Source organism: Lagenorhynchus albirostris, chromosome 19 (genome assembly GCF_949774975.1).
Source record: "Lagenorhynchus albirostris chromosome 19, mLagAlb1.1, whole genome shotgun sequence".
NCBI lineage: Eukaryota > Metazoa > Chordata > Mammalia > Artiodactyla > Delphinidae > Lagenorhynchus > Lagenorhynchus albirostris.
The window spans coordinates 9,826,477-9,944,464 of NC_083113.1; the positions used below are offsets into that span (position 1 = coordinate 9,826,477).

The 117,988-nt window shown below is 47.4% G+C and overlaps 2 protein-coding genes across 5 annotated transcripts; one reads left to right on the plus strand and one right to left on the minus strand.

Moving 5' to 3' along the window:
• The first annotated feature begins 19,777 nt into the window (after positions 1-19,777).
• On the plus strand, positions 19,778-26,163 carry BBC3 (BCL2 binding component 3). The gene is made up of 4 exons (XM_060130063.1): positions 19,778-20,503; positions 20,883-21,171; positions 22,568-22,758; positions 25,044-26,163. Exons 2-4 carry the CDS (start codon positions 20,898-20,900, stop codon positions 25,158-25,160), a joined length of 582 nt encoding a protein of 193 aa, XP_059986046.1. The 5' UTR covers positions 19,778-20,503; positions 20,883-20,897; the 3' UTR covers positions 25,161-26,163.
• Positions 26,164-32,070: 5,907 nt separating this feature from the next.
• On the minus strand, positions 32,071-101,588 carry SAE1 (SUMO1 activating enzyme subunit 1). 4 transcript variants are annotated; one of them, XR_009537000.1, is made up of 11 exons: positions 101,381-101,588; positions 90,594-90,705; positions 86,041-86,214; positions 83,715-83,857; positions 82,144-82,243; positions 71,173-71,278; positions 44,072-44,216; positions 37,800-37,911; positions 36,720-36,789; positions 33,757-33,992; positions 32,071-33,090 (listed from the first exon to the last, which is right to left on the minus strand). XR_009537000.1 is itself a non-coding variant. In XM_060130507.1 (9 exons), the coding sequence occupies exons 1-9, from the start codon at positions 101,476-101,478 to the stop codon at positions 32,998-33,000; spliced, it is 1,041 nt and encodes a 346-aa protein (XP_059986490.1). In that variant the 5' UTR covers positions 101,479-101,586; the 3' UTR covers positions 32,071-32,997. The 4 variants fall into 4 exon arrangements, 1 of the variants encoding a protein (XP_059986490.1); XR_009536997.1 differs by lacking the exon at positions 37,800-37,911; XR_009536998.1 differs by lacking the exon at positions 33,757-33,992.
• Positions 101,589-117,988: the final 16,400 nt, after the last annotated feature.

Below are 117,988 nucleotides of genomic sequence, written 5' to 3' on the forward strand. Positions count from 1 at the left end.
CAACAAGAGAGGCCGTGATAGTGAGAGGCCCGCGCACTGCGATGAAGAGTGGCCCCCGCTTGCCACAACTAGAGAAAGCCCTCGCACAGAAACGAAGAACCAACACAGCCATAAATAAATAAATAAATTTAAATTATATGGACTTTAAAAAAAAAAAAAAGGACTCACAATGTCATGATTAACACTCTGAAGCCAGGAGACTTCTCTGGTGGCGCAGTGGTTAAGAATCCGGGGACACGGGTTCAATCCCTGGTCCGGGAAGATTTCACATGCCTCGGAGCAACTAAGCCTGTGTGCCACATCTACTGAGCCCACGTGCCGCAATTACTGAGCCCACGTGCTGCAATTACTGAAGCCCCTGCGCTCTAGAGCCCGCGCTCCACAACAAGAGAAGCCACCACAGTGAGAAGCCCACACACCGCAACGAAGAGTAGCCCCCGCTCGCTGCAACTAGAGAACGCCTGCGCGCAGCAACGAAGACCCAACGCGGCCAAAAATAAACTAAAAAAAAAAAAAAAGGGGCTTCGCTGGTGGCGCACTGGTTGAGAGTCCGCCTGCCGATGCAGGGGACATGGGTTCGTGCCCTGGTCCAGGAAGATCCCACATGCCGCGGAGCAGCTGGGCCCGTGAGCCATGGCCGATGAGCCTGCGGGTCCGGAGCCTGTGCTCCGCAACGGGAGAGGCCACAACAATGACAGGCCCGCGTACCGCAAAAAAAAAAAAGAACAGAGGCGGGCCCAGGATACGTAGAGCCTGAAGTTTATACCAAGTTGGAAACCCTCTTGAAGAAAAAGAGTAGGGAATTTGCTGGCGGTCCAGTGGTTAGGGCTTGGCGCTTTCACTGCTGGGCCTTGGTTCGATCCCTGGTCGGGGAACTAAGATTCTGTAAGCCACGGCTGGCGCAGCCCAAAAACAAAAGAGTACAAGATTGCAAGGGCACCTCCCAGGGTGTTGGACGAAGCCATGGAAATGAGGGGCCCAGAGCTTACACTTCCTCCATTTTGCAGGAAAGCCACCTCTGATGGTGGCAGCTCGGGAAAGACGGTGTGCCCACTTCCACTTCCCCAGGCAGGACAGGAGTGCGTGCTCCCCCGCAGCCTCGCTGACATTGCGTTTCTCATTCTTTGATCTTTGCCAATATGATGGCCAAAGGGTGTATCTCAAGTGTAGTTTGAGTTGCCGCTCTCTGATTAAAAAGTGAAACTGAACGCTTTTCAGTATGTCTATTGGGGATCAGAAGGTGTGGTGAAGAGTGAGCTGGACCTTGAGAATCCCTCCTTGGGGCACTCAGCATTTTCACCGGAACTCTCTGGGCAACTCAGGGAGTTCCTTATCATCTCCACTTTACAAAGGAGAATGCAGAGTCCCAGCAAGAAGAACCCAAAGGTCAGCTAAGCTACCACTGATGGCACCCCTTCCTGGAGCTCAGGCTCCAGTGGTCCCGATGCCCTTGCCCCTCCCAGCCAGCTCATCATTCTCACTCCCATTTTATTTTTTTATTATTTTAATTTTTTAAATTTTTATTTATTTATTTTGCGGTACGCGGGGCTTTCACTGCTGTGGCCTCTCCCGTTGCGGAGCACAGGCTCTGGACGCGCAGGCTCAGCGGCCATGGCTCACGGGCCCAGCCGCTCCGCGGCATGTGGGATCTTCCCGGACCGGGGCACGAACCCGTGTCCCCTGCATCAGCAGGCGGACTCTCAACCACTGCGCCACCAGGGAAGTCCTTTTTTAATTTTTTAAATGAAGTATAGTTGATTTACAATGTTGTGTTAGTTTCATGTGTACAGCAAAGTGATTCAGTTGTGTATATGTATATATTTTGGTTGTTGTTTGTTTGTTTTTTAATATTTATTTATTTATTTAGGCTGTGCCGGGTCTTTAGTTGCAGCATGGCATGCGGGATCTAGTTCCCTGACCAGGGATCGAACCCGGGCCGCCTGCATTGGGAGCACAGAGTCCTACCCACTGGACCACCAGGGAAGTCCCTGAAAAAGCAGTGTGAAAAAGTTAGTAAACTGATTTTCCCCTCAAGCCGCCCGAGGGAGCGTGGTCCTGCTGCCACCTTGATTTTGGCCCAGTGAAATTGATTTTGCACCTCTGACTCCCAAAGCAGTAGGAGAATAAACGTGTGTTGTTTGACAGCAGCAAGAGGCACTTAAAACAGTGCCAGGGACACAGGAGGTGCATTTAACTGCCACTATTATATTACTGTTACTTGAAAGACCCTTGACCACATAATACCAGCTGATTGCCTCTGAACATGACATGAATGTTTGCTAATTTATTGGTTAAAGGGACACTCTTTTTTCATTTGCATCACAGTCCTAAAAGGTAAGTGCCTTTGTTTATACTCACATTACAGAGAGAAAAAACAGGCTCAGTGAGGCTCCTCTGTGCAAGGTGTCACAGCTGCTAAGTGGCTGGGTTGATGTCCAATAACAAATGACCACAAACAAGTGACTCAGAATAGCAGAAATGTATTCTTTCACACTTCTGGAGGCCAGGAGTCTGAAATCAAGGTGTCAGCTGGGTTGGTTCCTTCTGGAGGCCCTGCCTCTCTCCCAGCTTCTGGAGGCTGCTGGCAATTCCTCGCATCCCTTGGCTTGTAGACACATCACTCCAGCCTCTGCCTCAGCCTTTCCCAGGGCTTCCTCTCTGTGACTCTGTGTCTTCTCCTTTTCTGTCTCTTATAAGGACATCTGTCACTGGATTTAGGGCCCGCCCTAATCTAGAATGATCTCAACTCGAGATCCTTACTACACTACATCTGCAAAGACCTTATTCCCAATAAGGTCACATTTTGAGGTTTTGTGTAGACATATCTTGGGGGCCACAATTCAACCACTACAGCGGCAGGGTCACAGTTTGAACCCAGGGACTTCCCTGGTGGCACAGTGGATGAGGCTCCATGCTCCCAATGCAGGGGGCCCAGATTTGATCCCTGGTCAAGGAACTAGATCCCACACGCATGCCGCAACTAAGAGTTCGCATGCCACAACTAAGAGTTCGCATGCCACAACTAAGAAGCCCACCTGCCACAACTAAGACCCAGTGCAACCAAATAAATAAATATTTTAAAATAAATAAATAAAAAGTTAATTGTACTTAAAAAAAAAAATTGAACCCAGTCCCCAGGGCTTGCCAGCCTCCACGTGGCCCAGTCCTCCATAGTGTCCCTCAGACAGGAAGTGTCCCTGACTAGCTGATGCCCATCCCTCTGCTGACCCTTCCAGCCACATCTTTCCCTTGCTCCTCTCCTCACACTGCCCGTTCTCAGCCCCTAGCTCTCAACAGGGATGATTTTGCCCCCCAGGAGACATTTGGCAATGTCTGGAGACATTTTTTTAATATTTTTTAAAATTTATTTATATTTTATTTATTTATTTAATTTTGGCTGCGTTGGGTCTTTGTTGCTGCACGCAGGCGTTCTCTAGTTGTGGTGAGCGGGGGCTACTCTTCATTGCGATGTGTGGGCTTCTCATTGCGGTGTCTTCTCTTGTTGCGGAGCATGGGCTCTAGGTGCGTGGGTTTCAGTAGTTGTGGCATGTGGGCTCAGTAGTTGTGGCTCGCAGGCCCAGTAGTTGTGGCACACAGGCGTAGTTGCTCCGCGGCATGTGCCATCTTCCCGGACCAGGGCTCGAACCCATGTCCCCTTCATTGACAGGCGGATTCTTAACCCCTGTGCCACCAGGGAAGTCCCTGGAGACATTTTTGATTGTCACAACTAGAACCTCAAACTGTGACCTTGTTTGAAAGGAGGGTCTTTGCCAATGTGGTTAAAGCAAGGATCTCGAGCTGAGATTATCTTGGATTAGGGTGGATTAGGGAAAGGGTCCTACTGGCATCTATTGGGTTGAGGCCAGGAATCTGCAGAACAGCCCCCACAGCAAAGAATCATCCAGCCCCAAATGTCAACAGAGCTGACGTTGAGAAATCCTGCACTAGCCACACTGAACGATATTTTCAGTTCCTTGAAAATAACACGCTCTCCCTCACCTGGGCCTTGGCATAAGTCATTCCTCCTGCTTGGAACACCCTTCATAGCCTCTTCCTCTGGTTAAGTCTTCCTCATCCTTTCAGGCTCAGCTCAAATGTCACCTCCTCCAGGAAGCCCTCCTGGACCTCAGGCCAGGTCAGATGCCCCTCTAGGCTGTCTCTGGATCCCCACATCCCAGCTCTGCCCATTCAGGGTCCTCACTGTCCAGGGACAGTTCTATATCCCCCACTGGCCTCGGAGCCGTGTAGGGGAAGGGCTGGAGTTGTCTCTGTTACTGCTGTGTCCCCAGCACTGTCCAGCACAGGGCCACGAACACAGTAGGTCTCAATACATGTTGAATAACCAAAGCAACCTGGTTCTCACAGAGCCTTCTCAGTCTCCCAAACCAATTAGACCAACACGTCCCAACCCCAGGGGATCCCAAACACCTTTTAGGACAAACACTATTTTCACAACATGCCTTTTCCTCTCCTGAAATGAGATGCATAGATAGAGTGTCCTACCTACATAATCATTTTTTAAATATTTATTTATTTGGCTGCACTGGTCTTAGCTGCAGCATATGGGATCTTTAGTTGCGGCGTGCATGTGGGATCTAGTTCCCTGACCAGGGATCAAACCCGGGCCCCCTGTATTGGGAGCGTGGAGTCTTACCCACTGGAGCACCAGGGAAGTCCCTACATAATCATTTTTTTTCAAATCAATTTAATAACCTAACTGCAATATAAAGGAGAAATTAAAGGAAAGTAATTTATGTTAAATCAGTACATATGTAAAGATGCATTAGTCCAACTACACTGAAAACATAAAGAAATAGCCAAATGCTTTCACCTAGTTATAATGAGTGGGTTTGAGTATAAAAGAATTTGAAAAATCACCAGCGGAATATTGTCAACAACCTTTCTATATTTGAGATTTTAAGAAACGGCTAAGTGTGTGTGTGTGTGTGTGTGTAAACTCAGCTTGGATGCAGCAGCTGGGACAACACCCTGACACAAGATGCTGTGATGAGACATTTTTTTTTTTTTTTGGTGAGACACTTTTGATGTGACTTTGATAGCAGAAGTGGGATTGCAGTGGTGACATGAACCCTGGACAGATTTCTGAACAAAACAAGGTACAATTTTCCCTTGAAAGAAGTAGTTGCATCCCTGGGAAGTTCAGGCTATATGAAAACCATGCAAATATTACTTTACTATGCAAATAATACCTTGCGTTTACCAGCAACAGAATGGCTCAAATTAAAAGGCCCGACAATGTCAAATGCTGACGAGGACTTGGAGCAACTGGAACTCCCAACCCCTGCTGGAGTGGAGCAGGTAAAATGCTCCAATCACTGTGACGTACCGCTGGGCAAGTTCTACTACAACACAGCGCACACACATAACCTATGAGCGAGCAGATCCACTCCAAGGGATTTACCCAACAGCGTTGCATACACGTGTTCCCAAAAGACATGCCATGTATAAGAACATTCATAGCAGATTTACCATAACAGCCCCTCTTACGGGACTGGTTTGTGGCCCCTAAAAATGTATCGATACATGTTGAAGTGCTAACCCCCCCCAGGACCCCAGAATGTGACCTCATTTAGATATAGGCCCTTTGGAACTTCCCTGGGGGTCCAGTGGTTAAGACTCCATGCTTCTACTGCAGAGGACACGGGTTCGATCCCTGGTCAGGGAGCTAAGTTCCTGCACTCTGTGCAGTGCGGGAAAAAAAAAAAAAAAACAGAAACGAAAACGTAAGCCCTTTGCAGAGGTAATTAAGTGACAATGAGGTCATTAGGATGGGCCCTAGTCCAGGATGACTGGTGTCCGTATAAGAAAAGATTAGGACACACACAAACAGAGGGAAGACCATGGGAACTCACAGAGAGAAGGTGGCCATCTACAAGCCAATGAGAGAGGTCTCAGAAGAAACCAACCCCACCGATACGTTGATCTAAGACTTCTGGCCCCCAGAACTATGAGAAAATAAATATCTGTTGTTTAGGCCATCCAGTATGTGCTACTTTCTTTCTTTCTTTTTTTTTTTAAAGGGATTTTGCTTTTTTTAAAAAAATTTTTATTTATTTATTTATGGCTGTGTTGGCCCTTCGTTTCTGTGTGAGGGCTCTCTCTAGTTGTGGTGTGCAGGCCTCTCACTATTGCGGCCTCTCTTGTTGCAGAGCACAGGCTCCAGACACGCAGGCTCAATAATTGTGGCTCACGGGGCGGGCTGCGCGGGCTGCTCCGCGGCATGTGGGATCTTCCCAGACCAGGGCTCGAACCCGTGTCCCCTGCATTGGCAGGCAGATTCTCAACCACTGCGCCACCAGGGAAGCCCCTGTGCTACTTTCTTATGGCAGCTCTAAGCAAACTAATCCAACCCCAAACTGGAAACAAGTCAAATGCCTTTCAGCAGCAGAGTGGATAGTCATACTGTGGTGTCTTCACACCAAGGAAAACTATACAAAGATGAAAATGAACGACGGTCTCTAACTGTGCACAAAGACACGATGAATCTCACAAACATGGGGCTGAGTGACAAATGCCAAACAGACACAAAGGAGCACATACTGCATGGTTCCATTTGTATGAAGTTCTAGAAAAGGCAAAACTAATCTCTGCTGTTAGCATCCAGGATAATGATTACCCAGGGGGATAGTGACTAGAAGGGGGTCTGAGGGAAGGTCCTAGGGAGCTTGTAATGTCTGTTTCTTAGACCACCACCCCCCGCCCCCCGCCCTCAGCCCAGGTAAGCAGTGATTACATGCAGCTTTACATTCGGGATTTCTGGGTCTTACAAAAGTATGGAAGTTATGCCTCAGCTGAAACAACGTTTTAAAGTATTTTAAAAGTAAAATTTGGAAGTTCAAAAAATAATCGTAAACAATACTTTGTGTTTAATGTGAAATGGAGTTCAGTTCTAGCATTAGTACATAGGTAATATCGGGCTACCTGAAGATCTGTACGAAATTTGCTAGCCGTGCAGGCGACTTTCGCGGTGCGAGTTTCCCACTCGCCACCAGGGGGCGGTGTAGCGCACTCCCTGCCGCTTTAGACCCCAGACGCATTCGTTCAACAAATAGTCCTTGAACCATGAAACCTGCTTTGCAGAAACTTGGTCTGGTTTTTCACTCTGTGAAATGGGGATTAGAAGGTACAGCTATGCTGGAGGCATGTCCCTGCCGCCATGGAGCTCACTTTCAACAAAAGGAAACAGACAGTAAGTAACTAAACAAATGAATATATAGAAGGAGAGCTGTGGAGCAAAATTAGGCAGAGTGAGGGGACAGAGGTGGTCCTAGAAGCCTTCTCTGAGGAGGTGACATTTCAGCAGAGACCGGAGTGAAACATGGGGGCAAGCTAGGTGAATACAGGCATGTCCCAGGTGGAGAAAGGGAATATGGTGGCTTCATTCCCCAGCTGTAAGACAGAAAGGGAGGCTGAGGCAGGCCCAGCCAGGCCCAATAGGAGGCAAAGGGAGACACATTCCCTGACACAAGCAGTGCAGGCTGAGGTGCAGACAAGATGAGCTCCTATGAGCCTGGCGAGACAGGGGGGCAATCAGAGAGTCCTGCCTGGAGGAGTCATCACTTGTAGGCCCTCTGAAGTGACTGACTGAATATTTGTTTTATCATGATTGTGTTCAGGTCCTGCCTATCTCAGTAGCCCCAGCCCTTAAAGAGAGTCTGTACTAACATTTAAAGAGCATTTTCTACTTCTGAGGTTCACTTTTGTTCTTCACGAACTCATCACAAAAGCCCAGTGCCGGGCTTCCCTGGTGGCACAGTGGTTGAGAGTCCGCCTGCCGATGCAGGGGACGCGGGGGGATCTTCCCACATGCCGCGGAGCGGCTAGGCCCGTGAGCCATGGCCGCTGAGCCTGCGCATCCGGAGCCTGTGCTCCACAACAGGAGAGGCCACAACAGTGAGAGGCCCGCGTACCGCAAAAAAAAAAAAAAGCCCAGTGCCAACAGTATTCTTGCAATCTCCATTTTACAAAGCGGCATACCAAAGCCCAGAGTCCCTGTAAGCTGTCCAAGGTCACGTCCAGCCGAGATTTTTTTTTTTTAATCTTTATTGGAGTATAATTGCTTCACAATGGTGTGCTAGTTTCCACTCCATAACAAAGTGAATCAGCTATACATACCCAGCCGCCGGGATTTGAACCCAGAGAGGTCCTTCTGACTCCTGGAGCCCATTCTACCACGTCTATAATAAATTATTGTAATTATTAATTGCATTGTGCTTAGGCAAGGGACTTAATCCTTCTTGCCTCGGTTTCCCCCTGTGTAAAATTCTGCTAATCATGGCAGGCTGTGAGGATTAAATAAGATGATATAGTTAAAGCGCTGAGAACATGCCAGACACACACTCTATTTGTAGGTTATTATTGTTATTATCCATCAAAGCCACACATAGTTACTGAGCAAATCACGTAGACTCTACTTGCAAAATAAAATCTCAGTACATTCAGAATCCTACGTCACCCACCTCCAGCTCTGGCCTCTCAGGATGGTCCTAAGGATTTAACGACGTCAGGTGTGTAAAGCAGTGAGTTGGCACAGAGCTTGGCACATAGGTGCACAGGATGTGAGAATCGCCATTATTATTATTATCATTATCACCCTGACCCTTTTATCCTTCCAGCGGCTCAGGCCAAAACGGGAACCCCCTAAACTCCTCTCTTTCCCACACATCTGCACCCAATGCCTCAGCCAATCCCATCGGCTCCACGTTCAACCTGACGCCACAGTATCCACTCTGGTCCAGTCTCCAGCACCTCAACCTATGTTACTAAAATCTCCTCCTCCCTGGGCTCGCAGCTCTCTCTGTCCACAACCTGTTTCCCACTTGGCCGCCAGGGGGCGCCTTAAGAACTAGGTCAGCTCACGTCCCCTCTTCTGCTCAGAACTCTCCGGTGGCTCCCAACCTGACTCAGAGTAAAAAGTAAAGTCCTCACCACGATCTAATCCTGTATCGGACTTCACCTCCCCCCCCCCCGCCTTGCTCACTTCCTTCCAGACCTTCCAGCCTCCAAAGGGCTCCATTCATCAGCAATGAGACCTCAGACGGCCGACCTCAAGTTTCTGACCTCAGTTTCCCAGTTATAAGTGGGATTTAAAATAATCTCTATCTCATGGGGTTGTCGTGAGGGTGAAATGGGTTCATATTTGCAGCGCTCGTGAGCTGGTGACATCGTGAACTGGAGAGGTGGGATTTTTACGCGGCGCCTGCGCTTTCTCCTTTCGCCACTGGGCGGCAGCAGGCTCCCGGCGGATTCGTCCGCACGGCCCGCGCGGGACGAGGAGCGGGGGCAACTCCGGCAGAGGAAGCTGATGAAATCCAAGCCAAGTTGCAGTGAGCTCATCCCGCCCGGGCGCCTCCGGAAGCCACGGGGCCTCCGGGGCTCCGCCTGGCCCTAGCGATAAAACTCCGGTGCTGAACCAGGGCGGGAAGTCCTTCCTGAAGTCTGACCTGCGTGAGGCCTGCTGGCAGAAGCCTGGGCGTGCGGGGAGGGGCGAGGGTGAAGTAGCGAATGGTCCCCTGGCTGTCTCCGCGGAATGAAAAGTGAATTCTGAGCCTGGCTGTGGGAATGGGAGAGAGAGGGGACGGGGAAGGGAGGGAGACAGAGCCAAGAAGCAGAAAGACACAAAGATGGGGAGACTGAGGCAGAGGAGCGGGAGACAGAGACAGAGAGACGGAGAGACAGCCCGAGAACGTCTCTAGAGGGACAGAGGTGGAGAGACAGAGAAAAGAAGAGAGAGATGGGGAGAGAGATCAAGGAGAGACAGAGATGGTGGAGAGACAGGGAGAGACAGAGCTGGGACGTGGGAGACAGAGACAAGAGAAAGAGACACGCAGGGACACAGAGATAGGGAGAGACAAACAGGGGTAAGAGGCGGAGAGAGAGTGCTAGCGAGTGGCAGAGATGGGGAAGCAGAAGCCGAAATGCAGAGGTGAGGGAGGAGTCAGGGATGTAGAGACGGAGGTGAGGTTGGGGAGCCGGTGGGGTGAGGGGGATCCGGGAGGGGCACACGGGGTTAGGGTCGCCTGCAGGGGCGGGCCCTGCGGGATATGGGCGGGAGGGCCCCTCCCCTCCCACACCCCCCATCCCAGCAGCGGCGGCGGCGGCGGCGGCGGCCGAGTTACCGAGTTACCAAGTTACCGCAGGATTCGGAAGCTTCTCACTGGCGAGGCCGCAGCCAATCAGAGAGCAGCGTCGCTGTTCTCGGGCAGGAGGCCTGGAGATGCACCTTCCCCCGACACCCAGCGAAGCACGCTGCCACACAATCACAGTGGCTCACACACACTGTCCCAGGGACACGCAGCATCACCTCACACACACACACACACACAATCACAGTGACACACACAGTGTCATACGCAGTCCCAGGAACACGCAGAGACACACATCATCACACAGACACACAAAGTCTCGGGGACACAGACGTTGTTCCAGGACACACAGCACTGCCCAGACCCACAACCACAATGACACCCAGTGTCGCCCAGACCCATGCAATCTCCGTGACTTAATCCCTAAGACACACAATATCAGTGACACCTCATAATTCCACAGCCAGTTGGTCCTGACACACACATTATCACGGTGACACACACAATCACAACAATAGCTCACTCAATCACAGTGACACACATTGCACAGACAAATACAATCTCATTAACATACAGTCCCATGGACACACAGCATCACACTGACAAACACAATCACAGTGACACACAATTACAATGACAACCACAAGGACACATAGCACTGCACAGACGCACATACTCTCAGTAACACACAGTCCCACAGACACACAACATTTGAGATACAATGACAGTGTTACACACACAATCCCACTATACACAGCATTGTCCAGACACAATCATAGTGACACAACCACATTGACACACGGTGTTACACTGATACATACAACCACACTAACACAACAGTAAGACACAGCATGTCCACAAACATTTCTGCTAACACACAACATCATTCCAACCCTGTCACACAATCACATGGACACACATCGTCTCACCCATGCACACAAGCACGTTGCACAAAACAGCACATGGACACTAACACACAGATACACCATCACACTCACACACAGCATGCCCAGCTATCATACATTAGCACACTGACACACAATCACATAGTCAGCCATCCCATGGGACAAATGCTGACACACAACATCATCCCACTGACACAATCAACTGATACACAACAGTACACTGACACAACCACACACCGCACCCTGACACAACCACAACTCTCATAAGTCAACCCCCTGACACACAGCACACTGGCCCAGCAGACTTAGAGAACTGTCCAGCACACACACAGTCACACAAACACGCACACACTCATCCCTGCCCTTGCCCCAGTAAGATGTGTGTGATGTGGGATGCTGCAGGGGGAAGGGGGGGATGCTGAGTGGGCGTGTGTGTGTGTGTGTGTGTGTGCTTGTGTGTGTGTGCTTATGCCTCCCTCTCCCGGCCCTTCCGGGGGGTGGGGGGGCAGGGCCATGCGGCAGCCGCTGTTACCGGGTAAACTTCCCCGCCCCCCCCCAGCGCGGCCGTTAGTCAAACCCCCCCAAGGATGATGTCATCGCCTCATTCTGGAGGCTGAGTAATCCTCGACTCCGCCCCCCCACCCCCCCAGGTACCAGGGTAGGGGCAGGCCGCACCTGGATTCAACCAGGGTCTGGAGCTGGGGGCTCCGCTGCCTGGGTCTCCCGGGGGTGGGGACTGAGGAATCTGAGCCTCTCTGGAGTGGCCTGGGCGCTCACATCAGGACCCCTTGAGGCTGGAGGCTCCCAGTCCTGGATCCCTGGTGGCCAACTAAAGGCACTGGGAGACTGGATCTACCAGATCTAGGGTCTTGGGCCCCAGGGCCCCAGGACGGGGAATGGGCCCCCTGCACCACGGTGAGGGGCTGGGTCACCTCACCAGGTGTCTGGATGGGGGGTCTGAGACACTGGGGGCTTAGACTCCTGGGTCCTTGGCATGTGTGTGGGCAGGGGGAGGGGTGTAGGTTGAGTACCAGGGAGGAGAGGGGATGGCTGTGGGCTCAGATGCCTGCTTCCTGGGAGATCAACAAGCTAGACCCTGGGGGAAATGACTCGGAGGGGAGGGGGGCTGGCAGTCTACACCTTGGGGCTGGGCAGATGGTCCTCCGGATGAACTGGACACCTGAGGGTCTGGTACCTGGTGTATGTGTGGGGTCTTCCGGTATCAATATGGTGAGGGGCCAGGATGCCCAGGGGCTCTGAGGCATATTATGCTTTGGGGCCCAAAGGCTTGAGCCCCTGTTTCCTGTGGGGGTGGAGCGCCTAGTTCTAACTTTCCCAGAATCAGACCTGCTTGGGTGCCCTTCTGGGGGCATCCGCAACCCTTCTTTCCAGGGACTGGGAAACTAGCATTCCCCTTGGGGGAGGTGGTTCATATCTCTGTTGTCACAGGACAGGGCACCCTGAGTCCTTTGGGGAGGGGGGAACCCCTATTTTTATGGGCTCAGGACGCCTGAGTCCTTTTCTGGTGGGGGATCCTCAGCCCCTGTTTTTAAAAGTCACGGTGCCTGAATCCTGTTTGGGGCGCCTAGTGGGGGGCGTGTTGTGCGGACAACCAGCCCCTGTCTTCACGAGGTCAGGATGCCCAGGACTCCTTCTGGGAGGGGAACACTTGCTCTCTGTTTTCACAAGGCCATCTCTAGCGTACCTTGCTGGGGAGGGATGGGAGGCGCAGCCTCTCTTTCCAGCCCACCCCAAGTGCCCATCCTCGCCCCAGAGTGCAAGTATGGGGCGGGGGAGGAGGGCGGCGGGGGAGGGGGGACAGTGCCCAGTCCGGGCCTCACCCCAGCCGGCCGCAGGCTTGCAGGCAGTGAGCCTGGCAGCTCCCCGGGGCCCGGCTCCCCGCCCCCCGCGCCGAGGGCTCCCCCAGATCCGGGCGGGCGGGCGGGTGCTGCGGCGGCCAATGAGCGCGCTCGCCGTCTCCGGGAGCCGGGCCGGCTCTGCCCGCCTGGCATTGGGCACGCGGTGGGCAGCGGCGGGCGGGGCCTGGGGGGTCCTCGCGCCTGGTTGGGCCAGGCTTGTTGCTGGGTAACGGGGCGGCGAGTTTCCCCTGGCAACGGCGGCGGGTACCGCTCACTGGCTGGCCGGGAAGGAGGGGGGGCGCGGGCGCAGGCAGGCCCCGCAGACCCCAGCAACAGCGCGCGGCCCCCGCCCCGCCAGGGAGCGGTAACCTTCACACGCGCCGGCCGCTCGGACCCCGCGGACACCGGCGCCCCCGCCCAGCCCCCACCAGGCTCCCGTCCAGCCTCCGGGCCTGGGAGGCCGGCTGCACTGAGGGGACCCAGGAGGCCCCCTCCCCACCGCGGAAAGCCAGGACTCAGAGCCTGCAGTGAAAAGTTAAGTCCTTCCCAACTCCCTCTCCCGTGCTGAGAAATCTACTTCCCCGGAACGGCATTCAAGATGTTAGGGAAGGTTATGGGTCTGCAGTGAACTAGCTGGGACATTTATTTTCTTTAAGCGGGACTTCACACGGAGCCAGCTGCTGCCGGGCACTCTTCTACGTGCGTTACAAATAGGAACTCATTTAATCTTCACGTTTCATTTGGGGGTCCTACGGTGATCCCCTTTGTACACGTGTGGAAACTGAGGCTCAGAGAGAGGAAGCTACTTCCTCGCGTTCATCATTTGAACGCAGGCAGCCTGGCTCCGAAGTCTGGAGGCTGTATCTCTTCACTGTGTTGAATGTCCCTTTGAGAGGCATTAATTCAAAATGAGAAACTGTGCCGGCCTGGAGAAACACCTTAGTGGCTGGCCTGCGGGCGCGGTTTGAAACCCCTGCCCCAACCTGAGGGTCGTAGCTTGAAGATCTTGTTTGGATTCTCAGAGTCAATAGCCCCCCACACTGGTAGTAGTAAAGATGGGTAACATGTATTAAGGACCCACGGAGGCCCCAGTGCTTTATTTTATTTATTTATTTATTTATTTATTTATTTTTGCAGTACGCGGGCCTCTCACTGTTGTGGCCTCTCCCGTTGCGGAGCACAGGCTCCGGACGCGCAGGCTCAGCGGCCATGGCTCACGGGCCTAGCCGCTCCGCGGCATATGGGATCTTCCCGGACCAGGGCACGAACCCGCCTCCCCTGCATCGGCAGGCGGACTCTCAACAACTGCGCCACCAGGGAAGCCCGATTTTTACCGACCTTCTTACTCTGCACAATCCTATGAGGTAGGGACCTGTGCTGTCCCAACTCACAGGTGAGGAAATTGAGGCACAGAGACGTGACAACTTGCCCAATGTCACACAGCCAGAAGGTGGCCGAGCTGGGGATTCTAGGTCAGGCCCTCAAGTTCCCAGAGCTCCGGCTCTTGGGTGAGTTTTTGTGTAGGCTTTGGGGGGCTTGAGCCACAGTTATGGAGACCCTGACGGATTTCTTTTAGCCAATGGTTCTCAACCTGGGTTGATTTTGCCTCCCCCAGGGCACATCTGGCAGTGTTTGGAGACATTTTGGATTGTCACAGAGGGAGGGGGTGCTACTGGCATCTAGTGGATAGAGGTCAGAGTGACTAATGAACATCCTACAAAGCAGAAGACAACAAGGAATCATCCGGCTTCAAATGTCAGTAGAGAACAGATTAAGAAACTGCTCTAGGGACTTCCCTGGCGGTCCAGTGGTTAGGACTTCGCGCTTCCTCTGCAGGGGGCCCGGGTTCAATCCCTGGTCAGGGAACTAAGATCCTGCATGCCAGCAGCCCCAAACAACAACAAAAGAACAACAAAAACAGAAACAACCAAAAAAACAACCTCCACTCTCTGCCAAGCCTGACTGCCGACCTGAGCCAAGCCATCCCTCCATCCCTGACCCCTCTCACTTTCTCTCCATCTGGTCTCTCCCTCTCTCTTTCTGACTCCCTCCATTCCCCTCATCTGACTCCTTCTCTGTTTGTACCTTTATTCGCCTCTGTTTCTAATCCTCTATCAGAGGCATTGCTGCCTGCTCAGGTCTTCAGAGCCTCTCGGCCCCTCTCCAGGGGAGCAGGGACCAGAGGCAGGGTTGGAGGCCCAGAATGCTCCTCCAGGAACTTAGAGGAGGGAGTCCCTTGGTCCCTCAGGAGACCTGCTGGTGTAGGTGTGGAGGGGAATTTAGTCTGGAAGACAGAGGCTGGGGCTTCTCCTTCCTTGGGCCCCTAGGGTAGGGGGTCTCAAAAAGGCAGCCCTTCAGCCAGTCACAATATGGTTTTTAATTTTGACTTTGTATGTCTCTAGGAGAAACACACTTTCTCTCCTTAGCCACAGTCCCCACCATGCCCTGTTGTCTTACACTGGACTCACTTCTCTCATTTATTTCATATTGGCTCTTGAGTTTGAGATCCCTGGTCTGGGGGTAAGAGGATGCCAGAATTTGGAACAGAATCTGGACTACATAGTGGGGAGGATCTTGACTGGTGCCAATGCTTATGGCCTGGTAGATTCTTGGCCCTCTCCTCTCCCACTCCTACCCACCAAGCCAGATTCCTTCACACTCATTTTCTTCTCAGAAGAACATTCCAGCACATCTGGCCTCCTGGTGTCCAGTCCTAGACTAGGCAGCTTTAGGGCGCTGATCAGTGAGTAAGGGGAGTAAGGGGTACAGGCTGGTCTGCGAGCCTCTCTCCCAACGTGATCACTGCCAGGCACAGAGCAAACACTGACAATAATTAGTTATACTAGTGATAGTAGCCAACATTTATTAGGCACTTATACGTGTAAGACACTGTATTCAGTGACTTCCATGAATGATCTCATTTAATAAACGTCTAAAGCAGCATCCCTCAAGCACCGTTAACTTCAACCTACAGTCAGCAATACATCCATTTTCTTTGTGGCTTGGTATGTATCCACTATACATAAAATTTTCAGGAAACAATATTTCCTCTGACTTCATAATTTTTTTAAATTATATTGTTTTGTTTTTTTTTTAAGTCTGGTCAAGAGCTGCTAAAGTTGCAGGTAAAAGGGACTGACTATAAAAAGGCACAAGGGAAGTTTTGGGGGTGATAGAAACGGTCCAAATCTCAATTGTGGTGGTGTACAGTAGCGTACATTTGTCCCAACTCACCAAACTATACACCTAAAAAGAATGAATTTTATGGCATGTAAATATATCTCAGTAAACTTCAATAAAACAGAATAAGATCCACACAAGTGATTTCACAGTCCATGGTTTGCTCGTGTGGGTCATGACCCACAGTTTGAAAAACACTGGACGGGGAATTCCCCAGTGGTGCAGTGGTTAGGGCTCTGCACTTTCACTGCCGAGGACTCAGGTTCAATCTCTTAGTTAGGCAACTAAGATCCTACAAGCTGGGCAGTGCAGCCAAAAAAATTAAAATAAATATTTTAAAAGATTTAAAAAAAACACTGGAGGAAAGGAAGGAAGGGGAAATGAATGAATGAGGGAAGGAAAGGGAAGGAGAGAGGGAGGCTGAATTAGTCCTCAATATTCAAAGTAGGGAGATTACCCTTGAGATCTGCGTTTTCTGCTCTTGAGAAGTCGAAGGGTCTGGCCTTGGAGGGAACCAAATTTGAGAACCTGGATATGCCCACCTTTGCTGGGGTCTGGCACCCCTTCTCGGCTAGCCCAGAGCTGGGCACTCAGAGGACACTTGCCCTGTGATGACACAGTTTGGTTTGCGGTGTGACATAGAGGAAATGGAAGGTGCAGGGGAGACAGAACCCAGAGTCTTTGTGGGGGGGCAGGACACCACCTAGTGACCACATCAGAGTGGGGGAAGGAGTGACAATGGGAAACTGAGAAAGGAAAGGGAACTGAAAGGCAGAAAACCCGAGTGAGAGTCACTGCAGGGACTGCCCGGGCATGTCCCGTGCCAGGTGCCCGGGGCTTTCTCATAGCCCTGGTTCCCCCACCAGACTCGTGGCGAGTGTGGTCAGATGTGCACGCTTCTGGAGTGTCCCATCAGTGGGCCAGTTAGCAGGAACCTGTCACAGGTGTGACTTTGTGACTGTCTGTTGATGGGGGGAGTTTATGTCTGACTTGATCTGTGTCTGTGACGGTCAATTTCTGACAATTTTAATGTGTCAGTTGTGAGCTGGGGTGGGTGTGTTTGTGTGTGTCTCTGTAGGAGTTTCATCGAGATCAAGCTGTGTGTCCAGGTGTCCCTGTGACAGGTGTTGTGTGTGTATGTGTGTGTGTTCAGCTGAGCCTATCAGGAAGTTTCTATTTCCTGAGAAGCTCTCAGACTGTGTGTGTGTTGTGGGTACCTGCTCAGTGGGCATGCTTGTGAACCTGATAGGTTTGTGGGTCTAGGTGTGCTCAGCATTGTGGGTGTTTGTGCAACTGTGTGTGTCCCTGACATTGTAGTATGTGCGTCCCAGTGACCCTGTTAGCAAGTCAGATTATGTATTTGTGTCTGGATGTGTGAGTGCTCCGTCAGTGTGTGCGTTTGTGCGTCCACGCCTCTGTCCAGGGTGTGCATTTGTGTGTCTGCAAGTCGGCTTGTCCCCGAGGCCCTGTCAGCACGTGACTTTGTGTACCCTGGAGCGCCAGACGGTCAGTCTCCGTACACGTCTCTGGGTGTGTGTGTCTGTGGGTCCCAGTCAGTGTGTCAGTGTGTGTGTCCGGCTGTCCCGCTGTCTGAGCGGCCGATCAGCGCGCCTCCGCGCCCCGGGCCAGGCCCTGCCCCGCCCCCGGTTGCAGGGAAACCCCCCGCGCCGAGGTTGGGGGCGCGGCGCGCGCCAGCAAGTCCCGACTTGTCCGCGGCTGGCGGGCGGGGCAGTGGCGTCACGCGGGGGCGGGGCGTGGGACCCGCCAGGCGGGGGCGGGGCGGGGCGGGGCTGCCGCCGAGCGGGCCCGGGATCTGCCGGGCGGCCTGAGACGCGGCGCGAGCCACATGCGAGCGGGTGCCTGGTGGCGGCGGCGGCGGCAGCGAAACCAGCAGCGGCGGCGGCCAGGACGCGGACGCGCCTGCGGCCCGAGGAGAAGCCGAGGCAGCAACAGCAACGGCAACAGCGGCAGCCACTGCAGTTAGAGCAGCAGCAGCAGCAGCCGCAGCCACAGCAGCAGCCGCAGCGAGCGGCGCTCGGCGGGCGCGCCCTCCTGAAGGAAGCCGCCCGCCCCCCATCACCGTCCCCTCCGGCGTGTTCATGCCCCCGGGGTGAGTGTGCGCGCCCCAAGTCCCAGCCAGCGGCGATTGGCCAGGCCGGGTGGGCTCCCTGGAGGAGGTGGCGGGAGTGCACTCGGAGAGCAGTGGGGGGGACGCTGAGTCCCTACACCGTGCCTCCCTCTCTCCCTGCCCTCCCCACCCCCCATGAGGCTGGTGTCGCTGGGCGGGAGGCACTGAGGGTCCGAGAGCGCAGGTGCCTCAGCGGTCTGACGGGTTTGTTTACAAACAATGGGGTGCGGGCTCGGCAGCGCCCCCTGGCGGCCAGTGCGGCTCCGGGGAAGTGAGTCGACCCCGACTGCCCCGGCCCTGCAGTCCGGGGGGGGCGGGGGGTGGGGGGGGAACGGCGTGGAGGGGCGGCCACACCCCGGGCGCGCGCGCCCGCCGGGGGCGGCGACAGGGGGCGGCTCGCGGGCCGTGAAGTCTGCGGCTCCTGCGGGCGGGGGCTGCGCCCCAGCAACAGCCTGTTATTGGCCCCGCGCTCGCCTGGCGGGCGGGGCGGGCGCACGTGGCGGCGGCGGGGTGGGGGGGGCTGTGACAGCGCAGGGGGGCGTCTGGGCCCGCCGTGGGAGCGCGCGTGTGCGGGGTTGTGGATCTGCAGGTGTCTCGCCTGGGTGTGTGCGTGTGTCTGGCTCCGAGTTTGTGCTGGGGTCTGCAGGGAGTGCTTGTGTCAGTCCCGGGGAATGGTGGGGCTGTGGCCCGTCGTGGTGTGCGCGCCGTCCCCATGCGTGTTTGTGTGGGGTTCTGTCTGTGTACGCCGCGCCTGAAGGCGGGTGCTCTGTTTATGTGTGGTGTACCTGTGTTGTGTCCTCTGTGAGAGTTGTCTGTGTGTGCTGTTTGGGGGTGATTCTGTGGGTCTGTATTGCCTGCCTGTGTTATAGTGTGTGGTTGTAGTGTGTTGATGTGTTGCTTGAGTGAGCTGTTTGTGTGTTTACATGTGTGTCTTGCCCGATGTGCTGTGTTTGTGTGTGCTTGTGTGTCTTGCCTGTGTGTACTGTCTGTGACTGTCTGTGACTATCTCCAGGGCATGTGGCTCAGCTAAGCGTTTGTGATGGTGTGCCTGCCCAGTGCCGATGTCTGTTTTCTCTCCAGGTGTCTGTGTGAGTTCTGCGTGGTGTGTGTGTCTGTGTGTGTGTGTGCTGGGGGTTGTCTGGTCTGTGTTTGCCTTGTGTGTCTGCCATCGGCGTCTGGGAATTGAGGAGCTGGGCTCTGTGGGGTCTGAGCAGAGCAGTCAGTGGATGTTGCTGGCAGCCTCTTGTATGAGGCTGTGTCTGAGCCCGCGTGTGTGTGCGTGTGTGTGTGTGTGTGTGTGTGTGTGTTGGGTCTGAGGGGCTTGTCTCTGATCGGCTGGCTGGCTCATGTGTGTCATGTGGGCTGCGTGTGTGTAGTGTTTATGTCAGTCACGTGAGACCAGTGTTTTCTGTGGGTGCTTTAGGTGTGCGCGCTGCCAGGGCAGTGTAGGATTAGAGTTAGCTGTAGTGTGTGTGTGTGCGCGCGTGTGTGCGTGCATGCACGCGTGCATTTGCGTGTGTGTCCGGGGCTGACAGTTGGCGATGGTGTTTGGAGGTTGGGGGAGGAGGGAGGGTTGGTGTCTGCTGTTCTGCTGTTGCGTCTCTGTGTTGTTGCCGGCATGTGGTGATGCATCTGGGTCTGATGGCATGTGTCTGTGTGTGCCAACTTTACATGTGTCCTGGGGTCTGAGAGTTGGTGACAAGTGGGTGTGTTTCGGTTGTGTCGGTCCATGTGTGTGTCCATGGAGGTCTGTTTTGTGTTGATATGTGTGTGAGTACTGAGGTGTGTGGGTCTTATCTATTGCGCGTGTGTTGTCGGGAGGGGCATGTGTGTTTGAGAAGTGTGGCAGTGCCTATTTGGTGTGTGTTTCTGTCTGTGCTTGTGAGGGCTGCACAGTGTGTATGTGTGTGTCTGTGGGCCTATTAACAGTGGCTCAGCGGGTGAGATCCTGACAGTTTGTATATGTGTGTGTATGGGGTGGAGGGGATGGGTTGTGCCAGCCACTCTGCATTGTGGGGATAGTTCTTCCTGTGGCCTGTGTGTATGTGTGTGTCCACGTTTTGGTCAGTGTTTGTATGTGTCTGTCCTGGGACATCTCAATGTTTCTGTGCAAATGGGAGACGAGGTGGGAGGTCTGGCTGGCCAGTCCTGCGTGAGCCTTTGTGTGTGTGTTGTGTACCCTCCACACACACCCCTTTGGGTCCTGTGTGAGTCCCCATGTGTGTTGCGAGGCATCACAGTGCCTGGCTGCCCTCCCTGTGTGCCCATCACTGTGTTCCGGAAGTTAATCCCACCAGCCCAGGCCCTGTGTGAGTCCCACGTTGGGTGAGTTTGTGTTGCGGGGCTGTCAGCCCTCATACACACACACACACCTGACAGACCCACAAGTCTGGGTCCTGCGTGAGCCCTTGTCCTTGCTGTGACAGCCATCCTGTGCCTCCTTGTCCCTCATGTGTGCCCATCACCATGTGCACGGGAGGCTATTCCGGCCAGCCCAGGCCTCGGGTCAGCCCGGAGGGATGTGTCTTGAGGGGCCATCACACGCACCTACAGTCCCCTCCGTCTGGGCCCTGCGTGTGTTGTGGGCACCAGCCCTGGGCTGCCTGGCCTGCCATGTGTACAGGAGTGGGGTGCCCTGTGTACCCCGGGTGGGATGGGTCCCTGCACTTCCCGGCTGACCGCATCCCTCTGCCCTGTCCTGCAGGCCCCAGGGAGCGCCATGGCCCGAGCACGCCAGGAGGGCAGCTCCCCCGAGCCCGTAGAGGGCCTGGCCCGCGACGGCCCGCGTCCCTTCCCCCTCAGCCGCCTGGTGCCCTCGGCCGTATCCTGCGGCCTCTGCGAACCCGGCCTGCCTGCTGCCCCCGCCGCCCCCGCCCTGCTGCCCGCCGCCTACCTCTGCGCCCCCACCGCCCCGCCCGCCGTCACCGCCGCCCTGGGGGCCCCCCGCTGGCCTGGGGGTCCTCGCAGCCGGCCCCGAGGCCCGCGCCCCGACGGTGAGTGCCCGCCCCGCACCAGGGATGCTGGGAGCAGGGAAAGAGAGACACGGAGGAACCGGAGAAGTGGGAGCGAGTGGGGGGAGGTGGCGAGCCGGCCGGGCCACGGGGAGGGTGTGGCCAGTGTGGTCTTTGTGTTGCAAGAAGCAGGAAGACTGAGTGGGAGGCAGGGGGTGGGGGGAAGCCGAATGGGAAGTCCCTCCTGGAATCTGACTGCAGTCCCCGAGTTGCAGCCCACGGCCTTTTCCGGGCCTCGGGCAACAGCTGTTTCCAAGCCCCCTTCTCCCGGTCTGGGTCCCCTGAAGCCCCCTGAGGACTGTAGTTGGAGAGAGTGGGCAGAGATGACTGTCACTTCTGGACATTGGGGAGGGGTCGAGGGTGGCCTTTTGCCTTTTATCTGCATCTCTTTGGCCAGGGCCCGCCCTCTCTGCAGTCCGGCCGGAGGAAGGAGAGGGGGAGGGGCAATTGTATGGGGAAAGGGTGGGAGACGGGTCTTGGGGAGGGAAGGGTTAAAGGTCCCCTGCCTGATGGGCTGTTAACTCCGTGGTGCCCGGCTAGCCCCATCCCAGCCGGCACACTCGGTGGCAATGGAAAGATTGTCCCGGTTTCCCTCCCCACCCCATCCCCGGACCCCAGAGAGATCAGGAGAGAGAAAACTTCCCCGGCTCTGCTCCTTGGCAGCAGCGGCAAGAGGAGACCCGATTTCTAGACCAGAGTCACAGGTGTGGAAACTGAGGCCCTGATTTTAGGTCTCAGGGATCCCTCGTGCCAGGACCTGGCGTGACAGAAGGGAGGAAGAGACGTCAGGGGAGCTCAGAATGTGCGTGTGGGGAGGAGGCAGGAAGGCATCTCCCGCATCCCAGCCCCCGGGCCCCTGCTCAGAGGCAGCCACAGTCTGGCCTTCTGGTTTCCAGGCCTCGGCCACATCCGGGGGTGTGGCTTCACTGTGGTTGGACACTAGAGGGCAGGAGACCTGAGGCTTGTGACTCTGGGTGTAGTCAGTCACCGTAGCCCTGTGTGACCTTGGGCCACTTCTTAGGGTGAGCCTCAGTTTCCCCATCTGTTGAGTGGAGCAGTCAAAATTTGGCACCGTTTTGGAAGTATTTAGGTAGGATAAGAGGAAGCACTTCCAAACTAACACGGGTAGTGAGGTGGTGGCTGGCTAGACAGGTGACCCCAGGAAGGCCTCCCCAGGACTTCTTTTTTGCCTGGGGAGTAGGAGCTGAGAAATCTGGCTCTTAAAGGGGAAAACAGAATCTCTAAAATGAGGTGGGGTGCAGGAGAGAAATCAGGCGGCTGGAAAAGGGAGAAGTAGGCCCTGGATAACGGGTCCCTCCGGGACACCTCAGGGCCTAGAGGGGTGGTGGGTGTGACCACGGCCCCCGGCTTTTCCCAGGTCCACAACCCTCACTCTCGCCCGCGGAGCAGCACCTGGAATCGCCAGTGCCCAGCGCCCCGGGGGCCCTGGCGGGCGGCCCCACCCAAGCGGCCCCGGGAGTCCGGGGGGAGGAGGAGCAGTGGGCCCGAGAGATCGGGGCCCAGCTGCGGCGGATGGCGGACGATCTCAACGCGCTGTACGAACGGCGGGTGAGTGCTGGGGGAGGGGTAGACGGCAGGTGGGACTTCCCGCCGGGGAGGGGGCTGCGGCGGCCCAGCCAGATGTGCGGCAGCTGCCGCCCTGAGCGGCGGGGTCGCGCTGGGGACAGGCAGGTGGGAGGGGCGGCGTGTCCGCGGAGCCGCCGTAGGGCTAAGGCCCGCGCCGCCGCTGTCACGGCCCGGGGGAGGGCCGGGGCCGGCGTATCCCCGAGCCCTGCAGCGCGCCCGGGGTCCGCGGCCGCGGGGACTGAGGGCGGCGCTCGGCAGAGCGGCTCATATATCCCGGGCTATTTATAGCCGGTGAGTCAGCAGCGGCGGCGCGGCCGCGCCCGCCCCTCCCGCCCGCCCGCGCGGCTGCGGCGCGCCACCCCGCTTCCCGGGCGGGCCGGGGGCGGGCCCGGAGGAGGCCCGCCCCGCCGGAAGCCCCGCCCCGCTTGAGGCTCCGCCCCCAAGGCCCACAGCCAGACCTCTCATTAAAACAAAATATTTGAAGCCTGCAGCAGTGAGCAGAGAATAACAAACACCAGGGCGCCCACCACCCAGATCTGTCCAACCTGAACATTACACCCACACTGCTTGCTTATTCAAAGAAAAAACAAAAACCGGATGTTGTGAAGCTCCTTGTTTCCCTCCCTGACCCTCTTCCCCTCACCCCTTCCAAAGGAAACCTCTCAAACCTCTCAAATTGGCCTGTCCATTCCTCTGCAGGTGTTGATTCTTCTACTACATATTTACCAGGCCACAAACAATGCTTAGGATTGTGGTGCGTTTCAGACTTAATATACATGATACAGTATGTGTTCCTCTCCAAACTCTCTGCTTCTCAGTGTTAGGCTCGAGATTCATCCATATGGGCAAAGGAGCTTTAATTCATTCATTTTCATGGCCATGTAGCATTTTATTGGATCGACATGTAGTATCCTTGTTCATTTTCTCATTGGTGAGAAATGTCTCAAAAATTTATTTATTTATTTTTGTTGGTTGATTTGGGCTTTTTTTTTTTGGCTCTTCCAAAAAATACACATCTCCAGGTGCACGCATGTGTCTCCAGGGCAGATACCTGTCTGGTCTGCCGGCCCTCAACCTTAGTAAATGATAGCCTGCTCACCAAGGTGCCAGGTGGCACTCCACAGCAGTGTAAGAGCGGCAGGCTTTTAAATTTCTGCCAATCTGATGTGTCCCCTTGGCCACCTTCTCCTGGCTGCAAAGTTTAGTGGGGAGTGATAAGGAGGCAGGCTGGTACCAGGCAGCCCACCCCCAGGCACCCATTAGGATCATTAGGATGGTTTATTTTTTTTTTTTGCGGTACACGGGCCTCTCACTGTTGTGGCCTCTCCCGTTGCGGAGCACAGGCTCCGGACGCACAGGCTCAGCGGCCATGGCTCACGGGCCCAGCCGCTCCGCGGCATGTGGGATCTTCCCAGACCGGGGCACGAACCCGTGTGCCCTGCATTGGTAGGCGGACTCTCAACCACTGCACCACCAGGGAAGCCCTGTCTGGCCTTCTTGTTCACATCTGTAAAATGGGTTTCTCCTTCCCACCTTGTGGGGATGAGATTAGGTGGGCCCTGCTAATTAGCACCGGATTTAGCCCTGCATTCAGTACAGGGAGTGGAGAGTACTGTAGGTATTCATAAGTTTTTTAGTATTGTTAATTTTTATTGGTGGGAGGCCTTTTCTTGTATCTAGCTTCCTTCGTTTCTAACACTGTGGAACTGAGATGGTCCTAGAGGCTACCCCCAGCCTCCATCCTGCCACTGAGGAAAGGGCAGGGGGTTAGCTTTACCTCGACATGCTTCCGTGCAGCTTCAGCGCAGATGGTGAACCATTCCCAGTTCTTCCACAGATTGTTCTAGAATTGCTGAGACTGTGGGCTCCCTGCCCCCTCCTGTGTGGCTCACCAGCCTTTTATGGGAGGGCAGATGGGCTGCAATCCAGCCCCACCCCTCAGCCCCGTGTGACTTTGGTTGGGTAACTTTCTCATCTGGAGACCAGGGACTAGGAGACCACAGCTAATATGTGCAGGCCCTGTGCTGAGGACATTGTCTGCATCCCTTCCGTCCTAGTCTCATGTTCCAGAGGACCTTGGCCCAAGGTGGGCAGAGAAATGTATCTGGACCCCATGAACAATAATAATAGTACCGACCTCAGAGGGTTGGTTGAGGGCGTAGCTCACTCTTAGAACCGTGCCCTGTTCCTCGCTGCCCTTTGACCCGACCACCTACGCACGCCCATCTCAGGGCCACTCTAACTTGGTCTTCGCTCTCTTTCCCTAGAGACAAGAGGAGCAGCAGCGACACCGCCCCTCCCCCTGGAGGGTCCTGTACAATCTCATCATGGGACTCCTGCCCTTACCCAGGGGCCGCGGAGCCCCCGAGATGGAGCCCAATTAGGTGCCTGCACCCGCCCGGTGGACGTCGGGGACGTGGGGGGCAGGACCCTCCCACCTCCTGACGCCCTGGCCAGTGCGGGGGACTTTTTCTGCACCATGTAGCATACTGGACTACCAGCCCTGCCTGTCCCAGGGGCGGGCCAGGGCAGCCACTCCGGACCCAGCCCCGGCCTAGCCTGCGGGGCACTGACGGAGATGTGGACTCCTGGGTCCCTGGCTGAGGAGCCAGGGGAGAGAGGGCTGACGGACTCAGCGTCTGAAGGCGGCGGTGACCGAGGCGGTGGGGACTGAGCCGCCCGCCTCTGCCGCCCATCACCATCTCAGGAAAGGCTGCTGGTGCTGGCTGCCCGTTCCAGCTGCAGGGGTGACACTGGTGTGTGGGGGGGTGTCTCTCTCTCTCTCTCTCCCAGTGTTCCTTCACTTTGGGCCTGGCCTCAGGCCCCTGGTGCTTCCCCCCCTCCTCCCGGGGAGGGGGCCCGTGAAGAGCAAATGAGCCAAACGTGACCACTAGCCTCCTGGAGCCAGAGAGTGGGGTGTGTCTGACGGCCGCCCCAGCCCAGCGCCCAGCCATCTTCCCTGAGCCAGCCGGCGGGTGGTGGGCATGCCTGCCTCACCTTCATCTGGGGGTGGCCAGGAGGGGCCCAGACTGTGAATCCTGTGCTCTGCCCGAGACCACCCCCCGCCCCCCCATCAATCCCATTGCATAGGTTTAGAAGAGAGCACGTGTGACCACTGGCATTCATTTGGGGGGTGGGATATTTTGGCGGAAACCGCCCCAGCCTTAGTCCCCAGGGCGAAGCGCTGGGGGGAAACGGGGAGTCAGGGAGGGGGGGAATCTCAGAAGAGGGAGGAGTCTGGGAGCGGGGAGGGATGGCCCAGCCTGTAAAATACTGTATATGCGCTGCTGTAGATACCGGAATGAATTTTCTGTACATGTTTGGTTAATTTTTTTTGTACATGATTTTTGTATGTTTCCTTTTCAATAAAATCAGATTGGAACAGTGGCTACTCTTCCTGCTCTCCTTCCCTGCAGAGGGGCGCGTGCAGAATCTGTGAGCCCTGTCTTGGAGGAGGTGGGGGGCAGTGCACACATCACCCTGAGGTGTCTGTCCTTGTGTTTAAAGGACGGCCCCGGGGGACTTCCCTGGTGGCGCAGGGGTTAAGAATCCGCCTGCCAATGCAAAGGATGCGGGTTCGAGCCCTGGTCCAGGAAGATCCCACATGCCGCGGAGCTACTAAGCCCGTGCACCACAACTACTGAGCCCGAATGCCACAATTACTGAAGCCCGCACGCCTAGAGCCCGTGCTCCGCAACAAGAGAAGCCACCGCAACGAGAAGCCCGCGCACCGCAACGAAGAGTAGCCCCCGCTCGCCGCAACTAGAGAAAGCCCACGCGCAGCAATGAAGCCCCAATGCAGCCAAAAATAAATAAATAAAATTAAAAAAAAAAAAAAAAGGACAGCCCCGGTGCCACTGTGTGCAACCAACCTTCATGCACCTTTCCTCAGCTCCCACTAAAAGCTAAGCCCCTGAGGACAGGGCCTTTTTGGGTGTTTCCTCCTCACTTTATCCCCACTGGATAAAGTATGTCAGGGGGGCTCGATATTTACGGAATAAATGAATGACCTATAACTTACTCAGAAGTCCCACTGGGAGGAGTCCTGGGGAACTGTCAGTCATGAGACGGACCTGGTCCCTGCCCTCAGGGACACAGAGGTGACATCTGGGATCAAGGTGAAACTTCACCCATGTAGCCACCCTAGCATACTCTTAACCGTAAGGCCTAGCATTAAAAACCTGTGTTGAATTAATACAAGAAGGGGAGGGAATTCCCTGGTGGTCCAGGGGTTAGGACTTAGTGCTTTCACTGTCAAGGGCCCAGGTTCAAACCCTGGTGGGGGAACTAAAATCCTACAAGCCACGTAGCGTGGCCAAAAAATTAAAAAACCGAACAAGGGGCTTCCCTGGTGGCGCAGTGGTTCAGAGTCTGCCTGCCAATGCAGGGGACACAGGTTCGTGCCCCGGTCCGGGAAGATCCCACATGCCGCAGAGCAGCTAGGTCCGTGAGCCATGGCTGCTGAGCCTGCGCGTCCGGAGCCCGTGCTCCGCAACGGGAGAGGCCACAACAGTGAGAGGCCCGCGTACGGCGCAAAGAAAAAAAAAAAAAAAAAAAACCGAACAAGAAGGGGAGCTTCTACCATGATCTTCGAGAAAACAGGGCAACCAGCCAAATGCTTCCCCTGTGTTGTCTTCCATACAGGACTGCCCCAGACACAGGTTCAGACCCAGCTCTGCCCCTTCTCCTGGCTGTCCTCACTGGTAAAGGGGCAGTTCAGAGGCAATGGCCCTTCTAAAAGGCCAGGCCGAGGGAAACGGGAACCATCATTTTGGAGAGGAATTTGGCAAAACTCTGAGGATGTACACACCTATGGCAGCAAGTGCCTTCCCGGGTATCTCCCTTAGAAGTGAATGTGCACAGGTGTCCAAGAGTTGGCAATGCGCAAAGCCACCCCCTAAGTACCAACAGCAGTTGGAAGGGTAAATCAAGTCTGCTGTTGTACAACAGAACAATAGACAGCAGTGAACTGGAATGAACTAGAACTTTATCCCTATGAATAAACAACAAATAATGGCGAGCAAGCAGCAAAATGATTGGTGGGTACTGGGTGTATACCCTGTGATATTATTACGTATTTTCGTCATGCTTACGTACTTGTGCATGGGGCCCAAGGCCCTGAGGTGAGGTGGGAGGTGGTGTGCCCACCCAACCATCTGGCAGGGAAGCTCTGCTTGGTCCTCACTGCTCCCCTGGCAGAGGACGCGTCCTCCTCCTGCGACCAACGGCCTCCCCTGTCCAGGAACAGTTTGCTGAACTAATTTTTTTTTTCTTTTGGCCGTGCCACACAGTCTGTGAGATCCTGATTCCCGGACCAGGGATTAAACCCAGGCCCCCTGCAGTGGAAGCCCCGAGTCCTAACTACTGAACCGCCAGGGAATTCCTGTCGCTGAACCATTGCTCTGGTTGGATTAAGTCTCGATTTTATTGTTTTCTCTTCGTCAGATTTTTTTTTTTTTTTTTTTTTTTTTTTTGCGGTACGCGGGCCTCTCACTGTCGTGGCCTCTCCCGTTGCGGAGCACAGACTCCGGACGCGCAGGCTCAGTGGCCATGGCTCAGGGGCCCAGCTGCTCCGCAGCATGTGGGATTCCCCCGGACCTGGGCACGAACCCGTGTCCCCTGCATCGGCAGGCGGACTCTCAACCACTGCGCCACCAGGGAAGCCCTTCATCAGACTTTTGTTTCTGCTTCCTCCTCCTGCCTTCTCTTGGATTATTTGAATACTTTTTAAGAATTCTTTTAAATGTATCTTTTGGTGTTTCAGCAGTTTTTTAGGACTGCTCTAGGGATAACAAACTCATCCTTAACCTATCTGCTATGTGTCTATTGTACCACATCACTTACAATACAGAAGCTCTGCCACTGCACGTCCCTGCTGACCCTCTACTCCTCCATGAAATGATGGATTTCATGCAGTAGTTGTCATACGGATCACATCTGCACACCTTAACTTCCACAAGACATGTATTAACTTTTGCTTTATTTATGTATTTATTTTTGGCTGCTCTGTGCATGTGGGATCTTCCCAGACCAGGGCTCGAGCCCGTGTCCCCTGCATTGGCAGGCAGATTCTTAACCACTGTGCCACAAGGGAAGCCCTGTATTTTCTTTTTAATAGAACCAAACCTACCATTTTTAAGGACTGAAAGTGGGGAATTCCACCCTATCATCCAGGTTGGAGGGAAAGAAGCAGAGACCCAGGGATAATCAAGGCCAATAGAAGGCCACATTTTGTTAGCAAAGTCCAAAGGGCTCCAAGAAAAACAAAGGGCTCCCTCAGTTGTTCAGAGGGAAGGGAAACACCTGAAGTCATCTGTGTGGCCTTTGCTCTTGGAACCCAGGTGCCGAGTGGTTCTGCAATGTAGCCGAGTCAAGGCTCAGAGGGCCTGGCAATGAAGCCCTCAGCTAGTACACTGCCACCTGCAAACCGTGCAGCCTCCAGCAAGGTAATCCCAAACTTGAACTGACAAGGCTTCTAAGACACAGTGAGAAAAAGCAAAATGCAGAAAAATCGTTATTTTGTGAATCTGCGTAATAGCAGCTAACACTGAGCGATTTCTACTCAAAGAATATATTCAGGGCTTCGCTGGTGGCGCAGTGGTTGAGAGTCCGCCTGCCGATGCAGGGGACACGGGTTCGTGCCCCGGTCCGGGAAGATCCCACATGCCGCGGAGCGGCTGGGCCCGTGAGCCATGGCCGCTGGGCCTGCGCGTCCGGAGCCTGTGCTCCGCAACGGGAGAGGCCACAACAGTGAGAGGCCCGCATACCACAATAAAAAAAAAAAAAGAATATATTCAGTCATTTAATCCCAACATATCAGAGGAATGTTCTACTATTACCATCTTACAGATGGGGCGACTGAGGTACAAAAACGTCACTTGCCCAAGGTCATGTGGCTAGGTGGTAGAGTCCAGGTTTGAACCTGACAGTCTGGGAGGATTCACTCTCAGTGGCTGCCAGGGTGCCCTCTGGGAGGTAAATATGAAAAGGGATACAGCTAACATCTACAAAAAGCATCTCACATTTCTCTCCAAAATCAAGTTTAGCTGTTAAGTCAGCTGCTCCTGCTGTGTGGCCAACACTGAGCTGACAGGCATGGGAAGAAGAATCTTTTGCCTCTTAGACTTGTACAAATATTGCTTGAATGTTTATTACTAGAAGCTTAAAAACAAAAGCCACTCCCTTCTGGACTCAGCTGAAGGCTGAGCACCTGGGCCTGACTGATGGTTTTCAGGGGTGACTCCTAGGTCTCAGGACCTTGGGAAGGAAAAGCCAGTGTTTTCTTGTCTTCACCAAGATCACAAGAAGCTGAGCCACTAAATGAATGTTTACTAGGTGTCCTGTACAGAAGCCTTCCCCGTCTGCCCACATTCCACCCCTGACTTGTTGGGTGAGGCTCTTTCTTCGCCTGCAATATGGGCATGACAGTATCTACCCTCATGGAGTTTCTGTGAGGATTCAAACCATTTAGCTAAAGTACAAGTATTTTGAAAGGTATCAGGCAAGCAGTGTGAGCATGTTAGCTATTATTATTATAAAACTCTTTTGTTTGCCAACTACAACCTAAACTTCCGTTTCCCCACCTGTAAAGGTGCAAAGAGGTGATCCCTCAAAAGATATACATTTATACTTACCAATAAAAAAGCAAGAAACTGACAAAAAGGGTCTGCACTGCAAAGGGAAATCATGGAACGTGGGGCTGAGATGGGACCAAGAGCTTTTTTTTTCGTTTTGAGTAGCACCTGTTCACTAGAACGTTCTGTCTGAAACTTCAACCATTGAGCACCTAACGAAGTTTGGCTACTACACATACCAGAGACAAGAGAAGTGGGGTACAGAGTAGAGAAGGCTGGCAGCCCCAAAGAGAACTCATTTCCTTTCATTTGCTAACTCCAGCACCCCCAAAATATTTGCTACCATCTCAGCTCAGATCCCCTTTCTCAGGTGGGCTACATTATCTCCTGAGGTGCTAGAAACCACAGGATAATCACTGTGGACTTCCTGGAGACTTAGGGAAATCTGTTCTTATAACACCAACATGTAATATGGGAAAATATGAAATTTGGAGCAAAGAGAATAAAGACATTTCCTGCCCAGGGCTGGCAGCTTCCAGCATCACCCCCCAGATTCCCAAGGGGTCCTTTCGGGATCACTCAATCTCTGCCATTACGGGTACAGGGGTGGAAAAGTTTGGAAAGCTTCAGAGAAGAGTCAACAATTTTGTTTTTAATCCATGCAGACCCACCTGCTCCCCCTTGTGACCAAGGCCCCACATTGCAAAGTAAAGGGTGTAATTAGCTCAAATTTTCTAAGACCCTGCAAGACTCATGCAAGGAAGGATTCCCTGACTCAACACTAATAGGGCCCAGAAAGGGGCAGCTCTAAAAATGCAGCCCTAGCTTCACCTAGGGTGGGAGCAGAGGTGACCAGGCGGGTTGGGGGAATTGAGTTCTTCCTCTCAAGAGGAGATCAGTTTTTTTTTCACTGACTGCAACAGGGCTGAAATAGGAAAGGAGCTGATTTATTCATTCAAACCAGCCAGAGGATTTACATCGTGGAAAAGCCAAGTGAGGGTAAGGAGACTTGGAACATGCTGCTGAGTCAAGACAAACCTGGCGCTCCAACGACTGCTCTGACCCGTCCAGCTGTGTGACTTGGGGCATTTTATTTAATGTCACTTAACCGTTATGAGACCATCGCTCACTTTTTTTAAAATTAAATTTATATTATTTACTTTTGGCTGCATTGGGTCCTCGCTGCTGTGCGCGGGCTTTCTCCAGTCGCAGTGAGCGGGGGCTACTCTTTGCCGCAGTGCGTGGGTTTCTCATTGTGGTGGCTTCTCTTCTTGCGGAGCACGGGCTCTAGAGTGCAGGGGCTTCACTAGTTGCAGTACGTGGGCTCAGTAGTTGCGGCGCGTGGGCTCAGTAGTTGTGGCACACAGGCTTAGTTGCTCCGAAGCACATGGAATCTTAGCGGACCAGGGCTCGAACCCCTATCCCCTGCATTGGCAGGCAGATTCTTAACTATCACTCACTTTTACTCCTTTTCCACTATTATTACAAGTGCTATCCCTGAGAACAGCCACTACTTAACTGAATTATTCAACAGACAATAAGAATCAGAAGCTTCTGCATGCTAGAATAACTCTTGCTGCATTGCCCAGGAATGGTGATGGAGGGGAGGATCTTTGTGTCATGTTAAAGCATCCAGGGACATTTCTTCAGGTTTAGGCAATTGATAGGATCGCTCCCTGTCAGAGGAAGAAGTTTCTAATGTGGAAGAAAAACAAGCAAATCCTAAAGCAAATAACTTTATTTCAATCATTCCTTTTTAAAGAACCAAGGAAATATAGAAAATATAAAAAAAACATGAACAGCTGCAATTCAGGGGGGTAAATGATGGGCCGATACAGCCCTTAACACGCGACAGCCTCCAGAGCGAGGGTCGGCACGGCGTCGGAGTGGGGCTCCGTGGGAAGGGCAGGCTCCTCTGTCCCAGCTCACGGCCAAGGAGTCAGAATCCCCAGGGGGTGGGACCAGAGAATCTGCCTTTTTAAAACGAGCTTTCCCGCTAATATTCCATTTGCAAGGTCTCACCCTCATACCCAAGAGGACTTGGTGATATTTCCTCTCGTCCAAAATCCAGGCTGGAACTCAACTAATCCTCAACTAAAACTCAAGAATAGCACACCAGATGCCACCTGTTGTTTTTCAGAGTCTCAAACTTTGGAGGAAATACATTCCGCCTGCCACGTTTTTTCCTCTCTAAGGGCACCTGTCTGCATTTGGAACTGTGGTTCCACTAGTGTTTCATCAGTCCTAGGCCTACTCCCCACCTGAAGTCATGCTCCTCTCTGTGTGACATCAGGCGGGGACTAAGGCCAAGAAGATGGCAAGAGGCTCCTAAGCAACAAGGCGTGCTGGTTCCTGGCCGGGGGGACTGGTGACGCCGCGACGAGGAGTCAGAGGGGGCTGTCCGGTGCTGGCCGCGCAGGCCTGGGACGGGAACGGCGACAGCCAGGACCTACGCCCCTTGCTTAGCAGCCACTGGTGCTTAGAAGCAGCACATCTGTATGACCTCACTGCTCACAGGAAATGGTTTGTATTGGTTCGATGACTTCACTTTTCCCTCGCCTGGAGAGGGCCTTCACGGGGGAAGGGGACAGGGGTCACATGTGGGCATGCCGCAGTGCAGCATCACCAGGGCTGCCAAGTCTTGGGTTCACTTGGGGCCAAGGCACTCCACAATCCCGTTCCCCTTCATGCCATCAAAGAAGAAGAAGTTGTTGTGAGGAGGGTCCCTTTGAGACAGGGCCTGGGGAGCAAAACAAGAAGAGGGTTCAGCTCAAGTGCTTTAAAAGGGATAAAATGGAGAAAAGAGAATAAACCCCCAAACTGAAATCTTCTAAAAGCAACATGGGCACTGGTTCGCAAGAGACGTTGATTTTGCTCCCCAGGGGCTATCTGGCTATGTCGGGAAACATTTCTGATTGTAACTGTCATGTCCCTTTGCTCTGTCCCTTACCAGCTGTGTGTCCTTGAGCAGATCATTTAGCCTCTCTGACCTTTACTTTCCCCATGTAAAATGAAAATAACAAATGTTTTATCCTAGGGATTAAAAAAGATGCTGTACCTCAAATATCTAAAACAATGCCTAACATGGAGAAGCACCGCTTGGCTAACGGCAGTAATAATTATTTATGACTATTCAACTGAGAAAGGCACTGATTCATTCCAACACGTCTGAGGCTGCAGCCTCCGTCACCTAGGGGGACACTCACTGATGCAGAAGCGGTGCTTCCACGAGAAGGCAGTACTGCCTGCCCTCCACAGGACAGGACAGGGCTGGGGTCCAGAGGGCCTGGGACATGCCAGTCAGCCATGAAAATGATGATTATCTCGTGGGGTTAACAGAAGTTCACAGCACTGTTAGAGATGCAGTTAAGAGTCCCTGAAATTACATGCTGAATCATGTGTGTACCTGTGTGTACTGGGAAAGGTCCATGGGCGATAGTGGACATTTTCAACGCAAGAAGGGTTACTGTTTAAAGAGGAAGACATCACCTACGCAGACTGCTAGGCAGGGTGTCAAGGTTTCCGGGAGCACCATGTTGTCGTCCCTAAGGCAGGACCTCCTTTACAAGGTCAGGAGTGTGCTCTAAACATCCCGAACCTCTCCTCCTTGGACTGAGTGCCAATCCCAATCCACTTTCTCATCTGTAAAATGGAAACAATTATACCTATTCCAAGTGGTTATTCCGGAAATAACCATTCTTCTGAGGAAAATGTATTGAGCATCTACTCTGTGTCAGGTATTGTGCTAGATATTAAGGCTTCTGAAGTCCCTCCCTGCCTGGGGCTTGGATCAGAGGTTTGCTTCTCTGGGCTGGCATATGAAATGGCAAATAAATGGCCCCTGCCTGCTAGGGCCCCTGGTGAGTAGGAAATGCGATCAAGCTTGTAACGTGTCGGGCATGTAGTAAATTCTCAATAACTGGGAGCTGCTATGACTAACGGGGGCCAGAGGTCCTTTCCCAATAGCTGAGGCCCCAAGCACTCAGCCAGGGGGAAGGGCCCAAGAGCCCACAGGTGGATCTTAGGCCCGAGAACCCGAGTTCCAGGAGATGCTACAAGGCGTTTTCACGTGGAGCCTGATAAGGCTGCTGCTGTCACTCTCACCTCTAGTACTCTAGGTGGGGAGACCGACGGCGGACAGTGGGGAGAGAAAAGAAGGATGATTAAACCCAAGGAAGCGGGACATGACAGAGGACATGGATAGAACATGTGGTGTCTGGAATGATGCAAGGAAGGAGGGAAACAAAGATGATTCCAAGGGAACAGACTTATACATTTGCCCCCCCATCTTCCGATGTTTACTTTTTACGGGTGGTCAGATGGTCCCACCAGGGAAAAGGGGGAGGTCCACGGCCCTCAGATTGCAGGCCCTTACCGCCAGCTGGCCGAAGCTGAAACGGTGTTAAGTAAGGGGGGGTGGTGGGGACAAGACAGCAGGGCATGGGGTGAACATGGGGCAAAAGGTAAAGTGCTTCCCAAGCAAGACGGGGGCAGGAGGAGATTCCAAACACACCCAGCAACCAAGAATGCAGAGTACTCTGGCTATCTGGGATAAACAGAAACAAGATGCTGGGCAACAGCTGTCCCCTGCAGGCAGGAAGGAGGGGGCTGCACTAGAGGTTAGGACTGGGATGCAGAGAAGCCCCTGCACACAATGGGGTCAGGGCCACCTGCCTGACCCACAATCTCCATCCCACATGAAAAACTCAGGGAGCAGCTTCTCAATGGGAGGTATGGAGGTGAGGCTAAGGGTGCAAGGATGGTGGCCCCGGGTCCACACAGAGCCCTGCCGGACGGGAGGGCCTTTAGGGAGGGCACCTGAGGCCTGATGGCAGAGCACAGGCTCAGAAACCAGATGGCAGGGGCTCGAGTCCTGGCTCCGCCGCTTCTCTGCACCTCAGTGCCTTCTTCATACAGGAGGGATCACCAGCTCCTACCTCTTGGGCTGTTGTAAGGATCAAATGAGTCTATCCACGTAGGGAACATGGTCTCTGTGCAGTAGGTACGTATGAGCTTTCAATGAATATCTACTATTGTTGTCGTCACTGTAGGCTACAAAAAATATATTATGTTCCCATTCCCCCCCTTATTTTTCACTGTACTCTTTCCTGCCAAGACTCTCTATAGGCAGCCTCAGAATCCTTCTCAACACAGTCCTCTGGGCAGCCAACTTCTCAGACTGGGGACACAGCTGAACTTTTTTATCAGTCTGGGTTAAGCAGAAGGCATGAGCGAGAAAGCAGGCACAGCATCCCATGCTTCTCCTCTTCTCCCCCGTACCTCCTCGGTGCTCACCCCTACTGCCTATGACTTAGAAAGTTAGATTTAGGGAAACAACTGATCCACAGAGAAGGATCAGGAAAGAAGAGAGAAAAAAAAGGCCTTGAGAGGATGGTGGGACCATCAAATTGAGTCAAATGTTTCCAGAGCAGGACAAAGTAGTGAGAGCTGGTCTCCAAATCGTCCTCCTAAGCTCAAACCTGACATGCAAATGGACGTGGAGAATTATTTGACCAGGCACGACTCTGCTCCATGAAAGAAAAGGACACCCCATCACTGCAAGTCCACTAAAGCAGTTAAGAACCTGCAAAAGGCAAATTCAATATCTTCGGGCAAAGATCAAAAGTCCCCAAAGAAAGTAAAATACATTTGGGGGTATGCTATAGTTCTGGCAACTCAAACGTTCCAGAAGAGACTCAAAAGGCTGTGCTAGTTACTTGGTTACCCCATGACCCTACATGAAATGCTTCCCTTCTGAGAGGGACAACGACACCTGCCTAATGTGGGCACAGGCCACACTGGATAGAGCCTTGTGGGGCTCCTGGCACGCTGCACAGGCTCCACTGGTACCGATCTGCCCCTGCTCTATACACGCCTATGGTGTGTGCAGGAACAAGAGGGTGCTTTGACGCCATGGCCATGTGTGGAGGGAAACCGTGAGGCAGAGGTGGAGAAGCGCGGGTCGTGGAATCCCTTCTCTGGGCCTCGGTGTCACCCCTTAAATGGGGGTCAGGACAGTGCCCATTTCATAGAGCTGCAAGGGCAGAATACCTGACAAATATCGTAAGTGCCAGATGACTGGCTGCTATAGTCAGGGGACGGTGGGCAGCACCTCACGGGCTCTTTGTCCAGCTCTGAGTAGGCAGGCACTCAAAGATCATTTGCCGCAGGCCCACCTAGATGGGCTGGAGAGAAGAGGATGGGGTGGAAAAAGGAAGGAAGGAAGAGAATGGGGAGGGCAGGAGACAGGGTGAGTGGAGTCAGAGAAACCAGGCAGCTCTCTAAGACAGTCCTGGGTTCTCTCTGTTGGCACATCCAAGGTCATGGTGCAGAGGGTCAGCGATCTTCTATGCCACAGTGACTTTTTACCTTCACAATTTCCTGGGCCAGGATCCCTCCAACCACTGCACACACTGGGGCCATCTCAGAGAAGCAGTACCTAAAAGAGAAGACAAATGAAATGGCGCACTGAGGAACAGGGAGGCTGGTAAGGACATCTGGAAAAGGTCAGTAGTAGGTTCACCTGAATGAAAACATCTCCTACCGGGAGGAGTCAATTCAGACAGCAATGCGAATGCTGGCAACTAGGCGTGAAAATTAAAGCTGATCCAGGTTAGGAGGTGGCTGAGGTGGCTGGGAATGACCTCTGAACCTTGGCAGGCAAGAATTGTTTCACAACTTTTTTTTTTTTCTTTTTTAAAGTTAAAGGAAAGGCTATATCTGTGCGTCCTAAAAATAAAGTCCTACAAATATCAGATGTTTCAGTGCCCTGGTCACATTCTCGCAATTCTCTCCTGACCCACATGGGCAGTGGGTTCTATGTGCTCTTCCCAGACAGATGTCAGGAGCAGGCCTGTGTTAACATGCAGGAGGCACAGGAAAGCTGGGGCCTGAGATTAAAGCACGGGAGCAGAAAAGAGCCTTCACTAGCCACGTAGCTACCCACCCTTCTGGGCCAGGATGGGTATCCAGAGGAGAAATTTTAGCTAATATTGTCACCTGCCCCAATTACCCATCCTGGACAGCCGAACGCCTTCTCCCCCCACCTCCCCAGAGGAAGCATGCCTCGCCAGTTCCCATCCCTGAACACAAAGGGGTTTTTTAAATGAGCAAATTGAGGTGCAGGCAAGTTAAGAGGAAAGCTTCCCTACGGAACCCTACCACGAGGAGACCACCTCCCGTCTTCTTGGTTTGGTACACACCCTTCTAGACATTTTTAAAAGGGCACATATCTAAACATATATAATTTAAAACCCAAGTCATAGCAGCTGTTATTCATTGTGCCCTGTAACCTACTGATGGATACTTAAGCAGTTCAACATTGTGACCATACATCTTGGCAGTGGTGTCCAAACAATTCCTTATGGCAAATTCCAAAATACAGAATTGTTGAGTCCTGACACACTGTGCCAAAATGCCCTCCAGAAAGGCTATACCCATTCAGCTCACATCAACTGTGCTTGGGGATGCCCATCTCCTCATGCCCTGGCCGGGCCCAGCACTCCCATCTGTCCATCCACAGGGCAGCTCTTCCTCCCGCGTACCAAGGTCCACTGCAGAACTATAAAATACACAGAGAACTATGCCAACGCGAAACTAGTCACCATAATTCTACTACTCAAAGACAGTCAAATGTGGGAATATCTTTCCTTTAAAAAAAAGCTCACAGGGCTTCCCTGGTGGCGCAGTGGTTGAGAGTCTGCCTGCCGATGCAGGGGACACGGGTTCATGCCCCGGTCCGGGAAGATCCCACATGCCGCGGAGCGGCTGGGCCTGTGGGCCGTGGCCGCTGGGCCTGCGCGTCCGGAGCCTGTGCTCCGCAACGGGAGAGGCCACAGCAGTGAGAGGCCCACGTACCGAAAAAAAGAAAAGAAAAAAAAATTCACCTACATTCTATGTGATCGTACTATACAAATTTAACATTCTGCTTTTTTAAAATCATCTTAACAAAATGCTAGCAAACCAAACCAGCAACATATAGACACATGATCACTTCAACAGACACAGAAAAAGCATGAGACAAAATCCAGCACCTCTTCAAGATAAAAACACTCAACAAACTGGGAAGAGAAGGAGATTTCTTTAAACTGATAAAGGGCATCTACGAAAAATCCACAGCTAACATCTTACTTAATGGCAAAAGACTGAAAGATCAGGAACAAAACAAGGATGTCTGCTATCACCACTTCTATTCAACATTGTGCTGGAGATTCTAGCCAGGGCATTTAAGGAAGGAAGGAAAAAGAAATAAGGGGCATCCAGACTGGAAAGAAGTAATATATATATTCACAGATGACATGATCTGGTATACAGAAAGTTCTAAGGAAACCACAGAAAAATTATTTGAACTATTAAATTCAGCAAGGCTGCAGAAGACAAGATTAACATACAAAAATCAATCTATTTCTATACATGAGCAATGAACATCCTTAAAATGAAATTAAGAATTTGATTTACAATAGCATCCAACAGAATAAAATATTTCAGAATAAATTTAACAATAAATGTGTAAAACTTATACTCTGAAGAGTATAAAACATTGTTGAAAGAAATAAAAGACTTAAATAAAGGGAAAGATATCCCCAGGTTCATGGATCAGAAGACTTAATATTGTTAAGATGGCAATACTCTCCAAATGTTACTGGGACAACTGGGTCTCTAAACGCAGAAGAATTAATGTGGACCCCTACTTCACATCATGTATAAAGGTTAATTCAAAAATGGATCACAGACCTAAATGCAAAAGCTAAAACTGTAAAACTCTTCAGACGGGAACATACATGTAAAAATGGGGGAAAAAAAGATAAATTATATTTCATAAAAGTTAAACATTTCTACTTCAAAGGATACTATCAGGAAAGTGAACAGACAACCCACAGAATGGGAGAAAATTTTTACAAATCATGTATCTGACAAAAGGACTTGAATCCAGGGACCTCTTACAATTTAACAATAAAAAGATAACCCAATTTAAGAATAGGCAAATGATCTAAATAGACATTTCTCTAAAAACATACACAAACGGCCAGTAGGCACATGAAAAGATGCTCTACATCATTAGTCATTAGGGAAATGCAAATCAAAACCACAGTGAGATGCAACTTATTACCCACTAACACTGAAACAGACAGACAATAACACTTGTCGGCAAGGATGTGGAGAAACTGGAACCTGGATAAAGTGCTGGTGGGATAGTAAAGTGGTGTGCCACTGTGAAAGAGAGTTCAAATTGTTAAACAGTTACCATATGAGCCATCAATTCCACCCTTTGGTATACATATCCAAGAGAAATGAAAACTTATGTTCACACAAAAACACATGAATGTTTATAGTGGCTTTACTCATAATTGCCAAAAACTGGGGACAACGCAAATGTCCTTCATCTGGTGCATCAACTGTGGTACATCCATACAGTGGACTACTACTCGCAATAAGAAGAAATGAGCTATCGACTCGTACAACGTGGATGAATCTCAAAGGTATTAGGCTAAGGGAAAGAAGCCAGACTTGAAAAGACTACACATGCTGTATGATTCCATTTATATTACATTATTGAAAAAGGCAGAACTACAGGGATAGAGAACAGGTCAGTGGTTGCAGGTAGGGAAGGGACTGAGTACTCCAAGGCAGCATGAGGGAATTTGGCGGTGTGTGTGTGTGTGTGTGTGTGTGTGTGTGTGTGTGTGTGTGTGTGTGTGTGTGTGTGTGTGTGTGTGTGTGTGTGTGTGTGTGTGTGTGTGTGTGTGTGTGTGTGTGTGACAAAAATTTTCTGTATCTTGTTTGTAGTGGTAGTTACACAACTCTGTGTCTTCATAAAATTTTATGGAACTTTAAAACAACTCACAGAACTGCATAACAAAAAAGAATAAATTTGACTGTATGTAAATTAAAAAAATAAAACCAAAACACCATGAGGAAACAAGAACAAATTTCACTGTATAAGTCTAAATAATAAAAACTAAACAAGACAAAAACAAGCATCATCTCAAGACATAATCAGACAAGTTCAGAATATGGGATACTCTACAATATAACTGGCCTGGACTCCCAAAAAAAAAAAAAAAAAAGGCGGTAAACTGTTCTAGATCAGGAGTTGGAAAACCTTCTTTGTAAAGAACCAGACATTAACATTCTGCTTTAAAGCCAAATAATTTTTTGGCTTTATAGGCCATATGGTCTCTGTTTAAACTCTTTGTAAAAACTCTACAAAAGCTGTCACAAATAATACACAAATGAGTAGGTGTGGAATAAAACTTTATTTACAAAAGCAGGTGGCAAGCCACAGTTTGCCAACTCCCAGATTAAAAGAAGCACAGAACCAAATGCAACAGATGAACTCTGATGCATTCTTAAGCATCATGTCATCATTCTGCCCCCTCCCCAAAATAAAAAAGCAAAATATTAACAACTGAATCTAACTGAGTGGTATATAGATGTTTACTACTGTTCACTATTCTTTCCGTTTTTCTGTATGCTTGACATTTTTCATATCATTTTTAATCTGTGTATTTGCATTTGCTCTGTAATATTAACTCTCTAATGCCTTTCCAATTTCTCTTTCTTATAAATATGATAATGAATATCTTCTGTACGTAAGTATTTGCTCACATTATTTCTTTCGGGTATATTCTCATTATCAAGGAGCAGAATTACTGGGCTAAAGAGGGAACACTTAAATGACTCTCGATACTTATTTCCAAACTGCCTCCTTAAAAGGTTGTACCTTTTCCCATCATGCTTACTAACAATGAATATGTTTTTTTAATCTACAAAGGATTTTTTTTGATTTTACATATTCTCTGATAGAAAATATATAAGAAAATATAATAACAAATTCAGTGATTTTCTCTGGTTAATGGAATTATGAGTAATTTTCATTTTCCTCTTTTTAAATTGTTTTTTATAACTTTTATAAAATTTTTAAAGGTTACTTTCCATTCAGTTATTACAAAATATTAGCTATACACAGTGCAGCCCAAAAAAATAAATAAATACTGGCTATATTCCCCGTGTTGTACAATACATCCTTGAGCCTGTCTCATACCCAACAGTCTGTGCCTCCACGCCTCCTCATTTTCATCTTTGAATTTATTCCACACTATCTGATTTTTCCATAATATATGTATATTATCTCTGAAACTTAAAAACCAGTAAGTTCACAAAAGGACAAATATTGTATAATTCCACTTACACAAGATACGTAGAACAATCAAATTCATAGAGACAGAAAGTAGAATAGAGGTTACCAGGGGCTGGGGCAGCACAATGGGAAGTCAGTGTTCGACAGGGACAGAGTTTCAGTTTGGGATGATGAAAAAGTACTGGAGATGGATAATAGTGACAGGTGCACAACAATGTGAATGTACTTAATGCCACTGACCTGTCCATTTACAAATGGTTAAAATGGCATAATTTATGTTGTGTGTATTTCACCACAATAAAAAAAATTTTAAAAAACAGTAAAAATTATATTACACGTACAAATTATGAATGTTCATCATAAGTGTTTATAATAGTGAAAAACTATAAATAACTCACACACCCACCAATAAGGTAAAGGCTAAATAAATAACCATATGGCAGACAGTGAAACATTATGCAGCACAAGTGAAGTTATGGATCTGTATTTGTGACACAAACAAGTCCATGATATGCTGGAAAAAGAAGGCTATCACATGAAAAGTACAATCTCATCTTGATATTTAAAAAGAGAAAAAACCTGAAAAAATACACATACTGATGTCTGTGAGGCTAAACCCCCAAATGAAACCCCAAGTTAGCAGTGGCCACTTCTCACTGGGAGGACTGGATGATCCTTTTCTTCCCTTTTATATTTGCTGCCAATGGGCATCTGTTACTTTCATAATCAGAAAAGCAATAAAGCTCTCCGAAAAGAGAATAAATAACCTAACATGAAGGGACAGGACAAGCAGCTCACAGACAGATGAGGGAAATGGAGACTTGGGCACAGCTTTCCCTTCTCAAGTAAGCACACCCTGCTCGGAGCTGGCAGTGGGTAATTTGTGAGGGTAGCTCAGCTGCCAGACGGCAGCTCATTTCCTTGCCGCATCCCTATCCCATCTCCACCAGCCTCATCTCCACCGGCCACAGACGGACTTCGAGAGGCCGTCAACCACCTCTTACTTAAAAGGCAATAGAGAGGGAGCGGCTGAGCACACGAGGCGTAGTCACGGGAAAGTGGTTTCTGCAAAGGGGTAGCGGGGACACACTTTGGAGAGGAAACTAGTCGGCAGCTAGTCCGGCTGTTAGCAGTTAGGCTGTGGCTTTCTCCTTCTGGGAAGCGGGGCCTCTGCCACTGGCTGGCGATGCAGAGGCAGGCCGTTCATCACTCTAAACACCCAAATCAGTCACTCGGCGGCACGCTCAGGCCCGGCACGCGGCACTGGGTGTGCTCGGTGGCCCTGCGGCCTGGCTACGTCTACTGAATCTGGAGCCCTGCAGAGCCTGCCCGCCTCCTGCCATGAAGGGCAGAGCAGGCACCACTTGCTCCTCCACTAAGAGGAGTGTGCCTGCTGTTAGCCCGAAACAGGCACCCCATCCCAGCCTGCAGTGGCATCAGCCCCGACCTCCCAGTGCTAATTTACAAAAGCACCTGTAGACAGCTGCCTCTTTCTGGCTGAGGGCCCGGCAGGGGATTCAAAGCCCACTGCCGGTCTTAAATCGGCTGAGGTTTGCTAGTGTCTAAGTGAGGATCCCAGCCACGCGTGAAGAAGGAAAGGACTAGGGAACGAAGGGACTCCGATTCACTTTATTGCTGAAAAGGAACCAAGGTACTGTGCTGTTACCAGCGATTAGCAGTGTGGTGAGATCTTGGTTGGCTACTTACTAAAACCTTGGACAAGTGACTATCTTTCTGAGTCTCAGTTTCTTCATTTAACTGAGAAGAAAATAATAATACACACTTCGAGGATTATTGTAACAATTAAACGTGGCCGTGTTGGTAAAGCACAGAAAGTCTTCAATACGTGGTGCTGTTGTTATTAGCTGTATAACCTCATACTAGTCACTGAACTTCTCTGAGCTCTAAATTAACTTTTCTTCTCCTATAAAATGGGCTGTTGTCAAGAGAGAGCATGTACAGAAAGCAACTACCACAATGCCTGGTATTATAACAGCTGCTCAGTAAATTCTAGCCATCATTATTACTGCTACAAGCTGGAGCACAGCAAAGCAGTTTAGGGAGTCCCCCAAATACACCGAAAGAGAATGAGAGTAATGAGATGACCCCAGAACTCCTTGGAAGGGGTTCCTGACCCAGTCTCCCTTTGGACCGATCCAATCAAATCCTAAACCTGACTGTGTATAAGAGCAAAAGACTGGTCGCCTAAGGTGAAAGCATCCCAGCACCTAAGGGTGAGGACACTGGGAACAGGGATGCCTTTGCTGCTGAGGGTATAAACTGATAGGTCATCAATGGCGGGTAATGGGGCAATATCTACCAAATGATAAACCCATTCTTCTGACCCCGCCACTCCATTTATCGTGCAGTTATACCTGCACACATACAAGGTCACCTCGATTTTTCATATGCTGCTGTTATACCAACAGAAGGACAGAGGGCCACAGGAGGTGGCAGAATGTGACAAAGGAGGCGCTCCTCAGGGCTTTCGGTCTAATAACGCATCTCCCCAAATTAAGGCAAATACTGAAAACAGACATTTATCAATCCAGGCTAAACTGTGATAAGTACTGAGACCAACCTGACAAAGTCTTCAGGAAGCAGGTCAGGATTAACACCCAGGGAGTCAAGCACATCGTTTCGAATCTGGAGCAACAACTCAGAATCTTCCCCGAAGGTATCAGAACTAGGATCTCTTCCTTTATCTGTGCGGAACTTCAGGAGCACTGGGAAAGGAAGAAGACAGGTCAAAAAGCAAGTCTTTTCACAACCTACAGACTGGGAGAAAATATTTGCAAATAATGTGACCAAAAATGGCTTAATTTCTAAAATATACAAACAGCTCATACAACTCAACAACAAAAAAACAAACAACCCAATCGAAAAATGGGCAGAAGACCTAAATAGACATTTCTCCAGAGAAGATACAGATGGCCAAAGGCTCATGAACATCGCTAATTATTGGGGAAATGCAAATCAAAACTACAACGAGGTACCACCTCACACAGGTCAGAATGGCCATCATAAAGAAAATCTACAGGGCCTCCCTGGTGGCGCAGTGGTTGAGAGTCCGCCTGCCGATGCAGGGGACGTGGGTTCGTGCCCCGGTCCGGGAAGATCCCACATGCCGCAGAGCGGTTAGGCCCGTGTGCCACGGCCGCTGAGCCTGCGCGTCTGGAGCCTGTGCTCCGCAACGGGAGAGGCCACATCAGTGAGAGGCCTGCGTACCAGAAAAAAAAAAAAAAAATCTACAAATAACAAATGCTGAAGAGGGTGTGGAGAAAAGGGAATCCTCCTACACTGTTGGTGGGAATGTAAACTGGTGCAGCCATTATGGAGAACAGTGTGAAGCTTCCTCAAAAAACTAAAAACAGGGCGTCCCTGGTGGTGCAGTGGTTGAGAGTCCGCCTGCCAATGCAGGGGACGCAGGTTCGTGTCCCGGTCCGGGAAGATTCCACATGCCACGGAGCGGCTGGACCCGTGAGCCATGGCCGCTGAGCCTGTGCTCCGCTACGGGAGAGGCCGCAACAGTGAGAGGCCTGCGTACCGCAAAAAAAAAAACTAAAAACAGAGTTGCCATATGATCCAGTAATCCCACTCCTAGGCATATATCCAGACAAAACTATAATTCAAAAAGATACACGCATCCCTACGTTCACAGCAGCACCATTCATGATAGCCAAGACATGGGAACAACCTAAATGTCCATCGACAGATGAATGGATAAAGAAGATGTGGTATATATATATACAATGGAATACTACTCAGCCATAAAAAGAATGAAATACGTGGTGCAGTGGTTAAGAATCCACCTGCTGATGTGGGGGACACAGGTTCGAGCCCTGGTCCAGGAAGATTCCACATGCTGCGGAGCAACTAAGCCTGTGCGCCACAACTACTGAGCCCACGCGCCACAACTACTGAAGCCCGTGCTCCACAACAAGAGAAGCCACCACAATGAGAAGCCCGTGTTCTGCAACCAAGAGTAGCCCCCGCTCGCCGCAGCTAGAGAAAGCCTGCACACAGCAACGAAGACCCAACGCAGCCATAAATAAATAAATAAATTTATTTATTTAAAAAAAATGAAATAAAGCCATTTGCAGCAACATGGATGGACCTAGAGATTATCACACTGAGTTAAGTCAGAAAGAGAAAGACAAATACCATATGATATCACTTATATGTGGAATCTAAAATATGACACAAATGAACTTATCTATGAAATAGAAACAGACTCACAGACATAGGGAACAGACTTGTGGTTGCCAAGGTATTTGGGGGAGGGAAGGATTGGGAGTTTGGGATTAATAGATGCCAACTCTTATATACAGGATGGATAAACAACAAGTTCCTACTGTATAGCACAAGAGAACTATATTCAATACCCTGTGATAAACCATAATGGAAAAGAATAGGAAAAAGAATGTCTATATATGTATAAATGACTCACTTTGCTGTACAGCAGAAATTGACTTTTTTTTTTTGCATCACATCTCTATTGGTGAATTCTCTTTTAAAGACTAGAACCATCTGCAAAAACAATATCAAGACAGCAACTAAACACAGACTAGTAGAAAGTATTAGAATTGAGGCTGACATAAATTAGCAATGATTATGGTACTATCATTTTATTTATTTATTTAAAAATTTTTTTTAACATCTTTATTGGAGTATAATTGCTTTACATTGTTGTGTTAGTTTCTGCTGTGTAACAAAGTGAATCAGCTATATGTATACATGTATCCCCATGTCCCCTCCCTCTCACCCTCCCTATCCCACCCCTCTAGGTGGTCACAAAGCACTGAGTTGATCTCCCTGTGGGATACAGCCGCTTCCCACTAGCCATCTATTTTACATTTGGTAGTGTATATATGTCAATGCTACTCTCTCACTTCGTCCCAGCTTACCCTTCCCCCTTCCCGTGTCCTCAAGTACATTCTCTACGTCTGTGTCTTTATTCCTGCCCTGCTCCTAGGTTCATCAGAACCATTTCTTTTTTTTTTTAGTTTCCATATATATGTAACACAACATTTTAAATCAACTATACTTCATTCAATAAAATAAATTTTTTAAAAAGCAAGCCTTTTCATAATAAATAAATCTTTATAGATGTTGATAATTAAACACATTTTTTTTTCATTCTACAGAAGTAGTACATTAATTAAAATGTGGGGGCTTCCACTGGCTCAGTGGTTAAGAATCCGCCTGCCAACACAGGGGACATGGGTTCAAGCCCTGGTCCGGGAAGATCCCACATGCCGCGGAGCAACTAAGCCCATGCGCCACAACTACTGAGCCTGCACTCTAGAGCCCGCGAAACATGACTACTGAGCCCACGTGACACAACTACTGAAGGCCGCATGCCTAGAGCCCCTGCTCCGCAACAAGAGAAGCCACCGCAATGAGAAGCCCGGGCACCGCAACGAAGAGTAGCCCCCGCTTGCCGCAACTAGAGGAAGCCCACTTGCAACAACAAAGACCCAATGCAGCCAAAAATAAATAAATAAATAAATATATATATATATACACATATATATAAAAATATAAATGTGGGCCAAGTGAAAGGTAATACTTTTCATTTATTCAACAAATATAGTCAGAAAGGTAATCAAATATTGCAAAAATGACTAAAATTACTGTGATGAGTGCCATGACAGTACAACAGAGGATGTGACATCCTCTATAGGGTGCTGTCAAGTAAAGGTTCCCTGAGGAAGCAACATGAGTGAAGTATGTGTGGGCCTGGGAAGAAGGGTAGGGGCAACTTCCAGCAGAGGGAAAAGGCCCTATTATGACCCAGAAGAGAGGTCAGGTGGAGGAGGCATGCATTCTAGGCATCAGTTCAAAGGATGAACTGCTTCAGCCAGAAAGGCCAGCCAAGTGCTCAGACTCATCAGACAGGCAGATCATTACAAACAAAACCTCCCTTACTTAGTACAACCATTATGTCAACCTCCAGAAACGGACAGTTTTGTTTTGGATGTGAACCAGAGGAAAGGTTCAGATGATGGCAGCAAATCAGCAGTACGGTATAACAAGACCCTAACAAGGCTTGAAATTGTAGCGCAGACGAAAAGACACAGGCAGGAGCAGAAGACCGATCAAAATACAAGCACCTTCTACTGCCACAACACCTTGTCTGGATGTCCACTGCAGGCTGGCTGGGTGGCATTCTTGTTCCCCACATGCTCCCCAAGGCAGGCGGACAGTCAGCCTGGAGCCTCGTCTCTAGGGCAGTTCTCCTCCCACACCACACAGGCTGTTTCAGAGCAGAGGTAGAGATGGGTAGATCCCCGGGTGCCCTGGGATAGGCCCTCACACTCACAGTTCACAAACTGCTTCCATTTAAGTTTCATCAGCATTTGCTGACTGAAAAAGTGAACTTATCCAGCAAGTTACACTCTCTCTCAGTACAAGGGGCTCTTCCCTAAAAGATAAGGTGGCCTGAAAACTCAGGCAATTGTTGCGAGGCTCTTTAAAAACGCAAGTATTTGGAACTTGCCCCAGAGTAAGGAATCACTGTCCTTCTCTTTGTTTTAAGACTCACAAACAGTTTTGGTGATGAGCAGTGCGGTGAGAACCGCCCTCCAAGAAGCAGTAGGAATTCATTCATTCACCAGTACGAGCGAGCATTCAGTGTGCACGGCTGACCTACGTGCCAAAGGTCCGATGGTGAGCAAGGGAGTCTTGGTCTCTGCAGTCTGAAAGTGATGGCGGGCGAGGATGGGGAATTTAGGGGTCAAGACAGATGGCTCCACTGAAGCCTGAGGGAAGTTCATAAATGGGCTACACAGTGTTCTGAGAAGATCCCAAAACATGGAGGCCCAGGTAAAAGAAGACGCAACCTGCTTCTAGGCTATGCTTTTCTCAGTGCCGGCGTCCGAGGAAGATCGCTTGTCATGTCCCCAGCATAGGGCACTGCACATCAGAGGTTTTCTATTCTTTATCTTAAAAAGGTTCCAGAACACCTGTTTTGAATACTGTTTGTTGTCTGGGAATGTTACTCTCCTCTCGTTTTCAAGAACACAGCTTCTACAACCCTCAATTCTACCTGACCACTTGGCAGACAACTCAAAAGTGATGACAATTTGGATGCTGGCTAACACAGACCTGCCATCACCTAAGCTCAACTTCTAACTTTGCAGATGTGTCAGTGGGATTCCAATTTGGAGTAAACAAATGCAATCAAGCAAGCATTTGGGGACAGGGTGGAGAAAAGACTGCAGAAGTGGCAGGTCATCACTGTTTACACCAAGCCTCTTTTCCAACAACGTCTGGTGAAGACAAAGGAACGTGGAAATCTGCTAGTCCAGTCAAAAGAGGATACTCCGAGCGGACTGTATCGAATGTCAGCGCTAATTCTGTCAATCACTCTTGAGATGGACCCAGAATGTGCATCAGTGTTGCCCGAGCAGATGACGGAGGCAGTGCCAAGGGCAGGCCGCTTGTAATGCACAATCCGAGGCCCAGTGGCAAGCACGTGGGAACGGAATGAGGTTGCTGGACAGCAGCAGGAGTCCCGCCCTAGCTGCCTCCTGTGCAGTCCTCTTATTTCTGTGTCACTGGGACAGAAGCACCAACTGTCACAAGGGACAGAGGAGAGAGGATCATTTTTTCAGCCCTCACCACAAAACTTTTCATCTTTTGGTTATGAAACACAGCTCTTGAAGCATACTCAAACAATTATAACAACTGCAAAACAAGCAGTGCCTACTCTATGCCAGGCACCATTCTAAACCTTTTACATCCGCGATAACCCAGGGAGGGAGGTAGGTCCGAATGCTCTTCCTACTTTACAGGTGAGGAAACAAGTTCAGAGATTGAGCGGCTTCATCAATGGGACCGCCAACGAGCAGTGGCATAGAAATGCTAATGCTGGCATTCGGAATCTGTGCTTCTTGATCCAGGAGAAAGCCAGGACCCTCAGGAACGCAGCCCAAGGATTCCAAGTGGTCTGGCTCTTTGCCCCCCACCTCAGGAAGATTCCTATTCAACAACATTTCTGTGAGATGCATTTTCCTGACGGGGCCCTGCCCTCTCTTAACTGGTCCTGTTTAAATAAATAAATAAATAAATAAATAAATAAATAAATAAATAAATTTATTTATTTATGGCTGAGTTGGGTCTTTGGTGCCGCGCACAGGCTTTCTCTAGTTGTGGCGAGCGGGCTTCTCATTGTGGTGGCTTCTCTTGTTGCAGAGCACAATCTCTAAGCACGTGGGCTCAGTAGTTGTGGCTCGCGGGCTCTAGAGCGCAGACTCAGTAGTTGTGGCGCACGGGCTTAGTTGCTCCGTGGCATGTGGGATCTTCCCAGACCAGGGCTCGAACCTGTGTCCCCTGCATTGGCAGGAGGATTCTTAACCACTGCGCCAGCAGGGAAGCCCCTAGTCCATTACTTTTAAGTTACTAGTTCAGTGGGTGAGAAGTGGACGTGGAAGCCGTACGAAACCTTGCCCATCAATCTTCAGAGGGTAAGACCAGTTTCATCTCAGAAAGAAATAAGATGGCACTCAGAGGAGGAGCAGAGGCAGCCAGCAGCTGGCCCCGCTGTTTCTCTGGGCCCCTTGCCTGTTCCTGGTGCAGGCCGCCTGGACGTGGGCCGGCAGCCTGGCACCATCCAGATACCTTGCTGACCACATCTGAAGACCGCTCAGGGCCTCCGGGAAGGGGGCCAGTCAGTCCGGCCACTTATTTGCAGCAAAGCAAACAGAGGCTGTATTTTGCGCTCTTTTTCTAATGTCAGCACTCCAGTTAGCAGGGGTGGAGGGGGTGTGGGAAGAAGCCCAGTGTTCTAGACGGGCAGCAGCCTCAGAACTGACCCTAGCCCCGGACGAGTTCTCGCTTATTAAATTCTCCTCTTTGTTCTGCTATCTGCCCTCCCAAATAGCCAGACACACACATAGCACTGTTGACTCTGCATTTCTGAAGAGCACCTCCCCACCAGTTTCCAAATTATGAAACTATTCCATGAAGATCAAATACTGTCAGGGATGCCAAAAGATGACTCATTGAAACATATTAAAACACTGCACAAAATAAGAGTTCCAAACTTGATTAACTTCATCTGCACCTTTTAATTAACTCAGGTTGCAGAAGTCCGGGGGGGAATGACATTCACCGCTACGGAGGATAGGCTGGGGTCTCTGCTATAGTTCAGGACTTGCCCATGTAACAGAGAAGACAAACTTTGAAAAGGGGAAACCAAGCACCTTTTCATGGATTAGAAGAAAAACTGCATATGTGTGAATAAACTACTACTTTTGCAAAAAGAAATTAACTCAAATTCAAATTTAATCTGAATCAGAATACCAGATTAGTGTTATAACAGGAATTTGGGAAGCAATGTTACTAATCACTCTATTTCTTTCTAAACATTTCTTATTGCATTTAAATGGCATGATTATATTTAGCATAATCACTAAGGCCATCCAAAGACTCCAGTATTTTTATAGGGAAAAAATGAAATCAATGTTGCAAACTAGCTCCAACCCAATTGCTGTTTCCCAAAACAGTTCAACTGAGACAAAGTCAAATCTATAGAAAATTGCCTGGCTGATGCCTAAAGCTGTTCTGTGCCAGACACCATCCCCACCTCTCTGAAGCTCCCCACCCATTCTCCCCAAAGTGGCTCACTTAATGGAGACTCATTATCTCTGGGAATGGCCTGGAAATCAGATCCACTCCTGGGTGACATAAACTTCCAAGAAAATGAAAAATAGAGTTATCCTCTTAGCCGGTAGCTTATCTGCTCAGGCAAGACGCTAGGTCTCACATTTAGTCAACTGTTCATTCAAGGAATACGTAGCGAGCACTGACTCTGTGCTGGGCCCTGAGCTGGGCAGGGGAGAGCAAAATGCACGCTCTGCCTCTCAGAGCATTTCGTGAGGGTGACAAACAAAAACTACATATGAAATAACAAAAGGTGGGAACTAGAAAAGGAGCTCTGAGAGAGCATGATGGGGTAGAAGGGAGTGGTTTCGCCAAGCAGCCTGCCAAGCTCCCTCCCCAGTAGGCAGAACCACCTCATCTTCACAGGTTCCCTGGCCCCAAATGCTGATCCTCCCTACCTCTCACCCTCAGCACGCTCACACGCTGCTTGTCAGGGCCTGCTGCGCCTTCTCTCTGCAAAGCCCTTCCTAGGCCTGGGGAGCCTGGGAATCCGCAGGCAGCAGCGCGCAGCAGCGAGGAGCAGAGCTCTGGATCCCCTATTCTCCTACTTACTGTGACCCTGGACAAGTGACAACGACCCTGAGCCTCGTCTGTGAAATGGGAATCGAAAGAGCACTGACCTTATTAAGGGGCTTAAGGATTAAGGGAACTAATAAACGTAAAGCACCTCGGACGGTGCCAGGTAAGCATCAGGTAAATGGCGCTACTCCAGAACTGCCACTGCTTGCCCGCATCTCCGTAAATCCAGCTTGCACGGATGGCCCTTAGAGAAGCTGACACACTTGTTCATGCTGTGATTCCTCATGTGACTGTGTGACCACCACTAACTCAGCAGTGAGCTCCGGGGACCACAGCGCCTCGGCTCTGAACTATGCTCTTCATTCTCCGCACCCTGTTCTATCCCTCAGGGTCTTAATCTCAATTTGTGATTTTACAGTCATCTGTGTAAATTCACTTGTACAAGGACTGACTTGTCTCCTCCACCAGATTTGGTGCTCCGTGGGGCAGAGACCATATCTGTCTTGTTCACTATTATCTACTTAATGCCTAGCACAGGGCTTGCCCCATAGCAGGCACTGAGAAAGTATCTGTTCCATGGGAAGCTTCAATGTTTGGAGAAGGAAGGAAAATCATCACACGGGTGGGCAGAAGGCTCACAACAAAGCGACACAAGGCCCTCACAGATCCTAACCAGGCCTGCTCTATTACTAATCAAATTGAATGGAGTCCTCAAGATACCGAGGATGGATCTGTTTCTCTTATTAACTATTTACAAACATGCTTAACATGGAATGTCCAGCAAGAAACAGAAAAAAGATACACAGTGTACCACATCTGCCCTCAAGAGGGAAACAAGATAGAAGCCTGGCTAAAGCCCACGGGGGTGAAGCTCAGAGGAGGGACACAGCTGGACTGAGGAAGGCGGGGCATTTCCAGGAAGCCACCATGAGTTCTGCTGGCTCTCAGCCTCCCACCTCTTGCGGCACCTGTCCATATGCTCAGCTCAGCTCCACACCTCTCCCCGCTTCATCTACCTCACTCTTAGTTTTTCTCTTTAATCCAGAAACTAAAAAGTATGCATGTGCATATACTCATTCATTCACTTTTTCATCCACAAACATTTCCTGAGCACCTGCACTCCACCCCCACCGCCTGTGCTGAGCTGTGCTGGGGACCCAGGCGGCAGAGCTCACAATCCACGGAGGGCACTCGCAGAAGCCCCCATCTGTCACCACGGCCACACGATCCTTTGACCTCTTTCTCCAGAGAACTTCACCTCCAGACTGGCCTCCCCTGAAGACTTTTTCTGAAACACCCCTTCTAAGCACCAAGTCCTGGCCACCCTTTCACCTCTCCTATGAAGGCCAGTCTCTGATCTCATCACATATCAGCTCAAAACAGAGAAAGAAAGTTGCCTCCTGTTATTTACAGCCCACTCTCTTCTGAAAAGAACCTGAGGCAGCTGGATGAAAGTGGTTGATGGGAGAAAGGAGAGTCCTACTTCTCAGAAATGAGCTGCCAGTTTTTGCCTACCAAATGAAAGACCACGATTACTCAACCTGAGCGAGAGGCAGAGGGACTGGCTCTGTCACCTAGAGCTGGTGGGAGTGAGAATGCTCGCCAAACCATGTGAAGATGTGGTATCGAGGATCTTTACAAAAGGTCATGCTCCTTGGCCAGTGACTTAATTATGTGTAAGCAGTCGCTGCCATGTTATTTATGCATATTTCAAAAAAATCTGGAAATAATCTCATATCCAATAACACGATGATTACATGAAACATGATAACTTGACAGAATGGAATATTATTCAGCTATTAAAATTATGTTTAAGCAGTTTTTAGTCACATTTTTAAATTTTAATAGCATTTAGGTTTAAAAAAAGGGGGGCAAAAATAGCCTATATTCAGAATGAGCTCTCCTATGTAAAATAAAATAGAATGAATTAGGGCTTCCCTGATGGCACAGTGGTTAAGAATCCGCCTGCCAATGCAGGGGACACGGGTTCAAGCCCTCGTCTGGGAAGATCCCACGCGCCGCGGAGCAACTAAGCCCGCACACCACAACTACTGAGCCTGCGCTCGAGAGCCCATGAGCCACAACTGCTGAAGCCCACACGCCTAGAGCCCGTGCTCCGCAGCAAGAGAAGCCACCGCAATGAGAAGCCCGTACACCACAACTACTGAGCCTGCACTCTAGAGCCCACGAGCCACAACTACTGAAGCCCACACACCTAGAGCCCGTGCCCCGCAGCAAGAGAAGCCCACCGCAGTGAGAAGCCCGTGCACCACAACGAAGAGTAGCCCCCGCTTGCCGCAACTAGAGAAAGCCTGCGCGCAGCAACAAAGACCCAACGCAGCCAAAAATCAATAAATAAATTAAAAAAAAAATGAAGTAGGTACAATTGTTACCATCCTCATTTTAGAGGTGGGAAACTGAGGCTCAGGATCACGATGGACTCCAAAGTCCGCACACTTCTAACCTCTATGCTGTACTACCTCCCTGGAAGCCGAGAGAAGACAGAAGATAGGCTAGTTTAAAAAAAGAAAAGAAAAAAGAATATCACTTCAAGTGACCTTAGTTTCCCACCTCGGAGTCCACCAGTTTGGAATAATGCAAACCAACCATTCAGACTCTAGTCTGACCAAATATTCTAGTTCTCCTCTTAAAAAAAAAAAAAAGTTTAATGATTCCCAAGCTTGACTCTCACCTTTAAAGTGGAACATTCTGGACTTCCCTGGTGGTGCAGTGGTTAAGAATTTGCCTGCCAATGCAGGGGACACAGTTCTATCCCTGGTCCAGGAAGATCCCACATGCCACAAAGCATCTAAGCCTGCATGCCACAACTACTGAGCCCACGTGCCACAGCTACTGAGCCCGCGCACCTAGAGCCTGTGCTCCACAACGTGAGAAGCCACCGCAATGAGAAGCACAGGCACCTCAACAAAGTGTAGCCCCCGCTTGCTGCAACTAGAGAAAAGCCCGCACGCAGCAACGAAGACCCAACGCAGCCAAAAATAAATAAATTTATTTATTTAAATAAAGTGGAACATTCTGAAAAGTCTGTAATTTACAAAGAGAACGGGACAAAAACATTCTAAAATGCAGAGGCAGATGATGTAGAGGCCAAGTATGGAGATCGCTGGTCCCCTACTGCAAGGGCCCCTATCTACTAGCTTTGCCAGCCGCACCCTCCGCTTACAGAGCTATTCTGACAAAGCCCTTTCCATTCACACTCACCCTGCCTGGTCACAAGCAGCAGAGAGACAGGGTCTTTTCTCCAGGCCAGCACTTGAGGGGCACATGACCTTGACTCTGGGCATCTGCTGCTCTCTGCCAACTGCTCTTACCCAGGGAAGATGGCACAGGACATTCCCGTGACTGTTGTCTGACAGAGAAAAGATGTGAGGCTTTAAACAAGAATTGCAGCTGGGCTTGGGGCCCGAGAACAGCTCAAACATAGGCTACTGCGGGGGAGGGGGAGATGTGGGCCTGCAAAGAAGAAAACAAGGCAGGTTGCTGACAGTGTTGCCCATTATTACAATCTGGTCTCGATGGGCCTCAGTTTCCCATCTGCAAAAGTGGAATAAGAATATGTCACAGGGCTCTTGTGAGGTTCAGACTTTAAAAATGGACATAATGCTATTAGTATTAGTAAGGCTAATAATTAAAGTCTGACTGAGCGCTTTGAGAGACGGGGTACTGGGCAATGTTTAAACACTTACTAGGTTTGGTGACAAATGACTTAGCTTCTCCAAGACTCAATTTCCTCCTGTGAAAATGACGTGATCATAGTAGATCTGCTCTCACGAGGGTGCTGTGAAGATGTAATGTGATCACGATGGATACAAAGCACTTAATCAACAATTACTAGTGCACAAGATGTGCCCGGCCATCATTTAATCCCTGTGACCCTATGTGGCGGACTTGGAGTTATGCCTCTTTTTCAGGTTGAGGAGTGGAGCATGAGCCTAACCACAGCTGGTTCTCTGACCAGACTCTACACCTGCTGGCGGCAGTAAAGCCCAGAACTGCACTTATGGGTCAGCTCTGCCCCTTCCCTCACCTCTCTTCTCTGCACGGCAGTGCCTTCTTCCTTTCTGAATGACTGTGGTCTGCGTTTTGTGCCTCTGATAAGGCAGTGGCACCAGAAAAAAAACAAACAAAAAAAGGAACACAACAAAACCCACTGCTTTTTTCTTCCTCCCGCTCTACAAATTATTTTTAAACATTTGTGGTTATGACAGTAGCAAATCAACAAGCACTCAGCTGCTGCCCCATTATCGGAACCCATTTCCCTGTGGCTGTCTCTTCCTCAGCAGTTCTTGTCATTGCTGGACACCAAAACACCCGCTGGGGAACGCCGGCCCAAGTGGCAATGGCTGGTTTGCAAAGGTCACAAGTTCTAAAATAAGAAGTTCCTTCTGAAGAGGACTGATCACCCAATCAAGCTGAGGTCTAGAGAGAAAGTCAATTAAAAAAATCATAAAATTTCCCTGTGGTGAGGGCAGGGAAAATTGAGGAAGGAGGAATCAAACTAAGTTTTCTAACAGTAAAAAAGTTACAAAGTGTCTACCATTAAGAAATCTTGAGAGAGAATCCTTGCAGTGATGAGGAAGAATGAGGTACAAAATACTAGAAAGTTCTGGAAGAATACACAAGAAATGGCAGTTTCCTCTGAGGTATCTGAATATTTTACTAAGAAGATGTCTTACTTTTACAATTCAAAGAAGGAGAAAATAGGGCTATTTCTAAGGCTCTCCTATACATGATCATTGGGAGGAGATTATCAACATCTCCCTCATTTCTATAAAAGAAAACAGAGGCCACAAGGCAAAGAGGCTTGCTCGAGGCCTGGCAGTATATGATAGAGTGGGACTAAAATGCCTTTCTTTCAAATCCAAAGCTGGAGACATCAAGGTTCTAGTGGCAGGAGAAAGTAGACATGAACTCCAAACTTGTTTGCCTAGATTTATGAACCAAGAACAATCAGCCATCTTAGGAAAGATTCTAATTTCTCCCTTGGAAGGCCCTGGGTCTGACTTTGCCAGCGCCTGGGAGAGGGAGGAGCTTCCAGTCATGAACAAGCCCTTGTTCCCCGCACATGGGGAGTTAAAGGCAAGTGGAAGGGCTCCCCGAGACTTTGCATTTAGGCACAGTCCTACAGCCAGGTCTAGGGCTTTGAGGTACTGTGTGTCTTGTGGCACAGCAGGGAAAGGGCCAAAGGCCAACTATGCAAATTAGCACCACCTAGATGGCTTTACAGGAGCCTAAAATAAATTAATGAAGCCACAGGCTAAGAACCGGCAAGATTCTCCAAGCTTGGGACAGGTGGTCGCAGCAATCAATCAATCCACATTTAGCAAGGCCCTGCTCTGAGTCAGGCCCAGTCAAGAGATGGTGAGCTGTGGTCCCTGCCCTCAAGGGACTCTGTTGTCCAGGGGACGGTATGGGATCACAGAGGAAGGAAACCCAACTCACATCAGGGCAGCTACATTCCTGGAGGTCACATCAGAGTGAGCAGTGAGGATAAAGTGGGAAGGGACGAAGCAGGATATTCCAAGCAGAAGGAATAAAAACGTGTAGAAACGAGGGACTGACAGATGTCTGGGGACAGCAATGTATAGGGTTCACGGAGGGCAGAAGGGAGTGGAAAGGAGAAAAGGAGGTCAATGGGCCCCAGGTCTGGGATGCCAATCCAGGAAGTCTAAATGGTATCCTGAAGGCAAAAGAGAATCATGGAAGGGTTTTAGTTTTTAGACAGATCGGACTGGTGACTGAAAATGGATTAGAAGTAAGAGATCTGGGGACTTCCCTGGTGGCGCAGTGGTTAAGACTCTACGCTCCCAACGCAGGGGGCCCGGGTTCAATTCCCAATCAGAGAACTAGATCCCACATGCATGCCACAACTAAGGAGCCGGCGAGCCCCAACTAAGGAGCCCACCTGCCACAACTAAGGCCTGGTGCAACCAAATAAATAAATATTAAAAAAAAAAAAAAAAAGGAAGAGATCTGAAGGAGGAGGCTGGTAAAGAGCTCAGCCACCGATGAAGGCTGAGGGTGAAAGGCAGCCCCACGGGAGGACTCATGGTCATGTCTAGGCTGAACTCCAGTCCCACCGAGCCCCATACAGAGTGCTTTCTGGATGAACGCTGTGCAGAAGAGAAAATGGCAAATGCGTTAGAAGAGCTCCACTGGTTTCCAACACAGGCAGTATATTAAGAGCTCTGACAGCTCCTCTTTAATCTGCCCAACAACCAACCATGAGGCTCAGCAGGGGAAAGTGACTCGGAAGAGGCCACCCCTTCACCCTCTGTACCCCTAGTACCCGCCTCCAAGCCACCATTTGTATTTGTTCCTAGTAAGGTCCTGCTTGGCTCTACATGAAAGTTGAAGACGGGTTAAGGGTTTCTATGCAAATACACCCCCTACAGTCTGCCCAACACTACTGCCTGGAAGAAGAAATTCCTTTTGCAGAGCAAGGGCCCTAAGTGGAGACCACCCCAGGCTGGCTCAGCAGTGAGGTGCTATTTACTATACTATCTCCTACCTGAAGCATGAAGGCTTTCTGTTCTCAGTCACAGAGGTGTGCTGTTTCTCCCACAGCAGAGGTCTTTAGCCCCCCTTGAAAATCTGGGGGAACTGTATGGCTCCTTTCCAGAGGAACTGTACATGTGAAGAGATGATGAGGATGTGCTGTTATACGTGCCCTTCCTATGGACCCAGCACTGATAGAGCCCTTTGCAGGTACTACTCATCAGCCGTCAATATCGGGATGTTTCCAGGTGCTGAGAACTGGGATTTTGGAGGTTGTTCTTGTTTTTCGTTATTTTAATTTTTATTTTGAAATAATTTTAGACTTAACAGAAAACCTGTACGCGGAATTCCTGCATAATTTCACCTAGTTCTGCAAATGCTAACATTCTACCACATTTGTCATTATTTCTTTATATCTATAATTACACATTTTTAAAAGTGATTTGAAATTTGCCCCTGAATACTTCACTATGTATTTCCCCCAAACAAGAATATTCTCACAGGGGCTTCCCTGGCGGCGCAGTGGTTAAGAATCCGCCTGCCAATGCAGGGGACACGGGTTCGAGCCCTGGTCCAGGAAGATCCCACATGCCGCAGAGCAACTAAGCCCATGCAGCACAACTACTGAGCCTGTGCACCTAGAGCCCGTGCTCCACAACAAGAGGAGCCACGACAATGAGAAGCCCCCGCTCTCCGCAACTAGAGAAAAGCCCGCGCGTAGCAATGAAGATCCAACGCAGCCAAAAATAAATAAATAAATTTATTAAAAAAAAATATTCTCACAGAACCACAAAACAATGATCAAAACTGTGAAATTAACATGGATGGAGTATTACCATCTAATCTACAGACCTTTGTCAAATTTTACCAACCGTCCCACTGATGTCTTTGAGAGCAAAACAAAAAAAAAAATCTGCTCTCAGATCCAATCTGGGAGGTCTATGTTCCATTGAGCTATCATGTCTCTTCATTCTCCTTTAATCTGAAGTGGAGTTCCTGGGTCCTTTACGACCCTTTTGAGAAGTACAGGCCATCTATTTTCTAGAGTCTTATTCAATCCAAGCGTGTCTGATGCTTCCTCATAATTAGGCTGAGATTACCCACTTTGGGCAGGGAACCAGAGCGGTGGCGTGTCTTGCTCATTGCATCCTATCAGGACACATGAGACCTACTGTCCTATTCTTGGAATGTTAACTGTGATCTCTTGGTTGAGGAACAATCTGCCAGGGTTCTCTAGTCTTTCTTTGCAATTAATTAAAACATGTCTTGAGAAGACATCTACCCTGTTTCACAGCGAACTTTCCCATTAGTTTTAGCATCCATCAATAATTCTTAAAACAATTTTTACTACTATGATGATGGCCAAATACAGATTTTTAAAAAATCTTCATCATTCCTGCTTTATTTACTGTTATTCTTCTGTTAAAAAAAAAAGAACTTTGCTCTTTCCCTCATTTACTTATTCAATTATCAGTATAGACTCATGGGTTCTTGTTTTAGTCTATGGGTTACAATCTATTACTATCATTTATCTGATCCTCAAACTGTCCCAGATTTGACCAATAGGAGCCCTTTCAAGTTGACTCCTGTGACCTTCTGACATGACCCATCATTCTTTGAGCACTTCCTTACTTTCAGGCACAGCAGGATGTTCCAAGCTCACCTGTAAATTTCCTCCCCCAGCCCCAGAATCAGCCATGTCTCCAAGGACTCCTGGATCCTTGGATATTAGCCATCATGATCTGGGCATGAAGTCTGTTCACTGCTACTAGAGTGCTTTTGCTCCTCAGCCCTCTCAACAGCCAGAGCTAGAAAATACATAAGTATGAATGTAAATACACGGACATACACACATCTAATTCTGTACCTACATATAAAAAACCACGAGTTCATCCAGATGACTGCAATGCCAATCCAACCCCACAGGGCTCCTTCTAGCCTTTCCCACCTTCCGTATTTACAAAACTAACTCCCTTTTCTGGCAATAAAAAAGTCTGAGTCTCATCATCCACAATATATTTGCCTATTTGCTCAATCCTAGAATAAATAGTAAATAGTTTCAGACTTGCTAACCCACACCACTGTAAAAAGCAAACCAACTTACTAGACTTCATACTTGTTTACGGTTCTTTTTTTTTTTTTTTTTTTTTTTTTTTGCGGTACATGGGCCTCTCACTGTTGTGGCCTCTCCCGTTCCGGAGCACAGGCTCTGGACGCGCAGGCTCAGCGGCCATGGCTCACGGGCCCAGCCGCTCCGCGGCATGTGGGGTCTTCCCGGACCGGGGCATGAACCCGTGTCCCCTGCATCGGCAGACGGACTCTCAACCACTGCACCACCAAGGAAGCCCCAACGGTACTTTTTAAAATCTGAGGGTATACAGTCAAAATTCTGTATTCAAGAGCTACATGGGGACTTCCCTGGTGGCGCAGTGGTTAAGAATCTGTCTGCCAATGCAGGGGACATGAGTTCGAGCCCTGGTCCAGGAAAATCACACATGCCGCAGAGCAACTAAGCCCTTGTGCCAACTACTGAGCCTGCGCTCTAGAGCCCGCGAGCCACAACTACTGAGCCCTCATGCCACAACTACTGAAGCCTGCGCGCCTAGAGCCTGTGCTCCGCAACAAGAGAAGCCACCACAATGAGAAGCACGCGCACCACAATGAAGAGTAGCCCCTGCTCACCGCAACTAGAGAAAGCCCGCATGCAGCAACAAAGACCCAACACAGCCAAAAATAAATAAAAATAAATTTATTAATTAAAAAAACACATTCAGTAATTTTAAAAAAAAGAGCTACATGGGTTATCTCCTTCTTACCCCTGCTTCAGTCATGCCCTCATCTGAAACACAGTACTTAACACATTTAAAAAAAACCCACACATGAGTAAATCAGGGCTTTGACACAGGACATGGGTTCCTTTTGTCCTTAAGGCAGTGGTTTCCCTCCAATTGGCTGATCCTTCAGAAACCTGGGAGGTTTACAAAAATGCATATTCCAGCCACTCCTAATTATTTTGATTCAGTAAATCTGAGCTAGAACCAGGGAATCTGTATTTTTCAAATGTTCCACGAGTGAGCCTGATATCCTCTTAGTTGGGAAACCACTGGCTGTAAGAATAAAAACCTAAAAAAAGCAAGGCCCTGATCTTATCTCTGACCGGCACCCATCAAGCTCCAACCTCGCTGTGCCATGGTCTCTGCACCACTGGCCGCCTGCAAGCACTGCTTCTCTGCCGGCAACACTCTCACCTCCCTTTACCACCTGGCCAATACCGATTCTTTAAAATCCAGCTCAGATGTCTCCTCCTCTCTGAAGACTTCCCAACTCCCCAAAGAGAGCCAGACCCTCAGTTCCCTGAGCTCCCATAACAGTTTGCTTTTGATGGTAGAATAATTCACACATATTGAAAAACAGACCAGCACAACACGACAGCTTTGTCAATAGCTCTCTGTTACAGCTCTCCTCACAAGGAGAATTATTTGTGATTGAGTTTTGCATTGGCAAGGAGATGACTTCTTCCCGTGACGATTCCCAGGCACGGGATCTGACACATATCAGGTGCTCCAAAAATGGTCTAAGATTATTTTCATCTTTAATTCTGTGGCTCAGAAACGGCCTAAGTACTTTTCCACGACTCGTCAGAACAGACTGAGAAAGTTAAGATTGCCAAGGATTCTCTGCTAAGTAGTTCACATCTTGAGATCAAGCCCATTTCTTCCTTGCTCTGGACTAAACCTGTGTGTTATTATTCATGCTGGTAAGTGAATGCTGTTTCCATACTAGAGCCGATATTTTTAGCACTCCTGTTATGATAAACTCACAGCAACCTCAAAAAGAACAAATCAAAGTCAACTTTTTGCCACAGGAAACCAGCTCACACTTCATGTTTTGCAATATGCCATGGGAGAATAATAAAAAGATGAGACCTTTGGCTCACAAATGGTGAGGCTGACTCTCAAGATGGTGGAAAAATGCAGCAGGAAGCGTTTGGTCTGGCCACCATCTTATTATTAAGTAAACTGGAAAAACACTCAACACCCAAACAAGGCAAACACATGCACATGGACGACACACACACATGGACGGCAGGGCAGCTGCTTCACAATTCAGTTGAATGGGGCAGAAAGAGCCATCTACGTGCGAGGGGCAGGCCAGGACCAGGGTGCCACTGGGATCAAAAGCCTGACAAGTGCTCGGGGAAGCAGGCAGGAAAGAGGAGCTTGCAGGGACACCAGTGGGCAGGCTGCTCTCTCTCTAGGGTGAAGAAATGACCAGACAAGCAAACCAGTCACTCATGCAAAAGCTATTTATCGAGCACCCATTTATTTATTGAGCACCTACTAAGTGTTCCATTAGGCAATGGTGAAACAAAGGTATTCTTGTGTGTATCACAGCCAAGCACCCTGATTTCATGAGGAATTCCTAAGGCGCCATCAGGTATATTAGTCACATTCCCAGAAAGGCTCTTGGGAAAAATTTCCAAGGACTGAGAAAAACTGAAAACATCTACATTTGATGAGACTGGTCACAAATGATAGTACACTCAAAGAAATACATTTTGCAGCCAACAAGACAAATGAGGTCACTCTATATATGCTCCAAGATCTCTTCCAAAGCAAACATGAAAACTAGAGTACTGCCTAAAAAAGTTGATTATTCAAGTTGGATATTCCCCAAGGCCATCCCACAGCCTGAAGTTATTGGGTTGGCCAAAAGGTTCGTTCGGTTTTTTTCTGTAAGATGGCTCTAGTAGCACTTAGTCGTCTTTAACTTCATTAGAAACAATTTTGTTAGATTGTATATGACAGCTGTCATATCAGCGTGCATTTTAAAAAAGACTTATCAAAATTGGTGAATTTTTGTGTAGCCATTTTAATACTGAAGATGGAAGAAAAAAGCAACATTTTTGGCATACTATGCTTTATTATTTATTTCAAGAAAGATAAAAACTGAACTGAAATGCAAAAAAAGATTTGTGCAGTGTATGGAGAAGGTGCTATGACTGATCGAACACGTCAAAAGTGTTTTGCAAAGTTTTGTGCTAGAGATTTTCTCACTGGACGTTGCTCCAGAGTCGGGTAGACGAGGTGAAGTGCAGAGAGATCAAATTGAGACGTTAATTGAGAATAATCAATGTTGCACCACACAGGAGACAGCTAACATACTCAAAATATCCAAATCAAGCGCTGAAAATCATTTGTACCAGCTTAGTTATGCTAATCGCTTTTATGCTTGAGTTCCACATTAAGTTAAGCGAAAATAACCTTCTTGACCGTATTTCCGCACGCGATTCTCTACTTAAACGTAATGAAAACGTTCCGTTTTTAAAACAAATTGTGACGGGTGATAAAAAGTGGATACTGGGGCTTCCCTGGTGGCGCAGTGGTTGAGAGTCCGCCTACCGTTGTAGGGGACGTGGGTTCGTGCCCCGGTCCGGGAAGATATCACATGCCGCGGAGCGACTGGGCCCGTGAGCCATGGCTGCTGAGCCTGCGCGTCCGGAGCCTGTGCTCTGCAACAGGAGAGGCCACAACAGTGAGAGACCCGCGTACCGCAAAAAAAAAAAAAAAGTGGATACTGTACTGGCTTCCCTGGAGGCGCAGTGGTTAAGAATCTGCCTGCCAATGCAGGAGACACAGGCTCGAGCCCTGGTCCGGGGAGACCCCACATGCCTCGGAGCAGCTAAGTAAGCGCTTGCACCACAACTACTGAGCCTGGGCTCTGGAGCCCGTTAGCCACAGCTGCTGAGCCCATGTGCCACAACTACTGAAGCCCACATGCCTAGAGCCCACGCTCTGCAACAGCAGAAGCCACTGCAATGAGAAGCATGTGCACTGCAACCAAGAGTAGCCCCCGCTTGCCACAACTGGAGAAAGCCCGCACGCAGCAATGAGGACCCAAAGCAGCCAAAAATAAATAAAATAAAATAAATAATTAATTTTTAAAAAGTGGATACTGTACAATAATGTGGAATGGAAGAGATCGTGGGCCAGGCGAAATGAACCACCACCAACCACACCAAAGGTCTTCATCCAAAGAAGGTGATGTTGTGTATATGGTGGGATCGGAAGGGAGTCCTCTATTATGAGCTCCTTCCGGAAAACCAAACGATTAATTCCAACAAGTACTGCTTCCAATTAGCCCAATGAAAGCAGCACTTGACGAAAAGCGTCCAGAATTAGTCAACAGAAAATGCATAATCTTCCATCAGGATAACGCAAGACTGCGCGTTTCTTTGATGACCAGGCAAAAACCGTTAACAGCTTGGCTGGGAAGCTCTAATTCATCTGCCGTATTTACCAGACATTGTGCCTTTGGATTTCCATTTATTTCGGTCTTTACAAAATTCTCTTAATGGAAAAAGTTTCAATTCCCTGGAAGACTGTAAAAGGCACCTGGGACAGTTCTTTGCTCAGAAAGATAAAAAGTTTTGGGAAGATGGAATTATGAAGTTGCCTGAACAATGGCAGAAGGTAGTGGAACAAAAGGGTGAATACCTTGTTCAATAAAGTTCTTGGTGAAAATGAAAAATGTGTCTTTTATTTTTACTTAAAAACCAAAGGTACTTTTTGGCCAACCCAGTAGAATGTTACCAATGTTTGACTTGAATAACAAAATCAAGGCCACTTTTTAAATTATATCAATTTCACGTAGGAGCTGGGACCTGCGCTCAACTCTGGTAGTCCCCAAAGCCCGTCTTTTTCCCTGACACAAGACTGCCCACTACTCTACTTGGACTACACTTCCACTGCTATGGCTGACCATCAAAACTGGCTGGGCAAAACTACAGTTAGACCTTAAGACAAACTGGAGGACATTTTGTTCAAATTCACGAAACAATTTCTAGAAATTTTAAAAAGAAATACACTTAAAATGAGTAAATTTTCTGGCATCAATCACACCTCAGTCAAGTTGTCAAAAGTACAAAAATTAAAAATACAGAGACACAAGGAGGAACTTTTATTTTATTAGAGTCACTGACTACCTAGAATGAGAAGAGATTTTAGAAACAGGCAGATAACTTAGTCCTATCACCTTACAGGTGAGGAAACAAAAGCATAGCAGCAAACTGACTTACCTGACTCAAGTCGCAAAGACAGTTGACAGCAAGTATATTTGGCAAAAGGCAACTTCACGCATTGGAAGCTACTATGCTCTCCTAGATAACCAATGAAGTCAAATTACAGGAGAATCTCACAGCTAGTTATATGAATGGCCCCACATCAAATCAAAAGAAGTATTTCTTTCTTTTTTTTTTTTTTTTGCAGTACGCGGGCCTCTCACTGCCGTGGCCTCTCCCATTGCAGAGCACAGGCTCTGGACGCGCAGGCTCAGCGGCCGTGGCTCACGGGCCCAGCCGCTCCGCGACATGTGAGATCTTCCCGGACCGGGGCACGAACCCGTGTCCCCTGCATTGGCAGGCGGACTCTGAACCACTGCACCACCAGGGAAGTCCCAAAAGAAGTATTTCTGAATATAAGAATAAGGTGATACCATACACAAAAATAATCTCAGAATGGATTAGAGACCTAAATATAAGACCGGACACTATAAAACTCTTAAGAGTTTAGGAAGAACATTCTTTGACATAAATCACAGCAAGATCTTTTTTGATCCACCTCCTAGAGTAATGGAAATAAAAACAAAAAAAAAAGAAATAGGACCTCATGAAATTTAAAAGCTTTTGCACAGCAAAGGAAACCATAAACGAGATGAAAAGACAACCCTCAGAATGGGATAAAATATTTGCAAACAAATCAACGGACAAAGGATTAATCTCTGAAATATATAAACAGCTCATGCAGCTCAATATTAAAGAAACAAACAACCCAATCGAAAAATGGGCAGAAGACCTAAATAGAAATTTCTCCAAAGACATACAGATGGCCAAGAAGCACATGAAAAGCTGCTCAATATCGCTAGTTATTAGAGAAATGCAAATCAAAACTACAATGAGGTATCGCCTCACACCAGTGAGAATGGGCATCATCAGAAAATCTACAAACAACAAATGCTGGAGAGGGTGTGGAGAAAAGGGAACCCTCTTGCACTGTTGGTGGGAATGTAAATTGATACTGTCACTATGGAGAACAGTATGGAGGTTCCTTAAAAAACTAAAAATAGGGGCTTCCCTGGTGGCGCAGTGGTTGAGAGTCCGCCTGCCGATGCAGGGGACAAGAGTTCGTGCCCCGGTCCGGGAGGATCCCACATGCCGCGGAGCGGCTGGGCCCGTGAGCCATGGCCGCTGAGCCTGTGCGTCCGGAGCCTGTGCTCCGCAACGGGAGAGGCCACAACAGTGAGAGGCCCGCGTACCACAAAAAAAAAAAAAAAAAAAAAAACTAAAAATAGAACTACCATATGATCCAACAATCCCACTACTGGGCATATACCCAGAGAAAACCATAATTCAAAAAAGACGCATGCACCCCAATGTTCATTGCAGCACTGTTTACAATAGCCAGGTCATGGAAGCAACCTAAATGCCCATCGACAGACAAATGGATAAAGAAGTTGTGGTAAAAAAAAAAAGAAGTTGTGGTACATATATACAATGGACTATTACTCAGCCATAAAAAGGAACGAAACTGGGTCATTTGTTGAGATGTGGATGGATCTAGAGACTGTCATACAGAGTGAAGTAAGTCAGAAAAAGAAAAACAAATATCGTATATTAACGCATGTATGTGGAACCTAGAAAAATGATACAGATGAACCGGTTTGCAGGGCAGAAGTTGAGACACAGATGTAGAGAACAAACGTATGGACACCAAGGAGGGAAAGCCGATGGTGGTGTGATGAATTGGGCGATTGGGATTGACATGTATACAGTGATGTGTATAAAATTAAGGGCTAATAAGAACTTGCTGTATAAAAAAATAAAAAAATAAAATTAAAAAAAGAAATAATAAGGTGATATACTCAGAAAGTCAGCTTAATACTTACAAGCTGAATTCTGGCAGAAGTCTAAGCTGCCGGCAGGACCCAGGGAAAGAGATCACGAGAGCCATTTCCCTCTACTTCCAGAAGCTTAGTCCAGTCCCTAGTCAAAGGAGTTAATCAAATATACACCAAGAGCAAAACTCCCAGACAGGAAAGCAGGCCCTCATGCTCATTGAATTTGGAACACTCCTTATACTTCCAGTTGCAGCACCTCTGGAAAGACACACAGAGCTCAAAACGACCCAAGAGGGCAAAAAAAATATCATCAGGAATATGCATATGACGCCACACAAGAAAAGTTAGGACATGTCATCTGCTACAAAGAGAAAAGCCCAGGAAAGGCTATGTTGGATATCCAAAAAACTCAGGAAGAACACTGGGGATGGTGTGAAAAGAACTAGATCCTGAAAGAATCAGGAGACTTGGGTTTTAGACCTAGGCCATGAGGAGTTACTTCCCTTCTAGGCCTCATTCTTATAAGGAGAGAGTTAGCTTAATTTGTATTTGTATGCCAAATCAGAGAGGGAACTGCAGGCAGTGCTGTTTAACGGATCCCAAGGCTATGAGAAAAGTGGCTGGCCAATGATAAGGCCTTATTAGCCACATCTGCCACAGGTAAGGGATGGAGGGGAGAGTGGGAAGCACACAGCTGCCAGCCTTGGTCTAGACGGTATGATATGTGGGGCTGCCTCCTTTTAAAATTTTCTATTACAGGGACACTTCCCTGCTGGTGCACTGGTTAAGAATTCACCTGTCGGGCTTCCCTGGTGGCGCAATGGTTGAGAGTCCACCTGCCGATGCAGGGGATGCGAGTTCGTTCCCCGGTCTGGGAAGATCCCACATGCCGTGGAGTGGCTGGGCCCATGACCCATGGCCACTGAGCCTGCGCTCCGCAACAAGAGAGGCCACAACAGTGAGAGGCCCGCGTACCGCAAAAAAAAAAAAAAAAGAAAAAGAAAGAATTCACCTGTCAACTCAAGGGACACAGGTTCGATCCCTGGTCCAGGAAGATCCCACATGGCCGTGGAGCAACTAAGCCCATGCGCCACAACTACTGAGCCTGCGCACCTAGAGCCTGTGCTCTGCAACAAGAGAAGCCATCGCAATAAGAAGTCCACACACCACAACGAAGAGTAGCCCCCACTTGCCACAACTAGAGAAAACTCGCGCGTAGCAATGAAGACCCAACGCAGCCAAAAATAAATAAATAAAATAAATAAATTTATATATATATTTAAAAAGCCTGCAAAAAAATAAAAATTCTCTATTACAAAACTATACACATAAAAATGGTTAAGATGGTAAACTTTATGGTATGTGGTTTTTACCATAATAAAGAAACATTCATAATTAATATGACTATTAATTATGAAGGATTTTTTTATTAATTTTTATTGGAGTATAGTTGCTTTATGAACATAGTTTCAATCACCAAATCCTAAGCCCTGGAACTTGAAACTAAAAAGATAATTAGTACCATTTAGAAAGAGAAGTAAACCAGTGTAAAGCAATTATACTCCAATAAAAACGTTAAAAAAATTTTTTTTAATTAAAAATAAAAAAAATTTTTAAAAAGAAAAGAGAAGTAAACATATGGAGTATATTATCCAACAAAGTGTCACAGGCAAAAAACTAAAATCCAATAGGATTGCTGCTATGATAATACTTACTCAAGTATGGAATTAAGGGTAAATTGAGGGACTTACTTGGTGGCGCAGTGGTTAGGAATCCGCCTGCCAATGCAGGGAACGCGGGTTTAAGCCCTCCTCTGAGAAGATCCTACATGCCGCGGAGCAACCAAGCCCACGCGCCACAACTACCGAGCCTGAGCTCTAGAACCCGCGAGCCACAACTGCTGAGCCCGCGTGCCACAACTACTGAAGCCCGCGTGCCTAGAGCCCATGCTCCGCAACAAGAGAAGCCACTGCAATGAGAAGCCCGCGCACTGTAATGAAGAGAAGCCCCCGTTCACCGCAACTAGAGAAAGCCTGCGTGCAGCAACGAAGACCCAACACAGCCAAAAAAATTTTTAAAAATAAATGAATTTTTTTAGAAAAGGGTAAATTGAGTCAATCCTAAAATTCTACTACACAGTTGCGAAGTACCTCCCACCTCCAAGCACATAACTATATTAGGTCTCTAGGACTTGCTGTGTGCTAAGCCCCTCGCGTGTGTGTCATGCAAGCCTCACAAAAGCCCTCTGAGTCAAGCGCTATTAACACCCCCATGGTCAGAGGGGAATCTGAGGGAGCCTCAGGGAATTTAAGTCTGTGGCTCAACATCACTCACCTAAGAAAATGACAGCGCCAGGACTGAAAGGCAGGTCTGTTTTGATTCCAGAGCACTAGTTCTGAACTGTGTACCACTGCCTGCCATCTGAGTCACAATACTAAAGCTCCTGCTTCTGCCTCACGACCTGTCTACGCCCCAGCCCCTTGTAACTTCTGATAGTGATGGTCAGCAGAATCTATCTGGATTCAATAAACATTTCCCCCCACACTGTCTCCAGGCCGTTAGTTTTGCCTCCCCATCTCAATGATGGGCTCCTGAGGGCAGGGGTGGCCACATGCCTGTGTCTTCATCAATCTGTATCTTTTAAAACGCCTGTAAGTGGGGGTACAGCAGCTGCTTCATGTGAATGTGGTGAGGATCCAACAAGCTAATACCCACAGAGCACTGAGAATGGAGCCCGGATGCTTTCATTACCTGGGACCTCTCACAGTATTTAATTAATTAGACTTCAAAGACCTGGGCTGCTCTTTTGCCATCTGCATTCTGCACCCTCAGGCAAAACACGAGCCTCTCTGGGACTCTGTCTCTTCATCCCAAGAAACCAAATTGCGGATAATTCCCACCTTGTCCACCTCATAAGCGAGCTGTGATGATGAGACGGACAAGAAAATACTCTGGACACTGCAACGGGTTAGATCGGGATTTCTCAACCTCAGCACTATTGACACTGGCAGCCAGATAACTCTTGTCATGGGGGGGCTATCTTGTGCCGTGTGTCATAAGATATTAAACAACATCCTTGCCCTCTCCCCATCCCACCCCCAGTCATAACAACCAAAAATGTCTCCAGACACTGCCAGTGTTCCCTGGAGGACAAGACTGCCCCTGGCTGAGAGAATCCCCAGGTTATGGTAAACTCAAATACCGGTTGACTCCTTTTATAAGCAGCAGTTAGAAACGCTCAGGCTATACCCCAAACCTTTCCAAATTAATAGCTGTTTACTGAAACGCTCAGGCTATACCCCAAACCTTTCCAAATTAATAGCTGTTTACTGAGGGCTTTCTATGTGCCAACATGGGCGGGGGGAAGCTGGGAAGCACATCCCCGAAAGTACAAAAATGTCGAGGTGACTTTTTTTGCTCTTTTTCTGGTGTTTTCTATAACAAATATGGATTATTTTACACTAATTAACAAACCGATGTTATTTATACACTTACTTGGCTTACTGTGAGAACACGAGTAACCTTAATCTCTCTGTGCTCAGTTTCCTTGTCTGTGAAGTAGGGATAGTAATAGTATCAACTCCCAATGGCTCTTGCTAGTAAGCACTCAATGTTTATGATTATTATTATAAAAATAATATTAAAAAATAAAAGTGCCAGGCACAAGAACACTGAGACGCCAACCAATACCTAGCTAATGCTCCCTGAACACCAGCAATGATGGTGAGAGTGGGGAAAAAGACTTCAGGATAGGAAGACTGGTTTTAAGGCCCAGGAAGAACTCTGAAGAGGGAAAGCAGTGATGAAAAGAGCTTGATTTATGGCACTGTTATCTCAGGCTCAACTTTAGAGCGCAGTTCACTTCAACAAATAATAAAAAAAGCAAAAATCGTTAAGAAACCAGAGCTCAGTGACAGGCCTCCTCTCCATTCACTCTGTTGTTCTAAGAGGCCACTGAGAACCAGCTAAGGGGGAACTCCATTCACGGCAAACCTCAAGAAACCTTCTGGCCTCTGCAGCCACATCTGCAGAAATCAAAGCACAAATCGCACGCTGGGAAGCTCTGCTTCCAGTCCTCACCTTGAAGGAGAAAGTAATCTGGAGTTGTGCGCTTGAGAGCTGCCTTTGCTTTATCACTGCTCCAGTCCACTTCCAGCGCTTCTTTGATGGAGCAGAAGACCACCTTCTGTTGAAAAAAGACAAAATTGCTTAGGGATAAAATATGTTGGCTTTAAATCACAAGGCAGTAACTCTTCACCATTTCTAGGAGAAATGTCATTCTGTAAGGTTTACTGTTCATTAAAAGAAGCTGAGGCCCATTCAAATCCAATAAATGTTTATTGAGCACTTACTGTGTGTTCCTCTGGGCACTGGGGACACAGAAATCAACGACATGTACTCCCTGCACTGAAGAAAGACAGAGCAAAGCTAAAGACCTAGTTCCATTCTGGCTCTTTCTTGAACTCTGGTGATTTACGCCACGGAAATACCTTCATAAGTGACCAAGAATGTGTATCTAAAGATATTCAATAAATTTTCTTTGTATTAGTAAACAGAAACAAACAACAATATTCATAAATAACAGAGAAGAAAAACAAGCAAAGGGGATGGAATGAAACCTCCAGGCTGTGGAAATGGAAATGGCATTTGCAAAAGCTCTGTGGTAGGAGGAAATATGGTTGAAACCTATTAAGCTAAATCAAATTTTCTCAAAAAAATGCCAAGAGACAATTATATTTTTAAATATAAACAACTAAATATGAATGAGAAAATGGTTTTCCTTTCCCTTTCCTAAACAATTAAGTCCAAAAGCCATTTGCTGAGACTGAGGAAGGGCAGGGAAACTGTGTGTGTGTGGAGGGGTTGGGTGGCCTGGTTGGAGGGGACAGAGCAGGGCAGGGTAAGAAGGGCATCCCCAAGGGCAGCAACAGGAGACTCATTACATCCAAGGACTTGATGCAACAAGAAATTACATTGAGAATCTGGGGAGCCAGGTTTCTCACTGTCAGAGAAGAAGAGAATTAGAAATATGGAAAAGGAGAAAAGTAGAATGAAGCCTGTGGTGAGAGTTATTGGCATGAACCCGTTTTCTATATATATAGGCAGAGAAAGAAATAAATGTAGATGCAAGTGTTTGTATGTGTACACATACAAATATTTACCTGCTGTGTCCACTGAGAAGGTCTAAAAGCAATGATACTCTGATAGCAATGAGCACATCTAACACCTAGATTTTGGTTTCTAATCACCACTAAGAGAAACATTTCTCCTTGGAGATATGACTGATTTCAAAACTGGGGCAGCAGGAACAGAAGAGCCTGAAACAAGGAAAGTTCTCAAAGAATGATGGGCCATGTCAAGAGGTAATAGGAGCCAGCTTAAAGAAGCTTCCACGGGTCAAATCTGAGGATAAATATACTACAACAATTTGAGGATAAAAATAGACTATAATACTTTAAGTAAACTATGATCCATTAGTCCACAGACCTACAATTAACTAATTAATAAAGTTTGATAGGAATGGGGTATTTACATATTTTCAAAATACCCCTCTACAGGATACCTATTAGTCACACAGGGAAAAAAAACTGTTTTCAAAGGAGCAGTCTGGCAAACAATCTTACTCATGATCAAAGTTAACATTACCAGTAAAGGGGTATGTGATAACCATGCACCAGACCACAGGATGCAATGAGAAGCATCCATGTTGTGATATTTTTGCCGAAGATGTGTAGCTAGAGTCTAATCACGAGGGAACATCAGATGAACCTAAACTAAGGGACATTTTATAAAATAACTGGCTTAGCAACCTTCAGGTGTCATGAAAATCTAGATGCACACATGATTCTGAACTGGATCCTTTTGCTGTTAAGGACATGATTGGAACAACTAGTAAAGCTTGAATGGGGTCTGAGGATTAGATGGCAGCGACGTACCCATGTGTATTTCCTGATTTTGATGGTTGGTTTCTGATTAAGGAGAATGCCTTGTTTGAGAAAATACAGACTGAAATATTTGGGAATAAGGTGGTAGCACCTTACTCTCAAACTTTTGTCAGTACTAGCTACTTTTACCAAGTTTAAGATGGTATATGTGTGTAAGTGTATAAATAATTTCAAACTTACAGAGCTGTGCGTCTTTCTTCCTGTCTTCTCTACACACACACACACACACACACACACACTCCAGATATTTTAAAAATAAAAGAGAAAAAAGACAACAAAGGTACAATTTAGCAGGCTAAGTGAACCAAGATCTATCAGCTACCAGGCAGCTTGCTGAAGACCGTAATGGATTTGAAAGATGAAAGTTCAAATTGCTGGTGAAGATAAAACAGTGTGGTTTTCAAGGGGGCTTTCTGCCTCCCCATAATCACTCCTTTGGTGTCTGGATCCATTGTAAAAGCTGGCATACAAGATGTTTGTACTGCCCTCAAACCTTTTGGTCAATGGGTCTGTTTGACCTTAACAGATAAGTCACGTAGTTAGCGGAGTGACATTTAGTGCCTGATACAGACTTGCCAGACCCTTCTTAACAAGTCTTACAATGCAGATCAAGCCATCAGCAGTATGGTCTGGAAATGCCATCACAATAAGAAAAGTCTTAACCAGGTTTCAGAAACTACCAAGACCTTATTTCAGAATTTTTGTAGTTTGTCTGGCAAAGACCAATGCTAAGAATCCACTGATTCGTTAGGCCATTATATGACAAGTGAAGGGAAAAAAGTTGTTTTTACAGTCTTAGTCCCAGGCAGGCCCACTGCTAACGCTTTCAGGGCCTGAGGGTAAGAGTACAAATGAAAACCCATGTCTACATATTTAGTTATAAATCACACTAATAAGTTATTAAGTATATTCTATTCTCCTGCGTTGACAAATAAACCTCTTCATAACCACCCGGAAGACCAGGTTCAAATGTGGCATTCTCACACTCCTTGGGAGTACTTGCCAGAACGACACCCTGGGAAGGCCGCACCCGCACCCTTTCCCCGCTCTGGCTCTGACTCAAAATGCAAGGGGCTTTGCACTTAACTTTGCAAAAGGCTTTGCCCATCCTTCCCCCCAAAACATCCACCCCTCAGGCCTAGGCATGCAGACATTGTGGCAAGGTCTGTACTCCAGAGGCAGATCGGGGAGGAAGCCCACAAAAGCCCGGGAAGTAGCCTGGGGTTATCTGGGCAGGAGATTCCAGGGGTCCAGGTATCCAGAATGTGGTCTAGAACTGGAGGAAGGCTACAAGATCCAGGCAGATGCAGCTCCTTCATCCCATAGGATCCTTACCCTGTGAGGGGAATGGCTGGAGGAAGGCCAGAGTGGGACCTTCTATAGCACCAGGGCCAAGGATAGAGGCCCCTTTCCCTCAACTCTAAGGGCAGAATTAGACTCAGTTCTGCCACTAACTTGTGACCTTAGGCAAATGAATTAACCTCTCTTGGGCCTGTCAGTGGCTGACAACTTTTAGAGAAGTTTCCTGGTATCTGAGGAGGAGACCCCCTGTGGCCTTGTCTTTAATGTGTACCAGCCCTCCAGCCACAGGTGACAAAGCCAGGGGTGGACACATGTCCCAAGCCAGACCCATCAGATTGTTTCTCCTGGGAATCGTGAGTATGAAAGTTGGAAATGGAGACACATTAATGTCAGAGCTCTAAAGAGAAAGGCCAAACCCCTGCTGCCTCCGAGGCTCCCCAGCTGCCCTGGTCTTTCCCCTTCTCAGATCACAGGAGCTACTCCATGCTTCTTGTGCTACTCCAGCCTGCCTTCAATTAACGCCCCCTCTTCTGGTTCAAGGTACCCAAAGTCTACTATCATGGCTCATAACTATTAAAAATAAAACGAAACTTAACCAAGCTGCCTATCTGTAGTAGCACAGATGCAAAAGGTGGTGCTTGCCTTACCGACCTCACTGGCATTGAGTTTACAAAAAGCCCGCTCGACGGTGCTTTCAAGGAATGAAGAGCCTTTCAGATGAAGCAGCCAGCAGTGCCTGCCAGGTAGTAGCATCCACCACCCCCCTGAATGAAGGTAACTTTCACACCTCACTCATCCCTCCCGCTCCTCCATGCCCTTGGCTCATGGATCCCTCTGCCTCGAATGCCTAACCCACTCCCCTCCACTGTCCATTTTCTCCCCTGACGATTCTGGGCCTTGAGGATTTCAATCTGAGAGTCTAGTTAAGACTAATAATAAGCCCTCTCACACTGTTAACTGATCCCCTCTCCTCAGATGGGTAGCAGCTTCCTGAGGCAGGGACCACAGTGAAAGGCACAGCATTGAATGGACTAGATTTTCAATAAATACCCCTGAGCTGACAGGACCTACCTGCTTTTCATTTGCCGAAAAGCCCAACAATAAATATAAAGATGAATTCTCCACACAGTCTATCAGCTATCAAATTAAGGGGTTGTGCTGGGCCATTTAGAAAGTGGGAGACTGCAACAGGAAACTGGCTCAATAGATGATGGCAAGGCAAAAAGGGGAAGACCGGCACACACAGCCATTCAAAATCGTGTTCTCCAATTGTACGCCAACTATATGTCAATAAAAAAATAAACAGAATAGAATAGAATCATGCTCTCCAAAGTAGATATAAAGATTTGAGGAGTGCTTATGAAAATATATGGAGTGAAAAAAGGAAAAGACAATACATATGTATGTCATATATTACATTAGATCATTATACATGTCTTGCATGTACTAATATATATTAATTAGTGCTCTAATTTATTATGTACATGCATAAAAAGAATACTGACATCACTGGGTAACAGGGTTCACATTTTCTCAACTTGTTCTGTATTTTCCACATTTGGGACTTGTGAACCTACTTTACTTTTTAGATCAGGCTGAACATCTATAACAAGTGATACAGATCTGGATGTAAAGCTGAATGTAAATCAGAATTGAAACAACTTTCAAACTACAGATTTCTAGGTCTAATTTCCACACCTACTCATGGGAGACTATAGTTTTCAAAAGCATATTAACAACTGACAACCACAACCCGAGACAGTTTTCACACTCTGCAGAGTGGCAAAAGAGCCTGAAGTTACCAAATGTTACTGTTACATGCTGCTGGGTTTGGAATGTAAATTGAGGAAACTACTTGAGAGCTATTTTTCGGGGTCTGGTAAAGTTGAAGATGTGCACATCCTAAATCTCCTATATCCTAGAGAAATCACACACTTACCCAAGGAGATTATCTACACACACACACACACACACACACACACACACACACACACACACACACACACACACACACACAAAATGACTGCAGCACAATTTGTAAGAGCAAAACCTTATATACCTAAATGCCCATTAATAGGAGAATAAATAAATAGTAATGTTTTCACACAACAAATACTCTATGGTCAAAACAAAAACAAAACAAACAAACGAACAAAACTGCAGTGCTTACTGTCCAAGAGAACTTGCAATGATGACAAGAACATTCTGCATGTTGGTGCTTTGCAATATGGCTGCCACCAGCCACCTGTGGTTACTGAGCATGTGAAATGTGGCTGGTGAGACTGAATTTTTAATTTATTTTCAATTTCATTAATTTTAATTTAAATAGCCACATGCGGCCGGTGGCGACCATAATGGACAGCAAAGCCCCAGAACCACACACAAACACAGATGGCCTCACAAACGCAAAGCTGCTCTTAAGAAGCACACGGCAGCAAACATAAAACGCAAAACCGACTTTTAAGAAGTTAAAAAGCACACCAAACAATTCTATGTTACTTGGAAAAACAAACACGTGCAGTGAGAAGAAATGCCCAGAATATGAACCACAACTGATGACAGCGGGTGCTCATGCTGGCGAGCGATAACCAGGGGACCTCGATCACATCAGTAATGTTTTATGCTTTAAGCTGGGTGGTGGGTACATGGTGACTAGCTCTACTATTCTTAATTTCATTTTTAATTTATACCTACAACACCACCTAATAAGCTTTATTCCACTGTTTAGATTTACAAACACATGACAAAACACCATGCCAAGCAGGGCTATATCCACCCCTCCTGGATACCTTATTAAATCCACACAAATGTACCAGCAGCCCTGAGAAGACAGAGAAAGAACACCCAGATTGGTACAACAGTACTGGGAACGTTCTGGTTTTTAAGTTGGATAGTATTTGTTTTACCGTTATGTTCCATAACTTGCAATGATGTCGTGGGATTTTTGTATATTGAATATCTCTCTCTCTCACTCTCACACACACACATACACACAAGACTAGACTGTGCTGTGATGATGGGAGGGACTCCTCTTCCTCATCCGTAGAGCCAAGAAACTTCTCTCAGGTGAGACAAGGCACCACCAGCACCCACTCCACACTCCACAACTGTCCTACCTGCAAAACCTACTATCAGCAATCCACCAAATTCTCTGCGATTTGCACCCTGCACCTCCCTGCCTGCTCCCCTCACCTGAACCAAGTGATTCTCTGACAATTTAGTTTTGAACCTCTCTGGCCTGCAGGTTCTGGTCTAGGCAACCCAATGACTTACTTCTACATATTCCTAGCCAAGAACCTTCTCTTCTTTAAAAGTCTGTTCTCTCAGCTCAGCTCACATAACCTAAACTATGAGAACTAATGTACTACAACATTAATCCATTTATTTGATCACAAAGAAAGTTAACTGAATAAATCCTTTTTACAATGACAATAATCTCCTCCAGAGCTGGGTCACATTATGATGCTGGAACAGCCACAACTACACTGAACAAACATTTCCTGGGGACCTCCCTGGTGGCGCAGTGGTTAAGAATCCACCTGCCGGGCTTCCCTGGTGGTGCAGTGGTTGAGAGTCCGCCTGCCGATGCAGGGGACACGGGTTCATGCCCCGGTCCGGGAAGATCCCACATGCCGCAGAGCGGCTAGGCCCGTGAGCCATGGCCGCTGAGCCTGCACGTCCAGAGCCTGTGCTCCGCAACGGGAGAGGCCACAACAGTGAGAGGCCCGCGTACCGCAAAAAAAAAAAAAAAGAATCCACCTGCCAATGCAGGGGACACAAGTTCGAGCCCTGGTCCGGGAAGATCCCACATGCCGCGGAGCAACTAAGCCCGTGAGCCACAGCTACTGAGCCTGGGCTCTAGAGCCCGCAAGCCACAGCTACTGAGCCTGCGAGCCACAACTGAGCCTGCGTGCCACAACTACTGAAGCCCACGTGCCTAGAGCCCGTGCACCGCAACAAGAGAAGCCACTGCAATGAGAAGCCGGCGCACCACAAAGAGTAGCCCCCACTCGCTGCAACAAGAGGAAACCCATGCGCAGCAAAGAAGACCCAAGGCAGCCAAAAATAAATAGATAAATTTATTAAAAAAAAAAAAATCGCCTGAACACAAGTGTGCGGGGTACCGCACTAGGAACAAAGCAGCGAACAGAACTGCCCAGCCCGTATGGAGCTTCAACTCTAATGAGGGAGACCCTGACAAGTAATCTGAGGTGTAACCAGCATTACAAATCAATGTGCCACAGGAAAGAGGAGGAACTACACTAGTCAGTCATCAGGAATGATGTTTTAAGGATGGGGGTGAGAGGAGGATGAGAGAATTGTCAACAAATTGCTCACAAAGGGGGAAATCAAAATAATGAATCACTCCTCAACTGTGGAATTTCACAACTAATTCATGAAAAAAGGATTACGGTGCCCAAATCAGTCACCCACTACATCAGAAGCAGTGGTAAAATTAAATCTGTGGTTTCTTAGCATGTCAGAAGCAAATCCTACTTTATGTTTAATCTTTAAAGAGCTATTATGGAGAGTACCCACCACCAGGCATCTATCTACTCCTATCGGGCAGCCCCCTAACAATAAAGAAATATGAGCAGCAGCACGGGAGCACGCTGGTGGCTTTTTAAAGTTTTCTGGAGTGACCCCGATTTTCACATACTTCATCCCACCATCCTCACAAAACTTCAAGTTATCCTAGAAACTCCAAGGGGATTCACCTTGTGGGTGGTAAGGCGCGCCTGTGCCCTTCGCCACTGCCTATGCTCTCTCCCCACCTATTCCTTCCTTCTTACACTGCTGTGTGATCTTGGGCGGAATTCCTTAACTTCTCTTGGCTTTAGTGTCAGCTGTAAACGGAGACAAGAGGGCTAATTTGCTTCCCTGCACCCAATACAGTGCCTTGTCCATAGCAGGCATTTTGCAACTCGCAGATACAGCAAGGGCTTGCTGCTTGGAGCGAGGAAGCCAGAGTCACTCCGTCTCGACAGCTGTGCCTTTTCTTGACCGTATTTCCTGTGACTGGATGCCGGTCCTGGCTTTGGTGCTTGGCAGACTGTCCTTCACATGCCAACTCGAACAATTCTTCCTCTGGGAAGCCTTTCCGGACACTTCCTCATCACAAAACCACTGCAATCTCCTTTATCTACTGCATACTAGAGCCCACATCAGGTCTGTGCCCAACACCTGTTTCTGACGAAATCTGTCTCATCACTTCTCCTGGGCACCAAAGGAAGCAAACAATCTACTACTGCATGCCTATCTCTGGGCTGGGCATTTTCCCACTGCCGTATTTATCATGATGGCACAGGTGCTAGAAAGGCCCAGCCAGTGTCTTCCTAGACGGTGTGAAAACCACAAGCTCTGTTTTTCCTCTTTGTTTTTTAACGTTTCTAATTTAGGAGCACAATGTGTACCTTGAAGCAAAAGTGGCTTTACAACACTGGGTTGAGCCTAAGGGAAAGGGGGAGGGGAAGGGAACCCTAACCAGAAGCCTTTCACAGGAAACGGGAAGTGGTTGCTTCCCCACCCCCATCCTGCACGCTGAGCATAACCCAACTAGTTGAAAGGGCAGAATCTAAATCAAGGGATTTTTGAATTGGAGGAAAACTTCGAAATCGTGGAGTAGTCACTGCCAAAATGGAGTCGGCGCGTTATTGCAAGGCGGCAAAGCCAAGGCGCAGACCCTGCTCAGCCCGGTCCTTCCACAGCGCTCTCCGTGAGGCTGCACAAAGACAAGGTTTGGAATCCCAGGGATTGTCATCAGGAATGCACTGAATGCCTTGGAACCTTAAGGGCTCAGGGTTGGAATCCAAGCCTGAATTGTCCCAGTGAAACAGCTGACTAACAATGTCAGCTGGGGAATATTTTGATACCTTCAAATTGGGCCCCAAGTAGGAAGAGGCCACACAAAGAGCTGTGTGACTGAAGAGCCCTAGGAATGGTACGCAAAGGCCGCCGAGTGCCTGCCAGGGCTGCCCACATTCTCCTCATAGCTAGCTAAAGTGGCTCCCAAAAGAGGTTTCCAGATCTGCCCCAGTGGGCACCATCAGAATTGACTCCCAGGAAACTTCCAGCTGTGAAGGGCAAACAAAGCTAGGGCTCTCTGCATTTGAATGTGAAAGACCTGCCTCAATCAGAGAAGGCCCTTAAGCCATAAAACCCTTCACACCAAGGCCAAGTGTCACACTTGTAAGAGGGTGTGATTTATAAACTGACAGCACCCACAAAGCTGCTTTTGTACTCCTCCCTTAGTTAACAATTTATCTCCCCCACCAAACTCACGGAGCTATTCAGATAAAGCTTGACTGGGCCTCAAAAAGAAAGAAAGAAAGGAAGAAAGAAAAAGACCCAAGTTTTGGCCAAAACACCAATGTTCACTCCGGATAATTATGGTCCTGTGAATAGACACTAAAATTAGGGCTTAATAATTCCTCTGTATTACACTCACAGCATCAAACTATTCCAATACAAACATAAAGAGCAAGGAAAAGAAAATCTCCAACGCAGCCTTGCTGGAAACTCAAAAGAGTTCCACTTTTGTGGTTTTCTGCAGTCTCTTTTGTGGTTTCTGCACTCTTAGAATCCCCCCTTTAGAGCAGTTTTAACTCGACGCCCTGACCAGCTGTTTTTCTTTCTCAACATTTAGATCTACAAAGCAAAGAGTAAATAAGGGCTTGGCCATGTCTTTCCTCTCGGTTCAACAAAACCAATTCTGGCCACTTCATCTTGTTTTTTTCCCCATCGCATGAATTCCCTTCTCAAATTCCAACACTAGCTACAAAACCATCATCTGTCTACTGATTCCCTTCCCAGTCCTCTTTCTATGAGATGAATTACAGCACCAATCCTAGTAGAGACTAAGCCCCTAACGTAAACTACATTAAAATATATATATATGTGTATATATATATACATCTGATAACACTTGTCAACATTGAGACCTTTCTTCTTAAAGGGTTATTTGGTAGGAAAAAAACAAAAACTTTATTTTAAAAAAGCAATTAAGCAATTCAAGTTTAAACTGCCCACTTAGGACCTTACTAAATTGTCTATCAATCTGAAAAAAAAAAAATTTGTATAAGAGTGGGGGCTTCCCTGGTGGTCCAGGGGTTAAGAATCCGCCTTCCAATGCAGGGGACACGGTTCCATCCCTGGTGGGGAAACTAAGATCCCACATGCCGCGGGGCAACTAAGCCCGCGCACCTCAACTACTGAGCCTGAGCTCTAAAGCTCACGTGCCACAACTAGAGAGAAGTCCGTGCACCGCAACAAAAGATCCCGCATGCCACAACTAAGACCTGACTCAGCCAAATAAATAATTAAAAAAATAGATGTAGCAATAATAAAAGTGACCTAAGTTTAAAAAAAAAAAGAGTAAGGGGCTGTGCTGAGAAACAGTCTTTCTGATGCTGCTCCATCCATCACAGGTGCAAATCTGCGGCCCACAGAGCAGGTAAGTCTTGCAGGCGTGTCCTCTTTAGTCTCTACAGGGTGGATGGAAACAGCATGCAAAAAGGTTGCCGGTATTAAAAAGTTTGGGACAGAGCATATTAAAAAAAATCTTTCTTTCTCATTCTCTTGAAAAATCACATCTGACATCACTAGGTCCACATTCCCTCACAGCAACAGCCGGCTGGCACCAAGCACAGCTGCCCCTTTAAATGGGGCAAGCACTGGCCTAGTCTGTCCAGACTCCCCCCCTTCAGGACTACATGCTTGCTTCCCTTGCTGGCAATGGTTATGGCCCATAGCCTATAAGCCCCAGGGCTTCTGACCCTTGACACCACCCCTCTCCTCCACATACCTTTTTGACCATGGTTGTCTCAGATGAATCAAGTTTGGCTCTCTTGGTATCAGGTCCATCTTCTACTCCTTGACTAACTTTGGCAACTTTGGTTTTCTCCCTAGAGGGTGACAAGGGGAGGGAATCGAGTTCTACCCTATGAATCATGCCATGAGAACAAAAAGAGCATCAGTGGCTCACTGAATAGGATGGTGTTTAAGAGCAAAAGCTCATACAGATCTGGCTCAAATCCCAGCCCGGCCACTGACTACCTGATGCCTCACTGACCTGCTATGTGGGAATAATAATCCCTGAAGAATTATCAGAAGAGAAATAACAAATTGCTTAGCACACTGCCTAGCACATGGTATACTCTCAATAAACTTTGTAAATGTTCCACCTGAATCATGAAATAAAGAGCTGAACTCAATTCCTCCTCTCTGCCATGGGGAGCTCACATTAAAGTAATCTGGCCTTCTTTTCTCTACTGTGACTTCTTTATCCATTTATAAGGTGCCCAAAGAACTAGATTTTCTTAAAGTCATAAAACATAAGAGATACAAGAGGGCTTCTCTGGTGGTGCAGTGGTTGAGAGTCCGCCTGCCGATGCAGGGGAGGCGGGTTCGTGCCCCGGTCCGGGAGGATCCCACATGCCGTGGAGCGGCTGGGCCCGTGAGCCATGGCCGCTGAGCCTGCATGTCCGGAGCCTGTGCTCCGCAACGGGAGAGGCCACAGCAGTGAGAGGCCCGCGTACCGCAAAAAAAAGAGATACAAGAGATTTTGAACATGTTTGTCCTTCCCCCATCTCGACTTTACAGGCAAGAAACTTGCAGACTGGAGAAAGTTCAGTGACTTGCCTAAGAAGCTGAACGAAAGAGAGCAGTTCTTGACTCTTGGTAGGAGGCTTCACCTACCACACAGGGTCTCTCTTTACCTCCCGTCCGCAAGGGTGGTGGTCAAAAGTTACAGCCCCAAAACCAACTCTTGTAGTTTTACAGCACTGGTATCATCTGCCATCTTTCATCTAGAAGCTACAAGTTCAAAACGCTGCAGGTCTCATTATGTGAGAATCACCATGGTCTGTAACCTCAATGTTCAAAATGAGAGGAGGTCTGTCTGTTCTGCCAGAGCAGTCTCGAGACCTTGGAGCTTTTCCAAGGTAGACTCTGGCTGAGTGTGCCTACAGAGCTGCCCATCCAACTAGTACTCATTTTACCATCTCTCAACCTGAACACACGCAAGCCCCAGCTGGGGAACAAATGTTTACAATCTGAGCAGGTTCTCCCTGAATAGAAAGTGTGGCTTCACCACCTGAAGTCCAAACTGATCAGATACCCACATGGTGTGTTTCGATCACCTTAGAACTGCTTTCCTCATGCTCTAGAGGAGACCATCAATTTGGAAGGCAGGGGCCACATCTTCTATAATTCTGAGCACACAATCTATATATTCAGTAAGCTGTTAATGAATTGGTTTCCCAAAGTTCTAAGTATTATAGTTAAATACTTTCCTTAAATGGTTCATTTCCTACCAGTAAATAGAACTACATTTTGAAAAGGCGTTATGTTCTCTCCTCCTCTCCCCAGACTTACTCTACAAATTCATGCTCTCCGAGATTGGCAAACGTGTATCCGTGGTAGCCAAAAACATCTCCCGTAAAGAACTTGATGCTATTTTTGTGACAGATCTGGTCAACTTTAACTATGATATCCCTGGAGCAGCAAGTCAGACATACCTGCAGAAAGAATGAAAGTGGTTGGGTGTGAGTTGTGCAGACTGTGAATCACCGCCCTGATGTCTAAATACACCTTAATGCACAGTCTCTCTGGGCATGGCTAAAGCCAGTTTCAAACTGGTACAACAGGTTCTTTGGATGCTATGGTTAGAAGACAAAAGAAAAGTTGCAGGTTTCAGTGTGTAGAAAATGTAAATCATGAGACAGTCACTTCACCTTCTGCAACCAAAATGAAACGTGTTTAGCTATTAAGTAAAAGGCACTCGATGAATTTATTTCCCCTAAACCATGAACATATATAAACCACATTTCACAGTTTTCAGGAAAAGGAAAAGACAATAATATAACTTAGAGGAAGTTATTTCTAAATCATTAAACCTATTAATATCTGAATAAGCTACAGCAAGAAACAAAACCAGTTTTTTAAATTTACCCAAAGGTCATGTTTAAATACAAGGGCATTTTTCCCCCTTCTTTTGACTGATATGTTAAGATAAAGAAAATAAACAAGTCCTGTTGAGATTATTTTTCCACAGTTTTCGATGTGAAACTTTATCTGAATTTAAGGACAAAAGAAAAGGTTACAGCCCAAGTGACCTCCCATTCAGACTTAGACAATGAGACGGTGATTCACTCAGTGGAATTATCAATGTTGCTCTGAGGCCTCTAAGTTGTGTTCCAGTAAGTTGAGGTATTAGAAATGGCTAAGTTTTACTGCACAGAACACAACCTTAGGGGAGAAGCTTTGTGATCAGGGCCAAGAAGACAACTTCTAAATTGCACATGTTTTCTTCTGAACATAGAAAGTTGGAGAAGAAATTTCAAAAAGATTTTCATTTGATAAACCTCTTGCTGTTGTCTGGCAGCCTGAATATTGAAATAACGCTCACAGAGCAACGTGTGTCTCTGCTGCCATTCAAAGGATGCAGTCACCCGAGGAAAAGTCAAATCTAAAAGATAAGACAGGTGCAGCTGAACATGCAATCAACTGACTGAATGGAGCCCTGCAGTCAAAACTGAGCGTGAAAACCTATGAAGACCAGTCAAACGTGGCTCAAATATGAGGAAGTCACGCCTGCCCTGTGCACATGCGTTATACAAGCAACAGCCCCATGCTTCAGTTCTAATAAAGCTTCTAGTTGCTAGAAGTTCAAAGGACACCTACAGTAAACCAAATGTGGTTACTACGGATAAAGAAATGAAGAGATGACTTATGTCCAAATGGAAAATGTTCCAATACCTGGACTTACAAAACAGAATAAAAAAAATTTTTTAAGGGACAAGATGCACAGATGATCCATCATTCCAAGCCCACATTTGAACAGATGCACATATGAAATACAACAGTGTGAAAAACAAAACTACCAAACCCAAATTCTAACCTCTCACGTAATGGGCCCTTCATTTAAAAAACAAGTAGATCATCTGTGACTATTGCACGGTTATCCAACATTTGTTAAGCTTTTCCAGGGTACAGGGAGCCATGTCTGAAAGGTCACAGACACTGAAACAGAATTTAACTTATCCTTTCACCTCTGCAAAGATTTGGCAGTATAATCAAATGAGGCTGGATATGCCTCGTTTGGCTTAATACTACAGTGATTTTGTCTAGTTAACCATGGCAACATGGTCAAAGTGGCTGTGTGCAAGAAAGAGACAGAGACGGACCAAGATCAGGTGTGCTCTTCTTAAAGACAAAACACAAGCTGTAGTTTGGTATTTCTAACAACAAAAAAAAGACTCTGCTACAGATATTCACCAACTTGTTAAGTTTTCAGAAGAAAACATTTGCAATAAAATGTATAGAAGCTATGTGCAAAAATTCTGGAAGGAAGACAAAACACCAATGATAAAACCTGGTCTTGGGAAAAATATGCCCGAAGCAGAAACCAAAAGGCAGCAACTCACAAGCAGCCAGCGCAGATTCAACAGACTGGATCTGCCTACCAACACACTCAGCATACTAAGGCAATACACTAATAAGGCATATACACTAAGGCAATATAAGACTTCAATCTACTAGGGCAATATATTAAAACTAAAGAATGAAACAGCTTAAAAACTTACTTGGGAAAAAGCTCAGATTTGAGATTCTAATACACCAGTGTACCTAGTATACATACAACTAGTGCTTTAATTTGCTGAATTCCTGAAGCAGACTTTACATTCTCTATGAAACTTACAGCATCAAATTGCGTGAAAAACGACTCAGGTTTCTTTTCTATATTCTCAGTGTCCACTTTCACATCCACCATGGGGTTGAGATTCTGTGCGCGCTCCAAAGAGGCTTCGGCCCTGTTTCGGCCAACAGACCCAGTACGGATCAGGAACTGGGCTCCGGGGTCTTCTGGAGATACCTAGGAATAATATTTTTTTTTTAAATACTTGAATTTCGAGGGAAAAACAAATGAACTTTTTCCACTTTAAAGAATAACTAAAACATCTACCATCTAATTGTAGTACTACTGTTGCTATAGGAGTCTGCCCAGCGCAGACTCCCTATACTCTTTCCTTCTGAGGCTTTAAAATAGACGTTGAACTTTTTTTTTTAAACTGGGCACTGATGGTTAAAGAGCACCCCCTTGTGTTTATAATGAAAATTCACTCTAAACAAAAGAAGTCCATGCTTTCTTAAGTAAATGTTTAACTGCTAACAAAATGACATAATCATCAGTGCTAAGAGTTGACCGAATCCCTACCATGTGCCCAATTCTAAGCAATCAGAGAGAGACATAAGTAATTTAAAGGATGTAGTCCCTGCCTACAAGTGGTTTAAAATCAGACCAACACAAAAATTAGACACAGTTAAGAATGTTTGAAACGAACTCTTAAATTCAGTTAAAACTCAGAAAGGAGGACAGCTGAGCAGAGGTTGGAGAAGAGGGATAATTTCACTCATAAGGCTGGACGTCAGCAGAAGAGAGCCTCAAAGACAGATAACATAGTCACCTGACAGCCACCAGTAGGATTACAGATTCCACTGTTCAAAATGCATTTCTTCACACATCAAACATCTAATTTAATCATGAATCTCCATGTATGACCCCGCCACCTTCACCAAGACTGGGTTCATCAGCAGTAATCCTCCTCTCCTCCCAACTATCCACAGTATACACTCTCCCTTACTATCTTTCCTCCAAGCAAATGAGCTGGTCCTCCTCCCGTTCAAGGCCAGCCCTCTAACAGTACGCTTGACCCATCCCATCCCATCCCAGGGATCTCACCACACACAGCGAGATCGTACATCATAGTGGTTAAAAGCCATGCTCTGGGATAATTCAGGTTGGATTCACAGCCGTGATTTGAATCCTGGCTCAACCACCTAAATGTGTGACCTTGAGTGAGTATGAGGGAATCACATGTAAAATGAGGACGTTACTAAAAGGGATGCACTGCTAATCACTCCACCAGGGGAGTCAGTACTACCTGTGCCCCACTCCTTGGCCTCACAGCTCCCGGCTCTCCTTCTCCCTCGCTGGACATTCCAGTTTCTATATGGGCCCTCTTAGGTGCAGCTGTTCTCAGGATTCCACCTCGGAATCATTCATCTTTTCACTCTATATAGCTCCATAAACCAACTCCATGCCTTATAGTTTCTACCAAAATCTGCTGTTATTTCTCAAATTGCTCTTACTGGTACAGATTGCTTCCTGATCCATCTGAGTCTTATATTAAACTGCCCACCAGAAAGTTCCTCCTGGAGATCCCATGGGCCAATCATAATCCAATTCCTATGTTTGTTGTCTCTGTTAACAGAGACATCTCTGACGCATCCAGTCACCAGAGCCAGAAACCTGGTCTTCCTATCCTCTACACTTCCTTGATAGCAGCAACCGGGTGACGTGGCTAAGCGCATGGCCTCTGCCAGGAGTCAGACCGCCTGGGTCCTGGTAGTACCACTAACTGCTGTGACCTTGGGCGGGCCAATACTTCACTTCCTTTTCCTCCATTTTCTTATGTGTAAAGCAGGAATGATAATCCCTACATCTCAGAGTTGTTTTGAGGCCTAAGCGAGATACTACAACTACAGCTCCTAGAACAGCGTCCAGCACTTACAGTGTCAGCTGTTGTACTTCCTCCTTGCTTTCCCATATAGAATCCTACTGACTATACCACCGAAGCATCTCTCACCTCTCGGTGATTCTCGCCATCTCTATCCCCACTGTCATTCCACAGACCCTTTTCATCTCTCACTTAAACTATTAAAGCAGGCTTCTAAGTAGTCTTCTGCCCCATATCTTGTGCCAACCACAGTCTACACAGTATTAGTGATCTACAGAAAGCCCAAAGCTGAAGTCAACCCTCGCCCATCTGAAACTCTTCAATGACTCCTCACCACCTAGAGAATTAAGTAAGTTTACAGCAGAGCTTACCAGCTGGCCCTTCATGACTTGGACCTCACCTGCAATCTGCAACCCCCCCAGCACCACGGGCTTCACACTCTAAAAACACCAAACTGTTATATTCGATTTCTACCATGCTGTCTTGTGCTAATGTCCCCTGCCTAAAACACAGCTCCTCAAACCCTGAAAAACCTCTGCTTGTTTTTTAAGACTCAGCTCAGCACTCCAGGAAGTCTCTCTCATGTCCGCATGCCACAACCTGAGTCAGGTAGCGTGCTCTGATTTCTGGAAAAAAATTGAGGATGGGAAGCAAATCTTGTGCATTTTTCTATCGCCAGTACCTAGTCTACTTCAGGGTAGGCAGCAGGTGCTCTTGGATGCTTGCTGACATAAACGAAATGAAAAACTCTAAGGGGCAGGAATTAACATCTTCAATTTATAGATGAACAAGCTAAGTCTCTGTGAGGTTAATTCCCTTTCCCAGCTTCAGAAGGTGTGATTTGAGCCCAAGCCTTCATGATTCCAAAGCTTCTGCAAAATGCAGCACCATCTTCCTGGGACATTCCTAGTCAGGGACAAAAGAACAAGCAAACTACAAAAGGCAGAACCACCAGAGAGTGTTCACGAACTATGAAATTTATGAGATGGGAGTCAGGCTGGGTAAGTTGACTGGGACCAGGTTATACAAAGCCAGTGGTTCTCAACCCTCCCTGACTTATAGACTCACCTGGAGAACTTTTATTTTTAAATAACTCCCCAAATATTCTAAAGCACAGATGGGATTGAGAACCACCATGTCAGGCTTTGAAAACCAGTCAGAGGAGTCAGGCCTTACAGCGGAAGGCAAGTAGAAGGCACTATCAGTCTTTAAACTGAAGAGGCAACGGTTGACTCCAACTCTGGGTGGCATTCGTGCCAGTGCCGAGGCAGTGAGAGAAGCACATCACATGGCCTCGGTGTTCTCCATCCCCATTCTCAGATTTCCCAACCAAATGAGGAAACTACCATCCCATGGTGGTTTCGTTTTTCCACACCAACGGCCTCCAGGTTTTGGAACCATCCTTCCTTGGGTCTCCACTCTTACCCTCCCTACCCAGGCAAACAAATTCTTCCCCTGGATGGGGTGTTCCTGCCACTAGGGGGCACTGTGGCTGGTGGGCCGGGGGATGTCAAAGCTGGGAGGGCTCAGTTAATTATCTGGCAGCTTGCTTGCAGGGATTTTCTTTCCTTAGAAAGTTTTGAATTCAAGTCAAAAATCAATTTGTGACTGTGATATTAAGTGAGCCAACCTATGTGTCTCTTCGTATTGCAGGAGAATTAAGACAACAAAAATTCTAGATATTATTTTCTCCTGAAACTCCAAACAGGAGAGCTTTTAAAAATTTCATTAACATTTACTTTTGTCTACAGAGCCTATACCTCGCACTGTGTGTGCTAGTTACTTAGCATGAGACAGGACCCCTGTTCATTGCCTAAAAGGAAAAAAAGACACAAATAACATGGGACAACACAATTTTTGAAATATTTTAACTGAAAAAATACATGATTTCTGGAATTTGCTTTAAAAAACTGTCCCAAAAAATACAGGGGAAAAGATAAATAAAAAGATCAACAAAACATTGGTATCTGTAGAAGCCAAGTAGGTGAGGTGTCAAATATTATTCTACTTCTGTATATATTTGAAATTTTCTATAAAAGAAAACCAAAATGTCATTGAGGCATGAGAATGTAGACAAAGCAGCAGTTATTTTCACTTTGGAGAAAAGATAGGTCAGAGAAAGCTACATAGGGGTTGGGCACTATGGTTCTATTATCAATTAAATAATATTTTATCATATAATTAACTATTGGATGCTTATTACATGCAGGCACTACATTAAGTGGTCCATATACATTCTCTCTGATCCAACATTTCCCAAGGTAATGCCTGTGAAGCATCTCCATCAAGATCTCCTGAGACACCTCTGTTTTTCTTCTGAGATACCTTTTAAATATATATATTCCTGAGCCTTACCTCAGGCTTTGTAAAGTAGAATCATTAGGGGTGAAAGCTACACCAAAACAAAGCCCCAAGGCAATTCTGTATTTTAAATGAGTGATTCAGGTGATTTAAAGGTACAAATTGGAAGAGCACTCCTCTACTCCTCACAATCACCCTCCAAGGGAGATGCTAACTCCACTTCACAGACGGGAAAGGTCATCACCCCGTAGGATATGGTGGAGCTGAATTCAAACCCGGTGCTGGCGCTGTCAGTCTCCAGGGGCTACAGTGCCACTGACGCCAGCCCTCCTCTTTCACAGCCCAGAAGGGGCAAGTAGGAAGGCACGAAATCTCCACGTGTTTATACCAAAGAGGGGAGATGGCGAAGGAGAGTGATAAGGCAGCATCTCACCTGCTCGTGATCCAGCATGGTCAGTCCTTTCACTCCGGCCAGGATGAGATTCTTGGCGATTTCAGCCCCGAGTCCCTTCATGCCAACAAGAAGCACCCGGGAGGCCCGCAGCCTACAAGGCAGATATTGTCAACAGGATGAAAGAGGACAGTGGAAGCTCTCCGAGTTATTGAAGAACAAAACAAGACAAAAATAGGGAAATGATCTTGGATTTCATTAACTGCACTTAAGCATCCAGGCCTCAAATCTTGAAAAAGAGACAGGCTCCAATCTATCCTGCTGAGAACAATTCATTCAACAAATATTTATTGAGCACCTACTATGCCAGGCCCCCCTCCAAGGTGTGGAAATACAGCAGTGAATAAACAGACACAATTCCTGCCCTCAGAGCTTGTATTTTGTAGAGACAGACAAACAAATAGAGATATATAATATCTCAAAAAGTGAAAAAATCAAGCATGGTATGGATCAGGAATGATGGAGGATGTGAGTTTAGTCAGACTGATCGTGAAGGCCTTTCCACAGAGGTGCTGAGCAAAACATGAAGGACATATATACAGATACTTGGGAGAAGAACATTCCAGGTAGAGAAAAAAGCAAGTGCAAAAGCCTTGAAGCAGAGGAGTGCTTGGCATATTCCAGGAGCAGGAAGGCAGATAGAGCAGCTGAAGAGCAAAGGGAAGAGTGAGCAAAGGGAAGAATGGGGGACTTCCCTGGTGGTCCAGTGGTTAAGACTTCACCTTCCAATACAGGGGGTGCGGGGTTTGATCCCTGGTCAGGGAACTAAGATCCCACATGCCTCCCCGTCAAAACACCAAAACATAAAACAGAAGCGATAATATAACAAATTCAATAAAGACTTTTAAAATGGTCCACATCAAAAAAATCTTAAAAAAAGGTAAGAATGGTAGATGAGGCTGTAGACAGTCAGGGGCCACATCATGAAGGCTCTTACAGGCACTGTCAGGATTCTGGATTTTATTCTAAACATGATGGAAAGCCATTGGGGGGGGTTACGGTTGGAAGGGGAAGAGTGTCACAGTTAAGGTGAGAGAGGATGATGGCTTGAACTAGTGTGACAGCAGAAGAGAAGGGGAGAAGGGGTACTATTTAAGCTACAACACACAAGGTGGCATGAAAGAGGGCGCATCTGGGAAGTGTTTAGCTCATTCTGAGCCTGTAGAGTGACAGAAGATGAGGCTTAAAAAAAAAATGGTAGGGCTTCCCTGATGGCACAGTGGTTGGGTATCCGCCTGCCAATGCAAGGGACACGGGTTCAAGCCCTGGTCCGAGAAGATCCCACATGCCGCGGAGCAACTAAGCCCGTGCATCATAACTACTGAGCCTGCACTCTAGAGCCCACGTGCCACAATTACTGAAGCCCGCGCACCTAGAGCCCACGCTCTGCAACAAGAGAAGCCACCGCAATGAAAAGCCCGTACACTGCAATGAAGAGCAGCCCACGCACAGCAACTAGAGAAAGCCCACACATAGCAAGGAAGACCCAATGCAGCCAAAAATAAATAAATTTAAAAAAAAAAGGTAGTCAGAGAAGTCTGGACTTAACTCTGAGGTCAGCAGAAGGCAGTATAGGTCCACAATACCTTATTCGAAATCCCTTGAACCAGAAGTGTTTCAGAATCAGAATTTTTCATATTTGAAAAAGGAAATAAAGGGAATTTCCTTGGGGTTCAGCGGTTAGGACTCCGTGCTTTCACTGCTGAGGGCCTGGATTCAATCCCTGGTTGGGGAACTAAGATCCCAGAAGCCGCCCAGTAGGCCAAAAAAGGAAATAAAGAATTTGCATCAAAAAAAAAAAAAAAAAAAAAGAGTTTGCATCATATATCATGAAAAACCCCATCAGGATCTTAGGCAGCACCCTGTAATCAAACTCATTAATATTTTTGCAGCAAATGTATGATTATTCACACTGAAAAGCATTAGTAAGAACTAAGAACGGTCTCACCTAAATTCAAGTTCTGCTGACCAATGAGTTTGCTCCTAATTTATGAAATGAGTCCATTCTCATCAAGTACCACTACTAAGGAGAACATGCAGAAACTCTTTTCCAAAAATGGTTCTAATAATTATGGACACTTGCATGTCATCAGGCTAGAAGTCTTTAATGGGAATGATGGCTGATAAAATCGAGTCCTGCACTGATTCTTTTTTTTTTTAATTTTTGGCTGCGTTGGGTCTTCGTTGCTGTGCGCGGGCTTTCTCTAGTTGCGGTGAGCAGGGGCTACTCTTCGTTGAGGTGCGCGGGCTTCTCTGATTCTTGATGCTAGCAGATTTGGGATTTCCTTCAGTGATAAAAGGGTAAAATGGCGGGGGGTAGGGGGGAGGGAGAGAACATTGACATAGGCATATGTCTGGGGCTCAGCTTCTCCATTATTGCTTTTTTTCTACACGGCCCTTCCACTGCCAATCATAGCCTAGGTGACAGGAGCCTTTCAAGTGACAATTCCACTTCACCAGAATAATTGGGCAGAGGGCTTACAGCATACAAGCAAGGTAAATAACAGAGATGCTAGCAATGAGCAGGTCTCTTATCACAGATTGATAGCATTACACCAGCAGAGGGGAGGAGGAAGGAAGCCACGCAGCCTTCCAGAGTCGCTCCAATACCTTGAGAATCAGCACATATAATAAATATGCAATGTTTCCAAAGAGAACATCGTGCACATACCAAACCTTTGACATTAGAAAGGCTGAGCAGCCGTGCATTTAGGTGTACCTTCCGGGTCTCTGCTCTCACTGTTAGCCTGTGAGCCCTCCTTCACCTGGTCCTAACACTGCTGCGCCTGGAACTCCAGGTTCCACGGTCCCTCTCAGTCTGAGTGACAGTCTTTTCCTGTTTGGCTGCTGTATCTACCTCAAGGATACAGCTAGACCGGCCCCACTCACTTCTGGGAAATCTGTACCCTCAGACGTTACCGATGGCCCCCTCATCTCCAAACCCACTAACTTCTCCTCGGGCACTGTTTTCCTTGCTGCTCCTTCAGCAACGAGCATGGCCCATCACTAACGCCCTCCGGGTGTGAAGACTTGGGCTTGACTTCTGGCTCTGCCACTTCCTAACTGGGTGACCCAGGCAAACTGCACGACCTCTCTGACCTTCAGTCTATTCATCTGTAAAATGGAGATACCAATTCTGACTTCATGATTTAATCTCCTCGACGACCTGGTCAAACATGTATGCAAAACCACCTGGCATCCTCCCCATCATAGAACAGGTGCTCCATGAAAGTTACTTGAACATCTCTTCAATCCCCACTGCCTTAATTACAAAAGGGCTCAGTGATGGGTTTGATTCTGATTTTCAAAAAATCTGACAGAGGAAAAAAAACCCATTAAGCTGGCATTTAAACCCATTCAGTCTTGGCTCCCTCCCATTTTCCCTGCCTTACCTTCCACTACTACCAGATCATCTCTGTTATTTACCTTGCTTGTATGCCACAACTACTGAAGCCCACACTCCTAGAGCCCGTGTTCCACAACAAGAGAAGCCACCGCAATGAGAAGCCCGCACACCGCAACGAAGAGTAGCCCCCGCTCCCCGCAACTAGAGAAAGTCTGCATGCAGCAATGAAGACCCAATGCAGCCAAAAATAAAATAAATTTTAAAAAAACAAAAAACAGTGACAGTAATTACCAACCACAGAGGGCTCACTAAGTTCCAGGCACTGAGCTAGGTACAATACATACAGTGCCTCACTGAAACCTTGATTATGGTTCTTCACTGTTTTTCTCTCAGAAAAAAAGCACACATCCTAAATGTTGCATACAATTTCTCTCCCTAAAAGGCCAAGTGGCTCCACAGGCCCCCAAGTAGGCCATCACGTTTCCATAGGAAAGGATCCATGTCTGCCTTGAGAAACGAAAAAACTGAGGTTCAGAAAAGGTGTCCAAGCTCTCACAGCTAACGGGTGCGCAGAGCTGGGATCCCAAATTCAATTCTAACCAGGATCTGTGATTTTTTTTTTTCCCTCTCTCAATGTCTCCCCCATGCTGCCTTGCATATAGTAGGTTCTAAATAAATACTTGCTGATTTACTCTCCTCTCTACTTCTGCTGCCATGGGAATACCTTTTCAATTTCTGGGAAGGAAGGAACCAGTCTTTACACCACAATCTGAATTCACAATACATACTGCAAGGTAAGTCAAGACAATGAATTCCACTCATGATTAAAAATTCTGAAGACAGCCAAATTCATATTCAAACCACATTTACTGAGAGTCTAATGCGTGAGAATGAGTCATGCAAAAATCTTGTATAAGATGATTTCAAGTAGGGCGAGCACAATGTCCCCGAGGCTAGAGAGAGCTTTAGCATATCTGAGGAACATAAAGATACAAGCAGCTTGAATGGAGTGAGCCAGGGAGATGCAGGCAAGGTCGGACAAAGCAGGGCAGAAAGGCAACGGATTTTTAAAGATCTGAGTATACAGGAAATCACTGGAAGGCTTTAAGCAGGACTGCTGTGATCTGTTTTTTAAATTTAAATCAGTTTGGCTGCTGTGTGGAGGATGGATTATAAAGAGTCACACGTGGAACAGGGGAGACCAGGGAGGAACTGTTGAGGTGACCTGAGATGATGCGGGTAGCTTGGACTAAGAAGGGAGGATGAGACAGAGCTTGAAGCAGAGCCTAGAGGAATTCCCAATAGACTGGATGTGGACAGAAAGGACAGAGGCTCCTAGGTTTCTGGTCACTGTGACCAGGAAAATGATGGGGCCACTTGGAAGATCTGACCATTTTCTCCTTCTAAAAATACTCTCCGCTTAACTAACAGTACAGTCCTTTTCACTTAAATCTACAATCCTGCCCCATCCAACTGCCCATTCATTATACTTACTTAAATGTCCTGACAGAATCCAAGACAGACCTTAAGACTGTTCCTCACCTCGATCTGCCTGGGCAAATCTGCTCCTCCTACAGTCTTCCTTGTCCTTTTGGAGTTTCCACTCATCCCACTGACGCCTGCTTTATCTCATTTATCTCAACCTATTTCCTATTTAGTTTCCCTTATTTTGTGGCTGGTGATTTATACTTGTCAAATAATGGTAGCTATAACTTACTGAATGCGTAGACTCTATTCATGCATAATCTCATTTCTTTCTCAATAATCTTATGACGTAGATTCTGTTATTCCCATTTGATAAGTGAGAAAACTGAAGCACAGAGAAGTTAAGAAATGTATCCAAGGTTAGATAACTATGAAGTTCTAGAGCTGAGATTCAAACTCAACTATTAACCACTAAAAAATTGATCCTTATATGAAACAACCAGGATTGGCCTCCAGTACACGCTCAGTCACTTTCATGGCAAGTAGGTGCCTATGGAACCAACTGAAGCGCTGTCTGAACAGCAGCAGTGTAGGGTAATGAGTGCTTGAAAACAGGGAAGTTTTTGGAGCCCCTTTCCTGTAAAGTCAAAACTTCAGTTGAGGGCTCCCCTGGTGGCACAGTGGTTGAGAATCTGCCTGTTAATGCAGGGAACACGGGTTCGAGCCCTGGTCTGGGAGGATCCCACATGCCGCGGAGCAACTAGGCCTGTGAGCCACAACTACTGAGCCTGCGCGTCTGGAGCTTGTGCTCTGCAACAAGAGAGGCCGCGATAGTGAGAGGCTCGCGCACCACGATGAAGAGTGGCCCCCGCTCGCCACAACTAGAGAAAGCCCTCGCACAGAAACGAAGACCCAACACAGCAAAAATAAATAAATAAATTACTAAACTCCTACCCCCAACATCTTAAAAAAAAAAAAAAAAAACTTCAGTTGAGTCCTTAAAGATTTAGTCACACTCACCCCTCCTTTTTTGCAGATGTGGAACCTAAGGCCAAGAAACTGTTGTGACTCACCCAGGGTCAGAGAGCTAGTTAGCAGAGCTGGGAATTGAACCCAGGTTTCTGGACTTCCTAGGTCTTTGCAGTGTACAATCATTTCATCCACTCAACAAATATCTGAATGTCTACATACTTGCAGGCACTGGGAATTTAATAGAGACCAATCAAAACCCACATCTTAATTACTGGACATTTATAAAGTGCTTGCCCTCATGGAGCTTATCCTCTACTTCTCCCTTCTCAGTCACCCTCCTTCCTCACTCTTAGGGGATAAATGACCGCTGAGTGGAAGGAGAAAAATTAGATATGCCTTTGTTGTGAAAGTCGGTGCAAAAACTGAAGCACAGTCTGAGAACATACAGGGCTGCCAGCTTCAACACTCTCCTTTATGTTCATCTGATTGAAAGAATGAGCCTCCCATTGTGGCTAATGAGCTACTGTGGAAATAGCAGTGAACCTGAAGTTAGTGGCTTAGATTCAAGTCCTCCTTCTTCTATGTACTTGGTGTGTGACCTTGGGAGAGGTGGCTCCCTTCCCTGAACCTCATCCACAAAATGGGCTCGGCGCCACAGCAAGAGATGCAAACTCACGTGCTTACAGGGGCCAGGCAATTCTATCAATGAGTGAAGCAGAGCTGCTGGAGACGACGGCCAAGTAGAGAGCCCAGGCTCTGTGTAAAAGAGCCTCGGGACTTCCCTGGCGGTCAAGTGGTTAAGACTCTGCGCTTCCAATGCAGGTGACGCAGGTTCGATCCCTGGTTGGGGAACTAAGATCCCACATCCTCGCGGTGCGGCCGAATAAGAGAGGCGGCCACTGCTTAGCTCCAACCAATGTGGAGATGTCTGACCTTACTATTTTTCAAAAGACAGAAATCAGAAACTGTGAAATCTCCATATGTGGGGAGGGTGGGGTTGGTTGGGAGGAAGACAGACACATCTTCCCAACTTCTCATTATAAAAAATTTCAAACATACAGAAAGAAGAGTAAATGTTTTGCTCTACTGGCTTTACCCATATGCCGACATCACAGCACTTCACACCTTTAGCATGCAACTCCAAAAATATGACATTCTCCTTCCTAACCACACTATTATCACATCTAGAAAATAATTCCCAAATATCATCTAACAGGACTGAATACTCAAATTTCCCCTATTGCCTAAAAGATTTATTTTAGGGAAGTTTTCTTTTTGAACCAGGATCCAGTCAGGGTTACACCTTGCATTTGGCTCCACTCTTTACTCTCTTAATCTAGAACAGTCCCTTCTCTTGTTTTTTCCATGACATTGACTTCTGGAAGAGAACCAGGGCAGTCGTCTTGTAAAACGTCCCACATTCTGGACATCTCATCATTACCTCAATGGTGTCCTTTAATTTGTTCCTCTGTTCTGTGAAAACGTGATATCTGGCAGGAAAACATAGAAGATGATGCACTGAGGTTCTTATTTCACTACATCAGAAGATACATTATTAAATATTTCTACGTGAAGTCGATTTTATTCCTTCTGATGCTCAAACTGCCCCAAATTTGGCCAATTCCCTAGATTTTTAAATGCTGGCAACTAATTTCAAAAAAATTAAAACACTGTATGAGATACACACCAGTTTTTTGGTTTTTTTTAATTTTGAGCCTTCTTTTAATTTATTTATTTTTATTTTTGGCTGTGTTGGGTCTTCGTTTCTGTGCAAGGGCTTTCTCTAGTTGTGGCAAGCGGGGGCCACTCTTCATCGTGGTATGCAGGCCTCTCACTGTCGCAGCCTCTCTTGTTGCGGAGCACAGGCTCCAGACGTGCAGGCTCAGTAGTTGTGGCTCACGGGCCTAGTTGCTCCGCGGCATGTGGCATCTTCCCAGACCAGGGCTCGAACCCATGTCCCCTGCATTAGCAGGCAGATTCTCAACCACTGCGCCACCAGGGAAGCCCACACACCAGTTTTTAACCTCCAGACTGTATGAGTTCCCTTGAAGACCCTTTTTATTATTATTTGTCTCCCTTCCAATTCTCTGACAACCTTGGTCCAACATTATAGAGTCAGAGGCAAAACTGTAGCCAGAATGCAGTCTGTCCATTCGCAGGCTGCTTTCTATTTCACAAGGATCCCCAGTCCCCAAAGTTCTCCTATCCCACCTGGAGTTCCCTTAGAGACAAGTCAATTTGCTTTGTGGAGCCTCCTTCCTTTCTGTACAGAGGAGGAAATCACTGCCTTTCCTCCAAAGAGCTGCTATGAGACTCAGCTGAAAAAGGGACAAGAGAGCACTTTAATCAACTCTGTAAGACTGTATACAAATCTATAGATTCCAAGTTATAGGTAACCCCTTCCTACCCTCCCAGGACCCTCAGCCAATCCTTTTCAGGTTCTCCGCTGAGTTCTAGACATTTTCACTTCCTCAGAATAGCTCCCATCTCCCAAGAATTCCATACCCCGACTCTGATTTGCCCCTTAGGTCACCTCTCCCTCAGGAGCCCTCCATCCATTCTTTAATGCTCCTCAGATAAATCATTCATTCCTACCCCTCCGACAGATCTCTCACTAATTCCAGTTTAATCCTCACCAACTTTACCCCGCCTCAAACAAAACCACCTACTGCCCCCAACGCCTGGAATCAACCCTTCTAGTACACTTAGGATCCCCTTCTCAACCCTTCAGGAACCCCTAACACTCCTTCAAACGGCAGTTCCTAAACTCATTCGACACTGTGTCTTCAGCCCCATTCTCATCATTTAATCCCCAATCTTCTATTTCAGGTGCCTTCAACCCTCAGACCAGTGCTTGCTAATGCCTCGTAATGCGCCCTCCTCCCCAGTCACAGAAGGCTCCACACACCTCAAATGAGCCTGAAGTAACCCCCACCTCACCCCACCCACCACACACGCTCTCTCACCAAAAAGCTGTAGAAGCTCCCGCCCCTCAAACCTCTTGAACCGCCTGCCTCCCCAACCCTTGGATCAATTAATTCTGCCCTCTGTACTCACGCACATCTCATAACCACCCTCCATCACTCAGACCTCATCACTGAACTCAACCACTCACATATTTATTTCTACTTAGATGTGTAGTAAACAGCTAAAACGTTAAGTCCAAAATAGAACTGCTGACTCTTCCCCCACCTCAGACAGTGAAGGCACTTCCGTCTTTCCAACTGCTTCGGCCAAAAACCTTGAGTTCTGCCTCTCCCACTCCACACATTTAATCCTTCAGCAAAGCCTGTCCCCTCTACCTTCAAATTATATCCAGAATCTACATCTGATCCCTTCCCTAGAGTTCCAAGCCACCATTACTTGCATCTCAAGGGGATTACCGCAGTAGCCCCCTAAGCGGAATCCTTATTTCCACTTCTGCCCACTTCCACCAGTTCTCCATGCAGCAAGAGCGATCCTTTTCAAACACAATTCAGATCGTGTTACTCCTCTGCTCAAAACTCTCCAACAGGTTTCCCAGCACACTTAGAGTTCAAAAGCTACCTCCTGGGACTTCCCTGGTGGCACAGTGGTTAAGAATCCACCTGCCAATGCAGGGGACACGGGTTTGAGCCCTGGTCCGGGAAGATCCTACATGCCGTGGAGCAACTAAGCCCGTGCGCCACAACTACTGAGCCTGCGCTCTAGAGCCCGCGAGCCACGACTACTGAGCCCACGTGCCACAACTACTGAAGCCTACATGCCTAGAGCCTGTGCTCCACAACAAGAGAAGCCACCGCAATAAGAATCCCGCGCACCGCAATGAACAGTAGCCCCCACTCGCCGCAACTAGACAAAAGCCCGCGCGCAGCAACGAAGACCCAACGCAGCCCAAAATCAATCAATTAATTTAAAAAAGAAAAAAAAAGGTACCCCTCATTTGGTTCCAGCCACCCTGTTGCTCTCATTTGCCAAGCATGCTCTGGCCTCTAGGATTTTACACTTGTCCCCTATGCTAGGAAGATCCTCCCAGATGGCCACAGGGCTCTTTCCTTTCATACAGGTCCGAGGCTCAATGTTACCTCTTCAGAGGCCTCCCCTGGCCACCCTATCAAAATAGCTCTCCCACCCCACCATCCTTTATTGATCCTCTTTCCCTGCTTTATTTTTTCTCCCTAGCACTTGCATTGCCTAATATTTTATTATTTTTTATGTGCATTGCCTCCCCCACCGGAACGTAAGCTCCATGTGGGCAAGGAGTCTGCCTAGTTCATTAATACCCGCTCAGCGCCGGTGGCAGGTGCTCAATAAATATCTGATCGTATCGACCACCTCTTTCAAAGACCTCATCCCCTCCGATAATTACTCCCCCATACCCAAGGTATCCCCAATCCTGTCCTCTCGGGACACACCCCCAGATCTAGACACAAGCAATCTCTTCGGGTACCTCCAGCACCCCCAGACTCTCCGTGCCTCTCAGGAACCTCACTTGAAATTACTTGCTCCAAAACCCCTCGGAAAAAACCCTCACTCTTTCAGACTGGCCCACTCCTTAGAGGCCACAAAAATGAATGCAAGCTCTCATCTACTGGGCTCGCCAGTCTCCCCAGCAACCAGCAGAGAACAGGCTTCCACTACCTATGAATGAATGAACTATGTCCCCCCCGCCACTTTCATCGTTTCCATGCATTCCTGGCCCCTCCTATTCCCTAAGTCCCCAACCCCGATCCAAAAGCCACCATCGCTCCCTTCGGGCGTCGAGTTCCTGAGTCTGCATCCTCCGAATCGCTCAGAACTCCCCCAGCTCCCCTTCTAGAGGTCGCCAATTCCTCGGAACAGCCCTCCCACCACCTAGGACGTCCCCGCTTCCCATACCTTCCGAGGAAACATCCCAAATCAACCCCTCCAGTCCTCTCAGGAAGGCGACCACGGCCGGGTACACGATTCCCGCCTCCTCTCTTCAAATTAAACCCTCCGGCTCCCCAACGCCTCAGGCCAGACCACCCTCCAAACCCTCAGTCCCACAAGCCGCACCGGCCCTTACCGTTTCTGGGCCTCCAATCCCCAGAGACGGATCTGCCGGTCATACTGAGCCGCCTCCTCCTCGCTGATACCGCCGCCTGCCTCCTCCTTCTCCACCATGGCGCCGGCTCTCAGCGCCGGAGCTCTGGTCCTGCTCACGGCAACCGCCCGCCGGCCCCACGAGCCGCCAACCGCCACGGGCCGCGCGCCCAGGCCGCATCTGCGCCTGCGCCAGGGATCGCGCCTGCGCACTACCTTCTCCAAGCCCCGCCTGCCCCTGGACCCTGGAACCACGTGGACCTCCTTAGCCTCCGAGGTGGGCGGGCATCAGCCAGTCACGTGACGGAGTCTCCTGCCAATCCTGGCCAAAAATCCGCGCGGCTTCTGGCCCCACAAGGATACCCAAGTGGTTGTTTATGAGGCCTTCAATTCAGCAAGTAAAATGGAGCGTCTGCTGAAATCCCGGTAACGGGGTTGTTGTGAAATAGGGTGGTGAGTAAAATAGATAAAATCCTGCCCTCATGGAACTTACGTTCCCTTGAGGAAAAACTTACGTTCCCAAAGGAAAAAATATATAAATCAGGCCCTCAATAAATGTTTTGGAGAAAATTAAAACAGGATATGGGACTACAGGGTGACAGGTGATTGTTGAGCAGAGATCTGAAGGAACAAGCTGGGTAGATAACTGGGAAATGTAGCATTCCTGGACAGAACAGCAGCTGCAAAGGCCCTGAGGCTGGCACATGCTAACGTAATTAAGGAGCTGTGGAGAGGGCAGGGTGGCTGGAGCAGAGTGAGAGGGTGGTAAGAGATTAAATCATAATATGAAGCAGGTGGGGAATATTGTAGGTTAGTAATAGCTAATAATAGCTAATATGTATTTTCCCTAGGCAAAATACCTTTTTATTATTCATTCAACAAATACTTGTTAGCAACTTGTTTGGGAATTCCCTGGCAGTCCAGGATTAGGACTCTGCGCTCTCACTACCAAGGGCCCTGGTTCAATCCCTAGAACGTGCTTGTCAACAATCAGTCTCTGTGCTAGGGGTAGAACAGTAAAAAAAATTTTTTTTAATTTTTAAATAAGAATTAAAAATAGCTGCCCTCTCATGGAATTTAAATGGGTTTTATATGGATTATTTCTCTAACCCTTGCAAGAGTAGATAAATTCTTTAATATTCCCATTTCACAGCTAAAGAGTCTGAGGTCCAGCAAAGTTAAGTATCGATATTAGTGGCCTGAACAAAGTCTTATACCTTAGAAGTAGTGAAGCTAGGATTCAAATCCAGGCCCACGTGCTTCCTCAGGAGGTTATACTGCTGGTGGTACATTAAGCTCCTACTATGTGCTCTGACCTTGTCCAGTGAGGTACATACCCTATGAACCTCAGAGATAGATATTTCCTCCCCTTTTACAATATGACTCTGAGACTCAGAAAAGAGTAGCAATTCATCAGAGGTCAAAATATCATTCAAGGGACTTCCCTGGAGGTCCAGTGGTTAAGACTCCATACTCCCAATGCAAGGGGCCTGGGTTCGACCCCTGGTCAGGGAACTAGATCCCACATGCTGCAACTAAGACATCACATGCCACACGTAAACATCCCTCATGCCTCAACTAAAACCCGGCACAGCCAAATAAATAAATATTTTTTAAAAATGTATCATTCAAAAAATATGGAGGGACTTCCCTGGTGGCGCAGTGGTTAAGAATCCGCCTGCCTATGCAGGGGACACGGGCGCGAGCCCTGGTCCAGGAAGATCCCACATGCCGTGGAACAACTAAGCCCGTGCACCACAACTACTGAGGCTGCGCTCTAGAGCCCATGAGCCACAACTGCTGAGCCCACATGCCACAACTACTGAAGCCCGTGCACCTAGAGCCTGTGCTCCATGACAAGAGAAGCCACCACAATGAGAAGCTGGCGCCACAATGAAGAGTATCCCCTGCTCGCCACAACTAGAGGAAGCCCGCGCACAGCAACAAGGACCCAACGTAGCCAAAAATAAATAAATAAATAAATTTATTTTTTAAAAAATAGAATATGATAGAAGTGAATGCTGGGCCAATTTCTGAATCCAGCCATTAAGAAATGGGCAGCCTCCCCTCAAAAAGCTAAACGTCGAATTATCATAGGACCCAGCAATTCCACTCTTAGGCATATACCCAAAGAATTGAAAGCAGAGACTCAAACAGATATTTGTATGCCAATCATCATGGCAACATTATTCACAATAGCCAAATGTGAAACAACCAAATCCATCCATCAGGTGATGAATGGATAAATAAAATGTGGTAAATCAATACAATGGAATAATATTCACCCATAAAAAAGGATGAAGCACTGATACATGCCACAATTTGGATGAACCCTGAAAATATTATGCTAAGTGAACGAACCCAGATACAAAAGGTGATGAAAAAGAAGTAGGTAGTGGTGATGGTTGCATGACACTGTGAATGTACTTAATGCCACTGAATTGTTCACTTAAAACTGGTTAAAATGGTGGATTGTATGTTATACATTTTTACCACAATTTTTAAAAAATTAATAATGTAATACACCCAAAATGACTGAATTGTACACTTTACAGCATTTCTTTTTTTTTTGAGGTACGCGGGCCTCTCACTGTTGTGGCCTCTACCATTGCGGAGCACAGGCTCTGGACGCACAGGCTCAGCGGCCATGGCTCATGCGCCCAGCCGCTCCGCTGCATGTGGGATATTCCTGGACCGGGGCACGAACCTGCGTCCCCTGCATCGGCAGGCGGACTCTCAACCACTGCGCCACCAGGGAAGCCCAAATTGTACACTTTAAACGACTGAATTGCATGGTCTGCGAATATCTCAGTGAAGCTGTTTTTAAAAAAAGGAAGTGGTCATCTTCCACTTTCTGTTGGGACACTTGCTCTTAACCCCAGCCTCCATACTAGCACAAGACAAAGCACCTTATGGAGACGTCCATATGGAGAGGAACCAAAGCTTCTGACCCTCAGCCCGGCCAACAGCCCCAGCCAACAGCCAGCACCATCTTGCTGGCCACGTGAGTGAGCCGACTTGGAAGGAGACCCTCTGGCAAACAGTCAAGTCACCCCAGAGGGAGGAGAGAGAAGCCATTTTTGCCAAGCCGTGCCCAAAGTGCTGATCTGTAAGAAAAATAATTGTTTGCTGCGAATTCCCTGGTGGTCCAGTGGTTAGGACTTGGCCGCTTTCACTGCTTGGGCCCCAGTTCCCCTGGTTGGGGAACTAAGAACCAGAAAGCCCTGCGGCGCAAGTTTGCTGATCACTTGCTACAGAGCATTAGATAACCCGAATATTCTCCCCACCCAATTCTCTCTTCTCCTATTCTCTCCGTTTTTGCCCAACCCCAATTCTCTTTCTCTCCCTGACTTCAGTTCCTTTCTCTGCTGAAAGTGGCAGAAAAATAAACAGAAACTTTGAGAAGTGCTGTCAAGGAAAAGAAGGAGCTTTGACAGTGTCTGGCTTAGTGTAGGAGTCAGGAAATAATATTGTGAGAATGTGAACTCACTCTCCATTTTTCTGAATTTAGTCTATCTGATAGGTTTATTCATTTACATTTCCCTGAGGATGTCCTCAATGCCCAGCCCTGTACTAGGCAATATATAACCTCTAGGGGGAGTATTTTGTACTGTGGTTTCAGGGAACATCTCTCAGAGGAAGTAATGACCAAACAGACTCTGGAGGAATGAAAAGAAGTCCGGTGACTGTGCCATGGTGACCCCAGGGGACAAAGGGATCATTGAGAAACCAGATCATGAATTTTTTAAAAACTGAGATATAATTGACATATAACATTGTATTAGTTTTGTGTATGGTCTTTTTTATTTTTTCAAAAATTTATTTATGTATTTATTTATTTTTGGCTGCGTTGTGTCTTGCTGCACACGGGCTTTCTCTAGTTGCAGCGAGCAGGGGCTACTGTTCGTTGAGGTGTGTGGGCTTCTCCTCTTGTTGCGGAGCACAGGCTCTAGGCGCGTGGGCTTCAGTAGTTGTGGCACAGGGGCTCAGTAGTTGTGGCTCGCGGGCTCTAGAGCACAGGCTCAGTAGTTGTGGCGCACGGGCTTAGTAGCCCCATGGCATGTGAGATCTTCCCGGACCAGGGCTCGAACCCATGTCCCCTGCACTGGCAGGCGGATTCTTAACCACTGCACCACTAGGGAAGTCTCTTTATTTTTTTTTAAGCCTGGAAATCTTTTTGATAATTGCAATATGTGATCATTGTACTTTGAGGCAAACAGAGAATGTAAAAAATTCAGGATCCTAGGGAATTCCCTGGTGGTCCAGTGGTTAGGACTCTGTGCTTTCACTGCAGAGGGCCCAGGATCAATCCCTGGTCGGGAGACTAAGATTCTGCAAGCCACTGGCTCAGCAAAAAAATAAAATAAAATAAAATTCAGGATCCTGAGCACTAAAGATGCAAGTCAACTCTTCCAGAATGAGCACTGCTTTGCTTAGAATAATTTGAGGCTGTCTTTGAAATGAGCAAGTTTGGGAAGCACATGCCTCTTCAGATTTGTCATGTTTCTTCCAAATATTGCTGGGCCCCCTGGGAAAGGCCCTTTCCTAACTGCCTTCCTGACCCCCAATTCAGCCTCCAGTCATGACCTTACCCCTTATCTTACTCTAGAGGATGAGATGCAGGTGCAGATGGTTTGAAGTTCAGGGACAGAATGAGAAGAGCCATTTGATAATTTTAATTTTATTTTATTCTGTCAAAAATTTTTATGTTTGGGACTTTTAATAGGCCCTTTTTTGTCCTATGAGTTATAGTATACTGTATCTTCATAATTAGTTATGGTTTATGATATTGACTTATATAACTGATATGTTTGTATCATTATAGTTAATTTTTAATTCTAATGAAGGGAAAAAGTGACACCAATAAATCAAAGATGAAGTTAACCAGGCTTCCCTGGTGGCGCAGTGGTTGAGAGTCCGCCTGCCGATGCAGGGGAGGCGGGTTCGTGCCCCGGTCCAGGAAGATCCCACATGCCGCGGAGCGGCTGGGCCCGTGAGCCATGGCCGCTGAGCCTGCGAGTCCGGAGCCTGTGCTCCTCAATGGGAGAGGCCACAACAGTGAGAGGCCCGCGTACCGCAAAAAAAAAAAAAAAAAAAAAAAAAAAAGATGAAGTTAACCAATTTAAAAAACTTGGATCTTCAAGCTTAAAAAAAAAAAAAAAAAAAAGATCTTCAAGCTTACACAAAGTAGGTCCAGGGCTTCCCTGGTGGCACAGTGGTTAAGAATCCGCCTGCCAACACAGGGGACACGGGTTTGAGACCTGGTCCGGGAAGATCCCACATGCCGCAGAGCAACTAAGCCCGCGCGCCACAACTACTGAAGCCCACATGCCTAGAACCCATGCTCCGCAACAAGAGAAGCCACTGCAATGAGAAGCCCACACACTGCAATGAAGACGAGCCCCTGCTCGCCACAACTAGAGAAAGCCCATGTACAGCAACAAAGACCCAATGCAGCCAAAAACAAATAAAAATAAAATAAATTTATAAAAACAAGAAACAGTCCAATGAATATTTACATAACTTTATCTAGATTCATTAATTTTAAGTTTTGACACATTTATTCTCTCACACGCACACACACATTTTATATATATATATATAATTTTTATTTTGCTAAACTATTTTAAAGTTAGTCATCCCAGGTCTTTAAATAAATGCAGGGAAAAGTTTTGAGAATTTTTTTTGAGAACTACAGATCTCACCAGGAAACTCTGGAAGGCCAGATTCTCTTAAACATTTCTGGTACATGAAAAGCCAAATATGCACAAATTCCTTAAACCAAAAGATTCATTCCTGGGACTTCCCTGGTGGCGCAGTGGTTAAGAATCCGTCTGCCAATGCAGGGGACACAGGTTTGAGCCCTGGTCCGGGATGATCCCACGTGCCACGGAGCAGCTAAGCCCATGTGCCACAACTACTGAGCCTGTGCTCTAGAGCCCATGAGCCACAACTACTGAGCCTGTGTGCTGCAACTACTGAGCCCGCATGCCTTGAGCCCATGCTCCGCAAAAAGAGAAGCCACCACAATGAGAAGCCGGCGTACTGCAACAAAGAGTAGCCCCCGCTCAGCCACAACTAGAGAAAGCCTGTGCACAGCAATGAAGACCCAATGCAACCAAAAATAAATAAATAAATAAATTTTAAAAAGTTCATTCCTGAGGTCTGGGTCACTTGAACATTTCTATATTTAACTCCAAATATTCCCCAGCGTTAAATGATGTCAACTAGGGAAAAAATTATGGCGAAAAGGGGATTCACTAAGTTCTCTTTTTTTAAAAATCAATATTTATTTATTTATTATTTTTGGCTGCGTCCGGTCTTAGTTGCGGCATGCAGGCTTCTTTCTAATTGTGGCACACAGGCTCCAGAGCGCATGGGCCCTGTGTTTGAGGCACACCGGCTCTCTAGTTGTGGCACGTGGGCTCAGTAGTTGCGGTGCACGGGCTTAGCTGCTCCGTGGCATGTGAGATCTTAGTTTCCCAAGCAGGGGTGGAACTGGCATCCCCTAGATTACCAGGGAAGTCCCTCACTAAGTTGTCTTGATCATCACTGTGGCTGATGGTATTTTGCAAAGATGGGTACAATAATATCTCTCATCCTACATACTCTTCTCGCAACATCCCTTTGACACTACTTCCATTGAAGGGGTGGGAGGTCTATGTTTCCTTCCTTGAAACTGGACTGGATTTGGCGACTGTTTGACCAATAGAATGTGGCAAAAGGGACACTGCTTAACTTCTGAGCTAAGTCAGGAAATAGCAGGCCACTTCCACCCTGTTCATGGGCTTACATACATATATATCTATTTTTTGCAGATTCTTTTCCCTTATAAGTTATTATAAAATATTGAGTATAGTTCCTGTGCTATACAGTAGGTCCTTGTTGGTTATCTGGCTATGAGTTTATAATTGTTGAAGTTGGATGATGGGTACATGAGGGTTCATTTTACTCTTCCCTTTATTTTTGTGTATCTTTGCATTTTTCCATAATAAAAAGATTGTTTTTTTTTTTAACTTTTTTTAAAGTTCTGAATCTAAAGCTATCGAACTATGCTGTGCTACTATTTCCAATCACAGGATCAAATGATCCAATGACAGGATCAAATAATCTCTGTGCAGGAAAGACTTTTAGAAGTCATGGAATGACTGGGCAGCAGAGGGCTATATCAAGTATCTTTTGGATAAGACTTTGGAAATAAACACTTTTGCTGAGTTGCCTTATATTATTAAAGAGAAATGTAAATGGATCATAGAAAGGAAAATAAAGGAGTCAATCTCTTTTGAAGAGCGAAAACAGATCCTTAGCGTTGAATGATTTATTTGTTAATATGTTGACCTTGAAATTGACCTTAATTTCCATGGCATGTACTCATTTGCATTTGGTTAGGGAGTGATCTGAGCCTTTACCTGTGAGTATTTAGTAACTCTTGTCAAATGATCACTTTGTTAAAAAGAGCCCTGAAAAGTAAAGCTAACTGCTCTATAAATTATTTTCTCTGCACTTCTAGACTCATTCAACATCTAAAAGTGTCCCCTTTCCCTCTTTCCCCTTATACATTTCTAAAGCTTATAGAGAAATTTCAATGTAATGATATATTCTCAAATTTATATATTTTTAAACTTTTTTTTTACAGAAGTGAAATTCACATAACATAAAATTAGCCATTTTATTTTATTTTTTGGCTGCGTCACATCATGCAGGATCTTATTTTCCTAACCAGGGATCGAACCCGTGCCCCTTGCAGTGGAAGCCCAGAGCCTTAACCACTGGACTGCGAGGGAAGTCCCTAAAATTAACCATTTGAAAGTGACCAGTTCAGTGGCATTTAGTACAGCCACCATTGGCAACCACCATCTCTATCAAGTTCCAAAACATTTTTATTACCCAAACATAGTGGTATACATTTTGTAAATTTCCAGGAGTCTACCACGACTTTGCTATGCACACAATTCCAAAAGAACTGGAAAAGTTCAGCATGACAGCTTAATATACCTTAGTGTAAACTGTTCTTTCCATTATTTATGAACTATCGTTAACTGCGTTCATTAGGTAATCATTCATTACCAACGTAATGTCGCAGGACATCCTATCATCCCCACTCCCTATCCTCTAGTGCCGGTAGGTAACAACCTCCTCATTATTGTGGTGTCCCAAAAGTTCACGCAAATTTCCAAAACATCCCCAAGGGAGCAATATTGTCCCCCTGAGAATCAGTTGACGACCAAAAATAATTTCCCTCCATAATTTTCAAAATGTCCTCTAGGGGGCGACATCATCACCTTAAGAATTAGGTAGACCAAGGATCATCTAAACTGGACCTCTTTACCTCCGACCTCCCCAATAAATCCAAGGTTGGATTAGCAAGAAAGAGGTGGAAATAGCTATCGGGTTGGCAATCAGTAGGATCCAACACACCGTAATGTCTCTCTTTGGCCAATGGTCTCCTTTTTTCCCCAGGGTTTCCAGAGGTTGGAGCCAGCTGCTGGTGCTGGTTCTACACCGTGTGATGTGTCTTCTCTCTAAAGGACTGCTCATCCGTGGCGCAAAGAACCCATCCTAGAGCCACCCCAGGAACTAGAAAAAACAAATCTTTTGCCAGAATTATGATGTTCCAAGAGTACAATGAAACGTGTGCCATGGAGGCATTGGTTAGATTTATGGGCATTACAGAAGGTTCTGTCTCAGAAAAATACAGGAACCTGCCTGCTCAAAGATGTTTTGGAGATCCAAAAGAAGAGGTATGTTGGAATGCAATATTTTTTCCAAAACAAAAGGCGAGTTGCTGAAACTTGTGTCTCCCCTGCCCACGCACTACAAAAAAGCCAAAATGTTTGGAGGCCCTCTTGGAGTTCTGGAGGCAATTTGCTTCATGGTTGGGAGACTTGCTCTCACTCATCAGCAAAGAAAACTCTAAAGCTTCTGAGCCCCATGCAAGAGGAGGTTCTCTAGCTGGTCCAAGATATAGTGTATCGGAGAGGGGAAATTTCTCTTTTCACCCCTCTTGAGTTCTTGTGGCTGGATTAGTAATAAAATTGACACAAGACAGATTAACAGGAGAAAAAGAGACACATTTTAATCCTTGCCCATGGAGGTCTCATAGAAATGGAACCTAAGAAGTGGCCAAAACAGGCAACTTCTAGACAAAAATTGTTTCTTTCAGACAAAGAAACAATAAATTGGAGAGTAATTGACAAAACAAAGAAACTTAGGTTTGGGTGCTTCATTACTAAGGAATTTAAGCAAAGTTTGGACTTGGGTAGTAAATTAGTAAAGAAGTAAATGTTTATATTGTTTATATAGCCTTCTTGGCCCTGAATTCCCTGTCTCTGGTGATAAGGGAGTCTTTCTACCTCTCAGTACAGGGAAGACACCTTTCACATGGGAGATATATTTCCTGTTTTCAGGGAGACAGAGAGGAAGGTCAAAGTGTCCCTCCTGTATCAGTCATTTTTTCAGTAACTTTTATTCGAAATTATCAATATGCCGTTGAGGTATATTTTGGGATGGCCTGCCCTAGGTCCCTACAAGTGCAGAGGACTCTGCCATTTGGGTCTTATAATGCAGTGATCCAGGGGCTCTCAAAAGTGGTGACTACACTACAGTTTGTCTGCTTTACTATTGATGTGCATTTAGGAAGTTTCCAGTTAGGGGTTCTTTCGAATAGTGCTGCTGTGAGCATTCTTGTTTGTACCTTTAAAAAAAAATTTTTTTTAATTGAAGTATAGTTGATTTACAATGTTGTGTTAATTTCTGCTGGACAGCAAAGTGACTGTTTTATATATATGTTCTTTTTTTAAAAATTTTATTTATTTATTTTAGTTTTGGCTGCGTTGGGTCTTTGCTGCACACGCGCTTTCTTTAATTCCCGCGAACGGGGGCTACTCTTCATGGCAGTGCATGGACCTCTCTATGCAGTGGCTTCTCTTATTGCAGAGCACCAGCTCTAGGCGCAAGGGCTTCAGTAGTTGTGGCACGCGGGCTCAGTAGCTGTGGCGCAGGGGCTTAGTTGCTCTGCGGCATGTGGGATCTTCCCAGACCAGGCCTCGAACCCATGTGCCCTGCCTTGGCAAGCGAACTCTTAACCACTGCGCCACCAGGGAAGCCCTATATATTCTTTTTATATTCTCAGTTTTACATGTTTTTCATTATGGTTTATCGCACTGAATATAGTTCCCTGTGCTATACCGTAGGACCTTATTGTCCATCCATTCTATATGTAATAGTTTGCATCTACTAACCCTAATCTTGTTTGTACCTTCTGTATGCACTTGTTGGATATATACTTTGGGGTTTGTCAACGAAAAAAATTAATCAGTTGATCTAGGAAAGAAATGGAAAATTTTATTTGAGCCAAATGGAAGATTATAACCTGGGAACAGCCTCTCAGAAAGCTCTGAGAACCGTTCCACCCATTACAGGTCAAAGCACAGTTACATAGGTTTTTGAGACAGAAGACTGTACATTAAATGACATAGATAGTTTGCACAATCCAGATCTGTGAGTACAAAGTGGTGGGTCCTGTGTCCCCTTACAAGATCCAGAAGGAATGTTATCTTTTAAGGAGTTGTCTTGTTGATGCCTGGAGAATGTTTCTCTTTATGGTAGAACAGGTATTTCTGCCAATGGGGGAGGTTTGGTTGATGCCTAATGCAGATACACAGTGCGCTGCAGAGGGGAGAGAGGAGGCCAAAGGGCAGAGAAAAAAAATTTTATGTTTAAACTTTTCTTATCTTGCCATAAAACATGAATTTTATTTCACAGGTTGGAATTGCTCTATCTTGGTGTAGGTGTACGTTCAGCTGTAGTTGATAACTGCCAGGCTATTTTTCAAAGTGGCTCTAAGGGAACTCCTGTGTTTCTCCATTACTAGAATACTTCTGTATTTTGGTCACCAAATGCGTGGAGGTTTTCCCACACCAAGCAATTCTCCAACTGGCATGGGGTCCTACACTTCAATTCAGTTCTGACACTAGCTGGAGTTAGCATGAGATCCTGCAAGTTAAGGGCTTGTTGCAGGAAGGGGGACCCCTTCCAGGGCCCGAGAGAGGGCTCTTGTCTAACACTTGGAAATGAATTGTCCGAGGAGACACACGTGCTGACAAAAGCAAAAAACTTTATTGGGAAGGGGCACCTGGGTGGAGAGCAGCAGGGTAAGGGAACCCGGCAGAACTGCTCTGTCACATGGTTCGCAGTCTCAAGTTTTACAGTGATGGGGTTAGTTTCCGGTTGTTTCTGGCCAATTATTCTGACTTAGGATCCTTCCTGGAGGTGCACACATCTCTCAGCCAAGATGGATTCCAGCGTGAGGCTTTCTGGGAGGTTGGCAGGACATATCATCTCCTCCCTCCTCCTTTTGGCCCCTCCTGAATTCTTCTGGGTTAGTTTTACAAGACATACTGTGGGCTGGCGTGTCCTCCCTCCTTTGGGCCCCTCCCGCATTCTCCCAGTTCGTTTTCGGTGGCAGCACCCTGAGCCTTATTGGGACCACTTGCTGCGAAACAGCTCATGCAAGAGGTTATCATCATGTCTAGCCAAGGCGGGCGGTTTCGGTCAACGATTCCCTAACAGGCTCAGTTCCAGGAGATGGCCCACCTGCAACTTCAAGTGAAGTTGGCAAGTACCTACAGATTGCAGGTTCCCACAATCCCTTCTTCCAGTTCAATTAATTTGCTAGAGTGGCTCACAGAACTCAGGAAAGCAGTTTACTTAGAAGATTACCAGTTTATTACAAAGGATATGAAAGAATGCTAACAGAACAGGTAGATGAAGGGATGCATAGGGCAAGGTCCAGAAGGATCCGAAGCACAGAACACAGAAGCTTCGGGAATTCCCTGGTGGTCCAGTGGTTAGGACTCCACGCTTTCACTGCCCAGGGTGCGGGTTCAATCTTTAATCCCTGTTTGGGGAACTAAGATCCCTCAAGCCATGTGGAGAGGCCAACAAACAAACAAAAAACCCCACAACACAGAAGCTTCCTTCCCCTTGGAGTGTGGAGTGTACCACCTTCTTGGAACATGGATGTTTTCTTATTCACCAACCCAGAAGTTCTCCAAACCCCATAGCTCAGGGATTTTTAGGGAGGTGTCACTATGTAGGCACGATTGATTAGATCATTGGCCATTGGTGATTAAGCTAATCTCCAGCCCTTCTCCTTTCTCCTAGGGGTTGGAGAGTAGGACTAAAAGTTGCAAACCTCTAATCTCCTGATTGGTTCCCCTGGCAACCAGCTTTGTGGCTTTCCAAAAGTCACCTCATTAACATAAACTCAGGTGTGGTTGAAAGGGGCTTGTATGAATAAGAAAAGGCACCTTTATCTATAGCTCTTATCACTTAGGAAAGTTCTAGGGTTTTAGGAGCTCAGTGCAAGGTACAGGGACAAAGACCAAATATGTATTTCTTAATATAAATCACAATACACATGGTTAGTCCAATTTATAGTCCTATCAGCAGTGTAGGAGAGTTCTGGTTGCTCCACATTAGCACCAATACCTGGTTTAGTCACACTGTGCAATACTACACAGAAATGAGAATGAATGAACTTCAACTATATGTCACAAATCTAATGTTGAGTAAAGGAAGTCAGATTCCAAAGAGCATAGGTTAGAAGTCAGAAGGGTTATTACCCTGGGAAGAGGTAGTGACTAGATGGGGACAGGAGGAGGCTCTGGATTGGCTTATCATTTTCCCGTTTTCTTTTTGTTTGTTTGTTTTCTCCACCCTACCCCCTTTTTAAAAAATAATTTTCTGTTTCTTGATTTAGGTGCTGATTACATGGCATATTGACTTCATGTAAACCTATCAAGCTGTATAATGCTGAACTAAAACCAATAAAACACCGGGTTATTTTATCACCAAAATGGGTTTATCCAGGAACAGAAGAATCGCAATTCAGGTCTCACAATCTATGAGGAACTACAGGCAAGCCCAGAGAGCAAAGGAAGGGAGTCTGCTTTTATAAGGAAAAGGGGGGAGTTGGGAGGGGCTATTCTACATGAAAGTTCGTTGGAGGAAAGTAGGAGTTCAGGGGTGGCAATGACTTCTCATTGGCTGGGCTGTTGCTAAGTGAGGAGAAATTCTTCCTTTGGTATAGTAAAGCGGTTGCCCCTCCGGTTTGGGAGTGCAAGGTAGTTTCTTTCCGTGAGGTACACAATTGGCATCAAGGAGCAGGGCATGAGAGCTCCCCCTTCTGGCCTCTTGACTCCATCTTTTCTTTTGTTTTATAAATTTATTTATTTATTTATTTTTGGCTGCGTTGGGTCTTCGTTGCTGCCCTGGGCTTTCTCTAGTTGTGGCGAGCGGGGTGCTGCTTTTCGTTGCGGTGCGCGGACTTCTCATTATGGCGACGTCTCTTGCTGCAGAGCACGGGATCTAGGCACGTGGGCTTCAGTAGTTGTGGTACGCGAGCTTAGTAGTTGTGATGCATGGGCTTAGTTGCTCCGCGTCACGTGGGATCTTCCCGGACCAGGGCTCGAACCCATGTCCCCTGCATTGCAGGCGGATTCTTAACCACTGCGCCACCAGGGAAGTCCCTGACTCCATCTTAAGTGAGGTTTCTGTTTATTAATTTTCACAATACTCGTGATTATATTTTTTCTGTATGTATGCTAGTCTTCAATAAAGTAATAAAAACAAATAAAAATAAGGGTAGTCTGTGGGCCTCTGGTAAGCCTCAAGGAGAAATAAACCTTGGGGTTTTATAAAAAGCCATGATCTGTCTGGTGATTGATTCTTCTAGTACTAATAATCAGCTCTTGGCATATTCATGGGTTCTGTGAAGACCACTGACTGGCCACAGAATCCCAGGTGATGGTGCATTATCTGAGGCACCAAGAGATGAAGTGGGCAGGCCCAGCATCTAGTGGAAGTGTTATATTGGGGACTGAACCCAAGCTGGTCCTCAAGGCACAGGTAGTTCTGTGAAAAGTTCTCACACTTACCAGCCACTGGTGGCAGGTTGTTTACCTTGGATCCTTTCCAACTGGAAGGGTCATCAATTCCCCTTCATTGCAATAATGATTGTCATCACTGTTGGAAACTTTTTTTTTTGGCCTCTGCCCTATTTCTGCCAGCATCACCATCCCTGAACTTTACTATCTGTTTTCACAGTATAAATTTTTTTTTTTTTGCGGTACGCGGGCCTCTCACTGTTGTGGCCCCTCCCGCTGCGGAGCACAGGCTCAGCGGCCATGGCTTACGGGCCCAGCCACTCCGCGTCATGTGGGATCTTCCCGGACCGGGGCACGAACATGTGTCTCCCGCATCGGCAGGCGAACTCTCAACCACTGCGCCACCAGGGAAACCCCACAGTATAAATTTTTTAAAGTTAAAAACATCACCCTCACACAAAACCATGGTGAGCACATATCAAAGATGTTACCTAACTCATCAATGGGGGAACTAGCAGAAAAATAAAGCTGGTTCAAGGGAGGACATGAGATATGAATATGTACAGACAGTGGGGGAAAAAATGCCGGAATTAAGTTGGAAAGTTTGATACAAAACTGGTTAATGTCTTTCAGGGCTGTCTTTTCTGGCAGAAAAAAATCACTTTGAAACATGAGAATCTTCCATAACTTTACTGAGTCTGGACCCTAATCAACAATTAAATATTAAGTCCAAGTGTCATCTAGAATGTCAGAAGCTCTTGGTGGACAACGTTGTAGTTTGACACTGAAAAAGCATGGAGAAATCTTGCTCCCTGGGATTCGCTGACATTTTCATTTTCCTCATTACCTAAAAGGAAATGGCCCTCAAAAGCAGAAGGCCCTCTAGAATTGTGGCTTATTGAAGCTTCAGAAATGGTGCCAACTGGAGACCAGATCTTGAAAGGACAGGGTACCATCTTCCTAGACATGGTCTGTGGTCTCACCTAGTATTGTTTTGTCTATAACTAGAATACACGGGGTTCAGAAATCAAGGCATTGAAGGGGAATGGCACCTTTCACAATGACACATAATGACCCACTTCTATGCTTTTCCTTTCCATTCTCACAATCCTGCTCTACTAGCTCTCCGTGTGTTAAAAAAAAAAAAAAAAAACCCTTTTTTGAACAATTTAGTTATGAGCATGTGCCAATGTTTTATTACAATGATGCATGCAAGGAAAAAAGATCTCTTGTAGGCCAACTGAAACATTTTCTCTTGGTAAGGTCATTTTATAGAAGAGAATTGTTAAATAACCCTATTAGACTACAGATTAGATCCAGGAAGAAAAGATGATCCAGTTAAAGATAGCAGATTCTTGGCTGGCAGTCAGCTGACTGTTAACTGGGTGGGCCACTGATTTCCCAGAAGTTTCATTCCATCAAAATTCAATAGAAAATGGCTTAATCATTTCACTTTATCAGGAATGCCAATTTCTTCCCTGAAGGAGGTTGTAAATCACCCACACGAAGAGCTTGTGTCCCAGACCAGGTTTGGGACATTTTAAATTTTATAGTAAGATTAATATAGCGGGTGATCTGGCGCCTCTGTCTCCAGGATTTTGTCTGTTCCTGGAAACTAAGTCGTCCTTGCCTTGTTTCAGGGCCTGAAATAAGCTGTTTCTTTTGCCTGGAATTATCTCTTCTTCATGTCTCAGCTTAAACAACCCTGTCCCCCAGTATAATAGGAGCCCCCCTTACTCTTCAACTTAGAGTTTCTTTCCCCTGGGGCATTATCAGTTTTTAAGCTCCAAAAAGAAACTATGTTCCATTCGCCCATTACAGGACTTGGCACTATACAAGGAGCTCACAAAAGCATCGAATGAAGATCCTCTCTTGTAAACAGGACTGAACAGAATTTTTGCTGGGGGCAAGAGCCAAGTACCTAGACACCGCGAGGTTCAGTCTGCACCGATTAAACGGGCAGCTTGGACTTCCCTGGTGGCACCGTGGTTAAGAATCTGCTTGCTGATGCAGGGGACACGGGTTCGAACACTGGTGCGGGAAGATCTCACACGCCACGGAGCAACTAGGCCCGTGCGCCACAACTACTGAGCCCGCGTGCTGCAACTACTGAAGCCGGCGCGCCTAAAGCCCGCGCTCCGCAGCAAGAGAAGCCAGCGCAATGAGAAGCCCGCGCACCACAACGAAGAGTAGCCCCGCTCGCCGCAACTAGAGAAAGCCCGCGTGCAGCAACGAAAACCCAAAGCAGCCAATAAATAAATAAAATAATTCTCACTTTAAAATTTAAAAATGGGCAGCCAATAGTAGCTCCCCTTAGTACAGTTGTGAGGATCAAAAGATTTTACGTTTTTATACTCGAACCCGGTTAGTGCTCCCATGTTCGGCATTTAAGATCTTCCACCTACTAAGCAAGCTCTAGGTTCTTAACTCCCCCAAAGCACTACCGAGGACCGCCCTCCCCGCCCACCCGCACCGCCCAAGGATAACATCATCAACCCAGGTCTCTAATGATGTCATCTCCGGGCCTGTTCTGCTTCATCCTCCGGAAACCTACAACTCCAGGCACCCGGTCTCCAGCCTTCGGTTATTTTTTTCTCTCCATAGCCCGAATTCCTTCTTTCCCATTCTCCCACCTAAAACTTTCGACTCTCCCGCCTTCCCTCAAGGTAGCAATTTTCGGTTCTCCCCGCTTGCTCTCGAGC

What these genes read in the sequence shown, in the direction of transcription:
- SAE1 (XM_060130507.1), bottom strand. Translation starts at nt 101,478, where the DNA reads ATGGTGGAGAAGGAGGAGGCAGGCGGCGGTATCAGCGAGGAGGAGGCG. An exon ending in GGATTGGAGGCCCAGAAACG is followed by an intron (nt 90,706 to 101,380) that starts GTAAGGGCCGGT and finishes TCTGCCTTGTAG; the next exon opens with GCTGCGGGCCTCCCGGGTGC. An exon ending in CCATGCTGGATCACGAGCAG is followed by an intron (nt 86,215 to 90,593) that starts GTGAGATGCTGC and finishes TATTATTCCTAG; the next exon opens with GTATCTCCAGAAGACCCCGG.
- BBC3 (XM_060130063.1), top strand. Translation starts at nt 20,898, where the DNA reads ATGGCCCGAGCACGCCAGGAGGGCAGCTCCCCCGAGCCCGTAGAGGGC. An exon ending in CCGAGGCCCGCGCCCCGACG is followed by an intron (nt 21,172 to 22,567) that starts GTGAGTGCCCGC and finishes GGCTTTTCCCAG; the next exon opens with GTCCACAACCCTCACTCTCG. An exon ending in ACGCGCTGTACGAACGGCGG is followed by an intron (nt 22,759 to 25,043) that starts GTGAGTGCTGGG and finishes CTCTTTCCCTAG; the next exon opens with AGACAAGAGGAGCAGCAGCG.